The following is a 138972-nucleotide window of genomic DNA, read 5'->3' as shown; positions in this document are numbered from 1 at the left end:
CTCCCTCGCTGTGTGTGAATGTGTCCCTCCCACTCTGTGTGTCTGACTCCCTCCCTCGCTGTGTGTGTGTGTGTCCCTCGCTCGCTGTGTTTGCGCATGTCCCTCCCTCGCTCTGTGTGTGTGCCTCCCTCCCTCGCTGTGTCTGAATGTGTCCCTCCCTCGCTGTGTGTGTGTGCCTCCCTCCCTCGCTGTGTCTGAATGTGTCCCTCCCTCGCTCTGTGTGTGTGCCTCCCTCCCTCCCTCGCTGTGTGTGAATGTGTCCCTCCCTCGCTCTATTTGTGTGCCTCCCTCCCTCTCTCGCTGTGTGTGAATGTGTCCCTCCCTCGCTGTGTGTGTGTGTGTGTGTGTGTGTCCCTCCTTCGCTCTGTGTGTGTGTCCCTCCCTCGCTCTGTGTGTGTGTCCCTCCCTCGCTGTGTGTGTCCCTCCCTCGCTGTGTGTGTGCTTGTCCCTCCCTCGCTGTGTGTGTCCCTCCCGCGCTGTGTGTGTGCGTGTCCCTCCCTCGCAGTCTGTGTGTGTGTGTGTCCATCCCTCGCTGTGTGCGTGTGTTTCCCTCCCTCGCTCTGTGTGTGTATCCCTCCCTCGCTGTGCGTGTCCCTCCCTCGCGGTGTGTGCGTGTCCCTCCCTCGCTGTGTGTGCTTGTCCCTCCCTCGCTGTGTGTGCGTGTCCCTCCCTCGCTGTGTGTGAATGTGTCCCTCCCTCGCTGTGTGTGTGTGTGTGTCCCTCCCTCGCTGTGTGTGCGTGTCCCTCCCTCGCTGTGTGTGCGTGTCCCTCCCTCGCTGTGTGTGCGTGTCTCTCCCTCGTTGTGTGTGCGTGTCCCTCCCTCGCTGTGTGTGAATGTGTCCCTCCCTCGCTGTGTGTGTGTGACCCTCCCTCGCTGTGTGTGCGTGTCCCTCCCTCGCTGTGTGTGCGTGTCCCTCCCTCGCTGTGTGTACGCATGTCCCTCCGTCGCTGTGTGTGCGCGTGTCCCTCCCTCGCTGAGTGCGCGCGTGTCCCTCCCTCGCTGTGTGTACACGTGTCTCTCCTTTGCTGTGTGTGCGCGTGTCCATCCCTCGCTGTGTGTGCGCGTGTCTCTCCCTCGCTGTGTGTGCGTGTGTCCCTCCCTCGCTGTGTGTGTGCGTGTCCCTCCCTCACTGTGTGTGCGCGTGTCCCTCCGTCGCTGTGTGTGCGCGTGTCCCTCCCTCGCTTTGTGTGCGCGTGTCCCTCCGTCGCTGTGTGTGTGCGTGTCCCTCCCTCGCTGTGTGCGCGCGTGTCCCTCCCTCGCTGTGTGTGCGCGAGTCTCTCCCTCGCTGTGTGTGCGCGTGTCCCTCCCTCGCTGTGTGTGCGCGTGTCCCTCCCTCGCTGTGTGTGCGCGTGTCTCTCCCTCGCTGTGTGTGTGCGTGTCCCTCCCTCGATGTGTGTGAGCGCGTCCCTCCCTCATTGTGTGTGTGTGTGTCCCTCCCTCGCTGTGTGCGCATGTCCCTCCCTCGCTGTGTGTATGTGTGTCCCTCCCTCGGTGTGTGTGCGCGTGTGCCTCCGTTGCTGTGTGTGCGGGTGTCCCTCCCTCGCTGTGTGTGCGCGTGTCCCTCCCTCGCTGTGTGTGCGCATGTCCCTCCCTCGCTAAGTGTGTGCATGTCCCTCCCTCGCTGTGTGTGTGCTTGTCCCTCCCTCGCTGTGTGTGTCCCACCCGCGCTCTGTATGTGTGTGTCCCTCCCTCGCTGTACGTGTCCCTCCCTCGCTGTGTGTGTGCTTGTCCCTCCCTCACTGTGTGTGTGCGCCTCCCTCCCTCCCTCGCTGTGTGTGTGCGTTTCCCTCCCTCGCAGTGTGTGTGTGTGTGTGTGTGTGTGTGTGTCCCTCCCTCGCTCTGTGTGTGTGTCCCTCCCTCGCTGTGCGTGTCCCTCCCTCGCGGTGTGTGCGTGTACCTCCCTCGTTGTGTGTGCATGTCCATTCCTCGCTGTGTGCGCGTGTCCCTGCTTCGCTGTGTATGCACATGTCCCTCCCTCGCTGTGTGTGCGCGTGTCCCTCCCTCGCTGTGTGTGCGCATGTCCCTCCCTCGCTAAGTGTGTGCATGTCCCTCCCTCGCTGTGTGTGCGCGTGTCCCTCCCTCGCTGTGTGTGTGTGTGTGTTCCTCCCTCGTTGTGTGTGTGTGTGTTCCTCCCTCGCTGTGTGTGCGCGTGTCCCTCCCTCGCTGTGTGTGTGTGTGTGTTCCTCCCTCGTTGTGTGTGTGTGTGTTCCTCCCTCCGTATGTGTGCGCGTGTCCCTCCCTCGCTGAGTGCGCGTGTGTCCCTCCCTCGCTGTGTGTGCACGTGTCTCTCCTTCGCTGTGTGTGCGCATGTCCATCCCTCGCTGTGTGTGCGCGTGTCTCTCCCTCGCTGTGTGTGCGTGTGTCCCTCCCTCGCTGTGTGTGTGCGTGTCCCTCCCTCACTGTGTGTGCGCGTGTCCCTCCGTCGCTGTGTGTGCGCGTGTCCCTCCCTCGCTGTGTGTGCGCATGTCCCTCCGTCGCTGTGTGTGTGCGTGTCCCTCCCTCGCTGTGTGCGCGCGTGTCCCTCCCTCGCTGTGTGTGCGCGAGTCTCTCCCTCGCTGTGTGTGCGCGTGTCCCTCCCTCGCTGTGTGTGCGCGTGTCCCTCCCTCGCTGTGTGTGCGCGTGTCTCTCCCTCGCTGTGTGTGTGCGTGTCCCTCCCTCGATGTGTGTGAGCGCGTCCCTCCCTCATTGTGTGTGTGTGTGTCCCTCCCTCACTGTGTGCGCGCGTGTCCCTCCCTCGCTGTGTGCGCATGTCCCTCCCTCGCTGTGTGTATGCGTGTCCCTCCCTCGCTGTGTGTGCTTGTCCCTCCCTCGCTGTGTGTGCGCGTGTCCCTCCCTCGCTGTGTGTGTGTGCCTCCCTCCCTCGCTGTGTGTGAATGTGCCCCATCCTCGCTGTGTGTGAATATGTCCCTCCCTCGCTGTGTGTGAATATGTCCCTCCGTCGCTGTGTGTGAATATGTCCCTCCCTCGCTCTGTGTGTCTGACTCCCTCCCTCGCTGTGTGTGTGTGTGTCCCTCGCTCGCTGTGTTTGCGCATGTCCCTCCCTCGCTCTGTGTGTGTGCCTCCCTCCCTCGCTGTGTCTGAATGTGTCCCTCCCTCGCTGTGTGTGTGTGCCTCCCTCCCTCGCTGTGTCTGAATGTGTCCCTCCCTCGCTCTGTGTGTGTGCCTCCCTCCCTCCCTCGCTGTGTGTGAATGTGTCCCTCCCTCGCTCTGTTTGTGTGCCTCCCTCCCTCTCTCGCTGTGTGTGAATGTGTCCCTCCCTCGCTGTGTGTGTGTGTGTGTGTGTGTGTCCCTCCTTCGCTCTGTGTGTGTGTCCCTCCCTCGCTCTGTGTGTGTGTCCCTCCCTCGCTGTGTGTGTCCCTCCCTCGCTGTGTGTGTGCTTGTCCCTCCCTCGCTGTGTGTGTCCCTCCCGCGCTGTGTGTGTGCGTGTCCCTCCCTCGCAGTCTGTGTGTGTGTGTGTCCATCCCTCGCTGTGTGCGTGTGTTTCCCTCCCTCGCTCTGTGTGTGTGTCCCTCCCTCGCTGTGCGTGTCCCTCCCTCGCGGTGTGTGCGTGTCCCTCCCTCGCTGTGTGTGCTTGTCCCTCCCTCGCTGTGTGTGCGTGTCCCTCCCTCGCTGTGTGTGAATGTGTCCCTCCCTCGCTGTGTGTGTGTGTGTGTCCCTCCCTCGCTGTGTGCGCATGTCCCTCCCTCGCTGTGTGTATGCGTGTCCCTCCCTCGGTGTGTGTTCTTGTCCCTTCCTCGCTGTGTGTGCGCATGTCCCTGCCTCGCTCTGTGTGTGTGTCTCCCTCCCTCGCTGTGTGTGAATGTGCCCCTCCCTCGCTGTGTATGAATATGTCCCTCCCTCGCTGTGTGTGAATATGTCCCTCCATCGCTGTGTGTAAATGTGTCCCTCCCTCGCTCTGTGTGTCTGACTCCCTCCCTCGCTGTGTGTGTGTGTGTCCCTCCCTCGCTGTGTTTGCGCATGTCCCTCCCTCGCTCTGTGTGTGTGCCTCCCTCCCTCGCTGTTTCTGAATGTGTCCCTCCCTCGCTCTGTGTGTGTGCCTCCCTCCCTCCCTCGCTGTGTGTGAATGTGTCCCTCCCTCGCTCTGTTTGTGTGCCTCCCTCCCTCTCTCGCTGTGTGTGAATGTGTCCCTCCCTCGCTGTGTGTGTGTGTGTGTGTGTGTGTGTGTGTCCCTCCTTCGCTCTGTGTGTGTGTCCCTCCCTCGCTCTGTGTGTGTGTCCCTCCCTCGCTGTGTGTGTCCCTCCCTCGCTGTGTGTGTGCTTGTCCCTCCCTCGCTGTGTGTGTCCCTCCCGCGCTCTGTGTGTGTGCGTGTCCCTCCCTCGCAGTCTGTGTGTGTGTGTGTCCATCCCTCGCTGTGTGCGTGTGTTTCCCTCCCTCGCTCTGTGTGTGTGTCCCTCCCTCGCTGTGCGTGTCCCTCCCTCGCGGTGTGTGCGTGTCCCTCCCTCGCTGTGTGTGCTTGTCCCTCCCTCGCTGTGTGTGCGTGTCCCTCCCTCGCTGTGTGTGAATGTGTCCCTCCCTCGCTGTGTGTGTGTGTGTGTCCCTCCCTCGCTGTGTGTGCGTGTCCCTCCCTCGCTGTGTGTGCGTGTCCCTCCCTCGCTGTGTGTGTGTGTATCTCCCTCGTTGTGTGTGCGTGTCCCTCCCTCGCTGTGTGTGAATGTGTCCCTCCCTCGCTGTGTGTGTGTGACCCTCCCTCGCTGTGTGTGCGTGTGTCCCTCCCTCGCTGTGTGTGCGCGTGTCCCTCCCTCGCTGTGTGTGCGTGTCCCTCCCTCGCTGTGTGTGCGTGTCCCTCCCTCGCTGTGTGTGCGCATGTCCCTCCCTCGCTCTGTGTGTGTGCCTCCCTCCCTCGCTGTGTGTGATTGTGTCCCTCCCTCGCTCTGTGTGTGTGCCTCCCTCCCTCGCAGTGTGTGATTGTGTCCCGCCCTCGCTCTGTGTGTGTGTCCCTCCCTCGCTGTGTGTGTGTGTGTCCCTCCCTCGCTGTGTGTGTGTGTGCGTGTCCCTCCCTCGCTATGTGTGTGTGTGTGTCCCTCCCTCGCTGTGTGTGCGCGTGTCCCTCCCTCGCTGGGTTTGCGCGTGTCCCTCCCTCGCTGTGTGTGCGCGTGTCCCTCCCTCGCTGTGTGTGTGTGTGTGTGCGTGTCCCTCCCTCGCTGTGTGTGTGCGTGTCCCTCCCTCGCTGTGTGTGCGCGTGTCCCTCCCTCGCTGTGTGTGCGCGTGTCCCTCCATCGCTGTGTGTGCGCATGTCCCTCCCTCGCTAAGTATGTGCATGTCCCTCCCTCGTTGTGTGTGTGTGTCCCTCCCTCGCTGTGTGTGCGCGTGTCCCTCCCTCGCTATGTGTGCGCGTGTCCCTCCCTCACTGTGTGTGCGCGTGTCCCTCCCTCGCTTTATGTAGGCGAGTCCCTCCCTCGTTGTGCGTGCGCGTGTCCCTCCCTCGCTGTGTGTGCGCGTGTCCCTCCCTCGCTGTGTGTGCTCGTGTCCATCCCTCGCTGTGTGTGTGTTTGTGTGCATGTCCCTCCCTCGCTGTATGTGTGTGTGTCCCTCCCTCGCTGTGTGGGCGCGCGTCCCTCCCTTGCTGTGTGTGCGCGTGTCCCTCCCTCGCTGTGGGCGCATGTCCCTCCCTCGCTGTGTGTATGCGTGTCCCTCCCTCGCTGTGTGTGCATGTCCCTCCCTCGCTGTGTGTGCGCGTGCCCCTCCCTCGCTGTGTGTGTATGTGTGTCCCTCCCTCGCTCTGTGTGTGTGTGTCCCTCCCTCGCTCTGTGTGTGTGTGCGTCCCTCCCTCGCACTGCGTGTGTGTGTGTGTCCCTCCCTCGCTGTGTGTGTGTGTGTGTGTGTCCCTCCCTCGCTGTGTGTGTGTGTCCCTCCCTCGCTGTGTGTGTGTGTGTGTCCCTCCCTTGCTGTGTGTGTGTATGCCCCTCCCTCGCTGTGTGTGTGTGTGTGTGTCCCTCCCGCGCTGTGTGTGTCCCTCCCTCGCTGTGTGTGTGTGTGTGCGTGTCTCTCCCTCGCTGTGTGTGTGTGCGTGTCCCTCCCTCGCTCTGTGTGTGTGTGTGTGCGTGTCCCTCCCTCGCTGTGTGTGTGTGTGTGTCCCTCCCTCGCTCTGTGTGTGTGTGTGCGTGTCCCTCCCTCGCTGTGTGTGTGTGTGTCCCTCCCTCGCTGTGTGCGTGTCCTTCCCTCGTTGTGTGTGCGTGTCCCTCCATGGTTGTGGCTGTGTGTGTCCCTCCCTCGTTGTGTGAGAGCATGTCTCTCACTCTTGCAATGTGTGCGTGTCCCCCTCACTGTGTGTGAGCGTGTCCCTCCCTCGCTGTGTGAGCATGTTCAGCCCTTGCTGTGTGCGTGCGTGACCCTTCCTTGCTGTGTGTGTGTGTGTCCCTCCCTCGCTGTGAGTGTGTGTTCCTCCCTCGCTGTGTGTGTGTGTGCGTGTGTCCCTCCCTCGCTCTGTGTGTGTGTGTGTGTCCCTCCCTCGCTCTGTGTGTGTGTGTCCCTCCCTCGCTCTGTGTGTGTGTGTGTCCCTCCCTCGCTCTGTGTGTGTGTGTGTGTGTCCCTCCCTCGCTGTATGTGTGTGTTCCTCCCTCGCTGTGTGTGTGAGTGTCCCTCCCTCGCTCTGTGTGTGTGTGTGTCCCTCCCTCGCTCTGTGTGTGTGTGTCCCTCCCTCGCTGTGTTTGTGTGTCCCTCCCTCGCAATGTGTGTGCGTGTCCCTCCCTCGCTGTGTGCGTGTCCCTCCCTCGCTGTGTGTGTGTGTTCCTCCCTTGCTGTGTGTGTGTGCCTCCCTCCCTCGCTGTGTGTGATTGTGTCCCTCCCTCGCTCTGTGTGTGTGCCTCCCTCCCTCGCTGTGTGTGAATGTGTCCCGCCCTCGCTGTGCGTGTCCCTCCCTCGCGGTGTGTGCGTGTACCTCCCTCGCTGTGTGTGCATGTCCATCCCTCGCTGTGTGCGCGTGTCCCTGCTTCGCTATGTGTGCGCGTGTGCCTCCGTCGCTGTGTGTGCGCATGTCCCTCCCTCGCTGTGTGTGCGCGTGTCCCTCCCTCGCTGTGTGTGCGCATGTCCCTCCCTCGCTAAGTGTGTGCATGTCCCTCCCTCGCTGTGTGTGCGCGTGTCCCTCCCTCGCTGTGTGTGTGCGTGTGTTCCTCCCTCGTTGTGTGTGTGTGTGTTCCTCCCTCGCTGTGTGTTTGCGTGTCCTTCCCTCGCTGTGTGTGTGTGTGTTCCTCCCTCGTTGTGTGTGTGTGTGTGTTCCTCCCTCGCTATGTGTGTGCGTGTCTCTCCCTCGCTGTGTGTGCGCGTGTCCCTCCCTCGCTGTGTGTGTGCGTGTCCATCCCTCGCTGTGTGTGCGCGTGTCCCTCCGTCGCTGTGTTTGCGCGTGTCTCTCCCTCGCTGTGTGTGCGCGTGTCCCTCCGTCGCTGTGTGTGCGCGTGTCCCTCCCTCGCTGAGTGCGCGCGTGTCCCTCCCTCGCTGTGTGTGCACGTGTCTCTCCTTCGCTGTGTGTGCGCGTGTCCCTCCCTCGCTGTGTGTGCGCGTGTCTCTCCCTCGCTGTGTGTGCGTGTGTCCCTCCCTCGCTGTGTGTGTGCGTGTCCCTCCCTCACTGTGTGTGCGCGTGTCCCTCCGTCGCTGTGTGTGCGCGTGTCCCTCCCTCGCTGTGTGTGCGCGTGTCCCTCCGTCGCTGTGTGTGCGCGTGTCCCTCCCTCGCTGTGTGCGCGCGTGTCCCTCCCTCGCTGTGTGTGCGCGAGTCTCTCCCTCGCTGTGTGTGCACGTGTCCCTCCCTCGCTGTGTGTGCGCGTGTCCCTCCCTCGCTGTGTGTGCGCGTGTCTCTCCCTCGCTGTGTGTGTGCGTGTCCCTCCCTCGATGTGTGTGCGCGCGTCCCTCCCTCATTGTGTGTGTGTGTGTCCCTCCCTCACGGTGCGCGCGCGTATCCCTCCCTCGCTGTGTGCGCATGTCCCTCCCTCGCTGTGTGTATGCGTGTCCCTCCCTCGCTGTGTGTGCTTGTCCCTCCCTCGCTGTGTGTGCGCGTGTCCCTGCCTCGCTCTGTGTGTGTGCCTCCCTCCCTCGCTGTGTGTGAATATGTCCCTCCCTCGCTGTGTGTGAATATGTCCCTCCCTCGCTGTGTGTGCGCATGTTCCTCTCTCGCTCTGTGTGTGTGCCTCCCTCCCTCCCTCGCTGTGTGTGAATGTGTCCCTCCCTCGCTCTGTGTGTCTGACTCCCTCCCTCGCTGTGTGTGTGTGTGTCCCTCCATCGCTGTGTTTGCGCATGTCCCTCCCTCGCTGTGTGTGTGTGCCTCCCTCCCTCGCTGTGTCTGAATGTGTCCCTCCCTCGCTCTGTGTGTGTGCCTCCCTCCCTCCCTCGCTGTGTGTGAATGTGTCCCTCCCTCGCTCTGTTTGTGTGCCTCCCTCCCTCTCTCGCTGTGTGTGAATGTGTCCCTCCCTCGCTGTGTGTGTGTGTGTGTCCCTCCTTCGCTCTGTGTGTGTGTCCCTCCCTCGCTCTGTGTGTGTGTCCCTCCCTCGCTGTGTGTGTCCCTCCCTCGCTGTGTGTGTGCTTGTCCCTCCCTCGCTGTGCGTGTCCCTCCCTCGCTGTGTGTGTGCTTGTCCCTCCCTCGCTGTGTGTGTGCGCCTCCCTCCCTCCCTCGCTGTGTGTGTGCGTGTCCCTCCCTCGCAGTCTGTGTGTGTGTGTCCCTCCCTCGCTGTGTTTGCGCATGTCCCTCCCTCGCTCTGTGTGTGTGCCTCCCTCCCTCGCTGTGTCTGAATGTGTCCCTCCCTCGCTGTGTGTGTGTGCCTCCCTCCCTCGCTGTGTCTGAATGTGTCCCTCCCTCGCTCTGTGTGTGTGCCTCCCTCCCTCGCTGTGTGTGAATGTGTCCCTCCCTCGCTCTGTTTGTGTGCCTCCCTCCCTCTCTCGCTGTGTGTGAATGTGTCCCTCCCTCGCTGTGTGTGTGTGTGTGTGTGTGTGTGTGTGTGTGTGTCCCTCCCTCGCTCTGTGTGTGTGTCCCTCCCTCGCTGTGTGTGTCCCTCCCTCGCTGTGTGTGTGCTTGTCCCTCCCTCGCTGTGTGTGTCCCTCCCGCGCTCTGTGTGTGTGTGTCCCTCCCTCGCTGTGCGTGTCCCTCCCTCGCTGTGTGTGTGCTTGTCCCTCCCTCGCTGTGTGTGTGCGCCTCCCTCCCTCCCTCGCTGTGTGTGTGCGTGTCCCTCCCTCGCAGTCTGCGTGTGTGTGTGTCCATCCCTCGCTGTGTGCGTGTGTTTCCCTCCCTCGCTCTGTGTGTGTGTCCCTCCCTCGCTGTGCGTGTCCCTCCCTCGCGGTGTGTGCGTGTCCCTCCCTCGCTGTGTGTGCTTGTCCCTCCCTCGCGGTGTGTGTGTGTGTCCTTCCCTCGCTGTGTGTGAATGTGTCCCTCCCTCGCTGTGTCTGTGTGTGTCCCTCCCTCGCTGTGTGTGCGTGTCCCTCCCTCGCTGTGTGTGCGTGTCCCTCCCTCGCTGTGTGTGCGTGTCTCTCCCTCGTTGTGTGTGCGTGTCCCTCCCTCGCTGTGTGTGAATGTGTCCCTCCCTCGCTGTGTGTGTGTGACCCTCCCTCGCTGTGTGTGCGTGTGTCCCTCCCTCGCTGTGTGTGCGCGTGTCCCTCCCTCGCTGTGTGTGCGTGTCCCTCCCTCGCTGTGTGTGCGTGTCCCTCCCTCGCTGTGTGTGCGCATGTCCCTCCCTCGCTCTGTGTGTGTGCATCCCTCCCTCGCTGTGTGTGATTGAGTCCCTCCCTCGCTCTGTGTGTGTGCCTCCCTCCCTCGCTGTGTGTGAATGTGTCCCGCCCTCGCTCTGTGTGTGTGTCACTCCCTCGCTGTGTGTGTGTGTGTCCCTCCCTCGCTGTGTGTGCGCGTGTCCCTCCCTCGCTGGGTTTGCGCGTGTCCCTCCCTCGCTGTGTGAGCGCGAGTCCCTCCCTCGCTGTGTGTGTGTGTGTGTGCGTGTCCCTCCCTCGCTGTGTGTGTGCGTGTCCCTCCCTCGCTGTGTGTGCGCGTGTCCCTTCGTCGCTGTGTGTGAGCGTGTCCCTCCCTCGCTGTGTGTGCGCGTGTCCCTCCCTCGCTGTGTGTGCGCGTGTCCCTCCATCGCTGTGTGTGCGCATGTCCCTCCCTCGCTAAGTGTGTGCATGTCCCTCCCTCGTTGTGTGTGTGTGTCCCTCCCTCGCTGTGTGTGCGCGTGTCCCTCCCTCGCTATGCGTGCGCGTGTCCCTCCCTCACTGTGTGTGCGCGTGTCCCTCCCTCGCTTTATGTGCGCGAGTCCCTCCCTCGTTGTGTGTGCGCGTGTCCCTCCCTCGCTGTGTGTGCGCGTGTCCCTCCCTCGCTGTGTGTGTTCGTGTCCATCCCTCGCTGTGTGTGTGTTTGTGTGCATGTCCCTCCCTCGCTGTATGTGTGTGTGTCCCTCCCTCGCTGTGTGGGCGCGCGTCCCTCCCTTGCTGTGTGTGCGCGTGTCCCTCCCTCGCTGTGGGCGCATGTCCCTCCCTCGCTGTGTGTATGCGTGTCCCTCCATCGCTGTGTGTGCATGTCCCTCCCTCGCTGTGTGTGCGCGTGTCCCTCCCTCGCTGTGTGTGTATGTGTGTCCCTCCCTCGCTCTGTGTGTGTGTGTGTCCCTCCCTCGCCATGTGTGTGTGTGCGTCCCTCCCTCGCACTGCGTGTGTGTGTGTGTCCCTCCCTCGCTGTGTGTGTGTGTGTGTGTGTCCCTCCCTCGCTGTGTGTGCCTCCCTCCCTCGCTGTGTCTGAATGTGTCCCTCCCTCGCTCTGTGTGTGTGCCTCCCTCCCTCGCTGTGTGTGAATGTGTCCCTCCCTCGCTCTGTTTGTGTGCCTCCCTCCCTCTCTCGCTGTGTGTGAATGTGTCCCTCCCTCGCTGTGTGTGTGTGTGTGTGTGTGTGTGTGTCCCTCCTTCGCTCTGTGTGTGTGTCCCTCCCTCGCTCTGTGTGTGTGTCCCTCCCTCGCTGTGTGTGTCCCTCCCTCGCTGTGTGTGTGCTTGTCCCTCCCTCGCTGTGTGTGTCCCTCCCGCGCTCTGTGTGTGTGTGTGTCCCTCCCTCGCTGTGCGTGTCCCTCCCTCGCTGTGTGTGTGCTCGTCCCTCCCTCGCTGTGTGTGTGCGCCTCCCTCCCTCCCTCGCTGTGTGTGTGCGTGTCCCTCCCTCGCAGTCTGCGTGTGTGTGTGTCCATCCCTCGCTGTGTGTGCGTGTGTTTCCCTCCCTCGCTCTGTGTGTGTGTCCCTCCCTCGCTGTGCGTGTCCCTCCCTCGCGGTGTGTGCGTGTCCCTCCCTCGCTGTGTGTGCTTGTCCCTCCCTCGCGGTGTGTGTGTGTGTCCCTCCCTCGCTGTGTGTGAATGTGTCCCTCCCTCGCTGTGTCTGTGTGTGTCCCTCCCTCGCTGTGTGTGCGTGTCCCTCCCTCGCTGTGTGTGCGTGTCCCTCCCTCGCTGTGTGTGCGTGTCTCTCCCTCGTTGTGTGTGCGTGTCCCTCCCTCGCTGTGTGTGAATGTGTCCCTCCCTCGCTGTGTGTGTGTGACCCTCCCTCGCTGTGTGTGCGTGTGTCCCTCCCTCGCTGTGTGTGCGCGTGTCCCTCCCTCGCTGTGTGTGCGTGTCCCTCCCTCGCTGTGTGTGCGTGTCCCTCCCTCGCTGTGTGTGCGCATGTCCCTCCCTCGCTCTGTGTGTGTGCATCCCTCCCTCGCTGTGTGTGATTGAGTCCCTCCCTCGCTCTGTGTGTGTGCCTCCCTCCCTCGCTGTGTGTGAATGTGTCCCGCCCTCGCTCTGTGTGTGTGTCCCTCCCTCGCTGTGTGTGTGTGTGTCCCTCCCTCGCTGTGTGTGTGTGTGTGCGTGTCCCTCCCTCGCTATGTGCGTGTGTGTGTCCCTCCCTCGCTGTGTGTGCGCGTGTCCCTCCCCCGCTGGGTTTGCGCGTGTCCCTCCCTCGCTGTGTGTGCGCATGTCCCTCCCTCGCTCTGTGTGTGTGCATCCCTCCCTCGCTGTGTGTGATTGAGTCCCTCCCTCGCTCTGTGTGTGTGCCTCCCTCCCTCGCTGTGTGTGAATGTGTCCCGCCCTCGCTCTGTGTGTGTGTCCCTCCCTCGCTGTGTGTGTGTGTGTCCCTCCCTCGCTGTGTGTGTGTGTGTGCGTGTCCCTCCCTCGCTATGTGCGTGTGTGTGTCCCTCCCTCGCTGTGTGTGCGCGTGTCCCTCCCCCGCTGGGTTTGCGCGTGTCCCTCCCTCGCTGTGTGAGCGAGAGTCCCTCCCTCGCTGTGTGTGTGCGTGTCCCTCCCTCGCTGTGTGAGCGCGTGTCCCTTCGTCGCTGTGTGTGGGCGTGTCCCTCCCTCGCTGTGTGTGCGCGTGTCCCTCCCTCGCTGTGTGTGCGCGTGTCCCTCCATCGCTGTGTGTGCGCATGTCCCTCCCTCGCTAAGTGTGTGCATGTCCCTCCCTCGTTGTGTGTGTGTGTTCCTCCCTCGCTGTGTGTGCGCGTGTCCCTCCCTCGCTATGCGTGCGCGTGTCCCTCCCTCACTGTGTGTGCGCGTGTCCCTCCCTCGCTTTATGTGCACGAGTCCCTCCCTCGTTGTGTGTGCGCGTGTCCCTCCCTCTCTGTGTGTGCGCGTGTCCCTCCCTCGCTGTGTGTGTTCGTGTCCATCCCTCGCTGTGTGTGTGTTTGTGTGCATGTCCCTCCCTCGCTGTATGTGTGTGTGTCCCTCCCTCGCTCTGTGTGTGTGTGTGTCCCTCCCTCGCCATGTGTGTGTGTGCGTCCCTCCCTCGCACTGCGTGTGTATGTGTGTCCCTCCCTCGCTGTGTGTATGCGTGTCCCTCCCTCGCTGTGTGTGCATGTCCCTCCCTCGCTGTGTGTGCGCGTGTCCCTCCCTCGCTGTGTGTGTATGTGTGTCCCTCCCTCGCTCTGTGTGTGTGTGTGTCCCTCCCTCGCCATGTGTGTGTGTGCGTCCCTCCCTCGCACTGCGTGTGTGTGTGTGTCCCTCCCTCGCTGTGTGTGTGTGTGTGTGTGTCCCTCCCTCGCTGTGTGTGTGTCCCACCCTCGCTGTGTGTGTGTGTGTCCCTCCCTTGCTGTGTGTGTGTATGCCCCTCCCTCGCTGTGTGTGTGTGTGTGTGTCCCTCCCGCGCTGTGTGTGTGTCCCTCCCTCGCTCTGTGTGTGTGTGTGCGTGTCCCTCCCTCGCTGTGTGTGTGTGCGTGTCTCTCCCTCGCTGTGTGTGTGTGTGTCCCTCCCTCGCTCTGTGTGTGTGTGTGCGTGTCCCTCCCTCGCTGTGTGTGTGTGTGTGTCCCTCCCTCGCTCTGTGTGTGTGTGTGCGTGTCCCTCCCTCGCTGTGTGTGTGTGTGTGTGTCCCTCCCTCGCTGTGTGCGTGTCCTTCCCTCGTTGTGTGTGCGTGTCCCTCCATCGTTGTGGCTGTGTGTGTCCCTCCCTCGTTGTGTGAGAGCATGTCTCTCACTCTTGCAATGTGTGCGTGTCCCCCTCACTGTGTGTGAGCGTGTCCCTCTCTCGCTGTGTGGGCATGTTCAGCCCTTGCTGTGTGCGTGCGTGACCCTTCCTTGCTGTGTGTGTGTGTGTCCCTCCCTCGCTGTGAGTGTGTGTTCCTCCCTCGCTGTGTGTGTGTGTGCGTGTGTCCCTCCCTCGCTCTGTGTGTGTGTGTGTGTCCCTCCCTCGCTCTGTGTGTGTGTGTCCCTCCCTCGCTCTGTGTGTGTGTGTGTCCCTCCCTCGCTCTGTGTGTGTGTGTGTCCCTCTCTCGCTGTGTGTGTGTGTGTCCCTCCCTCGCTGTGTGTGTGTGTGTGTGCGTGTCCCTCCCTCGCTGTGTGTGCGTGTGTCCCTCCCTCGCTGTGTGTGCGCGTGTCCCTCCCTCGCTGTGTGTGCGCGTGTCCCTCCCTTGCTGTGTGTGCGCGTGTCCCTCCCTCGCTGTGTGCGCGCGTGTCCCTCCCTCGCTGTGTGTGCGCGTATGCCTCCGTCGCTGTGTGTGCGCGTGTCCCTCCCTCGCTGTGTGTGCGCGTGTCCCTCCCTCGCTGTGTGTGCGCATGTCCCTCCCTCGCTAAGTGTGTGCATGTCCCTCCCTCGCTGTGTGTGTGCTTGTCCCTCCCTCGCTGTGTGTGTCCCTCCCGCGCTCTGTATGTGTGTGTCCCTCCCTCGCTGTGCGTGTCCCTCCCTCGCTGTGTGTGTGCTTGTCCCTCTCTCACTGTGTGTGTGCGCCTCCCTCCCTCGCTGTGTGTGTGCGTGTCCCTCCCTCGCAGTGTGTGTGTGTGTGTGTGTGTGTGTGTGTGTGTGTGTCCCTCCCTCGCTCTGTGTGTGTGTCCCTCCCTCGCTGTGCGTGTCCCTCCCTCGCGGTGTGTGCGTGTCCCTCCCTCGCTGTGTGTGCATGTCCATCCCTCGCTGTGTGCGCGTGTCCCTCCTTCGCTGTGTGTGCACGTGTGCCTCCGTCGCTGTGTGTGCGCATGTCCCTCCCTCGCTGTGTGTGCACGTGTCCCTCCGTCGCTGTGTGTGCGCATGTCCCTCCCTCGCTAAGTGTGTGCATGTCCCTCCCTCGCTGTGTGTGCGCGTGTCCCTCCCTCGCTGTGTGTGTGTGTGCGTTCCTCCCTCGTTGTGTGTGTGTATGTCCCACCCTCGCTGTGTGTGCGCGTATCCCTCCCTCGCTATGTGTGCGCGTGTTCCTCCCTCGCTGTGTGTGCGCGTGTTCCTCCCTCGCTGTGTGTGTGCGTGTCTCTCCCTCGCTGTGTGTGCGCGTGTCCCTCCCTCGCTGTGTGTGTGCGTGTCCCTCCCTCGCTGTGTGTGCGCGTGTCCCTCCGTCGCTGTGTTTGCGCGTGTCCCTCCCTCGCTGTGTGTGCGTGTGTCCCTCCGTCGCTGTGTGTGCACGTGTCCCTCCCTCGCTGAGTGCGCGCGTGTCCCTCCCTCGCTGTGTGTGCACGTGTCTCTCCCTCACTGTGTGTGCGCGTGTCCCTCCCTCGCTGTGTGTGCGCGTGTCCCTCCCTCGCTGTGTGTGCGCGTGTCTCTAAGCTCGCTGTGTGTGCGCGTGTCCCTCCCTCGCTGTGTGTGTGCGTGTCCCTCCCTCGCTGTGTCTGAATGTGTCCCTCCCTCGCTCTGTGTGTCTGCCTCCCTCCCTCGCTGTGTGTGTGTGTGTCCCTCCCTCGCTGTGTTTGCGCATGTCCCTCCCTCGCTCTGCGTGTGTGCCTCCCTCCCTCTCTGTGTCTGAATGTGTCCCTCCCTCGCTGTGTGTGTGTGCCTCCCTCCCTTGCTGTGTGTGTGTGTCCATCCCTCGCTCTGTGTGTGTGCCTCCCTCCCTCGCTGTGTGTGAATGTGTTCCTCCCTCGCTCTGTTTGTGTGCCTCCCTCCCTCTCTCGCTGTGTGTGAATGTGTCCCTCCCTCGCTGTGTGTGTGTGTGTGTGTGTGTGTGTGTGTGTGTCCCTCCTTCGCTCTGTGTGTGTGTCCCTCCCTCGCTCTGTGTGTGTGTCCCTCCCTCGCTGTGTGTGTCCCTCCCTCGCTGTGTGTGTGTGTTTCCCTCCCTCGCTCTGTGTGTGTGTCCCTCCCTCGCTGTATGTGCTTGTCCCTCCCTCGCTGTGTGTGCGTATCCCTCCCTCGCTGTGTGTGAATGTGTCCCTCCCTCGCTGTGTGTGTGTGTGTGTGTCCCTCCCTCGCTGTGTGTGCGTGTCCCTCCCTCGCTGTGTGTGCGTGTCTCGCCCTCGTTGTGTGTGCGTGTCCCTCCCTCGCTGTGTGTGAATGTGTCCCTCCCTCGCTGTGTGTGTGTGTCCCTCCCTCGCTGTGTGTGTGTGTGTCCCTCCCTCGCTGTGTGTGTGTGTGTGCGTGTCCCTCCCTCGCTATGTGTGTGTGTGTGTCCCTCCCTCGCTGTGTGTGCGCGTGTCCCTCCCTCGCTGTGTGTGCGCGTGTACCTCCCTCGCTGTGTGTGCGCGTGTCCCTCCCTCGCTGTGTGTGTGTGTGTGTGCGTGTCCCTCCCTCGCTGTGTGTGTGCGTGTCCCTCCCTCGCTGTGTGTGCGCGTGTCCCTTCGTCGCTGTGTGTGAGCGTGTCCCTCCCTCGCTGTGTGTGCGCGTGTCCCTCCCTCGCTGTGTGTGCGCGTGTCCCTCCATCGCTGTGTGTGCGCATGTCCCTCCCTCGCTAAGTGTGTGCATGTCCCTCCCTCGTTGTGTGTGTGTGTCCCTCCCTCGCTGTGTGTGCGCGTGTCCCTCCCTCGCTATGCGTGCGCGTGTCCCTCCCTCACTGTGTGTGCGCGTGTCCCTCCCTCGCTTTATGTGCGCGAGTCCCTCCCTCGTTGTGTGTGCGCGTGTCCCTCCCTCGCTGTGTGTGCGCGTGTCCCTCCCTCGCTGTGTGTGCTCGTGTCCATCCCTCGCTGTGTGTGTGTTTGTGTGCATGTCCCTCCCTCGCTGTATGTGTGTGTGTCCCTCCCTCGCTGTGTGGGCGCGCGTCCCTACCTTGCTGTGTGTGCGCGTGTCCCTCCCTCGCTGTGGGCGCATGTCCCTCCCTCGCTGTGTTTATGCGTGTCCCTCCCTCGCTGTGTGTGCATATCCCTCCCTCGCTGTGTGGGCGCGCGTCCCTCCCTTGCTGTGTGTGCGCGTGTCCCTCCCTCGCTGTGGGCGCATGTCCCTCCCTCGCTGTGTTTATGCGTGTCCCTCCCTCGCTGTGTGTGTGTGTCCCTCCTTCGCTGTGTGTGTGTGTCCCTACCTCGCTGTGTGTATGCGTGTCCCTCCCTCGCTGTGTGTGTGTGTCCCTCCCTCGCTGTGTGTGAGTGTCCCTCCCTCGCTGTGTGTGTGTGTGTGTGTCCCTCCCTCGCTGTGTGTGCGTGTCCCTCCCTCGCTGTGTGTGCGTGTCTCGCCCTCGTTGTGTGTGCGTGTCCCTCCCTCGCTGTGTGTGAATGTGTCCCTCCCTCGCTGTGTGTGTGTGTCCCTCCCTCGCTGTGTGTGTGTGTGTCCCTCCCTCGCTGTGTGTGTGTGTGTGCGTGTCCCTCCCTCGCTATGTGTGTGTGTGTGTCCCTCCCTCGCTGTGTGTGCGCGTGTCCCTCCCTCGCTGTGTGTGCGCGTGTACCTCCCTCGCTGTGTGTGCGCGTGTCCCTCCCTCGCTGTGTGTGTGTGTGTGTGTGCGTGTCCCTCCCTCGCTGTGTGTGTGCGTGTCCCTCCCTCGCTGTGTGTGCGCGTGTCCCTTCGTTGCTGTGTGTGCGCGTGTCCCTCCCTCGCTGTGTGTGCGCGTGTCCCTCCCTCGCTGTGTGTGCGCGTGTCCCTCCATCGCTGTGTGTGCGCATGTCCCTCCCTCGCTAAGTGTGTGCATGTCCCTCCCTCGTTGTGTGTGTGTCCCTCCCTCGCTGTGTGTGCGCGTGTCCCTCCCTCGCTATGTGTGCGCGTGTCCCTCCCTCACTGTGTGTGCGCGTGTCCCTCACTCGCTTTATGTGCGCGTGTCCCTCCCTCGTTGTGTGTGCGCGTGTCCCTCCCTCGCTGTGTGTGCGCGTGTCCCTCCCTCGCTGTGTGTGCTCGTGTCCATCCCTCGCTGTGTGTGTGTTTGTGTGCATGTCCCTCCCTCGCTGTATGTGTGTGTGTCCCTCCCTCGCTGTGTGGGCGCGCGTCCCTCCCTTGCTGTGTGTGCGCGTGTCCCTCCCTCGCTGTGGGCGCATGTCCCTCCCTCGCTGTGTTTATGCGTGTCCCTCCCTCGCTGTGTGTGCATATCCCTCCCTCGCTGTGTGGGCGCGCGTCCCTCCCTTGCTGTGTGTGCGCGTGTCCCTCCCTCGCTGTGGGCGCATGTCCCTCCCTCGCTGTGTTTATGCGTGTCCCTCCCTCGCTGTGTGTGTGTGTCCCTCCTTCGCTGTGTGTGTGTGTCCCTACCTCGCTGTGTGTATGCGTGTCCCTCCCTCGCTGTGTGTGTGTGTCCCTCCCTCGCTGTGTGTGAGTGTCCCTCCCTCGCTGTGTGTATGTGTCCCTCCCTCGCTGTGTGTGCGTGTCACTCCCTCGCTGTGTGTGTGTGTCCCTCCCTCGCTGTGTGTATGCGTGTCCCTCCCTCGCTGTGTGTGCTTGTCCCTCCCTCGCTGTGTGTGTGCCTGTCCCTCCCTCGCTCTGTGTGTGTGCCTCACTCCCTCGCTGTGTCTGAATGAGTCCCTCCCTCGCTGTGTCTGAATGTGTCCCTCCCTCGCTGTGTGTGCGCATGTCCCTCCCTCGCTCTGTGTGTGTGCCTCCCTCCCTCCCTCGCCGTGTGTGAATGTGTCCCTCCCTCGCTCTGTGTGTGTGCCTCCCTCCCTCTCTCGCTGTGTGTGAATGTGTCCCTCCCTCGCTGTGTGTGTGTGCCTCCCTCCCTCCCTCGCTCTGTGTGTGTGTCCCTCCCTCGCTCTGTGTGTGTGTCCCTCCCTCGCTGTGTGTGTCCCTCCCTCGCTGTGTGTGTCCCTCCCTCGCTCTGTGTGTGTGTCCCTCCCTCGCTGTGTGTGTCCCTCCCTCGCGGTGTGTGCGTGTTCCTCCCTCGCTGTGTGTGCTTGTCCCTCCCTCGCTGTGTGTGCGTGTCCCTCCCTCGCTGTGTGTGAATGTGTCCCTCCCTCGCTGTGTGTGTGTGTGTCCCTCCCTCGCTGTGTGTGCGTGTCCCTCCCTCTCTGTGTGTGCGTGTCCCTCCCTCGTTGTGTATGCGTGTCCCTCCCTCGCTGTGTGTGAATGTGTCCCTCCCTCGCTGTGTGTGTGCGTACCTCCCTCGCTGTGTGTGTGTGTCCCTCCCTCGCTTTGTGTGTCCCTCACTAGCTGTGTGTGTGCGTGTCCCTCCCTCGCTGCGTGTGAATGTGTCCCTCCCTCGCTGTGTGTGTGTCCCTCCCTCGCTGTGTGTGCGTGTGTCCCTCCCTCGCTGTGTGTGCGCGTGTCCCTCCCTCGCTGTGTGTGCGTGTCTCTCCCTCGCTGAGTGTGCGTGTCCTCCCTCGCTGTGTGTGCGCATGTCCCTCCCTCGCTCTGTGTGTGTGCCTCCCTCCCTCCCTCGCTGTGTGTGATTGTGTCCCTCTCTCGCTCTGTGTGTGTGCCTCCCTCCCTCGCTGTGTGTGAATGTGTCCCGCCCTCGCTGTGTGTGCGTGTCCCTGCCTCGCTGTGTTTGTGTGTGTCCCTCACTCGCTGTGTGTGCGCGTGTCCCTCCCTCGCTGTGTGTGCGCGTGTCCCTCCCTCGCTGTGTGTGCGCGTGTCCCTACCTCGCTGTGTCTGCGCGTGTCCCTCCGCCGCTGTGTGTGCGCGTGTCCCTCCCTCGCTGTGTGTGCGCATGTCCCTCCCTCGCTAAGTGTGTGCATGTCCCTCCCTCGCTGTGTGTGCGCATGTCCCTCCCTCGCTGTGTGTGTGTGTTCCTCCCTCGTTGTATGTGTGTGTGTCCCTCCCTCGCTGTGTGTGCGCGTGTCCCTCCCTCGCTATGTGTGCGCTTGTCCCTCCCACGCTGTGTGTGCGCGTGTCCCTCCCTCGCTGTGTATGCGCGTGTCCCACCCTCGCTGTGTGTGCGCGTGTTCTCCCTCGCTGTGTGTGCGCGTGTCCCTCCCTCGCTGTGTGTGCACGTGTCCCTCCCTCGCTGTGTGTGTGTGTGTGCGCGCGTGTCCCTCCCTCGCTGGGTGTGTGTGTGTCCCTCCCTCGTTGTGTGTGCGCGTGTCCCTCCCTCGCTGTGTGTGCGCGTGTCCCTCCCTCGCTGTGTGCGCATGTCCCTCCCTCGCTGTGTGTATGCGTGTCCCTCCCTCGCTGTCTGTGCTTGTCCCTCCCTCGCTGTGTGTGCGCGTGGCCCTCCCTCGCTCTGTGTGTGCATGTCCCTTCCTCGCTGTGTGTGCGCGTGTCCCTCCCTCGCTGTGTGTGTGCGTGTCCCTCCCTCGCTGTGTGAGTGTGTCCCTCCCTCGCTGTGTGTGTGTGTCCCTCCCTCGCTGTGTGTGCGTGTCCCTCCCTCGCTGTGTGTGCGTGTCCCTCCCTCGCTGTGTGTGAATGTGTCCCTCCCTCGCTGTGTGTGTGCGTGTCCCTCCCTCGCTATGTGTGTGTGTGTGTGTGTCCCTCCCTCGCTCTGTGTGTGTGTCCCTCCCTCGCTGTGCGTGTCCCTCCCTCGCTGTGTGTGCGTGTCCCTCCCTCGCTGTGTGTGCGTGTCCCTCCCTCGCTGTGGGTGCTTGTCCCTCCCTCGCTGTGTGTGCGTGTCCCTCCCTCGCTGTGTGTGCGTGTCCCTCCCTCGCTCTGTGTGCGTGTCCCTCCCTCGCTGTGTGTGAATGTGTCCCTCCCTCCCTGTGTGTGCGTGTGTCCCTCCCTCGCTGTGTGTGCGTGTGTCCCTCCCTCGCTGTGTGTTCGTGTGTCCCTCCCTCGCTGTGTGTGCGTGTGTCCCTCCCTCGCTGTGTGTGAATGTGTCCTCCCTCGCTCTGTGTGTGCTTCCCTCCCTCGCTGTGTGTGAATGTGCCCCTCCCTCGCTGTGTGTGAATGTGTCCCTAAACTAGCTGTGTATGCGCATGTCCCTCCCTCGCTCTGCGTGTGTGCCTCCCTCCCTCCCTCGCTGTGTGTGAATGTGTCCCTCCCTCGCTCTGTGTGTGTGCTCCCTCCCTCGCTGTGTGTGTGTGTGTCCCTCCCTCGCAATGTTGCGCATGTCCGTCCCTTGCTGTGTGTGTGTGTGCCTCCCTCCCTCGCTGTGTGTGAATGTGTCCCTCCCTCGCTGTGTGTGTGTGCCTCCCTCCCTCGCTGTGTGTGTGTGTGTCCCATCAGGCTCTGTGTGTGTGCCTCCCTCCCTCCCTCGCTGTGTGTGAATGTGTCCCTCCCTCTGTGTGTGTGTGTGTGTGTCCCTCCATCGCTGTGTGTGCGTGTCCCTCCCTCGCTGTGTGTGCGTGTCCCTCCCTCGCTGTGTGTGAATGTGTCCCTCCCTCGCTGTGTGTGTGCCTCCCTCGCTGTGTGTGTGTGTGTCCCTCCCTCGCTGTGTGTGTGTGTGTCCCTCCCTCGCTGTGTGTGTGTGTGTGTCCCTCCCGCGCTGTGTGTGTGTCCCTCCCTCGCTCTGTGTGTGTGTGTGTGTGTACCTCCCTCACTGTGTGAGTGTGTGTGTCCCTCCCTCGCTCTGTGTGTGTGTGTGTGTGTGTCCCTCCCTCGCTGTGTGTGTGTGTGTGTGTCCCTCCCTCGCTCTGTGTGTGTGTGTGTGTGTGCGTGCGTGTCCCTCCCTCGCTGTGTGCGTGTCCCTCCCTCGTTGTGTGTGCGTGTCCCTCCATCGTTGTGGCTGTGTGTGTCCCTCCCTCGTTGTGTGAGTGCATGTCTCTCACTCTTGCAATGTGTGCGTGCCCCCCTCGCAGTGTGTGTGTGTGTGTCCCTCCCTCGCTGTGTGTGTGTATTCCTCCCTCGCTGTGTGTGTGTGTCCCTCCCTCGCTCTGTGTGTGTGTGTGTCCCTCCCTCGCTCTGTGTGTGTGTGTGTCCCTCCCTCGCTCTGTGTGTGTGTGTATCCCCCTCCCTCGCTGTGTGTGTGTGTTCCTCCCTCGCTCTGTGTGTGTGTGTGTCTCCCTCGCTCTGTGTGTCCCTCCCTCGCTCTGTGTGTGTGTCCCTCCCTCGCTCTGTGTGTGAGTGTGTCCCTCCCTCGCTGTGTGTGTGTGTGTGTCCCTCCCGCGCTGTGTGTGTGTCCCTCCCTCGCTCTGTGTGTGTGTGTGTGTGTCCCTCCGTCGCTGTGTGTGTGTGTGTGTGTCCCTCCCTCGCTCTGTGTGTGTGTGTGTCCCTCCCTTCCTCTGTGTGTGTGTGTGTGTCCCTCCCTCGCTGTGTGTGTTTGTGTGTGTGTGTGTGTGTGTCTCCCTCCCTCGCTGAGTATGTGTGTGTCTGTCTCTCGCTGTGAGTGTCTGTGTCTTTCCCTCGCTGTGAGTGTGTGTCCCTCCCTCGCTGTGTGTGCGTGTCCCTCCCTCGCTGTGTGTGTGCGTGTCCCTCCCTCGCTGTGTGCGTGTCCCTCACTCGCTGTGTGTGTGCGTGTCCCTCCATCGTTGTGGCTGTGTGTGTCCCTCCCTCGTTGTGTGAGTGCATGTCTCTCACTCTTGCAATGTGTGCGTGTCCCCCTCACTGTGTGTGTGTGGCCCTCCCTCGCTGTGTGTGTGTGTGTGCCTCCCTCGCTGTGTGTGTGTGTGTCCCTCCCTCGCTGTGTGTGTGTGTGTCCCTCCCTCGCTGTGTGTGTGTGTTCCTCCCTCGCTGTGTGTGTGTGTGTTCCTCCCTCGCTGTGTGTGTGTGTTCCTCCCTTGCGATGTGTGTGTGTTCCTCCCTCGCTGTGTTTGCGCATGTCCGTCCCTCGCTGTGTGTGTGTGCCTCCCTCCCTCGCTGTGTGTGAATGTGTCCCTCCCTCGCTGTGTGTGTGTTCCTCCCTCCCTCGCTGTGTGTGTGTGTCCCTCCCTCGCTCTGTGTGTGTGCCTCCCTCCCTCCCTCGCTGTGTGTGAATGTGTCCCTAAACTCGCTGTGTGTGCGCATGTCCCTCCCTCGCTCTGCGTGTGTGCCTCCCTCCCTCCCTCGCTGTGTGTGAATGTGTCCCTCCCTCGCTCTGTGTGTGTGCCTCCCTCCCTCGCTGTGTGTGTGTGTGTCCCTCCCTCTCTATGTTTGCGCATGTCCGTCCCTCGCTGTGTGTGTGTGCCTCCCTCCCTCGCTGTGTGTGAATGTGTCCCTCCCTCGCTCTGTGTGTGTGCCTCCCTCCCTCGCTGTGTGTGTGTCCCTCCCTCGCTCTGTGTGTGTGCCTCCCTCCCTCCCTCGCTGTGTGTGAATGTGTCCCTCCCTCTGTGTGTGTGTGTGTGTCCCTCCATCGCTGTGTGTGCGTGTCCCTCCCTCGCTGTGTGTGCGTGTACCTCCCTCGCTGTGTGTGAATGTATCCCTCCCTCGCTGTGTGTGTGCCTCCCTCGCTGTGTGTGTGTGTGTCCCTCCCTCGCTGTGTGTGTGTGTGTCCCTCCCTCGCTGTGTGTGTGTGTGTGTCCCTCCCGCGCTGTGTGTGTGTCCCTCCCTCGCTCTGTGTGTGTGTGTGTGCGTGTCCCTCCCTCACTGTGTGTGTGTGTGTGTCCCTCCCTCGCTCTGTGTGTGATTTTGTGTGTGTCCCTCCCTCGCTCTGTGTGTGTGTGTGTGTCTGTCCCTCCCTCGCTCTGTGTGTGTGTGTGTGTGCGTGCCCCTCCCTCGCTGTGTGCGTGTCCCTCCCTCGTTGTGTGTGCGTGTCCCTCCATTGTTGTGGCTGTGTGTGTCCCTCCCTCGTTGTGTGAGTGCATGTCTCTCACTCTTGCAATGTGTGCGTGTCCCCCTCGCAGTGTGTGTGTGTGTCCCTCCCTCGCTGTGTGTGTGTAATCCTCCCTCGCTGTGTGTGTGTGTCCCTCCCTCGCTCTGTGTGTGTGTGTGTGTGTGTCCCTCCCTCGCTCTGTGTGTGTGTGTCCCTCCCTCGCTCTGTGTGTGTGTGTGTGTGTCCCTCCCTCGCTGTGTGTGTGTGTTCCTCCCTCGCTCTGTGTGTGTGTGTGTGTCTCCCTCGCTCTGTGTGTCCCTCCCTCACTCTGTGTGTGTGTGTGTGTGTCCCTCCCTCGCACTGTGTGTGTGTGTGTTCCTCCCTCGCTGTGTGTGTGTGTGTCCCTCCCTCGCTCTGTGTGTGTGTGCCTCCCTCCCTCCCTCGCTGTGTGTGATTGTGTCCCTCTCTCGCTCTGTGTGTGTGCCTCCCTCCCTCGCTGTGTGTGAATGTGTCCCGCCCTCGCTGTGTGTGTGTGTCCCTCCCTCGCTGTGCGTTTGTGTGTCCCTCCCTCGCTGTGTGTGTGTGTGTGCGTGTCCCTCCCTCGCTGTGTGTGTGTCCCTCCCTCCCTCGCTGTGTGTGAATGTGTCCCGCCCTCGCTGTGTGTGTGTGTCCCTCCCTCGCTGTGCGTGTGTGTGTCCCTCCCTCGCTGTGTGTGTGTGTGTGCGTGTCCCTCCCTCGCTGTGTGTGTGTGTGTCCCTCCCTCGCTGTGTGTGCGCGTGTCCCTCCCTCGCTGTGTGTGCGCGTGTCCCTCCCTCGCTGTGTGTGCGCGTGTCCCTCCCTCGCTGTGTGTGCGCGTGTCCCTCCGTCGCTGTGTGTGCGCGTGTCCCTCCCTCATTGTGTGTGCGCGTGTCGCTCCCTCGCTGTGTGTGCGTGTCCCTCCCTCGCTGTGTGTGAATGTGTCCCTCCCTCGCTGTGTGTGTGCCTCCCTCGCTGTGTGTGTGTGTGTCCCTCCCTCGCTGTGTGTGTGTGTGTCCCTCCCTCGCTGTGTGTGTGTGTGTGTCCCTCCCGCGCTGTGTGTGTGTCCCTCCCTCGCTCTGTGTGTGTGTGTGCGTGTCCCTCCCTCACTGTGTGTGTGTGTGTGTCCCTCCCTCGCTCTGTGTGTGATTGTGTGTGTGTCCCTCCCTCGCTCTGTGTGTGTGTGTGTATGTGTCCCTCCCTCGCTCTGTGTGTGTGTGTGTGTGCGTGTCCCTCCCTCGCTGTGTGCGTGTCCCTCCCTCGTTGTGTGTGCGTGTCCCTCCATCGTTGTGGCTGTGTGTGTCCCTCCCTCGTTGTGTGAGTGCATGTCTCTCACTCTTGCAATGTGTGCGTGTCCCCCTCGCAGTGTGTGTGTGTGTCACTCCCTCGCTGTGTGTGTGTATTCCTCCCTCGCTGTGTGTGTGTGTCCCTCCCTCGCTCTGTGTGTATGTGTGTCCCTCCCTCGCTCTGTGTGTGTGTGTCCCTCCCTCGCTCTGTGTGTGTGTGTGTGTCCCCCTCCCTCGCTGTGTGTGTGTGTTCCTCCCTCGCTCTGTGTGTGTGTGTGTGTGTCTCCCTCGCTCTGTGTGTCCCTCCCTCACTCTGTGTGTGTGTGCGTGTCCCTCCCTCGCACTGTGTGTGTGTGTGTTCCTCCCTCGCTGTGTGTGTGTGTGTCCCTCCCTCGCTCTGTGTGTGTGCCTCCCTCCCTCCCTCGCTGTGTGTGATTGTGTCCCTCTCTCGCTCTGTGTGTGTGCCTCCCTCCCTCGCTGTGTGTGAATGTGTCCCGCCCTCGCTGTGTGTGTGTGTCCCTCCCTCGCTGTGCGTGTGTGTGTCCCTCCCTCGCTGTGTGTGTGTGTGTGCGTGTCCCTCCCTCGCTGTGTGTGTGTGTGTCCCTCCCTCGCTGTGTGTGCGCGTGTCCCTCCCTCGCTGTGTGTGCGCGTGTCTCTCCCTCGCTGTGTGTGCGCGTGTCCCTCCCTCGCTGTGTGTGCGCGTGTCCCTCCATCGCTGTGTGTGTGTGTGTCCCTCCCTCGCTGTGTGTGCGCGTGTCCCTCCCTCGCTGTGTGTGCGCGTGTCCCTCCCTCGCTGTGTGTGCGCGTGTCCCTCCCTCGCTGTGTGTGCGCGTGTCCCTCCGTCGCTGTGTGTGCGCGTGTCCCTCCCTCATTGTGTGTGCGCGTGTCGCTCCCTCGCTGTGTGTGCGTGTCCCTCCCTCGCTGTGTGTGAATGTGTCCCTCCCTCGCTGTGTGTGTGCCTCCCTCGCTGTGTGTGTGTGTGTCCCTCCCTCGCTGTGTGTGTGTGTGTCCCTCCCTCGCTGTGTGTGTGTGTGTGTCCCTCCCGCGCTGTGTGTGTGTCCCTCCCTCGCTCTGTGTGTGTGTGTGCGTGTCCCTCCCTCACTGTGTGTGTGTGTGTGTCCCTCCCTCGCTCTGTGTGTGATTGTGTGTGTGTCCCTCCCTCGCTCTGTGTGTGTGTGTGTATGTGTCCCTCCCTCGCTCTGTGTGTGTGTGTGTGTGCGTGTCCCTCCCTCGCTGTGTGCGTGTCCCTCCCTCGTTGTGTGTGCGTGTCCCTCCATCGTTGTGGCTGTGTGTGTCCCTCCCTCGTTGTGTGAGTGCATGTCTCTCACTCTTGCAATGTGTGCGTGTCCCCCTCGCAGTGTGTGTGTGTGTCACTCCCTCGCTGTGTGTGTGTATTCCTCCCTCGCTGTGTGTGTGTGTCCCTCCCTCGCTCTGTGTGTATGTGTGTCCCTCCCACGCTCTGTGTGTGTGTGTCCCTCCCTCGCTCTGTGTGTGTGTGTGTGTCCCCCTCCCTCGCTGTGTGTGTGTGTTCCTCCCTCGCTCTGTGTGTGTGTGTGTGTGTCTCCCTCGCTCTGTGTGTCCCTCCCTCACTCTGTGTGTGTGTGCGTGTCCCTCCCTCGCACTGTGTGTGTGTGTGTTCCTCCCTCGCTGTGTGTGTGTGTGTCCCTCCCTCGCTCTGTGTGTGTGCCTCCCTCCCTCCCTCGCTGTGTGTGATTGTGTCCCTCTCTCGCTCTGTGTGTGTGCCTCCCTCCCTCGCTGTGTGTGAATGTGTCCCGCCCTCGCTGTGTGTGTGTGTCCCTCCCTCGCTGTGCGTGTGTGTGTCCCTCCCTCGCTGTGTGTGTGTGTGTGTGCGTGTCCCTCCCTCGCTGTGTGTGTGTGTGTCCCTCCCTCGCTGTGTGTGCGCGTGTCCCTCCCTCGCTGTGTGTGCGCGTGTCTCTCCCTCGCTGTGTGTGCGCGTGTCCCTCCCTCGCTGTGTGTGCGCGTGTCCCTCCGTCGCTGTGTGTGCGCGTGTCCCTCCCTCGCTGTGTGTGCGCGTGTCGCTCCCTCGCTGTGTGTGCGCATGTCCCTCCCTCGCAAAGTGTGTGCATGTCCCTCCCTCGCTGTGTGTGCGCGTGTCCCTCCCTCGCTATGTGTGCGCTTGTCCCTCCCTCGCTGTGTGTGCGCGTGTCCCTCCCTCGCTGTGTGTGCATGTTCCTCCCTCGTTGTGTGTGTGTGTGGCCCTCCCTCGCTGTGTGTGTGTCCCTCCCTCGCTCTGTGTGTGTGTGTGTGTCTGTCCCTCCCTCGCTCTGTGTGTGTGTGTGTGTGCGTGCCCCTCCCTCGCTGTGTGCGTGTCCCTCCCTCGTTGTGTGTGCGTGTCCCTCCATTGTTGTGGCTGTGTGTGTCCCTCCCTCGTTGTGTGAGTGCATGTCTCTCACTCTTGCAATGTGTGCGTGTCCCCCTCGCAGTGTGTGTGTGTGTCCCTCCCTCGCTGTGTGTGTGTAATCCTCCCTCGCTGTGTGTGTGTGTCCCTCCCTCGCTCTGTGTGTGTGTGTGTGTGTGTCCCTCCCTCGCTCTGTGTGTGTGTGTCCCTCCCTCGCTCTGTGTGTGTGTGTGTGTGTCCCTCCCTCGCTGTGTGTGTGTGTTCCTCCCTCGCTCTGTGTGTGTGTGTGTGTCTCCCTCGCTCTGTGTGTCCCTCCCTCACTCTGTGTGTGTGTGTGTGTGTCCCTCCCTCGCACTGTGTGTGTGTGTGTTCCTCCCTCGCTGTGTGTGTGTGTGTCCCTCCCTCGCTCTGTGTGTGTGTGCCTCCCTCCCTCCCTCGCTGTGTGTGATTGTGTCCCTCTCTCGCTCTGTGTGTGTGCCTCCCTCCCTCGCTGTGTGTGAATGTGTCCCGCCCTCGCTGTGTGTGTGTGTCCCTCCCTCGCTGTGCGTTTGTGTGTCCCTCCCTCGCTGTGTGTGTGTGTGTGCGTGTCCCTCCCTCGCTGTGTGTGTGTCCCTCCCTCCCTCGCTGTGTGTGAATGTGTCCCGCCCTCGCTGTGTGTGTGTGTCCCTCCCTCGCTGTGCGTGTGTGTGTCCCTCCCTCGCTGTGTGTGTGTGTGTGCGTGTCCCTCCCTCGCTGTGTGTGTGTGTGTCCCTCCCTCGCTGTGTGTGCGCGTGTCCCTCCCTCGCTGTGTGTGCGCGTGTCCCTCCCTCGCTGTGTGTGCGCGTGTCCCTCCCTCGCTGTGTGTGCGCGTGTCCCTCCGTCGCTGTGTGTGCGCGTGTCCCTCCCTCATTGTGTGTGCGCGTGTCGCTCCCTCGCTGTGTGTGCGTGTCCCTCCCTCGCTGTGTGTGAATGTGTCCCTCCCTCGCTGTGTGTGTGCCTCCCTCGCTGTGTGTGTGTGTGTCCCTCCCTCGCTGTGTGTGTGTGTGTCCCTCCCTCGCTGTGTGTGTGTGTGTGTCCCTCCCGCGCTGTGTGTGTGTCCCTCCCTCGCTCTGTGTGTGTGTGTGCGTGTCCCTCCCTCACTGTGTGTGTGTGTGTGTCCCTCCCTCGCTCTGTGTGTGATTGTGTGTGTGTCCCTCCCTCGCTCTGTGTGTGTGTGTGTATGTGTCCCTCCCTCGCTCTGTGTGTGTGTGTGTGTGCGTGTCCCTCCCTCGCTGTGTGCGTGTCCCTCCCTCGTTGTGTGTGCGTGTCCCTCCATCGTTGTGGCTGTGTGTGTCCCTCCCTCGTTGTGTGAGTGCATGTCTCTCACTCTTGCAATGTGTGCGTGTCCCCCTCGCAGTGTGTGTGTGTGTCACTCCCTCGCTGTGTGTGTGTATTCCTCCCTCGCTGTGTGTGTGTGTCCCTCCCTCGCTCTGTGTGTATGTGTGTCCCTCCCTCGCTCTGTGTGTGTGTGTCCCTCCCTCGCTCTGTGTGTGTGTGTGTGTCCCCCTCCCTCGCTGTGTGTGTGTGTTCCTCCCTCGCTCTGTGTGTGTGTGTGTGTGTCTCCCTCGCTCTGTGTGTCCCTCCCTCACTCTGTGTGTGTGTGCGTGTCCCTCCCTCGCACTGTGTGTGTGTGTGTTCCTCCCTCGCTGTGTGTGTGTGTGTCCCTCCCTCGCTCTGTGTGTGTGCCTCCCTCCCTCCCTCGCTGTGTGTGATTGTGTCCCTCTCTCGCTCTGTGTGTGTGCCTCCCTCCCTCGCTGTGTGTGAATGTGTCCCGCCCTCGCTGTGTGTGTGTGTCCCTCCCTCGCTGTGCGTGTGTGTGTCCCTCCCTCGCTGTGTGTGTGTGTGTGCGTGTCCCTCCCTCGCTGTGTGTGTGTGTGTCCCTCCCTCGCTGTGTGTGCGCGTGTCCCTCCCTCGCTGTGTGTGCGCGTGTCTCTCCCTCGCTGTGTGTGCGCGTGTCCCTCCCTCGCTGTGTGTGCGCGTGTCCCTCCATCGCTGTGTGTGTGTGTGTCCCTCCCTCGCTGTGTGTGCGCGTGTCCCTCCCTCGCTGTGTGTGCGCGTGTCCCTCCCTCGCTGTGTGTGCGCGTGTCCCTCCCTCGCTGTGTGTGCGCGTGTCCCTCCGTCGCTGTGTGTGCGCGTGTCCCTCCCTCATTGTGTGTGCGCGTGTCGCTCCCTCGCTGTGTGTGCGTGTCCCTCCCTCGCTGTGTGTGAATGTGTCCCTCCCTCGCTGTGTGTGTGCCTCCCTCGCTGTGTGTGTGTGTGTCCCTCCCTCGCTGTGTGTGTGTGTGTCCCTCCCTCGCTGTGTGTGTGTGTGTGTCCCTCCCGCGCTGTGTGTGTGTCCCTCCCTCGCTCTGTGTGTGTGTGTGCGTGTCCCTCCCTCACTGTGTGTGTGTGTGTGTCCCTCCCTCGCTCTGTGTGTGATTGTGTGTGTGTCCCTCCCTCGCTCTGTGTGTGTGTGTGTATGTGTCCCTCCCTCGCTCTGTGTGTGTGTGTGTGTGCGTGTCCCTCCCTCGCTGTGTGCGTGTCCCTCCCTCGTTGTGTGTGCGTGTCCCTCCATCGTTGTGGCTGTGTGTGTCCCTCCCTCGTTGTGTGAGTGCATGTCTCTCACTCTTGCAATGTGTGCGTGTCCCCCTCGCAGTGTGTGTGTGTGTCACTCCCTCGCTGTGTGTGTGTATTCCTCCCTCGCTGTGTGTGTGTGTCCCTCCCTCGCTCTGTGTGTATGTGTGTCCCTCCCACGCTCTGTGTGTGTGTGTCCCTCCCTCGCTCTGTGTGTGTGTGTGTGTCCCCCTCCCTCGCTGTGTGTGTGTGTTCCTCCCTCGCTCTGTGTGTGTGTGTGTGTGTCTCCCTCGCTCTGTGTGTCCCTCCCTCACTCTGTGTGTGTGTGCGTGTCCCTCCCTCGCACTGTGTGTGTGTGTGTTCCTCCCTCGCTGTGTGTGTGTGTGTCCCTCCCTCGCTCTGTGTGTGTGCCTCCCTCCCTCCCTCGCTGTGTGTGATTGTGTCCCTCTCTCGCTCTGTGTGTGTGCCTCCCTCCCTCGCTGTGTGTGAATGTGTCCCGCCCTCGCTGTGTGTGTGTGTCCCTCCCTCGCTGTGCGTGTGTGTGTCCCTCCCTCGCTGTGTGTGTGTGTGTGTGCGTGTCCCTCCCTCGCTGTGTGTGTGTGTGTCCCTCCCTCGCTGTGTGTGCGCGTGTCCCTCCCTCGCTGTGTGTGCGCGTGTCTCTCCCTCGCTGTGTGTGCGCGTGTCCCTCCCTCGCTGTGTGTGCGCGTGTCCCTCCGTCGCTGTGTGTGCGCGTGTCCCTCCCTCGCTGTGTGTGCGCGTGTCGCTCCCTCGCTGTGTGTGCGCATGTCCCTCCCTCGCAAAGTGTGTGCATGTCCCTCCCTCGCTGTGTGTGCGCGTGTCCCTCCCTCGCTATGTGTGCGCTTGTCCCTCCCTCGCTGTGTGTGCGCGTGTCCCTCCCTCGCTGTGTGTGCATGTTCCTCCCTCGTTGTGTGTGTGTGTGGCCCTCCCTCGCTGTGTGTGTGTCCCTCCCTCGCTCTGTGTGTGTGTGTGTCCCTCCCTTGCTCTGTGTGTGTGTGTGTGTCCCTCCCTCGCTGTGTGTGTGTGTGTGTGTGTGTGTCTCCCTCCCTCGCTGAGTCTGTGTGTGTCTGTCTCTCGCTGTGAGTGTCTGTGTCTTTCCCTCGCTGTGAATGTGTGTGTCCCTCCCTCGCTGTGTGTGCGTGTCCCTCCCTCGCTGTGTGCGTGTCCCTCACTCGCTGTGTGTGTGCGTGTCCCTCCATCGTTGTGGCTGTGTGTGTCCCCCCCTCGTTGTGTGAGTGCATGTCTCTCACTCTTGCAATGTGTGCGTGTCCCCCTCAGTGTGTGTGTGTGTCCCTCCCTCGCTGTGTGTGTGTGTGTGCCTCCCTCGCTGTGTGTGTGTGTGTCCCTCCCTCGCTGTGTGTGTGCGTGTCCCTCCCTCACTGTGTGTGTGTGTGTGTCCCTCCCTCGCTCTGTGTGTGCGCGTGTCCCTCCGTCGCTGTGTGTGCGCGTGTCCCTCCCTCGCTGTGTGTGCGCGTGTCGCTCCCTCGCTGTGTGTGCGCATGTCCCTCCCTCGCAAAGTGTGTGCATGTCCCTCCCTCGCTGTGTGTGCGCGTGTCCCTCCCTCGCTATGTGTGCGCTTGTCCCTCCCTCGCTGTGTGTGCGCGTGTCCCTCCCTCGCTGTGTGTGCATGTTCCTCCCTCGTTGTGTGTGTGTGTGTCCCTCCCTCGCTGTGCGTGTGTGTGTGTCCCTCCCGCGCTGTGTGTGTGTCCCTCCCTCGCTCTGTGTGTGTGTGTGTCTCTCCGTCGCTGTGTGTGTGTGTGTGTGTCCCTCCCTCGCTCTGTGTGTGTGTGTGTCCCTCCCTTGCTCTGTGTGTGTGTGTGTGTCCCTCCCTCGCTGTGTGTGTGTGTGTGTGTGTGTCTCCCTCCCTCGCTGAGTCTGTCTGTGTCTGTCTCTCGCTGTGAGTGTCTGTGTCTTTCCCTCGCTGTGAGTGTGTGTGTCCCTCCCTCGCTGTGTGTGTGCGTGTCCCTCCCTCGCTGTGTGCGTGTCCCTCACTCGCTGTGTGTGTGCGTGTCCCTCCATCGTTGTAGCTGTGTGTGTCCCCCCCTCGTTGTGTGAGTGCATGTCTCTCACTCTTGCAATGTGTGCGTGTCCCCCTCAGTGTGTGTGTGTGTCCCTCCCTCGCTGTGTGTGTGTGTGTGCCTCCCTCGCTGTGTGTGTGTGTGTCCCTCCCTCGCTGTGTGTGTGTGTGTGTCCCTCCCGCGCTGTGTGTGTGTCCCTCCCTCGCTCTGTGTGTGTGTGTGCGTGTCCCTCCCTCACTGTGTGTGTGTGTGTGTCCCTCCCTCGCTCTGTGTGTGATTGTGTGTGTGTCCCTCCCTCGCTCTGTGTGTGTGTGTGTATGTGTCCCTCCCTCGCTCTGTGTGTGTGTGTGTGTGTGTGCGTGTCCCTCCCTCGCTGTGTGCGTGTCCCTCCCTCGTTGTGTGTGCGTGTCCCTCCATCGTTGTGGCTGTGTGTGTCCCTCCCTCGTTGTGTGAGTGCATGTCTCTCACTCTTGCAATGTGTGCGTGTCCCCCTCGCAGTGTGTGTGTGTGTCCCTCCCTCGCTGTGTGTGTGTATTCCTCCCTCGCTGTGTGTGTGTGTCCCTCCCTCGCTCTGTGTGTATGTGTGTCCCTCCCTCGCTCTGTGTGTGTGTGTCCCTCCCTCGCTCTGTGTGTGTGTGTGTGTCCCCCTCCCTCGCTGTGTGTGTGTGTTCCTCCCTCGCTCTGTGTGTGTGTGTGTGTCTCCCTCGCTCTGTGTGTCCCTCCCTCACTCTGTGTGTGTGTGCGTGTCCCTCCCTCGCACTGTGTGTGTGTGTGTTCCTCCCTCGCTGTGTGTGTGTGTGTCCCTCCCTCGTTCTGTGTGTGTGCCTCCCTCCCTCCCTCGCTGTGTGTGATTGTGTCCCTCTCTCGCTCTGTGTGTGTGCCTCCCTCCCTCGCTGTGTGTGAATGTGTCCCGCCCTCGCTGTGTGTGTGTGTCCCTCCCTCGCTGTGCGTGTGTGTGTCCCTCCCTCGCTGTGTGTGTGTGTGTGCGTGTCCCTCCCTCGCTGTGTGTGTGTGTGTCCCTCCCTCGCTGTGTGTGCGCGTGTCCCTCCCTCGCTGTGTGTGCGCGTGTCCCTCCCTCGCTGTGTGTGCGCGTGTCCCTCCCTCGCTGTGTGTGCGCGTGTCCCTCCGTCGCTGTGTGTGCGCGTGTCCCTCCCTCGCTGTGTGTGCGCATGTCGCTCCCTCGCTGTGTGTGCGCATGTCCGTCCCTCGCAAAGTGTGTGCATGTCCCTCCCTCGCTGTGTGTGCGCGTGTCCCTCCCTCGCTATGTGTGCGCTTGTCCCTCCCTCGCTGTGTGTGCGCGTGTCCCTCCCTCGCTGTGTGTGCATGTTCCTCCCTCGTTGTGTGTGTGTGTGTCCCTCCCTCGCTGTGTGTGTGTGTGTGTCCCTCCCGCGCTGTGTGTGTGTCCCTCCCTCGCTCTGTGTGTGTGTGTGTCTCTCCGTCGCTGTGTGTGTGTGTGTGTGTCCCTCCCTCGCTCTGTGTGTGTGTGTGTCCCTCCCTTGCTCTGTGTGTGTGTGTGTGTGTCCCTCCCTCGCTGTGTGTGTATGTGTGTGTGTGTCTCCCTCCCTCGCTGAGTCTGTGTGTGTCTGTCTCTCGCTGTGAGTGTCTGTGTCTTTCCCTCGCTGTGAGTGTGTGTGTCCCTCCCTCGCTGTGTGTGCGTGTCCCTCCCTCGCTGTGTGCGTGTCCCTCACTCGCTGTGAGTGTGCGTGTCCCTCCATCGTTGTGGCTGTGTGTGTCCCCCCCTCGTTGTGTGAGTGCATGTCTCTCACTCTTGCAATGTGTGCGTGTCCCCCTCAGTGTGTGTGTGTGTCCCTCCCTCGCTGTGTGTGTGTGTGTGCCTCCCTCGCTGTGTGTGTGTGTCCCTCCCTCGCTGTGTGTGTGTGTGTCCCTCCCTCGCTGTGTGTGTGTGTTCCTCCCTCGCTGTGTGTGTGTGTGTTCCTCCCTCGCTGTGTGTGTGTGTTCCTCCCTCGCTGTGTGTGTGTGTTCCTCCCTCGGTGTGTGTGTTTGTGTGTGTGTGTGTGTGTGTGTGTGTGTCTCCCTCCCTCGCTGAGTATGTGTGTGTCTGTCTCTCGCTGTGAGTGTCTGTGTATTTCCCTCGCTGTGAGTGTGTGTGTCCCTCCCTCGCTGTGTGTGCGTGTCCCTCCCTCGCTGTGTGTGTGCGTGTCCCTCCCTCGCTGTGTGCGTGTCCCTCACTCGCTGTGTGTGTGCGTGTCCCTCACTCGCTGTGTGTGTGCGTGTCCCTCCATCGTTGTGGCTGTGTGTGTCCCTCCCTCGTTGTGTGAGTGCATGTCTCTCACTCTTGCAATGTGTGCGTGTCCCCCTCACTGTGTGTGTGTGGCCCTCCCTCGCTGTGTGTGTGTGTGTGCCTCCCTCGCTGTGTGTGTGTGTGTCCCTCCCTCGCTGTGTGTGTGTGTGTCCCTCCCTCGCTGTGTTTGTCTGTTCCTCCCTCGCTGTGTGTGTGTGTTCCTCCCTCGCTGTGTTTGCGCATGTCCGTCCCTCGCTGTGTGTGTGTGTGTGCCTCCCTCCCTCGCTGTGTGTGAATGTGTCCCACCCTCGCTGTGTGTGTGTGCCTCCTTCCCTCGCTGTGTGTGTGTGTCCCTCCCTCGCTCTGTGTGTGAGCCTCCCTCCCTCGCTGTGTGTGAATGTGTCCCTAACCTCGCTATGTGTGCGCGTGTCCCTCCCTCGCTGTGTGTGTGCGTGTCCCTCCCTCGCTGTGTGAGTGTGTCCCTCCCTCGCTGTGTGTTTGTGTCCCTCCCTCGCTGTGTGTGCGTGTCCCTCCCTCGCTGTGTGTGCGTGTCCCTCCCTCGCTGTGTGTGAATGTGTCCCTCCCTCGCTGTGTGTGTGCGTGTCCCTCCCTCGCTATGTGTGTGTGTGTATGTGTGTCCCTCCCTCGCTCTGTGTGTGTGTCCCACCCTCGCTGTGCGTGTCCCTCCCTCGCTGTGTGTGCGTGTCCCTCCCTCGCTGTGTGTGCGTGTCCCTCCCTCGCTGTGTGTGCGTGTCCCTCCCTCGCTCTGTGTGCGTGTCCCTCCCTCGCTGTGTGTGAATGTGTCCCTCCCTCCCTGTGTGTGCGTGTGTCCCTCCCTCGCTGTGTGTGCGTGTGTCCCTCCCTCGCTGTGTGTTCGTGTGTCCCTCCCTCGCTGTGTGTGCGTGTGTCCCTCCCTCGCTGTGTGTGAATGTGTCCTCCCTCGCTCTGTGTGTGCGTGTCCCTCCCCCGCTGTGTGTGAATGTGCCCCTCCCTCGCTGTGTGTGAATGTGTCCCTAAACTCGCTGTGTGTGCGCATGTCCCTCCCTCGCTCTGCGTGTGTGCCTGCCTCCCTCCCTCGCTGTGTGTGAATGTGTCCCTCCCTCGCTCTGTGTGTGTGCCTCCCTCCCTCGCTGTGTGTGTCCCTCCCTCGCTGTGTTTGCGCATGTCCGTCCCTCGCTGTGTGTGTGTGTGCCTCCCTCCCTCGCTGTGTGTGAATGTGTCCCTCCCTCGCTGTGTGTGTGTGCCTCCCTCCCTCGCTGTGTGTATCCCTCCCTCGCTCTGTGTGTGTGCCTCCGTCCCTCCCTCACTGTGTGTGAATGTGTCCCGCCCTCTCTGTGTGTGTGTGTGTCCCTCCATCGCTGTGTGTGCGTGTCCCTCCCTCGCTGTGTGTGCGTGTCCCTCCCTCGCTGTGTGTGAATGTGTCCCTCCCTCGCTGTGTGTGCCTCCCTCGCTGTGTGTGTGTGTGTCCCTCCCTCGCTGTGTGCGTGTCCCTCCCTCGCTGTGTGCGTGTCCCTCTCTCGTTGTGTGTGCGTGTCCCTCCATCGTTGTGTGAGTGCATGTCTCTCACTCTTGCAATGTGTGCGTGTCCCCCTCGCAGTGTGTGTGTGTGTCCCTCCCTCGCTGTGTGTGTGTATTCCTCCCTCGCTGTGTATGTCCCTCCCTCGCTCTGTGTGTGTGTGTTTCCCTCCCTCCCTCGCTGTGTGTGTGTGTTTCTCCCTCGCTCTGTGTGTGTGTGTGTGTGTCTCCCTCGCTCTGTGTGTGTGTGTGTGTCCCTCCCTCGCTGTGTGTGTGTGTTTCTCCCTCGCTCTGTGTGTGTGTGTGTTTCTCCCTCGCTCTGTGTGTGTGTGTGTGTCCCTCCCTCGCACTGTGTGTGTGTGTGTTCCTCCCTCGCTGTGTGTGTGTGTGTGTGTGTCCCTCCCTCGCTCTGTGTGTGTGTGTGTCCCTCCCTCGCTGTGTGTGTGTGTGTGTCCCTCCCGCGCTGAGTGTGTGTCCCTCCCTCGCTCTGTGTGTGTGTGTGTGTCCCTCCGTCGCTGTGTGTGTGTGTGTGTGTCCCTCCCTCGCTCTGTGTGTGTGTGTGTCCCTCCCTTGCTCTGTGTGTGTGTGTGTGTGTGTCCCTCCCTCGCTGTGTGTGTGTGTGTGTGTGTGTGTGTGTGTGTGTCTCCCTCCCTCGCTGAGTCTGTGTGTGTCTGTCTCTCGCTGTGAGTCTCTGTGTCTTTCCCTCGCTGTGAGTGTGTGTGTCCCTCCCTTGCTGTGTGTGCGTGTCCCTCCCTCGCTATGTGTGTGCGTGTCCCTCCCTCGCTGTGTGCGTGTCCCTCACTCGCTGTGTGTGTGCGTGTCCCTCCATCGTTGTGGCTGTGTGTGTCCGTCCCTCGTTGTGTGAGTGCATGTCTCTCACTCTTGCAATGTGTGCGTGTCCCCCTCACTGTGTGTGTGTGGCCCTCCCTCGCTGTGTGTGTGTGTGTGCCTCCCTCGCTGTGTGTGTGTGTGTGTCCCTCCCTCGCTGTGTGTGTGTGTTCCTGTTTCCTCCCTCGCTGTGTGTGTGTGTCCCTCGCTCGCTGTGTGTGTGTGTCCCTCCATCGCTGTGTGTGTGTGTGTGTGTGTGTGTGTGTGTGTGTGTCCCTCCCTCGCTGTGTGTGTGTGTGTGTGTGCCCCTCCCTCGCTGTGTGTGTGTCCCTCCCTCGCTGTGTGTGCGCGTGTCCCTCCCTCGCTGTGTGTGCGCGTGTCCCTCCCTCGCTGTGTGTGCTCCTGTCCCTCCCTCGCTGTGTGTGCGCGTGTCCCTCCCTCGCTGTGTGTGTGTGTCCCTCCCTCGCTGTGTGTGTGTGTGTGTGTGTGTTCCTCCCTCGCTGTGTGTGTGTGTTCCTCCCTCGCTGTGTGTGTGTGTGTGTGTGTGTGTGTTCCTCCCTCGTTGTGTGTGTGTGTGTTCCTCCCTCGCTGTGTGTGCGCGTGTCCCTCCCTCACTATGTGTGCGCGTGTCCCTCCCTCGCTGTGTGTGCGCGTGTCCCTCCCTCGCTGTGTGTGCGCGTGTCCCTCCCTCGCTGTGTGTGCGCATGTCCCTCGCTCGCTGTGTGTGCGCGTGACCCTCCCTCGCTGTGTGTGTGTGTGTGTCCCTCCCTCCGGTGTGTGTGTGTGTCCCTCCCTCGCTGTGTGTGTGTGTCCCTTCCTCGCTGTGTGTGTGTGCGTGTGTGTGTGTGTCCCTCCCTCGCTGTGTGTGTGTCCCTCCCGCGCTGTGTGTGTGTGTGTCCCTCCCTCGCTGTGTGTGCGTGTCCCTCCCTCGCTGTGTATGCGTGCGCCCCTCGCTGTGTGTGTGCGTGTCCCTCCCTCGCTGTGTGTGTCTCTCCCTCGCTGTGTGTGTGTGTGTCCCTCCCTCGCTGTGTGTGCGTGTCCCTCCCTCGCTGTGTGTGCGTGTCCCCCTCGCTGTATGTGCGTGTCCCTCCCTCGCTGTGTGTGCGTGTCCCTCTCTCGCTGTGTGTGTGTGTGTGTCCCTTCCACGCTGTGTGTGTGTGTGTGTCCCTCCCTCGGTGTGTGTGCGTGCCCCTCCTTCGCTGTGTGTGCGTGTCCCTCGCTCGCTGTGTGTGCGTGTCCCTCCCTCGCTGTGTGTGTGTGTGTGTGTCCCTCCCTCGCTGTGTGTGTGTGTGTGTTCCTCCCTCGCTGTTTGTGTGTGTTCCTCCCTCGCTGTGTGTGTGTGTCCCTCCATTGCTGTGTGTGTGTGTTCCTCCCTCGCTGTGTGTGTGTGTGTCCCTCCCTCGCTGTGTGTGCGCGTGTCCCTCCCTCGCTGTGTGTGCGCGTGTCCCTCCCTCGCTGTGTGTGTGTCCCTCCCTCGCTGTGTGTGCGCGTGTCCCTCCCTCGCTGTGTGTGCGCGTGTCCCTCCCTCGCTGTGTGTGCTCCTGTCCCTCACTCGCTGTGTGTGCGCGTGTCCCTCCCTCGCTGTGTGTGTGTGTGTCCCTCCCTCGCTGTGTGTGTGTGTGTGTGTGTTCCTCCCTCGCTGTGTGTGTGTGCGTGTTCCTCCCTCGCTGTGTGTGTGTGTGTGTGTGTGTGTTCCTCCCTCGTTTTGTGTGTGTGTGTTCCTCCCTCGCTGTGTGTGCGCGTGTCCCTCCCTCACTATGTGTGCGCGTGTCCCTCCCTCGCTGTGTGTGCGCGTGTCCCTCTCTCGCTGTGTGTGCGCGTGTCCCTCCCTCGCTGTGTGTGCGCATGTCCCTCGCTCGCTGTGTGTGCGCGTGACCCTCCCTCGCTGTGTGTGTGTGTGTGTGTCCCTCCCTCCGGTGTGTGTGTGTGTCCCTCCCTCGCTGTGTGTGTGTGTCCCTTCCTCGCTGTGTGGGTGTGTGTGTGTGTGTGTGTCCCTCCCTCGCTGTGTGTGTGTCCCTCCCGCGCTGTGTGTGTGTGTGTCCCTCCCTCGCTGTGTGTGCGTGTCCCTCCCTCGCTGTGTATGCGTGCCCCCCTCGCTGTGTGTGTGCGTGTCCCTCCCACGCTGTGTGTGTCTCTCCCTCGCTGTGTGTGTGTGTGTCCCTCCCTCGCTGTGTGTGCGTGTCCCTCCCTCGCTGTGTGTGCGTGTCCCCCTCGCTGTGTGTGCGTGTCCCTCCCTCGCTGTGTGTGCGTGTCCCTCTCTCGCTGTGTGTGTGTGTGTGTGTGTCCCTTCCACGCTGTGTGTGTGTGTGTGTGTCCCTCCCTCGGTGTGTGTGCGTGTCCCTCCTTCCTTGTGTGTGCGTGTCCCTAGCTCGCTGTGTGTGCGTGTCCCTCCCTCGCTGTGTGTGTGTGTGTTTGTCCCTCCCTCGCTGTGTGTGTGTGTGTGTTCCTCCCTCGCTGTGTGTGTGTGTTCCTCCCTCGCTGTTTGTGTGTGTTCCTCCCTCGCTGTGTGTGTGTGTCCCTCCATTGCTGTGTGTGTGTGTTCCTCCCTCGCTGTGTGTGTGTGTGTCCCTCCCTCGCTGTGTGTGTGTGTGTCCCTCCCTCGCTGTGTGTGTGTGTTCCTGTGTTCCTCCCTCGCTGTGTGTGTGTGTCCCTCCCTCGCTGTGTGTGCGTGTCCCTCCCTCGCTGTGTGTGCGTGTCCCTCCCTCGCTGTGTGTGTGTGTGTGTCCCTCCCTCGCTCTGTGTGTGTGTGTGTGTCCCTCCCCCGCCCTGTGTGTGTGTGTGTCCCTCCCTCGCTGTGTGTGTGTGTGTCCCTCCCTCGCTCTGTGTGTGTGTGTGTCCCTCCCTCTGTGTGTGTGTGTGTCCCTCCCTCGCTGTGTGTGTGTGTGTCCCTCCCGCGCTGTGTGTGTGTCCCTCCCGCGCTGTGTGTGTGTCGCTCCCTCGCTCTGTGTGTGTGTGTGAGTGTCCCTCCGTCGCTGTGTGTGTGTGTGTGTGTGTGTGTGTGTGTCCCTCCCTCGCTCTGTGTGTGTGTGTGACCCTCCCTCGGTCTGTGTGTGTGTGTGAGTCTCCCTCCCTCGCTGAGTCTGTGTGTGTCTGTCCCTCGCTGTGAGTGTCTGTGTCCCTCCTTCGCTGTGAGTGTGTGTGTCCCTCCCTCGCTGTGTGTGCGTGTCCCTCCCTCGCTGTGTGTGTGCGTGTCCCTTCCTCACTGTGTGCGTGTCCCTCCCTCGTTGTGTGTGCGTGTCCCTCCATCGTTGTGGCTGTGTGTGTCCCTCCCTCGTTGTGTGAGTGCATGTCTCTCACTCTTGCAATGTGTGCGTGTCCCCCTCACTGTGTGTGAGCGTGTCCCTCCCACGCTGTGTCCGTGCGTGACCCTCCCTCGCTGCGTGTGTGTGTCCCTCCCTCGCTGTGTGTGTGTGTCCCTCCTTCGCTGTGTGTGTGTGTGTCCCTCCCTCGCTGTGTGTGTGTGTCCCTCCCTTGCTGTGTGTGTGTGTTCCTCCCTCGCTGTGTGTGTGTGTGTCCCTCCCTCGCTGTGTGTGTGTGTGTCCCTCCCTCGCTGTGTGTGTGTGTTCCTGTTTTCCTCCCTCGCTGTGTGTATGTGTCCCTCCCTCGCTGTGTGTGTGTGTGTCCCTCCCTCGCTGTGTGTGTATGTGTGTGTGTGTGTGTGTCCCTCCCTCGCTGTGTGTGTGTGTGTCCCTGCTCGCTGTGTGTGTGTGTCCCTCCCTCGCAGTGTGTGCGCGTGTCCCACCCTCGCTGTGTGTGCTCCTGTCCCTCCCTCGCTGTGTGTGCGCGTGTCCCTCCCTCGCTGTGTGTGTGTGTGTCCCTCCCTCGCTGTGTGTGTGTGTGTGTGTATGTTTCTCCCTCGCTGTATGTGTGTGTGTGTGTTCCTCCCTCGCTGTGTGTGTGTGTGTGTGTTCCTCCCTCGTTGTGTGTGCGCGTGTCCCTCCCTCGCTGTGTGTGCGCGTGTCCCGCCCACGCTGTGTGTGCGCGTGTCCCTCCCCCGCTGTGTGTGCGCGTGTCCCTCCCTCGCTGTGTGTGTGTTTGTGTGTGTTCCTCCCTCGCTGTGTGTGTGTGTGTCCCTCCCTCTGTGTGTGTGCGCGTGTCCCTCCCTCGCTGTGTGTGCGCGTGTCCCTCCCTCGCTGTGTGTGTACATGTCCCTCCCTCGCTGTGTGTGCGCTTGTCCCTCCCTCGCTGTGTGTGTGTGTGTGTGTGTCCCTCCCTCCGGTGTGTGTGTGTGTCCCTCCCTCGCTGTGTGTGTGTGTCCCTCCCTCGCTGTGTGTGTGTGTGTGTGTGTGTCCCTCCCTCGCTGTGTGTGTGTTCCTCCCGCGCTGTGTGTGTGTGTGTCCCTCCCTCGCTGTGTGTGTGTGTGTGTGTGTGTGTGTGTGTGTCCCTCCCTCGCTGTGTGTGTGTCCCTCCCGCGCTGTGTGTGTGTGTGTCCCTCCCTCGCTGTGTGTGTGTGTGTTCCTCCCTCGCTTTGTGTGTGTGTTCCTCCCTCGCTGTGTGTGTGTGTGTCCCTCCCTCGCTGTGTGTGTGTGTTCCTCCCTCGCTGTGTGTGTGTGTTCCTCCCTCGCTGTGTGTGTGTGTTCCTCCCTCGCTGTGTGTGTGTGTTCATCCCTCGCTGTGTGTATGTGTTCCTCCCTCGCTGTGTGTGTGTGTTCCTCCCTCGCTGTTTGTGTGTGTTCCTCCCTCGCTGTGTGTGTGTGTCCCTCCCTTGCTGTGTGTGTGTGTTCCTCCCTCGCTGTGTGTGTGTGTGTCCCTCCCTCGCTGTGTGTGTGTGTGTCCCTCCCTCGCTGTGTGTGTGTGTTCCTGTTTTCCTCCCTCGCTGTGTGTATGTGTCCCTCCCTCGCTGTGTGTGTGTCCCTCCCACGCTGTGTGTGTGTGTGTGTGTGTGTGTGTGTCCCTCACTCGCTGTGTGTGTGTGTGTGTCCCTCCCTCGCTGTGTGTGTGTGTCCCTCCCTCACTGTGTGTGCGCGTGTCCCTCCCTCGCTGTGTGTGCGCGTGTCCCTCCCTCGCTGTGTGTGTGTGTCCCTCCCTCGCTGTGTGTGTGTGTGTGTGTGTTCCTCCCTCGCTGTGTGTTTATGTGCGTTCCTCCCTCGCTGTGTGTGTGTGTGTGTGTGTGTGTTCCTCCTTCGTTGTGTGTGTGTGTGTTCCTCCCTCGCTGTGTGTGCGCGTGTCCCTCCCTCACGATGTGTGCGCGTGTCCCTCCCTCGCTGTGTGTGCGCGTGTCCCTCCCTCGCTGTGTGTGCGCGTGTCCCTCCCTCGCTGTGTGTGCGCGTGTCCCTCCCTCGCTGTGTGTGTGTTTGTGTGTGTTCCTCCCTCGCTGTGTGTGTGTGTGTCCCTCCCTCTGTGTGTGTGCGCGTGTCCCTCCCTCGCTGTGTGTGCTCGTGTCCCTCCCTCGCTGTGTGTGTACATGTCCCTCCCTCGCTGTGTGTGCGCGTGTCCCTCCCTCGCTGTGTGTGTGTGTGTGTGTGTGTCCCTCCCTCCGGTGTGTGTGTGTGTCCCTCCCTCGCTGTGTGTGTGTGTCCCTCCCTCGCTGTGTGTGTGTGTGTGTGTGTGTGTGTGTCCCTCCCTCGCTGTGTGTGTGTCTCTCCCGCGCTGTGTGTGTGTGTGTCCCTCCCTCGCTGTGTGTGTGTGTGTTCCTCCCTCGCTGTGTGTGTGTGTTCCTCCCACGCTGTGTGTGTGTGTGTCCCTCCCTCGATGTGTGTGTGTGTTCCTCCCTCGCTGTGTGTGTGTGTTCCTCCCTCGCTGTGTGTGTGTGTTCCTCCCTCGCTGTGTGTATGTGTACCTCCCTCGCTGTGTGTGTGTGTTCCTCCCTCGCTGTGTGTGTGTGTTCCTCCCTCGCTGTTTGTGTGTGTTCCTCCCTCGCTGTGTGTGTGTGTCCCTACCTTGCTGTGTGTGTGTGTTCCTCCGTTGCTGTGTGTGTGTGTGTCCCTCCCTCGCTGTGTGTGTGTGTGTCCCTCCCTCGCTGTGTGTGTGTGTTGCTGTGTTCCTCCCTCGCTGTGTGTGTGTGTCCCTCCCTCGCTGTGTGTGTGTGTCCCTCCCTCGCTGTGTGTGTGTGTGTGTGTGTGTGTGTGTGTCCCTCCCTCGCTGTGTGTGTGTGTGTCCCTCCCTCGCTGTGTGTGTGTGTCCCTCCCTCGCTGTGTGTGTGCGTGTGCCTCCCTCGCTGTGTGTGCGCGTGTCCCTCCCTCGCTGTGTGTGTGTGTGTGTCTCCCTCGCTGTGTGTGTGTGTGTGTGTGTGTCCCTCCCTCGCTGTGTGTGCGCGTGTCCCTCCCTCGCTGTGTGTGCGCGTGTCCCTCCCTCGCTGTGTGTGTGTGTGTGCGTGTCCCTCCCTCGCTGTGTGTGCGCGTATCCCTCCCTCGCTGTGTGTGTGTGTGTCCCTCCCTCGCTGTGTGTGCGCGTGTCCCTCCCTCGCTGTGTGTGCGCGTGTCCCTCCCTCGCTGTGTGTGCGCGTGTCCCTCCCTCGCTGTGTGTGTGTGGTTCTCCCTCGTTGTGTGTGTGTGTGTGTCCCTCCCTCGTTGTGTGTGTGTGTCCCTCCCTCGATGTGTGTGCGCGTGTCCCTCCCTCGCTAAGTGTGCGCGTGTCCCTCCCTCGCTGTGTGTGCGCGTGTCCCTCCCTCGCTGTGTGTGCGCGTGTCCCTCCCTCGCTGCGTATGCGCGTGTCCCTCCTTCGCTGTGTGTGCCCGTGTCCCTCTCTCGCTGTGTGTGTGTGTGTGTGTGTATGTTCCTCCCTCGCTGTGTGTGTGTGTCCCTCCCTCGCTGTGTGTGCGCGTGTCCCTCCCTCGCTGTGTGTGCGCGTGTCCCTCCCTCGCTGTGTGTGTGCATGTCCCTCCCTCGCTGTGTGTGCGCATGTCCCTACCTCGCTGTGTGTGTGCGTGTCCCTCCCTCGCTGTGTGTGTGCGTGTCCCTCCCTCGCTGTGTGTGTATGTACTTCTCTCGCTGTGTGTGCGCATTTCCCTCCCTCGCTGTGTGTGTGTGTGTGTGTCCCTCCCTCGCTGTGTGTGTGTGTCCCTCACTCGCTGTGTGTGTGTGTGTCCCTCCCTCGCTGTGTGTGTCCCCCTCCCGCGCTGTGTGTGTGCCCCTCCCGCGCTGTGTGTGTGTCCCTCCCTCGCTGATTGTGTGTGTGTCCCTCCCTCGCTGTGTGTGCATGTCCCTCCCTCGCTATGTGTGCGTGTCCCCCTCGCTGTGTGTGTGCTTGTCCCTCCCTCGCTGTGTGTGTGCGTGTCCCTCTCTCGCTGTGTGTGCGCATGTCCCTCCCTCCCTGTGTGTGTGTGTGTGTCCCTCCCTCGCTGTGTATGCGTGCCCCTCCCTCGCTGTGTGTGTGTGTGTCCCTCCCTCGCTGTGTGTGCGTGTCCCTCCCTCTCTTTGTGTGTGTGTGTCCCTCCCTCGCTGTGTGTGTGTGTGTCCCTCCCTCGCTGTGTGTGCGTGTCCCTCCCTCGCTGTGTGTGCGTGTCCCCCTCGCTGTGTGTGTGCATGTCCCTCCCTCGCTGTGTGTGTGCGTGTCCTTCCCTCACTGTGTGTGTGTGTGTCCCTCCCTCGCTGTGTGTGCGCGTGTCCCTCCCTCGCTGTGTGTGCGCGTGTCCCTCCCTCGCTAGGTGTGTGTGCGTCCCTCCCTCGCTGTGTGTGTGTGTGCGTGTCCCTCCCTCGCTGTGTGTGTGTGTCCCTCCTTCGCTGTGTGTGTGTGTGTGTGTATGTTCCTCCCTCGCTGTGTGTGTGTCCCTCCCGCGCTGTGTGTGTGTGTGTCCCTCCCTCGCTGTGTGTGTGTGTGTTCCTCCCTCGCTTTGTGTGTGTGTTCCTCCCTCGCTGTGTGTGTGTGTGTCCCTCCCTCGCTGTGTGTGTGTGTTCCTCCCTCGCTGTGTGTGTGTGTTCCTCCCTCGCTGTGTGTCTGTGTTCCTCCCTCGCTGTGTGTGTGTGTTCCTCCCTCGCTGTGTGTATGTGTTCCTCCCTCGCTGTGTGTGTGTGTTCCTCCCTCGCTGTTTGTGTGTGTTCCTCCCTCGCTGTGTGTGTGTGTCCCTCCCTTGCTGTGTGTGTGTGTTCCTCCCTCGCTGTGTGTGTGTGTGTCCCTCCCTCGCTGTGTGTGTGTGTGTCCCTCCCTCGCTGTGTGTGTGTGTTCCTGTTTTCCTCCCTCGCTGTGTGTATGTGTCCCTCCCTCGCTGTGTGTGTGTCCCTCCCTCGCTGTGTGTGTGTGTGTGTGTCCCTCACTCGCTGTGTGTGTGTGTGTGTCCCTCCCTCGCTGTGTGTGTGTGTCCATCCCTCACTGTGTGTGCGCGTGTCCCTCCCTCGCTGTGTGTGCGCGTGACCCTCCCTCGCTGTGTGTGTGTGTCCCTCCCTCGCTGTGTGTGTGTGTGTGTGTGTTCCTCCCTCGCTGTGTGTTTATGTGCGTTCCTCCCTCGCTGTGTGTGTGTGTGTGTGTGTTCCTCCCTCGTTGTGTGTGTGTGTGTTCCTCCCTCGCTGTGTGTGCGCGTGTCCCTCCCTCACGATGTGTGCGCGTGTCCCTCCCTCGCTGTGTGTGCGCGTGTCCCTCCCTCGCTGTGTGTGCGCGTGTCCCTCCCTCGCTGTGTGTGCGCGTGTCCCTCCCTCGCTGTGTGTGTGTTTGTGTGTGTTCCTCCCTCGCTGTGTGTGTGTGTGTCCCTCCCTCTGTGTGTGTGCGCGTGTCCCTCCCTCGCTGTGTGTGCTCGTGTCCCTCCCTCGCTGTGTGTGTACATGTCCATCCCTCGCTGTGTGTGCGCGTGTCCCTCCCTCGCTGTGTGTGTGTGTGTGTGTGTCCCTCCCTCCGGTGTGTGTGTGTGTCCCTCCCTCGCTGTGTGTGTGTGTCCCTCCCTCGCTGTGTGTGTGTGTGTGTGTGTGTGTGTGTCCCTCCCTCGCTGTGTGTGTGTCTCTCCCGCGCTGTGTGTGTGTGTGTCCCTCCCTCGCTGTGTGTGTGTGTGTTCCTCCCTCGCTGTGTGTGTGTGTTCCTCCCACGCTGTGTGTGTGTGTGTCCCTCCCTCGATGTGTGTGTGTGTTCCTCCCTCGCTGTGTGTGTGTGTTCCTCCCTCGCTGTGTGTGTGTGTTCCTCCCTCGCTGTGTGTATGTGTACCTCCCTCGCTGTGTGTGTGTGTTCCTCCCTCGCTGTGTGTGTGTGTTCCTCCCTCGCTGTTTGTGTGTGTTCCTCCCTCGCTGTGTGTGTGTGTCCCTACCTTGCTGTGTGTGTGTGTTCCTCCCTTGCTGTGTGTGTGTGTGTGTCCCTCCCTCGCTGTGTGTGTGTGTGTCCCTCCCTCGCTGTGTGTGTGTGTTGCTGTGTTCCTCCCTCGCTGTGTGTGTGTGTCCCTCCCTCGCTGTGTGTGTGTGTCCCTCCCTCGCTGTGTGTGTGTGTGTGTGTGTGTGTGTGTGTCCCTCCCTCGCTGTGTGTGTGTGTGTGTGTGCCCCTCCCTCGCTGTGTGTGTGTCCCTCCCTCGCTGTGTGTGCGCGTGTCCCTCCCTCGCTGTGTGTGCGCGTGTCCCTCCCTCGCTGTGTGTGCTCCTGTCCCTCCCTCGCTGTGTGTGCGCGTGTCCCTCCCTCGCTGTGTGTGTGTGTCCCTCCCTCGCTGTGTGTGTGTGTGTGTGTGTGTTCCTCCCTCGCTGTGTGTGTGTGTTCCTCCCTCGCTGTGTGTGTGTGTGTGTGTGTGTGTGTTCCTCCCTCGTTGTGTGTGTGTGTGTTCCTCCCTCGCTGTGTGTGCGCGTGTCCCTCCCTCACTATGTGTGCGCGTGTCCCTCCCTCGCTGTGTGTGCGCGTGTCCCTCCCTCGCTGTGTGTGCGCGTGTCCCTCCCTCGCTGTGTGTGCGCATGTCCCTCGCTCGCTGTGTGTGCGCGTGACCCTCCCTCGCTGTGTGTGTGTGTGTGTCCCTCCCTCCGGTGTGTGTGTGTGTCCCTCCCTCGCTGTGTGTGTGTGTCCCTTCCTCGCTGTGTGTGTGTGCGTGTGTGTGTGTGTCCCTCCCTCGCTGTGTGTGTGTCCCTCCCGCGCTGTGTGTGTGTGTGTCCCTCCCTCGCTGTGTGTGCGTGTCCCTCCCTCGCTGTGTATGCGTGCGCCCCTCGCTGTGTGTGTGCGTGTCCCTCCCTCGCTGTGTGTGTCTCTCCCTCGCTGTGTGTGTGTGTGTCCCTCCCTCGCTGTGTGTGCGTGTCCCTCCCTCGCTGTGTGTGCGTGTCCCCCTCGCTGTATGTGCGTGTCCCTCCCTCGCTGTGTGTGCGTGTCCCTCTCTCGCTGTGTGTGTGTGTGTGTCCCTTCCACGCTGTGTGTGTGTGTGTGTCCCTCCCTCGGTGTGTGTGCGTGCCCCTCCTTCGCTGTGTGTGCGTGTCCCTCGCTCGCTGTGTGTGCGTGTCCCTCCCTCGCTGTGTGTGTGTGTGTGTGTCCCTCCCTCGCTGTGTGTGTGTGTGTGTTCCTCCGTCGCTGTTTGTGTGTGTTCCTCCCTCGCTGTGTGTGTGTGTCCCTCCATTGCTGTGTGTGTGTGTTCCTCCCTCGCTGTGTGTGTGTGTGTCCCTCCCTCGCTGTGTGTGCGCGTGTCCCTCCCTCGCTGTGTGTGCGCGTGTCCCTCCCTCGCTGTGTGTGTGTCCCTCCCTCGCTGTGTGTGCGCGTGTCCCTCCCTCGCTGTGTGTGCGCGTGTCCCTCCCTCGCTGTGTGTGCTCCTGTCCCTCACTCGCTGTGTGTGCGCGTGTCCCTCCCTCGCTGTGTGTGTGTGTGTCCCTCCCTCGCTGTGTGTGTGTGTGTGTGTGTTCCTCCCTCGCTGTGTGTGTGTGCGTGTTCCTCCCTCGCTGTGTGTCTGTGTGTGTGTGTGTGTTCCTCCCTCGTTTTGTGTGTGTGTGTTCCTCCCTCGCTGTGTGTGCGCGTGTCCCTCCCTCACTATGTGTGCGCGTGTCCCTCCCTCGCTGTGTGTGCGCGTGTCCCTCTCTCGCTGTGTGTGCGCGTGTCCCTCCCTCGCTGTGTGTGCGCATGTCCCTCGCTCGCTGTGTGTGCGCGTGACCCTCCCTCGCTGTGTGTGTGTGTGTGTGTCCCTCCCTCCGGTGTGTGTGTGTGTCCCTCCCTCGCTGTGTGTGTGTGTCCCTTCCTCGCTGTGTGGGTGTGTGTGTGTGTGTGTGTCCCTCCCTCGCTGTGTGTGTGTCCCTCCCGCGCTGTGTGTGTGTGTGTCCCTCCCTCGCTGTGTGTGCGTGTCCCTCCCTCGCTGTGTATGCGTGCCCCCCTCGCTGTGTGTGTGCGTGTCCCTCCCACGCTGTGTGTGTCTCTCCCTCGCTGTGTGTGTGTGTGTCCCTCCCTCGCTGTGTGTGCGTGTCCCTCCCTCGCTGTGTGTGCGTGTCCCCCTCGCTGTGTGTGCGTGTCCCTCCCTCGCTGTGTGTGCGTGTCCCTCTCTCGCTGTGTGTGTGTGTGTGTGTGTCCCTTCCACGCTGTGTGTGTGTGTGTGTGTCCCTCCCTCGGTGTGTGTGCGTGTCCCTCCTTCCTTGTGTGTGCGTGTCCCTCGCTCGCTGTGTGTGCGTGTCCCTCCCTCGCTGTGTGTGTGTGTGTTTGTCCCTCCCTCGCTGTGTGTGTGTGTGTGTTCCTCCCTCGCTGTGTGTGTGTGTTCCTCCCTCGCTGTTTGTGTGTGTTCCTCCCTCGCTGTGTGTGTGTGTCCCTCCATTGCTGTGTGTGTGTGTTCCTCCCTCGCTGTGTGTGTGTGTGTCCCTCCCTCGCTGTGTGTGTGTGTGTCCCTCCCTCGCTGTGTGTGTGTGTTCCTGTGTTCCTCCCTCGCTGTGTGTGTGTGTCCCTCCCTCGCTGTGTGTGCGTGTCCCTCCCTCGCTGTGTGTGCGTGTCCCTCCCTCGCTGTGTGTGTGTGTGTGTCCCTCCCTCGCTCTGTGTGTGTGTGTGTGTCCCTCCCCCGCCCTGTGTGTGTGTGTGTCCCTCCCTCGCTGTGTGTGTGTGTGTCCCTCCCTCGCTCTGTGTGTGTGTGTGTCCCTCCCTCTGTGTGTGTGTGTGTCCCTCCCTCGCTGTGTGTGTGTGTGTCCCTCCCGCGCTGTGTGTGTGTCCCTCCCGCGCTGTGTGTGTGTCGCTCCCTCGCTCTGTGTGTGTGTGTGAGTGTCCCTCCGTCGCTGTGTGTGTGTGTGTGTGTGTGTGTGTGTGTCCCTCCCTCGCTCTGTGTGTGTGTGTGACCCTCCCTCGGTCTGTGTGTGTGTGTGAGTCTCCCTCCCTCGCTGAGTCTGTGTGTGTCTGTCCCTCGCTGTGAGTGTCTGTGTCCCTCCTTCGCTGTGAGTGTGTGTGTCCCTCCCTCGCTGTGTGTGCGTGTCCCTCCCTCGCTGTGTGTGTGCGTGTCCCTTCCTCACTGTGTGCGTGTCCCTCCCTCGTTGTGTGTGCGTGTCCCTCCATCGTTGTGGCTGTGTGTGTCCCTCCCTCGTTGTGTGAGTGCATGTCTCTCACTCTTGCAATGTGTGCGTGTCCCCCTCACTGTGTGTGAGCGTGTCCCTCCCACGCTGTGTCCGTGCGTGACCCTCCCTCGCTGCGTGTGTGTGTCCCTCCCTCGCTGTGTGTGTGTGTCCCTCCTTCGCTGTGTGTGTGTGTGTCCCTCCCTCGCTGTGTGTGTGTGTCCCTCCCTTGCTGTGTGTGTGTGTTCCTCCCTCGCTGTGTGTGTGTGTGTCCCTCCCTCGCTGTGTGTGTGTGTGTCCCTCCCTCGCTGTGTGTGTGTGTTCCTGTTTTCCTCCCTCGCTGTGTGTATGTGTCCCTCCCTCGCTGTGTGTGTGTGTGTCCCTCCCTCGCTGTGTGTGTATGTGTGTGTGTGTGTGTGTCCCTCCCTCGCTGTGTGTGTGTGTGTCCCTGCTCGCTGTGTGTGTGTGTCCCTCCCTCGCAGTGTGTGCGCGTGTCCCACCCTCGCTGTGTGTGCTCCTGTCCCTCCCTCGCTGTGTGTGCGCGTGTCCCTCCCTCGCTGTGTGTGTGTGTGTCCCTCCCTCGCTGTGTGTGTGTGTGTGTGTATGTTTCTCCCTCGCTGTATGTGTGTGTGTGTGTTCCTCCCTCGCTGTGTGTGTGTGTGTGTGTTCCTCCCTCGTTGTGTGTGCGCGTGTCCCTCCCTCGCTGTGTGTGCGCGTGTCCCGCCCACGCTGTGTGTGCGCGTGTCCCTCCCCCGCTGTGTGTGCGCGTGTCCCTCCCTCGCTGTGTGTGTGTTTGTGTGTGTTCCTCCCTCGCTGTGTGTGTGTGTGTCCCTCCCTCTGTGTGTGTGCGCGTGTCCCTCCCTCGCTGTGTGTGCGCGTGTCCCTCCCTCGCTGTGTGTGTACATGTCCCTCCCTCGCTGTGTGTGCGCTTGTCCCTCCCTCGCTGTGTGTGTGTGTGTGTGTGTCCCTCCCTCCGGTGTGTGTGTGTGTCCCTCCCTCGCTGTGTGTGTGTGTCCCTCCCTCGCTGTGTGTGTGTGTGTGTGTGTGTCCCTCCCTCGCTGTGTGTGTGTTCCTCCCGCGCTGTGTGTGTGTGTGTCCCTCCCTCGCTGTGTGTGTGTGTGTGTGTGTGTGTGTGTGTGTCCCTCCCTCGCTGTGTGTGTGTCCCTCCCGCGCTGTGTGTGTGTGTGTCCCTCCCTCGCTGTGTGTGTGTGTGTTCCTCCCTCGCTTTGTGTGTGTGTTCCTCCCTCGCTGTGTGTGTGTGTGTCCCTCCCTCGCTGTGTGTGTGTGTTCCTCCCTCGCTGTGTGTGTGTGTTCCTCCCTCGCTGTGTGTGTGTGTTCCTCCCTCGCTGTGTGTGTGTGTTCATCCCTCGCTGTGTGTATGTGTTCCTCCCTCGCTGTGTGTGTGTGTTCCTCCCTCGCTGTTTGTGTGTGTTCCTCCCTCGCTGTGTGTGTGTGTCCCTCCCTTGCTGTGTGTGTGTGTTCCTCCCTCGCTGTGTGTGTGTGTGTCCCTCCCTCGCTGTGTGTGTGTGTGTCCCTCCCTCGCTGTGTGTGTGTGTTCCTGTTTTCCTCCCTCGCTGTGTGTATGTGTCCCTCCCTCGCTGTGTGTGTGTCCCTCCCACGCTGTGTGTGTGTGTGTGTGTGTGTGTGTGTCCCTCACTCGCTGTGTGTGTGTGTGTGTCCCTCCCTCGCTGTGTGTGTGTGTCCCTCCCTCACTGTGTGTGCGCGTGTCCCTCCCTCGCTGTGTGTGCGCGTGTCCCTCCCTCGCTGTGTGTGTGTGTCCCTCCCTCGCTGTGTGTGTGTGTGTGTGTGTTCCTCCCTCGCTGTGTGTTTATGTGCGTTCCTCCCTCGCTGTGTGTGTGTGTGTGTGTGTGTGTTCCTCCTTCGTTGTGTGTGTGTGTGTTCCTCCCTCGCTGTGTGTGCGCGTGTCCCTCCCTCACGATGTGTGCGCGTGTCCCTCCCTCGCTGTGTGTGCGCGTGTCCCTCCCTCGCTGTGTGTGCGCGTGTCCCTCCCTCGCTGTGTGTGCGCGTGTCCCTCCCTCGCTGTGTGTGTGTTTGTGTGTGTTCCTCCCTCGCTGTGTGTGTGTGTGTCCCTCCCTCTGTGTGTGTGCGCGTGTCCCTCCCTCGCTGTGTGTGCTCGTGTCCCTCCCTCGCTGTGTGTGTACATGTCCCTCCCTCGCTGTGTGTGCGCGTGTCCCTCCCTCGCTGTGTGTGTGTGTGTGTGTGTGTCCCTCCCTCCGGTGTGTGTGTGTGTCCCTCCCTCGCTGTGTGTGTGTGTCCCTCCCTCGCTGTGTGTGTGTGTGTGTGTGTGTGTGTGTCCCTCCCTCGCTGTGTGTGTGTCTCTCCCGCGCTGTGTGTGTGTGTGTCCCTCCCTCGCTGTGTGTGTGTGTGTTCCTCCCTCGCTGTGTGTGTGTGTTCCTCCCACGCTGTGTGTGTGTGTGTCCCTCCCTCGATGTGTGTGTGTGTTCCTCCCTCGCTGTGTGTGTGTGTTCCTCCCTCGCTGTGTGTGTGTGTTCCTCCCTCGCTGTGTGTATGTGTACCTCCCTCGCTGTGTGTGTGTGTTCCTCCCTCGCTGTGTGTGTGTGTTCCTCCCTCGCTGTTTGTGTGTGTTCCTCCCTCGCTGTGTGTGTGTGTCCCTACCTTGCTGTGTGTGTGTGTTCCTCCGTTGCTGTGTGTGTGTGTGTCCCTCCCTCGCTGTGTGTGTGTGTGTCCCTCCCTCGCTGTGTGTGTGTGTTGCTGTGTTCCTCCCTCGCTGTGTGTGTGTGTCCCTCCCTCGCTGTGTGTGTGTGTCCCTCCCTCGCTGTGTGTGTGTGTGTGTGTGTGTGTGTGTGTCCCTCCCTCGCTGTGTGTGTGTGTGTCCCTCCCTCGCTGTGTGTGTGTGTCCCTCCCTCGCTGTGTGTGTGCGTGTGCCTCCCTCGCTGTGTGTGCGCGTGTCCCTCCCTCGCTGTGTGTGTGTGTGTGTCTCCCTCGCTGTGTGTGTGTGTGTGTGTGTGTCCCTCCCTCGCTGTGTGTGCGCGTGTCCCTCCCTCGCTGTGTGTGCGCGTGTCCCTCCCTCGCTGTGTGTGTGTGTGTGCGTGTCCCTCCCTCGCTGTGTGTGCGCGTATCCCTCCCTCGCTGTGTGTGTGTGTGTCCCTCCCTCGCTGTGTGTGCGCGTGTCCCTCCCTCGCTGTGTGTGCGCGTGTCCCTCCCTCGCTGTGTGTGCGCGTGTCCCTCCCTCGCTGTGTGTGTGTGGTTCTCCCTCGTTGTGTGTGTGTGTGTGTCCCTCCCTCGTTGTGTGTGTGTGTCCCTCCCTCGATGTGTGTGCGCGTGTCCCTCCCTCGCTAAGTGTGCGCGTGTCCCTCCCTCGCTGTGTGTGCGCGTGTCCCTCCCTCGCTGTGTGTGCGCGTGTCCCTCCCTCGCTGCGTATGCGCGTGTCCCTCCTTCGCTGTGTGTGCCCGTGTCCCTCTCTCGCTGTGTGTGTGTGTGTGTGTGTATGTTCCTCCCTCGCTGTGTGTGTGTGTCCCTCCCTCGCTGTGTGTGCGCGTGTCCCTCCCTCGCTGTGTGTGCGCGTGTCCCTCCCTCGCTGTGTGTGTGCATGTCCCTCCCTCGCTGTGTGTGCGCATGTCCCTACCTCGCTGTGTGTGTGCGTGTCCCTCCCTCGCTGTGTGTGTGCGTGTCCCTCCCTCGCTGTGTGTGTATGTACTTCTCTCGCTGTGTGTGCGCATTTCCCTCCCTCGCTGTGTGTGTGTGTGTGTGTCCCTCCCTCGCTGTGTGTGTGTGTCCCTCACTCGCTGTGTGTGTGTGTGTCCCTCCCTCGCTGTGTGTGTCCCCCTCCCGCGCTGTGTGTGTGCCCCTCCCGCGCTGTGTGTGTGTCCCTCCCTCGCTGATTGTGTGTGTGTCCCTCCCTCGCTGTGTGTGCATGTCCCTCCCTCGCTATGTGTGCGTGTCCCCCTCGCTGTGTGTGTGCTTGTCCCTCCCTCGCTGTGTGTGTGCGTGTCCCTCTCTCGCTGTGTGTGCGCATGTCCCTCCCTCCCTGTGTGTGTGTGTGTGTCCCTCCCTCGCTGTGTATGCGTGCCCCTCCCTCGCTGTGTGTGTGTGTGTCCCTCCCTCGCTGTGTGTGCGTGTCCCTCCCTCTCTTTGTGTGTGTGTGTCCCTCCCTCGCTGTGTGTGTGTGTGTCCCTCCCTCGCTGTGTGTGCGTGTCCCTCCCTCGCTGTGTGTGCGTGTCCCCCTCGCTGTGTGTGTGCATGTCCCTCCCTCGCTGTGTGTGTGCGTGTCCTTCCCTCACTGTGTGTGTGTGTGTCCCTCCCTCGCTGTGTGTGCGCGTGTCCCTCCCTCGCTGTGTGTGCGCGTGTCCCTCCCTCGCTAGGTGTGTGTGCGTCCCTCCCTCGCTGTGTGTGTGTGTGCGTGTCCCTCCCTCGCTGTGTGTGTGTGTCCCTCCTTCGCTGTGTGTGTGTGTGTGTGTATGTTCCTCCCTCGCTGTGTGTGTGTCCCTCCCGCGCTGTGTGTGTGTGTGTCCCTCCCTCGCTGTGTGTGTGTGTGTTCCTCCCTCGCTTTGTGTGTGTGTTCCTCCCTCGCTGTGTGTGTGTGTGTCCCTCCCTCGCTGTGTGTGTGTGTTCCTCCCTCGCTGTGTGTGTGTGTTCCTCCCTCGCTGTGTGTCTGTGTTCCTCCCTCGCTGTGTGTGTGTGTTCCTCCCTCGCTGTGTGTATGTGTTCCTCCCTCGCTGTGTGTGTGTGTTCCTCCCTCGCTGTTTGTGTGTGTTCCTCCCTCGCTGTGTGTGTGTGTCCCTCCCTTGCTGTGTGTGTGTGTTCCTCCCTCGCTGTGTGTGTGTGTGTCCCTCCCTCGCTGTGTGTGTGTGTGTCCCTCCCTCGCTGTGTGTGTGTGTTCCTGTTTTCCTCCCTCGCTGTGTGTATGTGTCCCTCCCTCGCTGTGTGTGTGTCCCTCCCTCGCTGTGTGTGTGTGTGTGTGTCCCTCACTCGCTGTGTGTGTGTGTGTGTCCCTCCCTCGCTGTGTGTGTGTGTCCATCCCTCACTGTGTGTGCGCGTGTCCCTCCCTCGCTGTGTGTGCGCGTGACCCTCCCTCGCTGTGTGTGTGTGTCCCTCCCTCGCTGTGTGTGTGTGTGTGTGTGTTCCTCCCTCGCTGTGTGTTTATGTGCGTTCCTCCCTCGCTGTGTGTGTGTGTGTGTGTGTTCCTCCCTCGTTGTGTGTGTGTGTGTTCCTCCCTCGCTGTGTGTGCGCGTGTCCCTCCCTCACGATGTGTGCGCGTGTCCCTCCCTCGCTGTGTGTGCGCGTGTCCCTCCCTCGCTGTGTGTGCGCGTGTCCCTCCCTCGCTGTGTGTGCGCGTGTCCCTCCCTCGCTGTGTGTGTGTTTGTGTGTGTTCCTCCCTCGCTGTGTGTGTGTGTGTCCCTCCCTCTGTGTGTGTGCGCGTGTCCCTCCCTCGCTGTGTGTGCTCGTGTCCCTCCCTCGCTGTGTGTGTACATGTCCATCCCTCGCTGTGTGTGCGCGTGTCCCTCCCTCGCTGTGTGTGTGTGTGTGTGTGTCCCTCCCTCCGGTGTGTGTGTGTGTCCCTCCCTCGCTGTGTGTGTGTGTCCCTCCCTCGCTGTGTGTGTGTGTGTGTGTGTGTGTGTGTCCCTCCCTCGCTGTGTGTGTGTCTCTCCCGCGCTGTGTGTGTGTGTGTCCCTCCCTCGCTGTGTGTGTGTGTGTTCCTCCCTCGCTGTGTGTGTGTGTTCCTCCCACGCTGTGTGTGTGTGTGTCCCTCCCTCGATGTGTGTGTGTGTTCCTCCCTCGCTGTGTGTGTGTGTTCCTCCCTCGCTGTGTGTGTGTGTTCCTCCCTCGCTGTGTGTATGTGTACCTCCCTCGCTGTGTGTGTGTGTTCCTCCCTCGCTGTGTGTGTGTGTTCCTCCCTCGCTGTTTGTGTGTGTTCCTCCCTCGCTGTGTGTGTGTGTCCCTACCTTGCTGTGTGTGTGTGTTCCTCCCTTGCTGTGTGTGTGTGTGTGTCCCTCCCTCGCTGTGTGTGTGTGTGTCCCTCCCTCGCTGTGTGTGTGTGTTGCTGTGTTCCTCCCTCGCTGTGTGTGTGTGTCCCTCCCTCGCTGTGTGTGTGTGTCCCTCCCTCGCTGTGTGTGTGTGTGTGTGTGTGTGTGTGTGTCCCTCCCTCGCTGTGTGTGTGTGTGTCCCTCCCTCGCTGTGTGTGTGTGTCCCTCCCTCGCTGTGTGTGTGCGTGTGCCTCCCTCGCTGTGTGTGCGCGTGTCCCTCCCTCGCTGTGTGTGCTCCTGTCCCTCCCTCGCTGTGTGTGCGCGTGTCCCTCCCTCGCTGTGTGTGTGTGTGTCCCTCCCTCGCTGTGTGTGTGTGTGTGTGTGTGTCCCTCCCTCGCTGTGTGTGCGCGTGTCCCTCCCTCGCTGTGTGTGCGCGTGTCCCTCCCTCGCTGTGTGTGTGTGTGTGCGTGTCCCTCACTCGCTGTGTGTGCGCGTATCCCTCCCTCGCTGTGTGTGTGTGTGTCCCTCCCTCGCTGTGTGTGCGCGTGTCCCTCCCTCGCTGTGTGTGCGCGTGTCCCTCCCTCGCTGTGTGTGCGCGTGTCCCTCCCTCGCTGTGTGTGTGTGTGGTTCTCCCTCGTTGTGTGTGTGTGTGTCCCTCCCTCGTTGTGTGTGTGTGTCCCTCCCTCGATGTGTGTGCGCGTGTCCCTCCCTCGCTAAGTGTGCGCGTGTCCCTCCCTCGCTGTGTGTGCGCGTGTCCCTCCCTCGCTGTGTGTGCGCGTGTCCCTCCCTCGCTGCGTATGCGCGTGTCCCTCCTTCGCTGTGTGTGCCCGTGTCCCTCTCTCGCTGTGTGTGTGTGTGTGTATGTTCCTCCCTCGCTGTGTGTGTGTGTCCCTCTCTCGCTGTGTGTGCGCGTGTCCCTCCCTCGCTGTGTGTGCGCGTGTCCCTCCCTCGCTGTGTGTGTGCATGTCCCTCCCTCGCTGTGTGTGCGCATGTCCCTACCTCGCTGTGTGTGTGCGTGTCCCTCCCTCGCTGTGTGTGTGCGTGTCCCTCCCTCGCTGTGTGTGTATGTACTTCTCTCGCTGTGTGTGCGCATTTCCCTCCCTCGCTGTGTGTGTGTGTGTGTGTCCCTCCCTCGCTGTGTGTGTGTGTGTGTGTCCCTCCCTCGCTGTGTGTGTCCCCCTCCCGCGCTGTGTGTGTGCCCCTCCCGCGCTGTGTGTGTGTCCCTCCCTCGCTGATTGTGTGTGTGTCCCTCCCTCGCTGTGTGTGCGTGTCCCTCCCTCGCTATGTGTGCGTGTCCCCCTCGCTGTGTGTGTGCTTGTCCCTCCCTCGCTGTGTGTGTGCGTGTCCCTCTCTCGCTGTGTGTGCGCATGTCCCTCCCTCCCTGTGTGTGTGTGTGTGTCCCTCCCTCGCTGTGTATGCGTGCCCCTCCCTCGCTGTGTGTGTGCGTGTCCCTCTCTCTCTTTGTGTGTGTGTGTCCCTCCCTCGCTGTGTGTGTGTGTGTCCCTCCCTCGCTGTGTGTGCGTGTCCCTCCCTCGCTGTGTGTGCGTGTCCCCCTCGCTGTGTGTGTGCATGTCCCTCCCTCGCTGTGTGTGTGCGTGTCCTTCCCTCACTGTGTGTGTGTGTGTCCCTCCCTCGCTGTGTGTGCGCGTGTCCCTCCCTCGCTGTGTGTGCGCGTGTCCCTCCCTCGCTAGGTGTGTGTGCGTCCCTCCCTCGCTGTGTGTGTGTGTGCGTGTCCCTCCCTCGCTGTGTGTGTGTGTCCCTCCTTCGCTGTGTGTGTGTGTGTGTGTATGTTCCTCCCTCGCTGTGTGTGTGTCCCTCCCGCGCTGTGTGTGTCTGTGTCCCTCTCTCGGTGTGTGTGCGCATGTCCCTCGCTCGCTGTGTGTGTGTGTGTGTCCCTCCCTCGCTGTGTGTGCGTGCCCCTCCCTCGCTGTGTGTGTGTGTGTCCCTCCCTCGCTGTGTGTGCGTGTCCCTCCCTCTCTTTGTGTGTGTGTGTGTGTCCCTCCCTCGCTGTGTGTGTGTGTGTCCCTCCCTCGCTGTGTGTGCGTGTCCCTCCCTCGCTGTGTGTGCGTGTCCCCCTCGCTGTGTGTGTGCATGTCCCTCCCTCGCTGTGTGTGTGCGTGTCCTTCCCTCACTGTGTGTGTGTGTGTCCCTCCCTCGCTAGGTGTGTGTGCGTCCCTCCCTCGCTGTGTGTGTGTGTGCGTGTCCCTCCCTCGCTGTGTGTGTGTGTCCCTCCTTCGCTGTGTGTGTGTGTGTGTGTGTATGTTCCTCCCTCGCTGTGTGTGTGTGTGTCCCTCCCTCGCTGTGTGTGCGTGTGTCCCTCCCTCGCTGTGTGTGTGCATGTCCCTCCCTCGCTGTGTGTGTGTGTGTGTGTGTGTGTGTTCCTCCCTCGCTGTGTGTGTGTGTGTCCCTCCCTCGGTGTGTGTGCGCGTGTCCCTCCCTCGCTGTGTGTGTGCATGTCCCTCCCTCGCTGTGTGTGCGCATGTCCCTCCCTCGCTGTGTGTGCGCGTGTCCCTCCCTCGCTGTGTGTGCGCGTGTCCCTCCCTCGCTGTGTGTGTGTGTGTGTGCGTGTCCCTCCCTCGCTGTGTGTGTGTGTGTGTGTCCCACCCTAGCTGTGTGTGCGCGTGTCCCTCCCTCGCTGTGTGTGCGCGTGTCCCTCCCTCGCTGTGTGTGTGTGTGTCCCTCCCTCGCTGTGTGTGCGCGTGTCCCTCCCTCGCTGTGTGTGCTCGTGTCCCTCCCTCGCTGTGTGTGCGCGTGTCCCTCCCTCGCTGTGTGTGCGCGTGACCCTCCCTCGCTGTGTGTGCGCGTGTCCCTCCCTCGCTGTGTGTGTGTGTGGTTCTCCCTCGTTGTGTGTGTGTGTGTCCCTCCCTCGTTGTGTGTGTGTGTGTCCCTCCCTCGATGTGTGTGCGAGTGTCCCTCCCTCGCTAAGTGTGCGCGTGTCCCTCCCTCGCTGTGTGTGCGCGTGTGTATGTTCCTCCCTCGCTGTGTGTGTGTGTGTCCCTCCCTCGCTGTGTGTGCGCGTGTCCCTCCCTCGCTGTGTGTGCGCGTGTCCCTCCCTCGCTGTGTGTGTGCGTGTCCCTCCCTCGCTGTGTGTGCGCATGTCCCTCCCTCGCTGTGTGTGTGCGTGTCCCTCCCTCGCTGTGTGTGTGTGTGTGTGTGTGTTCCTCCCTCGCTGTGTGTGTGTGTGTATCCCTCCCTCGCTGTGTGTGTGTGTCCCTCCCTCGCTGTGTGTGTGTGTGTGTGTGTCCCTCCCTCGCTGTGTGTGTGTCCCTACCGCGCTGTGTGTGTGTCCCTCCCGCGCTGTGTGTGTGTCCCTCGCTCGCTGATTGTGTGTGTGTCCCTCCCTCGCTGTGTGTGTGTGTCCCTCCCTCGCTGTGTGTGTGTGTGTGTGTCCCTTCCTCGCTGTGTGTGTGTCCCTACCGCTCTGTGTGTGTGTCCCTCCCGCGCTGTGTGTGTGTCCCTCGCTCGCTGATTGTGTGTGTGTCCCTCCCTCGCTGTGTGTGCGTGTCCCCCTCGCTGTGTGTGTGCTTGTCCCTCCCTCGCTGTGTGTGTGCGTGTCCCTCTCTCGCTGTGTGTGCGCATGTCCCTCCCTCGCTGTGTGTGTGTGTGTGGGTCCCTCCCTCGCTGTGTGTGCGTGTCCCTCCCTCGCGGTGTGTGTGTCCTTCCCTCGCTGTGTGTGCGTGTCCCTCCCTCGCTTTGTGTGTGTGTGTGTCCCTCCCTCGCTGTGAGTGTGTGTGTGTCCCTCCCTCGCTGTGTGTGTGTGTGTGTCCCTCCCTCGCTTTTGTGTGTGTCCCCCCCTCCCAACGCTGTGTGTGTGTGTGTGTTCCTCCCTCGCTGTGTGTGTGTGTCCCTCCCTCGCTGTGTGTGCATGTCCCCCTTTCAGGGTGTGCATGCGTGTCCCTCCCTCGCTGTGTGTGTGTCCCTCCCTCACTGTGTGTGTGTGTCCCTGCCTCGCTGTGTGTGCGTGTCCCTCCCTCGATGTGTGTGCGTGTCCCTCCCTCGCTGTGTGTGCGCGTGTCCCTCCCTCGCTGTGTGTGCGCGTGTCCCTCCCTCGCTGTGTGTGCGCGTGTCCCTCCATCGCTGTGTGTGTGTGTGCGTGTCCCTCCATTTCTGTCTGTGCGTGTTCCCCCTTCTGGGTGGGCGTGCGTGTCCCTTCCGCGCTGTGTGTGTGTGTCCCTCCCTCGCAGTGTGTGAGCGTGTCCCTCCCTCGCTGTGTGTGTGCATGTCCCTCCCTCGCTGTGTGTGCGCATGTCCCTCCCTCGCTGTGTGTGTGCGTGTCCCTCCCTCGCTGTGTGTGTGTGTGTGTGTGTGTTCCTCCCTCGCTGTGTGTGTGTGTGTATCCCTCCCTCGCTGTGTGTGTGTGTCCCTCCCTCGCTGTGTGTGTGTGTGTGTGTGTCCCTCCCTCGCTGTGTGTGTGTCCCTACCGCGCTGTGTGTGTGTCCCTCCCGCGCTGTGTGTGTGTCCCTCGCTCGCTGATTGTGTGTGTGTCCCTCCCTCGCTGTGTGTGTGTGTCCCTCCCTCGCTGTGTGTGTGTGTGTGTGTCCCTCCCTCGCTGTGTGTGTGTCCCTACCGCTCTGTGTGTGTGTCCCTCCCGCGCTGTGTGTGTGTCCCTCGCTCGCTGATTGTGTGTGTGTCCCTCCCTCGCTGTGTGTGCGTGTCCCCCTCGCTGTGTGTGTGCTTGTCCCTCCCTCGCTGTGTGTGTGCGTGTCCCTCTCTCGCTGTGTGTGCGCATGTCCCTCCCTCGCTGTGTGTGTGTGTGTGGGTCCCTCCCTCGCTGTGTGTGCGTGTCCCTCCCTCGCGGTGTGTGTGTCCTTCCCTCGCTGTGTGTGCGTGTCCCTCCCTCGCTTTGTGTGTGTGTGTGTCCCTCCCTCGCTGTGAGTGTGTGTGTGTCCCTCCCTCGCTGTGTGTGTGTGTGTGTCCCTCCCTCGCTTTTGTGTGTGTCCCCCCCTCCCAACGCTGTGTGTGTGTGTGTGTTCCTCCCTCGCTGTGTGTGTGTGTCCCTCCCTCGCTGTGTGTGCATGTCCCCCTTTCAGGGTGTGCATGCGTGTCCCTCCCTCGCTGTGTGTGTGTGTCCCTCCCTCACTGTGTGTGTGTGTCCCTGCCTCGCTGTGTGTGCGTGTCCCTCCCTCGATGTGTGTGCGTGTCCCTCCCTCGCTGTGTGTGCGCGTGTCCCTCCCTCGCTGTGTGTGCGCGTGTCCCTCCCTCGCTGTGTGTGCGCGTGTCCCTCCATCGCTGTGTGTGTGTGTGCGTGTCCCTCCATTTCTGTCTGTGCGTGTTCCCCCTTCTGGGTGGGCGTGCGTGTCCCTTCCGCGCTGTGTGTGTGTGTCCCTCCCTCGCAGTGTGTGAGCGTGTCCCTCCCTCGCTGTGTGTGTGCGTGTCCCTCCCTCCCTGTGTGTGCGTGTGTCCCTCCCTCGCTGTGTGTGCGCGTGTCCCTCCCTCGCTGTGTGTGCGCGTGTCCCTCCCTCGCTGTGTGTGTGTGTGTGTGTTGTCCCCCTCTCGCTGTGTGTGTGTGTGTGTCCCTCCCTCGCTGTGTGTGTGTGTGTCCCTCAATCGCTGTGTGCGTGTGTTCCTCCCTCGCTGTGTGTGCGCGTGTCCCTCCCTCGCTGTGTGTGTGTGTGTGCGTGTCCCTCCCTTGCTGTGTGTGCGTGTCCCTCCCTGGCTGTGTGTGCATGTCCCCCCTTCTGGGTGTGTGCGTGTCCCTCCCTCGCTCTGTGTGTGTGTGTCCCTCCCTCGCTGTGTGTGCGTGTCCCTCCCTCGCTGTGTGTGTGTGTCCCTCCCTCGCTGTGTGTGCGCGTGGCCCTCCCTCACTGTGTGTGTGCATGTTCCTCTCTTGCTCCGTATGTGTGTTTGTGTTTGTTTGTGTCCCTCCCTCGCTGTGTGTGCATGTCCCTTCCTGGCTGTGTGTTCGTGTCCCTCTCTTGCTGTGTGTCTATAATTTTGTGCTTGCGCGTGTCCCTCCCTCGCTGTGTGTGCGTGTCTGCCTCTTGCTGTGAGTATGTGTGCCCCTGTTGTCGTGTATGCGAGTGTCCTTCCCTCGCTCTCTGTGTGTGTGTGTGTGTATGTGTGTCCCTCCCTCGCTGTGTGTCTGCGTGTATCCCCTTAACTGTGTTTAAGTGTCTGTGTCCCTCCCTCGCTCTGTGTGTGTGTGTCCCTCCCTCGCTGTGTGTGTGTGTGTCTGTGCGTATGCCTGCGTGTCTCCCTCCCTCACTGTGTGTGTGTGTCCCCTCGCTTTGTGTGTGTGTGTCCCCTCTCGCTTTCTGAGCACTTGTCCCACCCTCGCTGTGTCTGCGTGTTTCAACCTCGCTGTGTGTGTGTGTGTGTGCCCCTCTTGCAGTGTATGAGGGCATCCTCCCCTCGCTCTGTATGTGTGTGTATGCGTATCACTCACTCACTGTGTGTCTGTGTGTCCCTCCCTCGCTGTGTGAGTATGTGTGTGTGCTTGTCCCTCTCTCACTGTGTGTGTGCGTGTCCCATCCTCGCTGTGTGTGTGTGTGTGTGCCCCTCTTGCAGTGTGTGAGGGTATCCTCCCCTCGCTATGTATGTGTGTGTGTGCGTATCACTCACTGTGTGTCTGTGTGTCCCTCCCTCGCTGTGTGAGTATGTGTGTGTGCATGTCCCTCTCTCACTGTGTGCGCGTCGCTCTTGCTGTGTGTGTCCCTTATGCTGTGTGTGTGCATGTCCCTCCCTCACTATGTGTGCGAGTCCGTCCCTCGTGTTTGTATGTGTCGCTCCCTTGCTGTGTGTGTGTGCGGGTCCCTCCCTCGCTGTGAGTGTGCGTGTCCCTCCCTCGCTGTGAGTGTGCGTGTCCCTCCCTCGCTGTGAGTGTGTGTGTGTCCCTCCGTCGCTGTGAGTGTGAGTGTGAGTGTGTGTGTGGCTGTGTGTGCGTGTCCCTCCCTCGCTGAGTGTGCGTGTCCCTCCCTCGCTGAGTGTGCGTGTCTCTCCCTCGCTGTGTGTGCGTGTGCGTGTCCCTCTCTCGCTGTGTGTGTGTGTCCCTCTCTCGCTGTGTGTGCATGTGTCCCCCCTCATTGGGTGTGCGCATGTCCCTCTCTTGCTCTGTAAGTGTGTTTGTGTTTGTGTTTGTCCCTCCCTCACTGTGTGTGCATGTCCCTTCCTGGCTGTGGGTTCGTGTCCCTCTCTCGCTGTGTGTGTCTGTAATTTTGTGCTTGCGCGTGTCCCTCCCTCGCTGTGTGTGTGTGTGTGTGTGTGTGTGTGTCCCTCCCTCGCTGTGTGTGTGTATGTGTGTGTCCTCCCTGGCTGTGTGTGTGTGTGTCCCTCCCTCGCTGTGTGTGTGTCCCTCCCTCGTTGTGTGTATGTCCCTCACTCGCTGTGTGTGTGTGTATGTCCCTCCCTCACTGTGTGTGTGTCCCTCCCTCGCTGTGCGTGTGTGCATGTCCCTCTCTCACTGTGTGAGCATGTTCCTCCCTCGCTGTGTGTGTGCATGTCCCTCACTCGCTGTGTGTGCGTGTCTCTCCCTTGCTGTGTGTGCGTGTCCCTCCCTCGCTGTGTGTGTGTCCCTCCCTCGTTGTGCGTGTGTACCTCCCTCGCTGTGTGTGTGTGCGTGTCCCTCCCTCACTGTGTGTGTGTCCCTCCCTCGCTGTGTGTGTGTGCATGTCCCTCTCTCACTGTGTGAGCATGTTCCTCCCTCGCTGTGTGTGTGCGTGTCCCTCACTCGCTGTGTGTGCGTGTCTCTCCCTTGCCGTGTGTGCGTGTCCCTCCCTCGCTTTGTGTGTGTGTCCCTCCCTCACTGTGTGTGTGTGCGTGTCCCTCCCTAGCTGTGTGTGTGTGCGTGTCCCTTTCTCACTGTGTGAGCATGTCCCTCCCTCGCTGTGTGTGTGCGTGTCCCTCCCTCGCTGTGTGTGTGCGTGTCCCTCCCTTGCTGTGTGTGCGTGTCTCTCCCTTGCTGTGTGTGCGTGTCCCTCCCTCGCTGTGTGTATGCGTGTCCCTCCGTCGCTCTTGTGTGAGCATGTCCCTCCCTCGCTGTGTGTGAGCATGTCCCTCCCTCGCTGTGTGTGTGCATGGCCCCACTCGCTGTGTGTGCATGTGTCCCCCCTCATTGGGTGTGCGCATGTCCCTCTCTTGCTCTGTATGTGTGTTTGTGTTTGTGTGTGTCCCTCCTTCACTGTGTGTGCATGTCCCTTCCTGGCTGTGGGTTCGTGTCCCTCTCTCGCTGTGTGTGTCTGTAATTTTGTGCTTGCGCGTGTCCCTCCCTCGCTGTGTGTGTGTGTGTGTGTGTGTCCTTCCCTTGCTGTGTGTGTGTGTGCATGTGTGTGTCTCCCTTGCTCTTTGTGTATATCCCCCTCACTGTGTGTGTTCATCTCCCCTTGCTATGTGAGTACTTGACCCCCTTGCTGTGTGAGCGTGTCCATCCCTTGCTGTGTGTGAGCGTGTCCTTCCCTCGCTGTGTGTGTGAATGTGTCCTTCCCTCGCTGTATGTGTGTGTGTGTGTGTGTGTGTGTCCCTCCCTCCCTGTGTGTGTGTGTCCCTCCTTCACTTTGTGTGTGTGTGTGGTCCGACCCTCGCTGTCTGTATGTGTGCGTGTCCCTCCCTCACTGTGTATGTGTGAGTTTCCCCCCTTGCTCTGTGTGTGCATGTCCCTGCCTCACTCTGTATGTGTGCGTGTCCCTCCCTCGCTGTGTGTGCGCGTGGCCCTCCCTCACTGTGTGTGTGCATGTCCCTCTCTTGCTCCGTATGTGTGTTTGTGTTTGTTTGTGTCCCTCCCTCGCTGTGTGTGCATGTCCCTTCCTGGCTATGTGTTCGTGTCCCTCTCTTGCTGTGTGTCTATAATTTTGTGTTTGCACGTGTCCCTCCCTCGCTTTGTGTGCGTGTCTGCCTCTTGCTGTGAGTATGTGTGTCCCTGTTGTAGTGTATGTGAGTGTCCTTCCCTCGCTCTGTGTGTGTGTGTGTGTGTGAGTATGTGTGTCCCTCCCTCGCTGTGTGTCTGCGTGTATCCCCTTAACTGTGTTTATGTGTCTGTGTTCCTCCCTCGCTTTGTGTGTGTGTGTCCCTCCCTCGCTGTGTGTGTGTCCCTCCCTCGCTGTGTGTGTGTGTGTGTGTCCTTCCCTTGCTGTGTGTGTGTGTGCATGTGTGTGTCTCCCTTGCTCTTTGGGTATATCCCCCTCACTGTGTGTGTTCATCTCCCCTTGCTATGTGAGTACTTGACCCCCTTGCTGTGTGAGCGTGTCCATCCCTTGCTGTGTGTGAGCGTGTCCTTCCCTCGCTGTGTGTGTGAATGTGTCCTTCCCTCGCTGTATGTGTGTGTGTGTGTGTGTGTGTCCCTCCCTCCCTGTGTGTGTGTGTCCCTCCTTCACTTTATGTGCATGTGTGTGTGTGTGTGTGGTCCGACCCTCGCTGTCTGTATGTGTGCGTGTCCCTCCCTCACTGTGTATGTGTGAGTTTCCCCCCTTGCTCTGTGTGTGCATGTCCCTGCCTCACTCTGTATGTGTGCGTGTCCCTCCCTCGCTGTGTGTGCGCGTGGCCCTCCCTCACTGTGTGTGTGCATGTACCTCTCTTGCTCCGTATGTGTGTTTGTGTTTGTTTGTGTCCCTCCCTCGCTGTGTGTGCATGTCCCTTCCTGGCTATGTGTTCGTGTCCCTCTCTTGCTGTGTGTCTATAATTTTGTGTTTGCACGTGACCCTCCCTCGCTTTGTGTGCGTGTCTGCCTCTTGCTGTGAGTATGTGTGTCCCTGTTGTAGTGTATGTGAGTGTCCTTCCCTCGCTCTGTGTGTGTGTGTGTGAGTATGTGTGTCCCTCCCTCGCTGTGTGTCTGCGTGTATCCCCTTAACTGTGTTTATGTGTCTGTGTTCCTCCCTCGCTTTGTGTGTGTGTGTCCCTCCCTCGCTGTGTGTGTGTCCCTCCCTCGCTGTGTGTGTGTGCGTGTCCCTCCCTCGCTGTGTGTGTGTGCGTGTCCCTCCCTCACTGTGTGTGTGTCCCTCCCTCGCTGTGTGTGTGTGTGTCCCTCCCTCGCTGTGTGTGTGCGTGTCCCTCCCTCGCTGTGTGTGCGTGTCCCTCCCTCACTGTGTGTGTGTCCCTCCCTCGCTGTGTGTGTGTGTGTCCCTCTCTCACTGTGTGAGCATGTTCCTCCCTCGCTGTGTGTGTGCATGTCCCTCTCTCACTGTGTGAGCGTGTCCCTCCCTCGCTGTGTGTGCGTGTCTCTCCCTTGCTGTGTGCGCGTGTCCCTCCCTCGCTGTGTGTGTGTCCCTCCCTCGCTGTGTGTGTGTGCGTGTCCCTCCCTCGCTGTGTGTGTGTGCGTGTCCCTCCCTTGCTGTGTGTGTGTGCGTGTCCCTCCCTCACTGTGTGTGTGCATGTCCAACTCTCACTGTGTGAGCATGTCCCTCCCTCGCTGTGTGTGTGCGTGTCCCTCCCTCGCTGTGTGTGTGCGTGTCCCTCCCTCGCTGTGTGTGTGCGTGTCCCTCCCTTGCTGTGTGTGCGTGTCTCTCCCTTGCTGTGTGTGCGTGTCCCTCCCTCGCTGTGTGTATGCGTGTCCCTCCGTCGCTGTGTGTGAGCATGTCCCTCCCTCGCTGTGTGTGAGCATGTCCCTCCCTCGCTGTGTGTGTGCATGGCCCCACTCGCTGTGTGTGCATGTGCCCCCCCCTCATTGGGTGTGCGCATGTCGCTCTCTTTCTCTGTATGTGTGTTTGTGTTTGTGTGTGTCCCTCCTTCACTGTGTGTGCATGTCCCTTCCTGGCTGTGTATTCGTGTCCCTCTCTCGCTCTGTGTGTCTGTAATTTTGTGCTTGCGCGTGTCCCTCCCTCGCTGTGTGTGTGTGTGTGTGTGTGTTTGTGTGTGTGTGTGTGTGTGTGTGTGTGTGTGTGTGTCCGTCCCTTGCTGTGTGTGTGTGTGTCTCCCTTGCTCTTTGTGTATATCCCCCTCACTGTGTGTGTTCATCTCCCCTTGCTATGTGAGTGCATGCCCCCTTTCTGTGTGAGCGTGTCCTTCCCTCGCTGTATGTGTGTGTGTGTGTGTCCCTCCCTCCCTGTGTGTGTGTGTCTTTCCTTCACTTTATGTGTATGTGTGTGTGTGTGTGTGTGTGTGTGTGGTCCCACCCTCGCTGTCTGTGTGTGTGCGTGTCCCTCCCTCACTGTATATGTGTGTGTTTCCCCCCTTGCTCTGTGTGTGCATGTCCCTGCCTTACTGTGTGTGTGTGTGCGTGTCCCTCCCTCACTGTGTGTGTGTTTGTGTGTGCGTATGTCTGTTTGTCTCCCTCCCACACTGTGTGTGTGTGTCCCCTCGCTGTGTGTGTGTGTGTGTGTGCGCCCCTCTTGCTGTGAGTGTGTGTGCCCCCCTTGCAGTGTGTGAGGGCATTCTCCCCTCGCTCTGTATGTGTGTGTATGCGTATCACTCACTCACTGTGTGTCTGTGAGTCCCTCCCTCGCTGTCTGAGTATGTGTGTGCATGTCCCTCTCTCACTGTGTGCGCGTCGCTCTTGCTGTGTGTGTCCCTCATGCTGTGTGTGTGTATGCGTGTGTGTGTGTCCCTCCCTATGTGTGCGAGTTCCTTGCTGTGTGTGTGTGTCCGTCCCTCGCTGTGTGTGTGTGTCCCTCCCTCGCTGTGTGTGTGTGTGTCCCTCCCTCGCTGTGTGTGTGCGTGTCCATCCCTCGCTGTGTGTGTGCGTGTCCCTCCCTTGCTGTGTGTGTGTGTGTCCCTCCCTCGCTGTGTGTGTGCGTGTCCCTCCCTTGCTGTGTGTGTGTTTCCCTCCCTTGCTGTGTGTGTGTGTCCCTCCCTCGCTGTGTGTGCGTGTCCCTCCCTCGCTGTGTGTGCATGTGTCCCTCCCTCGCTGTGTGTGTGTGTCCCTCCCTTGTTGTGTGTGTGTGTTTGTGTGTGTGTGTGTGTGTCCCTCCCTCGCTGTGTGTGTGTGTCCCTCCCTTGCTGTGTGTCCCTCCCTCGCTGTGTGTGTGTGTGTCCCTCCCTCGTTGTGTTTGTGTGTCCCTCCCTTGCTGTGTGAGTGCATGTCTCTCACTCTTGCAGTGTGTTCATGTCCCCCTCACTGTGCGTGTCCCTCCCTCGCTGTGTGTGAACGTGTCCTTCCCTCGCTGTGTGTGTCACTCCCTCGCTGTGTGTTAATGTGTCCTTCCCTCGCTGTGTGTGTCCTTCCCTCGCTGTGTGTGTCCCTCCCTCACTGTGTGTGAATCTGTCCCTCCCTCGCTGTGTTTTACGTGCCCTTCCCTCGTTGTGCTTGTGTGTGTCCCTCCCTCACTGTGTGTGTGTCCCTCCCTCGCTGTGTTGAGCATGTCCCTCCCTCGCTGTGTGTGCACGTGGCCCTCCCTCGCTGAGTGTGCATGTGTCCCCCCCCCCCCCCCCTCATTGGGTGTGCGCATGTCGCTCTCTTGCTCTGTATGTGTGTTTGTGTTTGTGTTTGTGTGTGTCCCTCCCTCACTGTGTGTGCATGTCCCTTACTGGCTGTGTGTTCGTGTCGCTCTCTCGCTGTGTGTCTATAATTTTGTGCTTGCGCGTGTCCCTTCCTCGTTGTGTGTGCGTGTCTCCCTCTTGCTGTGAGTATATGTGTCCCTCTTGCAGTGTATGTGAGTGTCCTTCCCTCGCTGTGTGTGTGTGTGAGAGAGAGTGTATGTGTGTCCCTGCCTTGCCGTGTGTCTGCGTGTATCCCCTTAACTGTGTGTATGTGTGTGTGTTCCTCCCTCGCTCTGTTGTGTGTGTGTGCCTCCCCCTCGCTGTGTGCGCGTGCGCGGTCCCATCCTCTCTGTCTTGTATGTGCGTGTGCCTCCCTTGCTGTGTATGTGTGTGTCCCTCCCTCGCTGTGTGTGTGTGCGTGTCCCTCACTGTGTCTGTGTGTGTCCCTCCCTCGCTCTATATGTGTATGTGTGTGTCTCTCCCTCGCTGTGTGCGGTCCCACCCTCGCTGTCTGTGTGTGTGTGTGTCCCTCCCTCGCTGTGTGTGTGTGCGTGTCCCTCGCTGTGTATGTGTCAGTTCCCCCCCCGTGTGTGTGTGTGTGTGTGTGTGTGTGTGTACCCGTCCCTCTTGCTGTGCGTGTGTGAGTGCATTTCCCCCCTTGCTGTGTGCGCGTACCCTCCCATGCTGTGTGCATGTCCTTCTCTCCCTTGCTCTGTGTGTGTGCGTGTGCATGTCCCTCCCTCGCTGTGTGCGCGAGTTCCCCTCTTGCTCTGAGTATGTGTCCCTTTTGATGTGTATGTGAGTGTCCCTCCCTCGCTGTGTGTGCATGTGTCACCCCCTCGCTATGTGTATGTGTGTGTGTCTCTCCCTCGCTCTCTCTGCGTGTGTGTGGTCCCACCCTCGCTGTCTGTGTGGGTGCATGTCCCTCACTTGCCGTGTATTTGTGTGTCCCTCTCTCGCTGTGTGCCTGTGTTTGTGTGCTTGCGCATGTGCGTGTCCCTCCCTCGCTGTGTGTGCGTGTCCCCTCTTGCTCTGAGTATGTGTGTCCGTTTTACAGTGTATGTGAGTGTCCTTCCCTCGCTGTGTGTGTGTGTGTATGCGTGTCACTCCCACACTGTGTTTGTGTGTCCCTCCCTTGCTGTGTGTAGTGTCTATGTGTGCGTGTTCCTCCTTTGCTTTGTGCGTGTGTGTGTGTGCCTCTTGCTGTGTGTGCGCGTATCACTCCCTCGCCATGTCTGTGCGTGCACCCTCTCACTTTCTGTGCACATGCCCTCCCACTCGCCGTGTGTCTGCTTGTCCATCCTTCCCTGTGTGTGTGTCGCTCCCTTGCTGTTTATAAGCATGTCCCTCTCTCGCTCTGTGTGTTTGTGTATATCCCTCCCTCGCTGTGTGTGCGCATGTCCTTCCCTCCCTGGTTGTGCGTGCCCTCCATCGCTGTGTGTTTGCATGTCCTTCCCTCCCTCTGTGTGTGTGTGTGTGTGTGTGTCTCCCTTGCTGTGTGTGCATGTCCCTCCCTGGCTGTGTGTGTGCGTGTCCCACTCTCACTGTGTGTGTCTGTGCCTGTGTGCTTGCGCATGCGCGTGTCCCTCCCTCGCTGTGTGTGTGTGTGTGTGTGTGTGTGTATGCGTGTCACTTCCTCACTGTGCCTGTGTGTCCCTCCCACGCTGTGTGAGTGTGTGTGTCCCTCCCTCGCTGTGTGTCTGGGTGTATCCCCCTCACTGTGTGTGTGTGTGTGTGTGTGTGTGTGTGTCTCCCTTGCTGTGTGTGCATGTCCCTCCCTGGCTGTGTGTGTGCGTGTCCCACTCTCACTGTGTGTGTCTGTGCCTGTGTGCTTGCGCATGCGCGTGTCCCTCCCTCGCTGTGTGTGTGTGTGTGTGTGTGTGTGTGTATGCGTGTCACTTCCTCACTGTGCCTGTGTGTCCCTCCCACGCTGTGTGAGTGTGTGTGTCCCTCCCTCGCTGTGTGTCTGGGTGTATCCCCCTCACTGTGTGTGTGTGTGTGCATGGTTTAATGTACAGGTAGAGGAGTGGGTCTGAGTCAGATGCTCTTCAGAGGAATGCACTGGTTGGGCCGAATGGCCTGGTTACACACGATGGCGATTCTATTCAGGTTATTGTCCAGCCCTGTCAACCATCCCCGTCTCCTACACCTGGCCTGATCCCCAATATTCTCCTTAACACTGTAATCTCCTCCAGACTTTAAAACACTCCTTGGCGATGTAAGCTTCTCCAGTCCCTACAAAGATCGATATGTCTGTCACTTCGTCTTGCTTTTAGAACCCTCCCTATAACTATTACCATTTGGTACAGCACTCCCAATCATTGTTCCCTCTTGAAACTCCCATAAACATTTGTATCTCTGAAAACTCATCTGGACCGACTCAACTTCCCTTTGACAGTTACATGCTGAGACCTGCTCTATATCAGTGAAGTAATTAAGTCTTGGCAACACTCACTGTTATAATCTCCCTCCAGCCTTACGGCACTGAGGATCTGTAGAAGCTCTTCTCAACCTGACAGCCATCTCTGTGTCTGTAATCTCCTCCACTCCCCATAATACATTCTCTCTGAGCTCCTCTGTAGTACACTAAACACTCCCTAACACTGTCTGTATCAGTGTAACCTTCACCAAAAACACAACCTTCCCTATCTGTGTAAATCCCTACACCGGTCCCTATCCCTTTCAGCTCCGTCTAACAATACAACCCTCCATGTCTGTGTATTCACCTTCAGTCCCTACTCACCTCCCTCTCTGTGTAACCTTCTCCATGCATTTTTGCTTCAGTCTTTTCAACTGTCCCTGTCAGAGTAACCTCTTCCAGACGCGAAAGCTCTCCTCTTTTTGACTTACTCAGACCACACAACCCTCACTCTCTATAACCTACTCCTGTCTGAGAAACCTACCTCTGCAAATTGCTCCAATTCTTCAACTCTCCATAAGCTCCTGCAGCTCTTACATCCCTCCCTATCTACAAAACCTCTTCTCGTCCCTAAACACCAACAGTCTGTGGAGACCCGACCACCATCCCTATCAGTGTAATCCTCTCAGGTCTCTGCAGTATTCCTGATCTGTCGAACTCACTCCATGCCTGTGCCGCTCCCAATCCAGTCCCTACAAAACCCACTATCTATTTAACACCCTCCTGTCACTATCACCCCCATGTCAATGTAAGCTCCTCCTGTGTCTCCACCATCTACCCATCTCCATAACCTTGTCCAGCTCTTACACCACTATCTGTTTAAACGTCACCTTCCTCTACAACTTCCTCCTGTTTGTGCTATGCTCCCTTATCTGTGAAACTGTCTCTGACCAAAATTGTTATCCCAGTCTCTGAAAGGAAATCCAGATTCCACAGCCTCCATAATCCCCAGAACAGCCTTCCTATGTCTATAAACATCTTCAGTTACGATTACCCTGCATATCTCTGTTTGTTCTTCCAGTCAATACAAACATCTTTATCTCTGTAATCTGCTCAGCTCCCTGAAACAGTCCCTGTCTGTGATCCAGCCCTGGCCTACAAACATCCTTATCCCTGTAAACTTCTCTATCCCTCCCAACATTCCCAACTCCATGAAGCCTTCAGCCCTACAGCTCTCCACATTTCCGTAACCTCCTGTGGGTCTATGGTCCTCCCTCCCTGTGAAAGCACCTCCAGTCCCCACATCCCTCCCAATCTGGGTCCAGATCAGACCATTACTGTCTCTGTAAACACCTCCACTCCTGACAACTCTACCCATTTGTATAACCTCATTCAGACCCTATACTCTCCAGCTTCCTGAATCCTCTTCCTGCATTGCAACTAAAACCACATGTTTCTGTAATATCCACCAGTGCTTACACCCTTCCCAACACAGTAACCACTTGCAGCCCTAACAAAACACCTAAACTGTGAAACCTCTCATTTCCAAAGAATCCTCCATCCCTCTCTCCCTCCTCAAATGCCTTCATCACCATGAAACCTCACTGAAGCCTCCTTTTGGCACTGCAACCCTCCTAATGTCTGCAGAATCCTCCTGTCCTGATAGCCCTCCCTATCTCTGTAATCCCCACCACCCTCCAGTGCCTTTCTGGGGAACATGGCAGAGGAGAGAAGATTTGTAGAGTCCGGGCCATATTACGAAGGTAGAATTCTGGGAATTACAGATTTGGTCGAATGTCTGTGGTGTACAGATTATTGGCGAGGACCCTAAAGACAGGATTTATGACTACTTGGAAAACCATAGTTACATTAGTGACAGTCAATATGGGTTTGTGAGGGGTCAGGTCATGCCTATCAAACGTTCTTGAATTCTTTGAAGCTATGGCAGAATATGTTGATGGCTCATTCAGAAAAGAAGGATGATTGGGATACAGGGAAATCTGTCTGTCTGGATACAGGATCAGATGGCCCAGAGAAGACAGAGGGTGGCAGCAGATGGACAGTATTGAGCCTGGAGCACAGTGACCAGTGGTGTTCTGTAACAATCGGCTCTGGGACTCTGCTCTTTGTGATTTTTATAAATGACTTGGATGTGGATGTTGGAGAGTGGGTTAGTAAGTTTGCCATTAACATGAAGGTTGGTGGAGTGGTGGATAATGTGGAGGGCTGTTGTAGGTTGCAATGGGACATTTACAGGACGCAGAGCTGGGCTGGAAGTGGCAGATGGAGTCCAATCTGGAAAAGTGTGAAGTGATTCATTCTGGAAGGTCGAATTTGTATACAGAATACAGGGTGAAAGGCAGAATACTTGGTAGTGTGGAAGAACAGAGAGATCATGGGGTCCGTGTCCATAGATCCCTCAAAATCACCACACACGTTGGTAGGGTTGTTAAAAAGGCACATGTTGTGTTGGCTTTCATTAGCAAGGGGATTGACTGTAAGAGCTGTGAGGTTTCACTGCATCTTTATAGCGTCCTGGTGAGACCACACTTGGAATATTGTGTTCAGTTCTGGTCCCCTGTTTACAGGAAGGATGTGCAAGTTTTAGACAGTGTACACAGGAGATTTAACAAGATGCTGCCTGGAATGGAGGGCAGTTCTTACAAAGAAAGGTTGAGGGAGCTAAGGCGGGGCGACTTTGTGGAGGTGAACAAGATGATGAGAGGCACAGAGTGAGTGAATAGTCAGAGACTTTTCCTCTTTTCGCATAAATGGCTATTACAAGGCGGCATAATTTTAAGGTGATTTGAGGATGGATAAGAGGATAGTAGGTGGTTGGATGGACTGCCAATGGTGGTAGTAAAATTAGATACATCTGGGATATTTAATAGACTCTTGGATAGACACATGAATAGTAGTAAAATGAAGGGTATGTAGTATACTTTGATCTTACAGTTGGATAAAAGGTTGGCATGAAATAATGGCCGAAGGGACTTGGGCTGTACTGTTGTGCCTTCTGTGTTCTGTCTGATAAACTGGGTAATAAGCTCAGATCAGTGTAAATGGATATGGCATTCAGGAGGAGCGAGTGAACGGGATACAAAATTGGCCTGATGGAAGGAGACAGAGGGTGATGGGAGACATGTTGTCTTTCTGACTGGAGGCATGTGACCAGCGGTGTAGTGGGTCCCCTGTTGTTTGTCATTTGGATAAATGGTTTGGATGGGAATATTGGTTTCCTGGTAAGTAATTGTTTTGGGTGACACTGAAATTGGTGGTGAAGTGGACAGTGAAGAAGGTTATCTGTGATACAACAGGATGAACAGTCCTGCTGGGATAGTGGTCTGAAGAATAGCAGATGGAGTTTAATTAGATGAATGTGAAGTGTTCCATTTTGGTGAAACAAACCAGGGTGGGACCTGTACAGTTAATGTTCGGGCCCTGGGTAGTGTTGTCAGTCAGAGACCCAGGGATGCAGGTACACAGTTCTTTGAAAGTGGTGTCACAGGTAGACAGGCTGGTGAAGTAGGCGTTTGCGATGGTTACCTTCATTGGGGAGAGCATTGAGAGTAAGAGTTGGGATGTCATGTTGTGGCTGTAAAAGACATTGGTGGGGCCACCATAAAAACACTGTTGATCAGTGGGAAGAACACATCTAGTTCACTAACTTCCTTTAGGGAAGGACATCAAATATTCTAACCTGGTCTGGCCGACATGTGACTCCAGCCCCATAGCAATATGGCTGACTCTGAGCTGCCCTCTAGGTAATTAACAGTGGGGTCAAAGAACGTTGTTCCAGGCAGTGACACCCACATCCCATGAATGAATATATAAAAATACCTATGTCCCTCCCTACCTCTGCAAACCCCTCCAGCTGCAGCAATCCGTCCTGGCTTTGTAACACCACTCTCTATAACACTCTCACCACCTCCAGCACCTTCACATCTCCCTGTTCCTATCGTGTCAATGAACCCTGACCGTGGCTCCCCTTCCCACAGCCCTCCTCCTGCGAGCAGACCCATTGCAATGCATTAACATTTACTCCTAAAACACACTCTCACTTCAGGATTTTAAATATTCTTTGGTGATCTTCTCAGCCTCATGAGCTTGTATGATCCCTTTTGTCCTGAATAAGGGATCAGTGGGAATTTCTTGCTGAGGTTTTTACTGTTCCAATTGAATGTCCTTTTGTTGAGTATTTTGCATTGTCCCTTCAAATGTTTTCCACTGTTCATTTACAGGCACATATTTCAGTCTGTTTCGCCTGTTTACCTTGGTCAGTTCTCTCAAACTCATGTAATTGGCTATTTTTGTTTCTAGTTGTAGTTTGTCCTTTCTGTGATTCACTTTAAAACTTTATATTTCTTTAAACTGCACTTTATCACAATTTCCCGAAGGATCTCTGCAGGTGACATTACTCATTCACTACGTTTCATTACACGGTCGCTCTGCAATAGTTATGTCCCTTAACAGTTGCACAATGTGTTTTTCAAAGAAACACTGAAAAAAAATTAATCAAACTCCTCTTCCAATATCAATGTTGCCCGTGTGATTGTCCCAGATTATACAAATATTGAAGTTTTCCAAAATTATCACAATGCCTTTGTTAAAAAAGTCCAATGAGCTCCTGTGTAATGCAGTGATGAGCAATGGTATGCTGTTCGGTGGCTAAAACTGTTCTGCTGCTTGTGTCCTTGGCAAGTAGTCACCAGAATTTACATTCGGACTGACTCTACTTCATGATCTAAGACCAAATGCTTTCTCTGTGATGCCTTTCTTAGTGTTACCCATTTTGCCTGAGTTTCCGCAAGGTTGCGATCCATTGAATATTTATGTCCACCTTTTGTTCATCCTGTAACCACATCTCTCTGGTGTCTAAACCTCTTTTATCTCAGTGTCACAAATCCATCTGCCTTATTGATAAGACTTCGTCCATTCAAAATAAAACATAATTTACACTTTCCCACAATTTCCTGTCACAAACCTATTCACTGATGTACAGTTTTAGTTAAACTCTGTCCCATCCTGTTCCTTTCTGATTGCCTTCAGCCACATCCCCATACTGTTCCGATGCTTCACCTTTTCTCTTTGGATTTGGAAAGCTCCTTTCACCTGGACCCTGTCCCTGCATCCTCTCTGTCAGTTTAAAGCCCTGTCCTTAAACCTACTGACATGATTGGCCAGGACACTGGTCCCAGCACGGTTCCAGTTGGACCATCCTATTGGATTTTTTTATAAATCAGGTAGGGGATGTGGGTGTCTCTGGCTGACCAGCCTTTCTTGCCCATCCTTAGCTGAGTAGCTTGCTTGGCCATTTCAGAGGGCAATTGAGAGGCAAACACTTTGCTGTGGGTATGTCGTGCAGACCACGTGGTGATCAGATCTCGTTGTTGAAAGGACAAGTGGGCACCACGGTGACTCAGTGATTAGCCTTCCTGCCTCACAGCACCAGCGTCCCAGGTTCGATTCCAGCCGCGGGCGACTGTGTGAAGATTGCACATTCTCCCCGTGTCTGCGTGAATTGCCTCTGGATGTTCCGGTTTCCTCCCACAGTCCAAAGACGTGCAGGTCAGGCGAATTGGCTATGCTAAATTGCCCAAAATGTTAGGTGTATTAGGTCGAGGGAGATGGGTCTGAGTGGGTTACTCTTTGGAGGGATGGCGTGGACTGGTTGGGTCGAAAGGCCTGTTTCCACACTGTATGGAATCTAATCTAAGGGATTGTGATTTTTGTAATCAGCAATGGTTTCATATTTGTTTATGGATTGTTAATTGCTATTTTTAAAATTATTGATTTTAAATTACACCATATCTTATGATGGAAATCAAACCTGCCTCCCTGAACATTAGCTGAGGTTTTGGACAAATGCCCTAACAATAATGTTACTAGGCCATCACTTCACCTGCTCACTGGTTGCTTATCCCTGAGCACTGATACATGAAGCTAAACCCATTCTTCCAACATGACTGTGTGATCCTGAAGTCTTCCAGCACTCTGGTGATATCACTCAGTCGCTCTCCATGTGGTATCCCTCACTGTGTGGGTCTAATTGCTGCTTCTGTCAGCGTCTCTCACTCTTGCAGCTACTCCAGATCCTGAGCTAACAGAACTCTCCACTCCAGAGAGACGCAACAGCACAGGCCAGGGATGGAGTTTGGGATTTTCCAGATCTCTGTGGGGCTCATTTCCATTCTCCTTGTGTAACCCTCACTGCATCAGTCTAATTTCCCATTCTGTCTATCTCTCTGTCTCCTGTAGATACTCAGATTCAATAGACTTCCCAACTGCTGTGTGTCTCATCCATCACCTAATTGAAGATGGTTGGTCAGCCAGAGAGACAAAGGGAAGGGAGATCTGGAGCCTTCAATATGTCCTGCAGTGAGGTAAGATCACTCACAGTGCACAGAGCAGGGAGCAATGAGAGGGCTCCAAACATTGGCCATCAAGACATGACATAGATACAGTACTGGATGGGGAGCACGGTATAGACATACCCCATGCTCAATCAACACGTCTACTTTAACTTATGTTGCACTGAGACAGCATCGGGAGATCATAGTTATCAATCCAGTCCTGTGCTGTCTTAGTGAGCATCAGTACAACAGAGGGGAGAGTAGGCCTCTGACGAGAGGTTGGGAATGCTGCCTGGGATCTTTCTGTTCTGTGTTCTCCCTCCAACACTGTACTAAGACTCACTACTCTGCAACACTGTATCTTTGGCATGGCTTGTGCACCAGTGTCTTCAGTCATTTTTAACTCCTATAACAGTAGTTGTCCCTGTAACCTGCTCCATTCTCGATAGTCCCTCCACATATTTGGAATGTACTGCATTCCAGACTACCATCCCTATTGCTGTAACTTGCTTCAGTGTCTACAACATGCCTTATTTCGGTACTGTAATCCTCTTTAACTGGATACAGAGTGATACAGAATGGAAACAGAACTTGCCCATGTGACTTAAACTGAATGAGTCTCATTTGCCTGCGTTTGGCCCTTATCTCTTCAAAACTTCTCCTCTCAATATACCTCCCCAAATGTCTTTTCCATGCTGTAATTGTTCCTGTTTCTCCCATGTGCCTGAGGCAGTCTTTTCCGTCTATGCACCATCCTCTGTGGATAATGTTCCCCCTCAGCTCCCTCTTTAAATCCTTGCTCTCTCACCTCCTGTTGATACCCTCTAGTTTTGGACTCACCTACCCTTGGTTATTCATCATTCTTAGCGTCACCCCGTGGCCTCCTCTGCCCAAGGGAAATATTTAGGACAATGTTACAAATATCTCCAACGTATGTAACAAAGTGCTGGCCAATGTCGGCAAATGTGCCAAATGTCGCTTTCCCCGCCCTGTCCACCTGGTATGCCACTTCCGAGGAACAATATAACTTGCACCCCCTGGTCAAAACCCTTCAATTTATTTCTCAGTCATTTTTTTTGTTTCAAACTGTTAATTGCTTTCATTGGAATTGCTTCTCCACATCATATGACTACTGGAAAAGTAGAATTTTTTTGATCTTAAATTTTACTCAAGATTTGTTAGAACATATATATGTATGCTGTCTAGATCTCTGATTCTCCTATTGCAAACTTATTAGAAACCAGTAATTTTTTTGTTTTAAAGTAAAAAAAATTGGTAATCCCAGTTATTTGCTGAAATAAAAAGCCACAAGCTTTCACAGTTTAGAACGTAAGAGTCAACCAGGCAAAGTCAAAATAGTATCAGTCCTAAACTCCAGTTACGTATCGGAGTTAGGATGTTACGTGGAGGTTGTACAGGACATTGCTGAGGCTTTTCCTGGAAAACTGTATTCTGTTCTGATCGCCCATTTATAGGAAGGGTTATTGAGCTGGAGAGGGTTCAGAAGTTATTTATCAGGAAGATGTGAATTATAAAGAAAAGTTGGATAGGCTGGGACTTATTTCGCTGGAGCAGAGGAGGTTGAGAAGTGACCTGATGGAAGTTTGTAAAATAATGAGAGGTATAGATAGAGTTGATGGTGGTTGTCTTTCCATAAAATGGGGAATTTTAAGACACAGGGGCATATTTTTAAGGTGAGAAGAGGGAAAGTTTGAAAAGACATGAACCAATGTTCACTTGTGGAATGAACTTCCTGAGAAAGTTGTGGATGAGGGCATAACTATGACGTGAAAAGACATTTGGATAAATACATGAATAGGACATATTTAGAGGGACTTAGACCAGGATCAGGCAGTGGGACTAGTTTAGTTCAGGATTCTGTTCGGCATCGACTGGTTGGACCGAAGGGTTTGTTTCCGTGCTGTATGACTCTATGACTCTATTTAGGATTACCTTGAGTTAAACAGGAAGTAACAAGCAAATTATGGATGAATACGATTTTAAAAAAAGCTTTGCAACTTGGCTGTTTATTACAGTGTGCCACACATCTTTCAACTGTCTTTCCCACAAGGAATTTGAACTCATCTCTTTCATGGGAGGTAGTCTAATCCACAGTCAACTGCAACTTTACTCCATATAGCATGGTCTTCATCCAGCAAATGACAGATGTCTTTAGAACCTGCTCAACTTGATTTGCATGGTGGAGATCCATCACTGTTATCTTTAAGAATGAGAGGCAGCTGTGATTACTTATTATTATTGCTTATAGTCAATTTCTGGATTTCTCTCTCTCTCTCTCTCTGTTCGACAACCCTGCCCAGAGCCCTTCCATGGTTTGTCTTAACAAAATCCAACACCTGAATTAAACTCCATCTTTCATTCCTTGGCCCACTGGCCCAGTTGGTCACGATCCCCTTTGATAACTGTATTTACTGCCCACGACACCATTAATTTGATCATCAACAAACTTTCGCACAATCACTCCTATATTTTCAACCAAATTATTTATGTAGATGATGCACATCAGTGGGCCCAGCCCTGATCCTTTCTTCAATAATGGAATAAAACCATATTCTTGTCATAGAGCCATACAGCATGGAAACTGACCCTTCAGTTGATACCCACCATAATCTAAAACTAAACTCTTCCCAGCTGTCTGTTGCTGGCCCATATCACTCCAACCCTTCCCTCTTCACCTGTTTATCCAAATATCTTTTAAATGTTGTAATTGTACCCACATCAACCCCTTTCTCAGGAAGTACATTCCACACTCAAACTACCCTCCGTGTAGCAAATTGCCCCGTATCTTTTTTTTGAACATCTCTCTCCTCTCACCTTAAAAATGTGGCCCCTCCTCTTGAGACTCCCCAGTCCTGAGGAAAAGGCAACTACCATTAAATCGATCTATATACCTTATTTTTTCCCATAAACCTTTATAGCATCATGTCTCAACCTCTAGGCTCCAGTGAAAAAAAGACTCAGCCTATCCAGCCAGTTTTCAGAACTCAAGCCTTCCATACCCAGCAACATCCTGGTAAATCTCTTCTGAACCCCCTGCAGCTTAATAATATCTTCCCTATAACTGGGCGACCAGAACTGGACAGAGTATTGCAGAACAGGCCTCACAATTGTCTGTGCAACCTCAACATGACGTCCCAAAACCTCCACTCAATGGACTGAGCAATAGTCAGGCATGCAAAGCACTGTCTTATCCATCCTGTGATGCAAGCTTCAAGAATTATGTACCTGAAACCGGAGGTCCCTCTGCTCTAAAACACTAACCGAATCCTTAACATTAATTGTATAAGCTCTACCCTTGTTTGTTTTACCAAGTGCATTACCTCCTATTTACTCCGATTGAATTCCATCTCTAGTTTTTCACTCCCTTCATCAAGATCCCTTTGTAATCTCAGAAAACATCCTTCACTGTCCATGATGCCACCCTCCAGCCTGCCAGCCCATCACACATGGCTGTCAGTAGTACACATACCTTTGCTAGGGGCTCCACAATTTCTTCCCGAGCATCCCACAATGTCCTGTGATACACTTAATCAGGTTCTGGGACTTGCCATAGCTTTGTGTTTTAAAACCTCCAGCACTACCTCTTTTATAACATGCGCTGTTTTCAAGTCATAGAGATATACAACATAGAAACAGACCCTTCGGTCCCAACTCGTCCAGGCTCACCAGAAGATCTAATTAAATCCATTCCCTTTTCCAGCATTTGGCCCATACACATCTACACCCTTTTAGATTAGATTACTTACAGATTAGATTAGATTACATACAGTGTGGAAACAGGCCCTTCGGCCCAGCAAGTCCACACCGACCCGCCGAAGCGTAACCCACCCATTCCCGTACATTTACCCCTTTACCAAACACTACGGGCAATTTAGCATGGCCAATTCACCTGACGTGCACATCTTTGGACTGTGGGAGGAAACCGGAGCACCCGGAGGAAACCCACGCAGACACTGGGAGAACGTGCAAACTCCACACAGTCAGTCGCCTGAGGTGGGAATTGAACCCGGATTTCTGGCGCTGCGGCAGCAGTGCTAACCACTGTGCCACCGTGCCGCCCACCCTTACTATTCAGATGCCCATCCAGATACCTTTTAAATGTTATAATTGTATCAGTCTCCATTACTTTCTCTCTCAGCTCATTTTATACACACACCACCATGTGTGTGAAGAAGCTGTCCCTTCAGACCGTCTGTAAACCATTCACCTCTAACCTTAAACCTATGCCCTCTAGTTTTGGACTCCCCATCTTCTGGGAAAAGGCCTTGAATGCTTATCCTATCCATGTCCCTCATGTTTATATAAACCTCTGTCAGGTCACCCCTCAGTCTCCGATTCTCCAGTGATAGTAACCCCAGCTTATTCAGCAACAACCCGGGCAATATCTTGTTCATCTTTTCTGAGCCCTTTCAAGTTTCACAACATTCTTCCTGTGGCAGAGAGACTGGAATTGCAGAGAACTCCAATTGTGGTCTAATGTATTACTCTTGTTCCCTGAGTTCCCCAGTCTTTCTCCACAGTAAGTTCTGGAGTGAAAAAATTGTTTAGGATCTTAGCAAATATCCTGCAGTTCCACACATCGATGGCCTCATTGATCTTTAATGGACACTATTTTGTCCTGAGTTACTTATGCTTTTATGCCGATACAATCACTTTTGGATTCCCCTTTCCTTCTCCTTTCCTGTTTTCTACTCAAAGTGTATTCCTACAGCCCCTGTATATCCTCAGGGATTCCCTTGATCCAGCTGGCTATACCTGACATGTGCCCCCTTTTCCTTGACCTCAATAGACAGCCAGTGTTTCTGAATGCTGTCAGCATTGAGCTGCACACAAACAGGAAAATTGCTGGCGCTGATCGATCAGTTTATCTCACGTTAAAAATATTCTCACTTGCCAATCTTCCCTTTCCCTGTAAATAATTCCCTTCCCCAATCCCATTTTGAAAGTTCCTGGCTAATACGATCAAGATTGGTCAGGCCCCATTTTATAACTTGCACTTGTGGACCAGGCCTGTCCTTTTAGAAAGCTGGTTTCAAACTACTAGAACTGTGGTCACTTTGGCAAAACGCTTTCCCACTCACATCTCAGTCCCTTTCCCTACCTTGTTTCCCAAGGGGAGGTCAGGTTTTGCCCCTTTCTCTTTTCAGGCCATTTACATATTGATTGGGAGTTTCCTGGAACACAATTACCAAATTCATCCCTTGCAAACACTGAACACTGGCACTCCCAGTATAGGTTTGGAAAGTTCACAAACCCTACCATAACAGCCTTATTATTATGATTGATATTTAAGATGTCCCGACATATTTGTTCCTCAGTCTGTCACAGATTATTCGGGGTCAGCAGTCCGATCTTATCAAAGTGATGACCCATTCTTATTTCTGAGTTCCACTAACATAGCTTCAGTGGGCGATCCCACAGGAATATCCTCTCTAAGTACTGCTGGGATGATTCATGCAATCAAAACCCACCACCACACGTCCTCTCTTGCCTCCCCTCCCTGCAGCATCTCTACCTTGAAACAATGAGCTGCCAGTCCTGCCCCTCCATCAGCTGTGTTTCTGTAATAACTATAACATCCCAGTCCCATGTTCCAATCCATGCCTTGAGTTCATCTTCCTTAGCTGTCAGGCCCCTTGCAATGAAATAAATGTAGTTTAATAATCAGTTTTCCCCCATTCCCTGCTATGTTCTTGCCTGCCTTGTCTGCTGAAATTGCTGTCTTTAACTTGTGTACAAGCCTACGTTTATTTAAGGTCCAACACCCTGCCAGACTAGGTTATATCCTCTCAAGCAGCTCCAGCAATTCACCCCACCAGGATATGGGTCCCTCTCCCGCTCCCAGTTGAAGTGCCTTTCCGATCCTGTCTCCCTGTGCTGACACCTTCAGGGATCTATGGACTTGTCCATCAAGGTCCCTGTATTCCTCAGTACTCCGCAAGGTCCTACCATTCATTATGTCTGTCTTTCGTTTATTGTACCTCCCCCAGAGTATTACCTCACTTCGATCAGAACTAAACTCTGCTTAGATTATCATCCGATCGACATCGGGCTGCAGACGGAGACCATCCTCCTCACTGTGGACAAAACCCTCACCTTTCATGTCATCTGCAAACCAACTAATGATACCTTCTGCTTTCCCATCCGAGTTATTCATGTTTAATGGTTCCTGCACAGATCCCTGTGGTACACACACTGGTGAAAGTATTCTATCCACCAATTTTGCATCCAATTTGCCAACTTGCCTTTGAACCCAGTCCTTTGGACCAGCCTTCCATGTTGGATCTTGTTTAAGGACTTAGTCAAGTCCATGTAAACCACATCATCTGCACAGCCTTCATCAATATACTTAAGCACCATTTCAAAAAAAAACTGAACTGAATTCCTCAGACAGTATCTTCCTCTGCCAAATCCGTGATAAACTAAGTTGATCCTTACCTTTGCAAGTGTTGATTCATCCTCACAATTGTTTCCAATAATTTCCCTCCCCCTGCTCTCAGACTATCTGCTCTGTAATTACCTGTGGGCGGCACGGTGGCACAGTGGTTAGCACTGCTGCCTCACAGCGCCAGAGACCCGGGTTCAATTCCCGCCTCAGGCGACTGACTGTGTGGAGTTTGCATGTTCTCCCCGTGTCTGCTTGGGTTTCCTCTGGGTGCTCCGGTTTCCTCCCACAATCCAAAAGATGTGCAGGTCAGGTGAATTGGCCATGCTAAATTGCCCGTAGTGTTAGGTAAGGGGTAAATGTAGGAGTATGGGTGGGTTGCGCTTCTGCGGGGCGGTGTGGACTTGTTGGGCCAAAGGGCCTGTTTCCACACTGTAAGTAATCTAATCTAATCTAATCTAATCTACCTGGCCTATCCCTGCTGTCCTTCTTGAACAAAGGAACCACATTAGCGATCCTCCAGTCATTCAGCACTTCACCTGTGTCCAGCAAAGTATTAAATATATCCACCAGGGCCCCAGCAATCTCTGGGTAATTAGCATGGGGTGAAAGAACGCTGGTTCAGGCAGTGACACCCACATCCCATGAATGAATATATAAAAATACATATGTCCCTCCCTACCTCTGTAAACCCCTCCAGCTGCAGCAATCCGGACAGGCTTTGTAACACCGTTCAGGCCCTGACCACTGTCTGTAACACTCTCACCACCTCCAGCACCTTCACCTCTCCAGGTTCGTATCGTGTCAATAAACTTTGACAATGATTCCCATTCCCATTGCCCTCCTCCTGCAAGCAGACCCATTGCAATCCCTTTAAAACTTACTCTAAAACTCTCTCTCACTTCAGGATTTTAAGTACTTTGTGGTGATCTTCTCAGCCTCATAATCTAATATGATCCAATTTGTCCTGAGTGAGGGACCGGTGGGGATTTCTTGCTGAGGTTTTGTCTGTTTCAGTGGAATGTCCTTTTGTTGAGTGTTTTACACTGTTCCTTCAAATGTTTTCCACTGTTCATTTACAGGCACATATTTCAGTCTGTTTCGCCTCTTTACTTTGGTCACTTCTCCTCTCCAACTCATGTAATTGGCTATTTTTGTTTCGAGTTGTAGCTTGTCCTTTCTGTGTTTCACTTTAAAACTTTATATTTCTTTAAACTGCACTTTATCACAATTTCCCAGAGGATCTCTCCAGGTGACATTACTCATTCACTAAGTTTTATCACACAACAGTCGCTCAGAGACAGTTACGTCCCTAGCCAGTTGCACAATTTGTTATTCTAAGAAACACTGAAAACTAGTTCTCTGAACTTCTCTTCCAATATCACTGTTGTCAGTGTGATTGTCCCAGACTTTGTGAATATTGACGTTTCACTAAATGTTCACAGTGCCTGTATTAAAAAATTCCAAAGAATTCTTATTTATTGCAGTGACGAGCCATGAAATGCTGTTCGGTGGTCTAAAACTGTTCTGTTGCTTGTGTCCTTGGCAAGTAGTCGCCAGAAATTTACATTCAGACTGGCTCTACTTCATGATCTGATGCCAAATGCTTTCTCTGTAATGCCTTTCTTACCCATTATTGTTAGCGTTGCCCATTTTGCCTGAGTTTGCACAAGGTTGTGAACCATTGAATATTTATGTCCCACGTTTTGTTCGCCCTGTAACCACGTCTCTCTGGTGTCTAAATCCATTTTATCTCTGTGTCACAAATCCATCTACCTTGTTGCAGAGACTTTGTCCATTAATAAAAAAAACATAATTTACTCGTTCCCACAATTTCCTGTCACAAATGGATTTGCTGATCTACAGTTTTAGTTAAACTTTGTCCCATCCTGTTCCTTTCTGTTGTCTTCGGTCACATTCCCACGCTGCTCTGATGCTTCACGTTTTCTCTTTGGATTTGGAAAGCTCCTTTCACCTGAAGCCCGTCCCTGCATCCTCTCTGTCAGTATAAAGCCCTGTCCATAAATCTACCAATGTGATTGGCCAGGACATTGTTCCACTGTAACTGTGCTGGGACCAATCTGAATGGATTTTTAAAAAATCAGGTATGGGATGTGGGTGTCTCTGACTGACCAGCCTTTATTGCCCATCCCTTGCTGCCTTGAGCTGAGCAGCTGGCTCGCCCATTTAACAGGGTAAGTGAGAGGCAAACACTTTGCTGTGGGGATGTCTTGCAGACCACATGAGAGTGAACTGTTGTCCTTCTCTGAAGGTCAAGTGTTTGGATTTTTATCAATACTTATTTATGGATTGTTAATTCCAATTTTTAAAACATGCATTCATTTAAAATTCCACATGGTTAGAAGTTAGAAAGAAGAAGTGGGGTGGTCACTTTGTTGGGACTGTATTGTAGACTGTTGTAGACCCAACAGATACCAGAGGAGCAGCTGTGTAGAGAGATTGCAGATAACTATAGGAATAATAGAGGAGTGCAGGCTGGAGATTTTAATATTCCCCGTACTGACTGGGCCACCTGGAATATAAGAAGACCTGGACGGAGGGCAATTTTTCAAATGTGTCCAAGGAAGGTTCCTAAATCAATATGCCCTACTCTCCTCAGGCAGGTGCAACACTGGACCTCCTCTCAGAAATCGAGGTCAGGCAAGTGACTGAAGTGTCATTCAGAGAGCACTTTGGGTCCAGTGCCCACAACTGTCTTCGTTTTAACATAGTTATGGAAAAAGATCAGCAGGTCCACAGATTGAAGAGGAAAACTGGAACAGGGCCAGGTTTGGGGCCATTCTGCAGGATCTGGCCAGCGTCAATGCCGTGAATTTAAAATTGCACAACACCCAGCTATAATCCAACTCGCTTTGGAAGCGCTGGTGATCACTGTAACAGATGAAAGGCTTAAACTAACTTTGTTTGATATTATATTCCATGACACTGCCATCCTGTTGCTATCAATTCTGTACCTTAGGATTGTGCTCCACAACCACCTGATGAAGAAGCAGGGCTCTGAAAGCTAGTGCTTTCAAATAAACCGGTTGGATTGGAATCGAGTGTTGGGTGATTTTTAACTTTGTACACCCCCAGTCCGACACCGGCACCTCCACATTATGATTCTAATCGATCGGGTGGGTCTGTTTGAAGGAAAAGGAACAACTGGCAAATGGGAGGCTTTTCAAAGTGTGATCTCAAGAATCCAGGACCAGTGTGCTCCGTTGGGATAAAGGGAAGAGCTGGCAGGTTGAGGGATCGTTGGCTGATGTGCGATAATAAGGCTCTGGTCTTGAAATGAAGACTGCATGCATTGGGTTTAAGATTTCCGTATCGACATAAACTCTTCTATTCTTAAAGACACGCTCAATCTGTGAAGACCCCACAATCCTCTCAGTCCCTGTAATACTCCCAATCTGCAGAAGTTATTCCAATGCCTGTGACTCTTCCAATCCAGTTCCTACAAGACCCTCTATCTATGTGATATCTTCCCATTGCCAGCACCCACCCTGTCAATGTAAGGTCCTCCAGTGTCTCCATCCATCTACTCATTTCCATAATATTCTCCAGCTCTTACATGTGTAATCATCACCCTCCCCTACAACCCTTCCCACTTTGACCAAACTGGAGGAGGTTACTAATGCTCCCTAATCTGTGAAACTGTCTCCAACCAAAATTGCTGTCTTTATCACTTGGAAAATCTGTATGAATCCACCCCCTCCATGTCTAAATAACCTGCAGAACCTAAGCCTTCCTGTATCTATAAACATCTTCAGTCACGACTACCCTCCATATGTCTGTTTGTTTTTCCAATCAGTACAACCCACTTTATCTCTGTACTCAGCTCCATTCACCTGAAACATTCCTGTCTGTGTAAAACACCCCATCCTACCAACATCCTTACCAAACTGATCCATCCCTCCCAACCTCCCTAACTCCATGAAACCCCTGTAGGCCCTACAGCTTTCCACATTTCTGTAACCTCTTGTGACTCGATGCTCCTCCCTCCCTGTGAAACCACCACCAGTCCCCACAACCCTCTGTCACTGTTACCTCTTACAAACTTAGCAACGCCTCCTCTTTGTGTCTCTTCATTCAGACCCCATCCTCTTCAGCTTTCCGAAACCTCTTCCTGCCTTCATAACCCTCGCTATTTAGAACATAGAATAGGACAGCCCAGTACAAGCCCTTCAGCCCTCGATATTGTGCTGACCTTTTATCCTACTCTTAAGACTAAACTAACCTACATACCCTATATTTTGCTATAATCGCTGTGCCTATGGAAGAGTTGCTTAGATGTCCATAATGTGTCTGAATCTACTACCACGGCTGGCAGTCCATTCCACGCACCCACCACACTCTGTGTAAATAACGTACCTCTGATATCTAAGCTAAATCTTCCGCCAATTACCTTAAAAATAATCCCCTTGTGCTAGCCATTTTGCCATGGGAAGTTGTCTCTGGTTATCCACGCGATCGATGCCTCTCATTGCCTTGTACACCTCTATCATGTCACCATTCTTCCTTCTTCACTCCGATCAGAAAAGCCCTAGCTTCCACAACCTAACTTCAATAGGCATGCCCTCCAGTGCAGACAGCATCTTGCTAAGTATCCTCTGCACTGTCTTTAAAGCTTCTACATCCTTCCTATAATGAGGTGAACAGAACTGTTCACAGTATTCCAAGTGTGGTGTAACTGGGGCTCTATAGATCTGCAGCAAAATCCTGGATCTCTTAAACTCAATCCCCCGCTAATGAAAGTCAATGCACCATATGCCTTCTTAATACCCTCTCAACTTGGGTGGTAACTTCAGGGACACAAGAACCCTCTGTTCGTGCACACTGCTAAGTATCCTGCCTTTAACCATGTAAACTTTTTTTTCCTTCAGAATCCTCCAATGTGAAACCATCCCTATCATTGGACCATTCAGCCCCTCTTCGAGTCATAGAGATGTACAGCATGGAAACAGACCCTTTGGTCCAACCCGTCCATGCCGACCAGATATTCCAACCCAATCTAGTCCCACCAACAGCACCTGGCCCATATTCTTGCAAACCCTTCCTATTCATATACCCATCAGATGCCTTTGTTTCAGCCTCCACCACTTCCTCTGACAGCTCATTCCATACACGTAGCACCCTCTGCGAGGGAAAAATGTTCCTTAAGTCTTTTTTATATCTTTCCCCTCTCAACATAAACCTATGCCCTCCAGTTCTGGACTACCACACCAAAGGATAAAGACTTTGTCTCTTTACCCTCTCCATGCCCCTCATGATTTTATAAACCACAATAAGGTCACCCCTCAGCCTCTGACACTCCAGGGAAAAACAGCCCCAGCGTATTCAGCCTCTCCCTCTAGCTCAACCCCTCCAATCCTGGCAACATTCTTGTAAATATATTCTGAACCCTTTCAAGTTTCACAACATCCTTCCGATAGGAAGGTCACCAAAATTGCACACAATATTTCAAAAGTGACCTCACCAATGTCCTGTACAGCCACAACATGACCTCCCAACTCCTGTACTCAATACTCTGACCGATAAAAGAAAGCATACCAAATGCATTCTTCACTATCCTACCTACCTGTGACTCTGCTTTCAAGGAGCTATGAATCTGCACTCCAATTTTTACTATATTCAGCAACATTTTGTCAGACCTTACCATTAAGTGTATAAGTCCAGCAAAGATTTGCTTTTGCAAAATACAGCACCTCGCATTTATCTGAATTAATCTCCATCTGCTACTTCTCAGGCCATTGGCTCATCTGGTCCAGATCCTGTTGTAATCGGAAGTAACCTCTTTCGCTGATGACTACACCTCCAAATTTGTTGCCAACTGGACACTTACAAACTATACCTCTCATGCTCACATTCAAATCATTTATGTAAACAATACAAAGTATTGAACCCAACACCGATCCTTGTGGCATCCACTGTTTTAAGGCCTCCAGTTTGAAAACCAACCCTCCACCACCACCCCCTGTCTTCTACCTTTGAGCCACTTTTGTACTAATTGGCTAGTTCTCCCTATATTCCATGAGATCTAACCTTGCTAACCATTCTCATATGGGGAACCTTGTTGAACGCCTGACTGAAGTCCATATAGATCACATCCACCGCTCTGCCCTCATCAATCCTCTATGTTACTTCTTCAAAAATCTCAATCAAGTTTGTGAGACATGATTTCCCTCTCACAAAGCAATGTTGACTGTCCCTAATCAGTCCTTGCCTTTCCAAATACATGTACATCCTGTCCCTTACGATTCCCTCCAGCAACTTGCCCACTGATGTCAGGCTCAACAGCCGATAGTTTCCCGGCTTTTCTTTACTGCCTTCCTAAAATAGTAGCAACACGATAGCCAACCTCCAGTCTTCTGGCTCTGATGTCCTGTTTCTAGAGATCTTTACCGGAATGGGTGAGCACAGCTTCAGATTGCCAGGATGGGAGATGTGAAATCAGATGTGAATCTATTTGCTCATTCTGTCTGTGTGCCTGACATTGACCTGATAGCAAGCACTGTCTGTACATTGTGGTAACCTCCATATCTACATGACTGACCACAGCTCACTTAATCAAAGCCTTCATTTAGAATGTTCTTTATTTTAATATTTTTAAATGGCAGTTATGTGAAATGCAGGAATTGAGGAGTTGTGATTTTTAAAAGAATGAAACTTTTGTCATTGACCCTGACCCATGCAATGGGGATTTGTGGATTCTGTAGTTCTCTGCAGACAATCACTCAGAGGGTTGTATCACCAGGGAATCTGAGTGCAGATAATCTTTGCTTGGTTGAGTGTCAATTTACCATTTATGTCGGCTAGGACACAGTGTTTCTGGAGAATGTATAACTGTGTAAATACCTCACTGACAGGTTCAGAGGTGAGTGCACTGGGCCCTGAGCACCAGCAGCTGGGAAACCTCATGCTGTTTGTATGTTGCAAAAGTGAGAATTGCAGATGCTGGAGATCATAGTCTCGATTAAGTGGTGCTGGAAAAGCACAGCAGGTCAGGCAGCATCTGAGGAGCGGGAAAATCGACATTTTGTCCAATGTCAATTTTCCCGCTCCTCAGATGCTGCCTGACCTGCTGTGCTTTTCCAGCACCACTCTAATCTTGACTCTGTTTGTGGGGCTTGGCACAGACTGGGTGAGAGCAACTCCATAAATAAATGACAGGTATGGAGCTTGGGATCCTCCTGCTGTGTTTGACCTTGTGCCATTTTGTCATCTCCCTCTCATGAGTGAGCGTTTCATGTTTCCCAGTCCTGACAGTGTCCACTCCCTGGAAACCCTTCCAGCTGTTGAACATCTCCCTTCTGTCTCACTGCCTCCAGTCCCTCCAAGCTGGCCTTGGTCTCGTATCTCCTGCAGTCCCAAATGACCTTGCTCTTTGTTATCGCATTGCATTCCTTTGAGCTGTGTGGGAACAAACCTGAAGGAGGTTGGGCCATTGGAAGAAAAAGACAACTCCCCCTTCTCTACCTTTGTCAAACAGTGTCTGCTTGTTTGTCTCTCTCCCATAAGGGGAAGTGGGCAGCATCCACCCTGTCCATTCCCCTGAGGATCTGTACATTTTAATGAGGACAACTGTCCTCCTGATGACCCGCAGTGGCGCAAAACCGTGGTGACAGGTATATGTTCCTATAATGTTTACGACCACTTGCTTTTGCTCGACCCCTTCATCATTCTGAAACCTCCCCCAGTCTGGACAGTGCTCCAAACCAATCATTACTGAGAATGCTCCACCCTCCCTACCTCTTTAAACCCCTCACTCTGCTACAATCCTCCTTGTCTGCGTGAACCCCTCCAAGTTTCGACAGCCCATCCAACTTATTCCATCTCCTACAGCCCTCACCATCTCCGTATGCGCCAGTCACTACATTTCTCCATGCCTCTGTAAACCCCTCCAGCCCCTCCAAATCTACCTATCTCTTCAAGGTCCAACAGTTCCAAAAAGCATCCCTCCACCTGGAACTTCCACCAGAGACCACTAGCCTCCATATCTCTCTAATCCCCTGCACTTCTCTCTATCTCTGTTCCCAGCTTCAGTCCTAACAACCCTACTTCCATGTACAACATCATCAAGTCCATGCAATCCTCCCGAACTATGGGACCTCCAAAAGACCTTACAATTCTATCTCGGTGTCTGACTGCCTGCAGTGATTTGAAACTTCGGCAATTAGCGTCAGAGAATCATAGAGGTGTACAGCATGGAAACAAACCCTTCGGTTCAACACGTCCATGCCAGTCCAGTCGCATCAACCAGCACCCGACCCATATCCCTCCAAACACTTCCTATTCATGTACCCTTCCAGATGCCTTTTAAATGTTGAATTGTGCTAGTCTCCACCACTTCCTCTGGCAGCTCATTCCAAACATGTACCACCCTCTGTGTGAAAACGTTGCCCCTTAGGTCTCTTTTATATCTTTCCCCTCTCTCCCTAAACCTATGCCTTCTAGTTCTGGACTCCCCAAATTCAGTGAAATGACTTTGCTTATTTATCCTATCCATGCCCCTCATAATTTTGTAAACCTCTATAAGGTCACCCCTCAGCCTCTGAAAATCCAGGGAAAACAGCCCCAGCCTGTTCAGCCTCTCCCTATAGCTCAAATCCTCCAACCCTGGCAACATCCTTGTAAATCTTTTCTGAACCCTTTCAAGTTTCATAACATCCTTCCGATAGGAAGGAGACCAGAATTACACACGGTATTCCAAAGTTGGCCTAACCAATGTCCTGTACAGCCGCAACATGACCTCCCAACTTCTGTGCTCAATACTCTGAATAATAAAGGAATGCATACCAAGTGCCGCCTTTGCTATCCTATCTACCTGTGACTCTACTTTCAAGGAGCTCGGTACTTCATTTGAACAATTGGAGAGACAGATGGAGTGGCCTGAGGTCTTGTGGATAAAGCTAGTTCAGTCTAAATTGTTAGGCAGAGCCAGTGAGGTATTTGCAGTGCTGTTTCATGAGTGGTCAGTAGATTATGCGCATGTCAAACAGGCTATTTTAAGTGCTTGTGGATTAGTACCAGAAGTACTATTAGTGCCATTACAAAAGAGAAAGTGCTAGAAAAGCTAAAATGTCTTAAAATTGATAAATCTCCTGGCCCCGATGGGCTACATCCTAGAGTTCTGAGGGAAGTGGCTGAGGAAATAGCGGAGGCGTTGGTTGAGATCTTTCAAAAGTCACTGGAGTCAGGGAAAGTCCCAGGTGATTGGCAGATCGCTGTTGTAACCATCTTGTTCAAGAAAGGATCAAGACAAAAGATGGAAAATGATAGGACAATTAGTCTAACCTCGGTTGTTGGTAAAATTCTAGAATCCATCATTAAGATTGAGGTTTTTAAATTCTTGGAAGAGCAAGGTCTGATTATAACAAGTCAATATGGATTTAGTAAGGGGAGGTCGTGTCTGACAAACCTGTTGGAGTTCTTTGAAGAGGTGACAAGTAGGTTAGACCAGGGAAACCCAGTGGATGTGGTCTATCTAGACTTCCAAAAGGCTTTTGATAAGGTGCCACACGGGAGGCTGCTGAGTAAGGTGAGGGCCTATGGTGTTCGAGGTGAGCTACTGGTGTGGATTGAGGATTGGCTGTCTGACAGAAGGCAGAGAGTTGGGATAAAAAGTTCATTTTTTGGAATGGCAGCCGGTGTTGGGGCCACAGCTGTTCACATTATATATTAATGATCTGGATGAAGAGACTATGGACATTCTAGCAAAATTTGCCGATGATACAAAGTTAGGTGGACAGGCAGGTAGTACTGAGGAAGTGGGGAGGCTGCAGAAGGATTTAGACGGCTTGGAAGAGTGGTCCAGGAAATGGCTGATGGAATTCAATGTGAGCAAATACGAGGTCTTGCACTTTGGAAAAAAGAATACAAGCATGGACTACTTTCTAAACGGTGAGAAAATTCATAAAGCCAAAGTAAAAAGGGATCTGGGAGTGCTAGTCAAGGATTCTCTAAAGGTAAACATGTAGGTTGAGTCCGTGATTAAGAAAGCGAATGCAATGTTGGCATTTATCTCAAGAGGATTGGAATATAAAAGCACCGATGTGCTACTTTATAAAGCTCTGGTTAGGCCCCATTTGGAGTACTGTGTCCATTTTTGGTCCCCACACCTCAGGAAGGACATACTGGCACTGGAGCGTGTCCAGAGGAGATTCACACGGATGATCCCTGGAATGGTAGGTCTAACGTATGAGGAACGGCTGAGGATCCTGGGATTGTATTCATTGGAGTTTAGATGATTAAGGGGAGATCTAATAGAAACTTACAAGATAATACATGGCTTGGAGAGGATGGACGCTGGGAAATTGTTTCCATTAGTCGAGGAGACTAGGACCCGTGGACACAGCCTTAGAATTAGAGGGGGTAAATTCAGAACAGAAACACGGAGATATTTCTTCAGCCAGAGCGTGGTGGGCCTGTGGAATTCATTGCCGCAGAGTGCAGTGGAGGCCGGGACGCTAAATGTCTTCAAGGCAGAGATTGATAAATTCTTGATGTCACAAGGAATTAAGGGCCACGGGGAGAATGCGGGCAAGTGGAGTTGAAATGCCCATCAGCCATGATTGAACAAAGAACATAGAAGAATACAGCGCAGTAAATGCCCTTCGGCCCTCGATGTTGCGCCGATCCAAGCCCACCTAACCTACACTAGCCCACTATCCACCATATGTCTATCCAATGCCCGCTTAAATGCCCATAATGAGGAAGAGTCCACCACTGCTACTGGCAGGGCATTCCATGAACTCACGACTCGCTGAGTAAAGAACCTACCCCTAACATCTGTCCTATACCTACCCCCCCCCCTTAATTTAAAGCTATGCCCCCTTGTAATAGCTGACTCCATACGTGGAAAAAGATTCTCACTGTCGACCTTATCTAAACCCCTAATCATCTTGTACACCTCTATCAAGTCACCCCAAACCTTCTTTTCTCCAATGAAAACAACCCCAAGTGTCTCAGCCTTTCCTCATACGATCTTTCTACCATACCAGGCAACATCCTGGTAAACCTCCTCTGCACCCGTTCCAGTGCCTCCACATCATTCCTATAGTATGGCGACCAAAACTGCACACAATACTCCAGATGCGGCCGCACCAGAGTCTTATACAACTGCAACATGACCTCAGGACTCCGGAACTCAATTCCTCTACCAATAAAAGCCAGTACGCCATATGCCTTCTTCACCGCACTGTTTACCTGGGTGGCAACTTTCAAAGATCTGTGTACATGGACACCAAGATCCCTCTGCTCATCCACACTACCAAGTATCCGACCATTAGCCCAGTACCCCATCTTTTTGTTACTCTTACCAAAGTGAATCACCTCACACTTAGCTACATTGAACTCCATTTGCCACCTTTCTGCCCAGTTCTGCAGCTTATCTATATCCCGCTGTAACCTGCCATATCCTTCCTCACTGTCTATAACTCCTCTGACTTTCGTATCATCCGCAAACTTGCTCACCCAACCTTCTAACCCCTCCTCCAGGTCATTTATAAAAATGACAAACAGCAATGGTCCCAAAACAGATCCTTGCGGAACACCGCTAGTGACGGCACTCCAAGTTGAACCTTTTCCATCAACTACTACCCTCTGTCTTCTTCCAGCCAGCCAACTCCTAATCCAAACCTCCAACTCACACTCAATGCCATGCCTCCGTATTTTTGCAGTAGTCTACCATGGGGAACCTTATCAAACGCCTTACTAAAATCTATATACACCACATCTACCGCTTTCCCCCGTTCACCTCCTTAGTCACCTTCTCAAAGAATTCAATAATGTTTGTGAGGCACGACCTGCCCTTCACAAAACCATGCTGACTATCCTTGATCACATTATTCCTATCCAGATGTTTATAAATCCTATCCCTTAAATTCTCTCTAAGATTTTGCCCACAACAGAAGTGAGACTCACCGGCCTATAGTTACTAGGGTTATCCCTACTCCCCTTCTTGAACATTTGCTATCCTCCAATCTTCTGTCACTACTCCTGTAGACAACGAGGACATAAAAATCAAGGCCAATGGCTCTGCAATCTCCTCCCTTGCTTCCCAGAGAATCCTACGATAAATGCCATCAGGCCCAGGGGACTTATCTATTTTCACTCTTTCCAGAATTTCCAACACCTCTTCTCTACATACCTCAAAGCCATCCATTCTACTTAATTGTGACTCAGTACTCACATTGACAACAATGTCCTGTTCCTGATTGAATACTGATGAAAAGTATTCATTCAGTGTCTCCCCAATCTCTTCAGCCTCCACACGCAACTTCCCACTACTATCCTTGACTGGACCTATTCCTACCCTAGTCATCTTTTATTCCTGATATACCTATAAAAAGCCTTAGGGTTTTCCCTAATCCTACCAACTAATGACCTTTCATGTCCCCTCCTTGCTGCTCTTAGCTCTTAATTGAATTCGGAGTGGACTCGATGGGCCGAATGGCCTTACTTCCACTCTTGGGTCTTATGGTCTAAGCGTATCGACAGCGGTTCAAAAAAATAAAGAAGGAACCAGGACAGACTTATGTAGCGTTCTAAAGCATTAAACATAGTAATCTTTCTGCTACATCTCCAGTCTCCATGCCCCTCTCTATCATGTTGAGCTGCTCCAACCCCCACAAGCTTTCCTGCCTGTGAACACGATCAAGTTGATACAACTCTTCAGATTTCTGTCGTGTCCTGCAGACCCGTATTTTTGTGAATTCTGCCGATCACTAATACTCTCCCCATCTGTGTAAATGTTTCCAGCCATTACAATTCACCTTACTGTGCAGCCCCCACCAGACCTGACAACCATCACTATCTGTCAAAGCTACTTCTGGTCTATATCATCTGAATTGTTGAAACCTGCTCTCACCATTGCACCCCCCATTATTTCCTAACGTTGTTGTCTCTAAAGCCATCCCTATCAGTTTAATCTCCTCCACTGCATACAACACTCCCAGTCTGTGTAATCTCTTCAATTCCTTCAGTTCATATATACCTATGTATAGGTGTGACTGCTTTGTGGTCATTGTATCCTTGTTTATATTTGCAAAAGGCTCTGCTCACTGTAACACATCCTATGTTCATAAGTGAACCTGGTCTCTCACAAGCCTCTCCATGACTCTCTCCTCCAGTCTCTACAAGCTTCCCTCTCCCTGTCATATCTTGCAGCATGCACACCAAGCACTCTCTCTGACTCCTTCCAGAACATAAAATCATCTCTCCTTCTACCTTTATCTATTCTACAACTTCCTCACTCTCCCTGCAACATTCCTCAGTGTATATCATCGTCCACGTGGTTGCAACATTCTCCAGTCCATACCAGCCTCCCTTTCCCTGTAATATTCTCCAGCCCATACCATCCTCCCTATCGCTGTGATATTCTCCAGATCCCACAACTGTTGTTAAATGTACGACGTTCTGGAATCATGCGAATGTTTCTCCACCCTGATCAACATAGTCAATGTAACGATCCACAACCCTACACACGTCCCTCTCTCTGAAGTCTAATCAAAGACGCTTTATCTCTCTAAAGGTTTTCTCCTGTGAACATTCTGTAGCAACTGTAACTATGTTTAACCCTGCAACATTGTCGCGTCCCCAAACATCTGTCCCACTCTGTGACCTCTAACCATCCCTCCAAGGCCCTCTCTTGGTGACACGCGCCATGCATTTGCAACAAGGCAGATGGAATGACAGCATTAACTGAAGGGAACAGATATGATCGAACTGTTATTGTGGAGAGGTGGCTGCAGAATGATCACTACAGCAATGTGATTATTGAGGGGTTGTAGGGATTTAGGCAGGATCACCAAAAAAACCAATCAATGTCCCGTTTTGTTGTGTAGAAAGGACGCAGTCAGTGCGTTAGTGAGACAGCCAATTTAATCTGGGAATCAAAATATAGAGTCATTTTGTATGGACAGCTTCCAAATAGCAAGGGGGATCCGAACGATCAAATCACAATCCATGCTCGTTGATAAGTTGGATACAATATTTTCTTGGTGATAGTAGACAGAGGCATGTGGAGTGGTGAATTCTGATTGGACGTCTGTGGCCAATGATGTTTCACAAGGATCAGTGGTGCGATGTCTGTGTGTAGTTTATATCTGTGATTCAGATGAAAAGGTCAGCAGTTTGAGTGGTAATTTTGCAGACGACATTTGGAAAGGCATGTAATGATTAGGGATAGTTCGGAGAATTGTGGACAGCGAGGAAGAGCGTTCAAGGTTGCAGCAGTGTGTCGATCAGCTGGAACGTTGTGCAGCGATGTGGCAAATTGAATTTCATCGGGACAGGTATGAAGTGATACATTTATGAAGTCAAATGGAAGAGAGAAGTACACTAATTGACTAGTTGGAAACATTGATAAACAGAGAGACATTGGAAGCAAATCCATAGCACCCTAAAAATAACAACACAACAGGATGTGGTGGGAGAGGGGGAGTATGGTATGCTTACCTTTATTGGGCACAGTATTGAGTACAGACGTTTGCATGTCATGTTGTGACTGAATGAGACTTCATTCGGCCATGTTTGGAAGGTTGTGTGTCGTTCTCATCCACACACCACAGGAAAGATGTGGAGGTTTTGGGGAGGTTACAACAGAGGGTTGGCAGAATATGGCCTGGATGTGATTGTGTTTACTGTAAGGAGGTTGGATGCAGTCGGATTGTTTTGCGTGAGTGTCGGAGACTGAGGGGAGACCAGATACTGGTATACAGCATTAGGAGAGGCGTGAATAGTGTGGATAGTTGGAATCCTCCTTCCAATGTAGAAATGTCAAATACTAGGGCGCATCTGTTTAAGGTGAGAGTGAGAAGTTTTAAATGAAATGAATGAGGCCAGTTGTCTTTACTGAGAGATAAGAAGCTGCTTAGGCGGTGGGAGAGGTAGCAACGAGAGCAAACATTTGAAGGGCATTTAGACAGAAACATCAACAGGCAGAGAATAGAGTGATATCACCCACGTGCAGGCAGATGGGATAAGTTTAGAATTGCATCATGGTCAACACAGCCATGGTGGGCCGAAGGGCCTATTACTCTGCTGTACTGTTCGATTTTCTAACTTAACGACATCTAACCTGTCAAAGACCCTCCGAATCCTGGATGTTTCATTCAATTTCTCTCCCATTCTTCAAAACCCAATAGGTTCAATGGCAATCTACTCCACCTCTTCTCATTGGAATATCCTGCCATCTCCAGGATCAGCCGAGTGAACCTTCCCTGGCCTGCCTCCAATACAAGAATGTCTTTCCTTAGGGCACGCATACTGTTCATTATCATCTAAGTGTGGTCTGACTTGTACCTTGCATCGTTTAAGCAAGACCTCCCCATCACTTCGTTTTGCTCACTGGTTGCTCATCCCTGAGTACTGATACCAGAGCAATATGAGGCTAAACCCATTCTTCCAACATGACTGTGTGATCCTGAAGTCTTGCAGCACTCTGGTGATATCACTCAGTCTCTCTCCATGTGGTATCCCTCACTGTGTGGGTCTAATTGCTGCCTCTGTCAGCGCCTCCCGCTCTTCAAGTTACTCCAGATCCTGAGCTTACAGAATTCTCCACTCCAGAGAGACGCAACAGCACAGGCCAGGGATGGAGTTTGGGATTTTCCAGATCTCTGTGGGGCTCATTTCCATTCTCCATGTGTAACCCTCACTGCATCAGTCTAATTTTCTATTCTGTCTATTTCTCTGTCTCCTGTAGGTATTTAGAAAGTTCCTGACTCAATAGACCTCCCAATTTCTGGGGGTCTCGTCCAACACCTCATTGAAGATGGTTGGTCAGTCAGAGAGACAAAGGGCAGGGAGATGTGGAGTCTTCAATAAATCCTGCAGTGAGGTAAGATCACTCAGAGTGCACAGAGCAGAGAGCAATGAGAGGGCTCCAAACATCGCTAACAGGACATGACATAGATACAGCGCTGGAGGGGGAAGCACAGTACAATGCAGACACACCCCAGACTCAATCACCACCTCGACTTTAATTTATGTTGCACTGAAACAGCATGGGGAGTTCATAATTATCAATCCACGCCTGTGCTGTCTTAGTGAGCATCAGGACAACAGAGGGGCAAGCAGGCCTCCAACGAGAGTTTGGCAATGCTGCCTGGGATCTTTCTGTTCTGTGTTCTCCCTCCATCACTGTGCTAAGACTCACTACTCTGCATCTCTGTGCCTATGGCATGGCTTGTGCACCAGCGTCTTCAGTAATTTTAACTCCTATAATAGTTCCTGTCCCTGTAACTACTTCCCTTCCCGACTGTCCTCCACATATTTGAAATGTACTGCATTCCAGACTACCATCCCTATCGCTGTAACTTGCTTCAGTGTCTACAACATGCTTTATTTCGGTCCTCTTTAACTGGATACAGAGTGATACAGCACGGAAACAGAACCTGTGCTACAACTCCTCAATGCTCTCCATGTTTCCTATAATGAATGAATCTCATTTGCCTGCGTTCGGCCCTTAGCTCTTCAAACCTTCTCCTCTCCATGTACCTGCCCAAATGTCTTTTCCATGTTGTCATTGTTCTTGTTTCTCCCATGTGCCCCTGGCAGTCTGTTCTGTCTGTGCGCCATCCTCTGTGGATAATGTTGCCCTTCAGCTCCCTCTTTAAATCTTTGCTCTCTCACGTCCCGTTTGTACTCTCGAGTTTTGGACTCCCTTACCCTTGGCTATTCACCATTCTTAGGCCCAATCCTTGTGGCACTCCACTGGTCACAGACCTCCAGTCTGATAAGCAAACCTCCACCACCACCCTCTGTCTTCTACCTTTGAGCCACTTCTGTATCCAAATAGCTAGTTCTCCCTGTATTCCATGAGATAGAATCTTGCTAATCAGTCTCCCATGGGGAACCTTGTCGAATGCCTTACTGAAGTCCATATAGATCACATCTACCGCTCAGCCCTCTTCAATCCTCTTTGATACTTCTTCAAAAAACTCAATCAAGTTTGTGAGACATGATTTACCACACACAAATCTCTATCTCTAATTAGTTCTTGTTTTTCCAAATACATGTACATCCTGTCCCTCAGGATTCCCTTCAATAACTTGCCCACCACCGACGTCAGACTCACTGCTCTATAATTCCCTGGCTTGTCCTTACCACTCTTCTTAAACAGTGGCACCACGTTAGCTGACCTCCAGTCTTCTGGCACCTCACCTGTGACTATCGACGATACACATATCTCAACAAAAGGCCCAGTAATCACTTCTCTAGCTTCCCACAGAGTTCGAGGGTACACCTGATCAGGTCCTGGGAATTTATCCACCTTTATGCATTTCAAGACATCCAGCACTTGCTCCTCTGTAATATGGACATTTTGCAAGGTTTCACCTTCTATTTCCCTACATTCTATATCTTCCATATCATTTTCCCCAGCAAAAACTGATGCAAAATATTCATTTACTATCTCTGTCTTTTAAATGTTGTAATTGTAACCACGTCCACCCTTCCTCAGGAAGATCATTCCACAATCAAAACACCCTCTCTGTAACAATTTGCCCCCATGTCTTTTTTTTTGAACGTCTCTCTCTTCTAACCTTAAAAATGTGGCCCCTTCTCTTGAGACTCCCCCATCCTACGGAAAAGGCAACTACCATTCAATCGATCTATATCTCATTTTTAAAAATAAACTCTTATAACATCACATCTCAAACTCCAGGCTACAGTGAAAAACGACTCAGCCTATCCAGCCATTTTTCAGAACTCAAGCATTCCATATCCAACAATATCCTGGTAAATCTCTGCTGAACACCCTGCAGCTTAATAACATCCTCCCTATAACTGGGCGACCAGAACTCGACAGAGTATTGCAGAACAGGCCTCAAAAATGTCTGCACAATCTCAACATGACGTCCCAAAACCTCCACTCAATGGACTGAGCAATAGTCAGGCATGCCAAGCAGTGTCTTATCCATCCTGTGATGCAACCTTCAAGATTTATGTACCTGAACACGGAGGTCCCTCTGCTCTAAAACACTAACCGAGGCCCGAACATTAATTGTATAAGCTCGACCCTTGTTTGTTTTACCAAGTGCACTGCCTCGCATTTATTCAGATTGAATACCATCTACAGTTTTTCAGCCCATTCACCCATTTCATCAAGATCGCTTTGTAATCTCAAAAACCCTCCTTCACTGCCCACTATGCCACCCTCCAGTCTGTGCAGCCCATCACACATGGCTGTCAATGGTACAAATATCTTTGCTCGCGACTCCACAATTTCTTCCCTCGCGTCGCACAATGTGCTGTGATACACTTAATCAGGTCCTGGGTCTTTCCATTCCTTTATGTTGTAAAATCTCCAGCACCACCTCTTCTATAGCATGCTTTTTAGAGATGGGCAGCATGGAAACAGACCCTTTGGTCCAACACATCTATGCTGACCAGAAGATCTAAATAAATCCATCCCATTTACCAGCATTTGGCCCATGTACCTCTAAACCCTTATTATTCATATACCCATCCAGATACCTTTTGAATGTTGTCATAGTATCAGTATCTGCTACTTTCTCTCTCAGCTCATTCCATACACACATCACCGTGTGCATAAAAAAGCTGTCCCTTCAGTGCCGTTTAAACCTTTCCCCTTCAACCTTAAACCTATGCCCCCTAGATTTAGACTCTCCCACTCTTGGGAAAAGACCTTGACTGTTTACCCAATCCATACCCCGCATGTTTATATAAACCTCTGTCAGATCACCACTCAGTCTCCGATGCTCCAGGGAAAATAACCCCAGCTTATTCAGCAACAATCCTGGCAACATCTTGTTAATCTTTTCTGAACATTTTCAACTTTCACAACATCCTTCCTATAGCGGGGATACTGGAATTGCAGAGAACTCCAAATGTGGTCTAACGTATTGAGTTCCCTGAGTTCCCCAATCTTTGTCCACAATAAGTTCTGGAGTAAAAAATGTGTTTAAGGTCTTAGCCATATCCTGCGGTTCCACACACCAATGGTCTCATTGATCTTTAAGGGACACTATTTTGTCTCGAGTTACTCTTTTACTCTTAATATATTTATACAATCACTTTTGGATTCTCCTTAGCATTCTCTGCTGAGGCTATTTCATGTACCCTTTCTGCATTCCTGATTTCTACCCAAAGTGTATTCCTGAAGTCCCTGTGATCCTCAGGGATTCCCTTGATCCAGCTGGCTATACCTGACATGTGCCCCCTTTTCCTTGACCAGACCTTCAATAGACAGGCAATGTTTTCTAATGCTGTCAGCATTGGCCTGCACACAAACAGGAACATGCTGGTGGTGATCGCTCAATTTATCTCACTTTTATAATATTCTCACTTGCCAGACTTCCCTTTCCCTGCAAATAGACTCCCCAATCACCTTTTGAGAGTTCCTGGCTAATATTATCAAGATTAGTCTGGCCCCATTTTATAACTTGAACCTGTGGACCCGCCCTGTCCTTTTCCATCGCTATTTTCAAACTAATAAACTTGAGTCACTTTGGCAAAACACTTTCCCCACTCACACCTAAGTCCCTTTTCCTATCTTGTTTCCCAAGGGGAGGTCAGGTTTTGCCCCTTTCTCTTTTCAGGCCATTTACATATTGATTGGGAGTTTTCTGGAACACAATTACCAAATTCCTCCTTTGCAAACATTGAACACTGGGACTCCCAGTCTAGGTTTGGAAAGTTTAAAAACCCCAACCATAACAGGCCTATTATTATGATTGATATTTGAGATCTCCTGATATGTTTATTCCTCTCTCTGCCACGGATTATTCGGGGTCAGTAGGACAATCGTGTCAGAGTGATGACCCATTCTTATTTCTCAGTTCCACTAACATAGCGTCACTGGGTAATCCTACAGGAATATCCTCTCTAGGTACTGATGTAATGATTCATGCAATGAAAACCCACCACCACGCATCCTCTCTTGCCTCCCCTTCGATCCTTCCTGTAGCATCTCCACCTTGAAACACTATCACCCACCATGTCAATGTAAGCTCCTCCTGTATCTCCATCCATTTACCCATCTCCATAACCTTCTCCAGCTCTTACCCCTATCTGTTTAAACATCACTCTCCACTCGAACCCTCCCTACCGCAGGAACTTCCTCCTGTTTGTGCAATGCTCTGTTATCTGTGAAACTGTCTCCAACCAAACTTGCTACCCCAATCTCTCAAAAACCAATCCAGACTCCACAGCCTCCATGTCTAAATAACCTCCAGAACCTAAGCCTTCCTATATCTATAAACATCTTCAGTCACGATGACCCTCCATATCTCTGTTTGTTCCGCCAGATGATACAAACCTCTTTATCTCTGTAATCTGGTCAGTTCCCTAAAACAGTCACTGTCTGTGTAATCCAGCCCTGTCCTACAAACATCCTTATCCCTGTAAACTTCTCTATCCCTCCCAACATTCCCAACTCCATGAACCCTTCAGCCCTACAGCTCTCCACATTCCTGTAACCTCCTGTGGGTCTATGGTCCTCCCTCCCTGTGAAAGCACCTCCAGTCCCCACATCCCTCCCAATCTGGGTCCAGATCAGACCATTGCTGTCTCTGTAAACACCTCCACTCCTGACAACTCTTCCCATTTGTGTAACCTCGTTCAGACCCCATACTCTCCAGCTTCCTGCATCCTCTTCATGCATTGCAACTAAAACCACATGTTTATGTAATATCCACCAGTGCTTACACCCTCCCCAACTCAGGAACCTCTTACAGTCCTAACAAAGCACCTAAACTGTGAAACCTCTCATTTCCCTACAATTCTCCCTCCCTCCCTCCTCAAATGCCTTCATCACCATGAAACCTCACAACTACTGAAGCTTCCTTTTGGTACTGCAACCCTCCTAATGTCTGCAAAATCCTCCTGTCCTGATAGCCCTCCCTATCTCTGTAATCCCCACCACCCTCCAGTGCCTTTCTGGGGAACATGGCAGAAGAGAGAAAATTTGTAGAGTCCGGGCCATATTACGAAGGTAGAATTCTGGGAATTACAGATTTGGTCTAATGTCTGTGGTATGCAGATTATTGGCGAGGACCCTAAAGACAGGATTTATGACTACTTGGAAAACCATAGTTACATTAGCGACAGTCAGCATGGGTTTGTGAGGGGTCAGGTCATGCCTCAGAAATCTTATTGAATTCTTTGAGGATATGACAGAATACGTTGATGGATCATTCAGAAAAGAAGAATGATTGGGATACAGGGAAATCTGTCTATCTGGATACAGGATCGGATGGCCCAGAGAAGACAGAGGGTGGCAGCAGATGGAGAGTATTGAGCCTGGAGCTCAGGGACCAGTGGTGTTCTGTAACAATCGGCTCTGGGACTCTGCTCTTTGTGATTTTTATAAGTGACTTGGATGTGGATGTTGGAGAGTGGGTTAGTAAGTTTGCCAATCACATGAAGGTTGGTGGAGTGGTGGATAATGTGGAGGACTGCTGGAGGTTGCAATGGGACATTGACAGGACGCAGAGCTGGGCTGGAAGTGGCAGATGGAGTCCAATCTGGAAAAGTGTGAAGTGATTCATTCTGGAAGGTCGAATTTGAATACAGAATACAGGGTGAAAGGCAGAATACTTGGTAGTGTGGAAGAACAGAGAGACCATGCGGTCCTTGTCCATAGATCCCTCAAAATCGCCACACACGTTGGTAGGGTTGTTAAAAAGGCACATGTTGTGTTGGCTTTGCTTAGAAGGGGGATTGATTTTAAGAGCTGTAAGGTTTTACTGCATCTTTATAGCGTCCTGGTGAGACCACACTTGGAATATTGTGTTCAGTTCTGGTCCCCTGTTTACAGGAAGGATGTGCAAGTTTTAGAGAGCGTACACAGGAGATTTACCAGGATGCTGCCTGGAATGGAGGGCAGTTCTTACTAAGAAAGTTTGAGGGAGCTCAGGCTTTTCTCATGGGAGTGAAGAAGGGGGTAAGGTGAACTGGTAGAGGTGAACAAGGTGATGGAGAAAGTGAGGTCTGCAGATGCTGGAGATCAGAGCTGAAAATGTGTTGCTGGAAAAGTGCAGCAGGTCAGGCAGCATCCAGGGAACAGGAGAATCGACGTTTCGGGCATAAGCCCTTCTTCAGGAATCCTGAAGAAGGGCTTATGCCCGAAACGCCGATTCTCCTGTTTCGTGAACAAGGTGATGCGAGGCACAGAGTGAGTGAATAGTCAGAGACGTTTCCTCCTATGGAATAAATGGCTATTACAAGGCGGCATAATTTTAAGGTGAATGGAGGATGGATAAGAGGATAGAGAATAGTAGGTGGTTGGAATGCACTGCCAATGGTAGTAAAATTAGATACTTTCGGAACATTTAATAGACTCTTGGATAGACACATGGATAATAGTAAAATGAGGGTATGTCGTTTAGTTTGATCTTACGGTTGGATAAAAGGTTGGCATGAAATCATGGCTGAAGGGTCTTGGGCTGAACTGTTCTGTGTTCTATGTTCTGTCTGATAAACTGGGTAATAAGCTCAGATCATTGCAAAAAGGATAAGGCATTCAGGATGAACGAGAGAACTGGATACAAAATTGGCCTGATGGAAGGAGACCGAGGGTGATGGGATACATGTTGTTTTTCTGACTGGAGGCATGTGACCAGCGGTGTAGTGGGTCCCCTGTTGTTTGTCATTTGGATAAATGGTTTGGATGGGAATATTGGTTTCCTGGTAAGTAATTGTTTTGGATGACACTGAAATTGGTGGTGAAGTGGACAGTGAAGAAGGTTATCTGTGATACAACAGGATGAACAGTACTGCTGGGATCGTGGGCTGAAGAATAGCAGATGGAGTTTAATTAGATGAATGTGAAGTGTTCCATTTTGGTGAAACAAACCAGGGTGGGACTTGTACAGTTAATGTTCGGGCCATGGGTAGTGTTGTCAGTCAGAGACCCAAGGATGCAGGTACACAGTTCTTTGAAAGTGGTGTCACAGGTAGACAGGCTGGTGAAGCAGGCGTTTGGGGTGGTTACCTTCATTGGGGAGAGCACTGAGACTAAGAGTTGGGATGTCATGTTGTGGCTGTAAAAGACATTGGTGGGGCCACCATAAAAACATTGTTGATCAGTCGGAAGAACTCATCTAGTTCACTCACCACCTTTAGGGAAGCACATCAAATATTCTAACCTGGTCTGGCTGACATGTGACTCCAGCCCCACAGCAATATGGCTGACTCTGAGCTGCCCTCTAGGTAATTAACAGTGGGGTTAAAGAACGTTGTTCCAGGCAGTGACACCCACATCCCATGAATGAATAAATAAAAATACCTATGTCCCTCCCTACCTCTGCAAACCCCTACAGCGGCAGCAATCCGTCCTGGCTTTGTAACACCCTGACCACTCTCTATAACACTCTCACCACCTCCAGCACCTTCACATCTCCCTGTTCCTCTCGTGTCAATGAACCGTGACCGTGGCTCCCCTTCCCACAGCCCTCCTCCTGGAAGCAGACCCATTGCAATGCATTAACATTTACTCCTAAAACACACTCTCACTTCAGGATTTTAAGTACTTTTTGGTGATCTTCTCAGCCTCATGACCTAGTATGATCCCTTTTGTCCTGAGTAAGGGATCAGTGGGAATTTCTTGCTGAGGTTTTTACTGTTTCAATTGAATGTCCTTTTGTTGAGTGTTTTACACTGTCCCTTCAAATGTTTTCCACTGTTCATTTCAAGCCACATATTTCAGTCTGTTTCGCCTGTTTACCTTGGTCAGTTCTCCTCTCAAACTCATGTAATTGGCTATTATTTGTTTCTAGTTGTAGCTTGTCATTTCTGTGATTCACTTTAAAACTTTATATTTCATTAAACTGCACTTTATCACAATTTCCCGAAGGATCTCTGCAGGTGACATTACTCATTCACTAAGTTTCATTACACGGCTGCTCTGCGATAGTTATGTCCCTTAACAGTTGCACAATGTGTTTTTCAAAGAAACACTGAAAAAAAAATTATCCGAAATCCTCTTCCAATATCAATGTTGTCCGTGTGATTGTCCCAGATTATAAAAGTATTGAAGTTTTGCAAAATTATCACAATGCCCTTGTTAAAAAATGTCAATGAGTTCCTGTGTAATGCAGTGATGAGCAATGGAATGCTGTTCGGTTGTTAAAACTGTTCTGCTGCTTGTGTCCTTGGCAAGTAGTAGCCAGAATTTACATTCAGACTGAATCTACTTCATGATCTGAGGCCAAATGCTTTCTCTGTGATGCCTTTGTTATCCATTATTGTTTGCGTTGTCCGTTTTGCCTGAGTTTGCACAAGATTGTGAATCACTGAGTATTTTTATTCATCCTGTATTCATGTCTCCCAGCTGTCTAAATCTCTTTTATCTCTGTGTCTCAAATCCATCTTCCTTATTACAGCGACTTTGTCCATTCAAAATAAAACACAACTTACTCTTTCCCACAATTTTCTGTCACAAATCTATTCGCTGATGTACAATTTTAGTTAAACTCTGTCCTATCCTGTTCCGTTCTGTTTGACTTCAGCCACATTCCCATACTGTTCCGCTGCTCCACGTTTTCTCTCTGGATTTGGAAAGCTCCTTTCACCTGAAGCCTGTCCCTGCATCCTCTCTGTCAGTTGAAAGCCCTGTCCATAAGGAGAAAGGGAGGTCTGCAGATGCTGGAGATCAGAGCTGAAAATGTGTTGCTGGAGAAGCGCAGCAGGTCAGGCAGCATCCAGGGAACAGGAGAATCGACGTTTCGGGCATAAGATTCATGAAGAAGGGCTTATGCCTGAAACGTCGATTCTCCTGTTCCCTGGATGCTGCTGACCTGCTGCGCTTCTCCAGCAGCACATTTTCAGCCCTGTCCATAAACCTACCGACATGATCGGCCAAGACACTGATCCCAGCACATTTCCAGTAGGACCATCCTAATGGATTATTTATTAAATCAGGTATGGGATGTGGGTGTCTCTGGCTGACCAGCCTTTCTTGCCCAGCCCTAGCTGCCCTTGATCTGAGTTGCTTGCTCGGCCATTTCAGAGGGTCTTTGAGAGGCACACACTTTGCTGTGGGGATGTCGTGCAGACCACGTCAGGATGGGCAGATGTCTTTCTCGAAAGGACAAGTGTTTGGGTTTTTTGTACATCAGCAATGGTCTCATACTTATTTGTGGTTTGTTAATTATTATTTTTTAAATTATTGATTTCAAATTCCACAATTTCAGATGGTGGGATTCCAACCTGCCTCCTTGAACATTAGCTGAGGTTTGGGATACATGCTCTAGCAATAATACCACTCGGCCATCATTTCGCCTGCTCACAGGTTGCTCATTCCTGACCGGTTATACCAGTGCATGATGAAGCGAAACCTGTTCTTCCAACACAATTATGTGATCCTGATATCTTCCAGTACTCTGGTGATATCACTTAGTATCTCGCTCTTTCTCTTTCTCTCTCTCTCTCTCTCTCTCTTTCTCTTTCTCTCTCTCTCACCTTCTCTCTCTTTCTCTTTCTCTCTCACTTTCTCTCTCTCTCTCACTTTCTCTCTCTCACTCACTTTCTCTCTTTCTCTCTTTCTCTCTTTCTCTCTCTCTCTCTATTGAAGCTACACCAGACCCTGAGCCAACAGAATTCTCCACTCCAGAGCCAGGCCAGGGATGGAGACTGGGATTCTCCAGGTCTCTGTGGTGGTACACAGTGCCATTTTTAATCGTCAATGTATCACTGTAATGTCCCATTCTGTCTATTTCTCTGTCTCCTGTTGGTACTCAGGAAGGTCCTGACTCAGTAGACTTCCCAACTGCTAGGTGTCTCGTCCATCACCACATTGAAGATGGTTGGTCGGCCAGAGAGACAAAGGGAAGGGAGATCTGGAACCTTCAATAAGTCCTGCAGTGAGGTAATATCACTCACAGTGCACAGAGCAGAGAGCAATGAGAGCGCTCCAAATATCGGCTCACAGGACATGACACAGATACAGTGCTGGATGGGGAGCACAGTTCACACATACCACACGCTCAATCACCACTCCTGCTGTAAGTTCTGTTGTACTGAGACTCACTACTCTGTAAAACTGTATCTATGGCATGGCTTATGCACCAGTGTCTTGAATAATTTGTAACTCCTATAACAGTTCCTATCTCTGTAACCTCCTCCTAGCCCGATTGTCCCTCCACATATTTGAAATGTCCTGAATTCCAGACTACCATCACTATCACTGTAAATTGCTTCAGTGTCCACAACATTCCTTATCTCGGTAGTCTCCTCCTCCAATAACTGGAGACCGAGCCATGCAGCACGGAAACTTTTCCTTCAACCAAACTAGTCCATGCTGACCAGAGTCCATGAACGAGTCGCATTTCCCTGCATTTGACCCGTATCCCTTCAAACTTCTCCTCCCCCCAAATTGAACATTTCTCTACCACTTCCCCTGAACATTTATTCCATAACTGCACCATCCTCTGTGTGGAAACTTTTCTCCTAAAATCGCTTTTATGTCTTTCGTCTCCCATCTCATATTTTTGCCCACTGGAACACAGAACATGACAGCGCAATACAGGCCCTTCGGCCTTCGATTTTGCACCAACGTGTGGAACCAATCTGAAGCCCAAGTAACCATCACTATTCCAACTCTTGTCCATATGTCTATCCAATGACTGTTTAAATGGCCTTAAAGTTGGCGAGTCTACCACTGTTGCAGGCAATGCATTCCATGCCCCGACTAATCTGAATAAAACACCTACCTCTGGCATCTGTCCCATATCTATTTATTCATGTTAATATCTACCTCAATGTAAAGCTATCTCCTCTTGTGGTAGGCATCGCCATCCAAGAGAAAAGGCTCTCACTGTCCAACCCATCTCACCTGCTGATTATCTTATATGTCTCCATTATTTGACCTCAAACACATTCTTTTGAACAAAAACAGCTTAAAGTCCCTCAGCCTTTCCTCATAAGACCTTCCCTCCATACCGGGTAACTTCCTAGTAACTCTCCTCTGAATCATTTCTAAAGCTTACACATCCATCCGGTAATGCAGTGACCTGAACAAATGTGGCCACACTCAGAAGTTTGTATAGCTGCAGCATGATCTAATGGTTCAGAAACTCAATCCCTCTACCAAGAGAAGCTCACACACTGAATACCTTCTTAAAAAACCCATAAACCTAGGTGGAAACTTTTAATGATCTCTGTACATGGACATAGAGATCTCTCTGTTCATCTACACTACCAACAATCTTACCATTATCCCAGTACCCTTTTTTCCTGTTACTCCCTCCAGAGTGAATCGCCTCACACCTTTCCACATTAAACTCCATTTGCGAACTTTCAGTCCAGCTGTGCAGCATATCTAAACCTTTCTGTAACCTACAACACCCTTCGTCACTATCCACAACTCTACCGACCTTAGTGTCTTCTGCAAATTTACTAACCCATCCTTCAATGCCCTCATTCAGGCCATTTATATAATTGACAGCGATAGTGAATCCAAAACACATCCTGGAAGTACCCACCAGTAACAGAACTCCAGGATCGATATTTTCCATCAACCACTACCCTCTGCCTTCTTTCAGTGCGCCAATTTCTGATCCAAACTGCTAAATCACCCACAGTCCCATGCCTCCGTATTATCGGCAATCGCCTACCATGGGGTACCTTAACAAAAGCCTTACTGAAATACATATATACCACATCAACTGCTTTATTCTCATCTATCTCTTTGTTCACCTTCTTAAATAACTCAATAAGGTTTGTGAGGGCACGACCTGCCCCTCACAAAACCGTTTTGACTATCCCTAATCAACTTACTCATCTCCAGATGATTATAAATCCTATCCCCTACAAGCCTTTCCAACACTTTACCCAGAATCAAAGTAATAAGGCTCACGGGTCTATAACTACCAGGATTTCTCCACTCCCCTGCTTGGGGTGGCACGATGGCACAGTGGTTAGCACTGCTGCCTCAGAGTACCAGTAGACCTGGCTTCAATTCTTGCCTCAGCCAGCTGTCTGTGTGGAGTTTGCACATTCTCTCTGTGTCTGTGTGGGTTTCCTCCGGGTGTTCCAGTTTCCTACCACAGTCCAAAATGTACAGGTTAGGTGAATTGGCCATGCTAAATTGCCCATAGTGTTAGGTGAAGGGGTAAATGTATATAAACATGTTTATATAAATGTCTGTAAGTTCACCCCTCAGTCTCCGATGCTCCAGGGAAAATAGCCCCAACCTATTCAGCAACAATCCTGGAGATATCTTATTAATCTTTTCTAAACCCTTTCAAGTTCACAACATCCTTCTGACAGCAGGGAGACTTGAATTGCACAGAGTACTCCAATTGTGTTGTAACGTAGTAATCTGAGTTGCCCAGTCTTGGTACACAGTAAGTCCTGGAATGAACAAATTGTTTAGGATCTTAGTCATATCCAGAAGTCATGCACATCGACGGCTTCATTGATCTTTAAGGGTCCCTACTTTGTCCCGAGTTAATCGTTTACTCTTATTGTATCTATATTATCTAAAATCAGTTTTGGATTTTACTCATCCTTCTTGGCTGAGGCGATTTCATGTCCTCTTTTTGCATTCCTGATTTCCATCCTACAGTCCCTGTGATCCTCAGGGATTCCCTTGATCCAGCTGGCTATACCTGACATGTGCCCCCTTTTCCTTGACCAGACCCTCAATAGACAGCCACTGTTTACAAATGCTGTCAGCATTGAGCTGCACACAAACAGGAACATGCTGGCGCTGATCGCTCAATTTAACTTACTTTTAAAATATTCTCACTTGCCAGACTTCTCTTTCCCTGTAAATAGACTCTGCAATCACATTTTGAAAGGTCCTGGTTAATACGATCAAGATTGGGCTAGCCCCATTTTATAACTTGAACTTGTAGACCAGGCCTGTACTTTTTCCATAGCTGCTTCCAAACTGTGGTCACTTTGGCAAAATGCTTTCCCACTAACACCTCAGTCCCTTTCACGACCTTGTTTCCCAATGGGAGGTCAGACTTTGCCCAATTCTGTTTTCAGGCCATTTATATATTGATTGCAAGTTTACTGGAAATCAATTACCAAATTCCTCCCTTGCAAACGCTGAACACTGGCAGTCCTGGTCTAAGGTGGAAAGTTAAAAAAACCCCTACCATAACAGCCCTATTATTATGATTGACATTTGAGATCTCCCGACATATTTGTTCTTCAGTCTGTCACTTGTAATTAGGGATTAGTAGGACAATCAAATCGAAGTGATGTGCCATTCTTATTTCTCAGTTCCACTAACATAGCTTCACTGGGTGATCCCACAGGAATATCCTTTCTAAGTACTGCTGGGATGAGTCATGCAATCAAAACCCACCACCACACGTCCTCTCTCGCCTCCCCTTCGATGCTTCCTGCCGTCCCTCTACCTTGAAACAATGAGCTGCCAGTCCTGCCCCTCCCTCAGCTGTGTTTCTGTAATAACTATCATCTCCCAGTCCCATGTTCCAATCCATGTCCTGAGTTCATCTTCCTTAGCTGTCAGGCCCCTTGCATTGAAATAAATGCAGTTAAATCATCAGTTTTCCCCCATTTCCTGCTATGTTCTTGCCTGCCTTATCACTTGAAATGGCTCTCTTTAACTTGTGTACCAGCCTCAATCTTCTTTCTGGCTTTACGACTGTTTAAGATACAACACCCTGCCAGATTAGATTATATCCTCTCAAGCAGCTCCAGCAATTCACCCCACCAGGATATGGGTCCCCCTCCCGCTCCTAATTCAGGTGCCTTCCCCACCCGGTCCACCTGTGCTGACACCTTCATGGATCTTTGCGTTGTCCACTCAGGTCCCTGTGTTCCTCACCACTCCACAAGTACCAACCATTCATTATGTTTGTCCTTCGCTTTTCGTACCTCCCACAGGTTATGACCTCACATTGATCAGAACTAAACTCTGCTCAGATTATCATCTGATCGTCATCAGACTGTAGCCTGAGACCATCCCCTCACTGTGAACAACACCCTCACCTTTCATGTCATCTGCAAACCGACTAGTGATACCTTCTGCTTTCACATCGAAGTTATTATTCGACAGAATAACCAGCGATCGTTCCTGCACAGAACCCTGTGGTACTCCCGTTGGTGAAACAATTTCAAACACGAAAAAGATTATCCATCAATTTTGTATCCAAATTACCAACTTGTCTTGGATCCCATGGGCTCTTTCCTTTTGGACCAGCCTTCCATTTGGGAACTTGTCAAATGCCCATGTAACCCACATCATTTGCACTGCCCCCGTCTGGATTTTTAGACACCATTTCAAAAAACTAAACTGAATTCCTCCTCCAGTATCTTACTCTACCAAATCCGTGATGACTAATCAGAGTTGATCCTTACATTTGCAAGTGTTGATTCATCCTCAGGGTGGTTTCCAATAATTTCCCTCCCTCCTGCTGTCAGACTATCTGCTCTGTAATTACCTGGCCTATCCCTGCTGCCCTTCCTGAACAAATGAACCACATTACCGATCCTCCAACTTCACCTGTAGCCAGCAAAGCATTAAAGATATCCACCAGGGCCCAGCAATCTCATCTCTTACCTCCCATAGCAGCCTGGATACATTTCATTGGGAACTGGGGATTTCTCCACCTTTTTATGCCTGTGAAAATATTTAGTACCTCCTCCTTATTGATCTTAACATGTTATAGAACCTCACCATCCCATCTGAAATTCCTGGCTACAATGTCTTTCTCCTGCATGAATACAGATGGGAAGTATTCATTGAAGACCTCACCCACTTCCTCTGGCTCCATGCACAGATTGTTTCTTTGGTTTCTAATAGGCCTCACCCTTTCCTCAGTTACCCTTTTATTCTAACTATACTGACAAAGTACCTTGTGGCTTTTCCTTCATAGTATCTGACAAGATTATTTCACAGCCATTTCTCAGGACCCCGTTGTACACCCTGTACTTGTGAATGGCTTCACCTGGTTTTATTGCACTGTGTTCTCTTCATCAAACTCACAATATCGCCTGATCTGTATTCGCTGGACTTGCTGCCTTCACTACTCCCTCTTCATGAACACAATGGGATGGGGTCCTGTGAAATGAGTATCAGGCCTTAGGTAAGAAGTTAAAAAGCAGCACCTCAAGGTCAGTGATCTCTAGATTACTCCTAGTGCCACATGCCCCAGTGAGGATAGACATAGAAAGATAGGCCAGGAAGTGGATGTATGCCTGAGGAGCTGTTGGAGGGACAGGGTTTTCAGTTCTTGGATCATTGGGATTTCTTCTGGGGTAGAGGTGACCTGTACGGGGTGGGGGGGGGGGGGGGGGGGGGGCGGGGGGGAGTTGGGGTGGATGGGTTAGACTTGAGCCAGAAGGGCACCAGTATCACTGTGGGGGGATTTGCTCGTGTTACCCTGGAAAGTTTAAAGTAGTTTAGCAGGAGGTTGGGACTCTGACTAAGAGAGGGAACATCAAAAAGTCAGGGGAAAATACATTAGCCATCGAGAGCAAGTTTTCTATTCAGGATGTCCAGAGGCACAGACGAGGGAGGGAAAAGACTTCAGGTTTAAAGTTCATTTAGTTCAATAAATAGTGGTGTTCACATTGGATAACAGGATGGTTTAAAATGAAAAAAGGTTGATAAAACCTTGGGTCATGATCAGATGTATCCCAGCGCTCCGTGAGAAGCTCGGGAGGAATTTACAGGGCACCTCACAGAAATATTTGTATCATCAACAGCCACGACAGACCAGTGAGACTGATGGAAGAGGGGGGTAAGTTGTTGGAGGAGATTCTGAGAGAAAGGATCATCATGCATTTGGAAAGGCAAGGCTGGATCAGCGATGGTCAGCATGACCTTGTGCACGGGAAACCATGTCTGACAAACTAGATTGAGTGCTTGTGGAGGTAGAAAAGTGATAGAGCAAGGCAGAGCAGTGGACGATGTCCACATTAACCTTAACAAGGCCTTTGACAAGGTTCTGCATGGCAGACTGGTTAATAAGTTTAGATCACACATAACCAGGGATCACTCACCAACTGGAAACAAAATTGGATTGATGGTAAGAGACAGAGCATGCTCATAGAGAGTTGCTGCTCAAACTGAAGGCCTGTGACCAACAGTGTGTCATGGGGCTCGGTGCTGGGTCACTGTTGTGCATCTTTTATATGAACGGTTTGGATGATAATACAGGAGTCATGGTTAGCAAGTTTGGGAGTGAGACTGGAAGTGGTGGTAAAGTGAACAGTGAAGAGGATTATCTGAGAGTGGGCCAGTGAGTTTAGGAATAGCAAGTGGAGAAATACACAGTGTTGCACCAGAGCTGGACTTGTACAGTTAGAAACCCAGGGCTGCAGGTGAAAGTGGTGTCACAGGTAGACAGGTTGGTGAAGCAGATGTTTGGGATGCTTACCTTCATTGGTCAGTGCATTGAGATTAGGAGTTGGGATACCCTGTCATATTATATCTGTACAGGACATTAGTAGGCCACCATAAAAATAATATTGATTACCTGAAAAAACTTAACTGGTTCACGTCTGTCCTTTAGGGAAGGACATCTGACATTGTTACCTGACATCCGACACCATGGCTCACGTGTGACTCAGACCCATAGCAATATGGCTGATTCTGAGCTGCCCGCTGGGAAATTAGCTGTGGGGCAAAGAATGCTGACTCAATCAGTGACATCCTTATCGAATGAATGAATACATAAAAAAAAAGTGTCCCTCCCTACCACTGTAATCCCCTCCAGCGCAGCAATCCGTACTGGCTTTGTAACACCGTTCAGGCCCTTGCCCCTCTCTGTAACACTCTCACCACCTCCATCACCTCCACCTCTCCCTCTTCCTATCATCTGATTCCCCTTCCGACTGCCCGCCTCCTGCTAGTAGACCCATAGCGATCCCTTTAACACATACTTCCATATTTCTAAAGCATTGGCTTCTTCAGAATTGTTAAGTTTTTTTATCTTCTGCGCATCGCTTAATGAAGTCTGGTAAATCCTGGGAATGACTGAACCAAGACCGTCCAAAATGGGGGAGGAGCATTGGGACTGCATCGAGCAGCTGGACACTTGATGTGGGGAAAAAGGGGAATCCAGGAGAAAACAGCACAAGGAGCGCGCTGTCACACCAACGTCCCACCCATCCCCATCCCACGGCCACCTTCTGCCCAAAGTGTGGAAGGCCACATCGGTCTGTACAGCCAACCACAGACTCCCTGAGAGTGGGAGAGAGTCAGCCTGGTTTGTGACCCACCGCCAATGAGATGGTGAGCTAGGGAAGTTGAATCCCCTTTCAGTTGTCCTACTGTCTTTGTTACAAATTCCAATAATTCCCTGTCCAATGCCATGCCTCACAATGTAATGCTGTAAAGGGGCCTTAACACTGCCCTTCACCTTCTGTGTTCTGACTCTTATTACCCAGAATTTGGTTTCCTAATGTTTGATATTGTGAGGCCACATATAATCCCATTGTTATCCCTAACGATGAGAGATCCCCATTCTCCTTCCCACTCTGCCTGACTTTCCACAATGTTGTGTAGCCGTGAATATTAATGCCCCACCTTTTGTTCACCCCTGTGACCACGTCTCCCTGATGGTGATTAGATAGAAATCACAGTCACACGAGCATATCCCTTATTACAAATGCTTCGTGCATTCAAATTACGAAATAGTAATTTACTTTTGAAATCACAAATTCCTGTCACAAACCTATCTGCTGATGTATAGTTTTAGTTAAACTTAGTCTCTTCCTGTTTCTTTCTGTTTTTCCTCAGCCTCAGCCCCATGTTTCAATATTTGAACATTTCTCTATGGAATTGGGAATTTCTTTTCAGCTGAGCCCTGTCCCTCCGTGTCTGTGTCAGTTTAAAGCAGTCTACATTGTCCTGGTCATATGATTGCCCAGGACACACATTGGTCCCAGCACTGAACCATCTCAATAAAATAGCTGACTCCTCCCTGAGTACTGGTAGCAGTGCCCACTGCATCAGACCCACTTCTTCTGACACTATGGTTTGATCCTGAAATCTCTGGTGATATCACTCAGTCTCTCAACATTTGGTACCCCTCACTGTGTGGGTCTAATTGCTGCTCCTGTCAGCGTCTCTCACTCTTACAGCTACTCCGTATCCGGAGCCAAAAGAATCCTCCAATCCGCAACAGTAGGGACCAGGGATGGAGACTGGGATTTTTGTGATCTCTGCTGGACTTAGTGCTACTCGACATGAGTTATCCTCACTGCATCAGTCTAATTTCCCATTCTGTCTATTTCTCTCTCATGCAGGTAATCAGGATGTTTCTAACTCCTGTCTCATCCATCATCACATTGAAGATGCTTGGTCAGCCAGAGAGAGATGGAGAGGGAGATCTGTAGCCTTCAGTAAATCCTGCAGCCGGTAAGATCAATCATAGTAAACAGCACAGGGTGGAGTTAGTGGCCTTCTTTATTCAGACCTGGAACACAGGACATAGTTATAATGCTGGGCAAGGAAAAGCAACATTCTAGGCTTCATTCCCACCATCTTGTGACGGCCCTGCTGTCACCTCTGCTGTACTGGAACTCCCTGAGACTGCACAGGAGGTCCCAGGCATCACTCTTGGCACATACTGTATTAGTGGTCTCTGTAATATACTACAGCCCCGATAATCCTTCCTCTATTTGGAATCTCCTCTCGTACACACAATGCTGTCTGTCTCTGTCAGGTTCTCCAATCCCTGACACCCTAATCCCTAAACATCTCCAGTAGATTCTAAATTCCTTAATCCCTGTAATTGCCGATCCCTGTCTATCCCTGTAAGCTCCTCCTACCAATGCCACCCTCCATGTAAATGTGTTTTGTCTCTAACCTCTCCATCCATCCCTATCTGGGTAAACTTCTCCAGCTCTTCCAACCCTTCCTTACCTGTGAAAAAAACGTAACCTCCTTATTGTTCTACTAATCTTCGATCTTAATCTATTTAAACTTCACCCTCTCCCCACCAACCCTCCCGACCACAGGAACCTCTTTAATTTTGTGCAACCCTCCCCATTTGTGTAACTGTCTCCAACCCAGTAACCTGGCATTCTCCATTGCCTTCCTATCTATGCAGCCTCCAGAACCTAGAAGCCTTCTTATATCTGTAAACATCTGCAGTCACTACAACCTTCCATATCTCTGTCAATATACACAATAATCTCCTACTGAAACACTCCCTGTCTGTGCCTCTCAGTCTGCCTGCCTCTCTCTATATCCATCCCTATCCCTATCTCCAGAATCTAATCCAGCTCCTTCTCCCTCTGTAAATTCCTCCAATCCACAAACCCCTTTATCCCATGAACATTATTGCCCAGATTTAGCTCGAAAATCCTCGAGTCCCTGTAAGCCTCCCTATCTCTGTTACCTCTATCCATCTGTTCAACCCCCCACTACTGAGGAATGACACCCTGCATTCGCCATAAGGCAGATGGAATGACAGTGAACAGATATGCTGGAATCGTCATTCTGGAGATGGAGCTGCAGAATGACCATCGCTGGGAAAGGAATATTGAAGGGTTGTTGGGATCTATGCAGGACAGGCAAAAATCCACCAAATTGTGAAGAAAGGATGAGGTTAATGCATTAATGAGATAGCCACGTGGAACTGAAGATCAAAATTTGGAGTCTATTTGGATGGAGCTGGGAATGAACAAGCAGCTGCAGCAATCATTGGCTGGAATTCTTTTAAAGGAATCAACCAGTGATGGGAATGTCAATATGGTTACAGTCAGGACACTGAATGTACTTGTAGCAAGGGCAGTACAGTAACTGTGTGTGACAGTGGTCTCCATCCCGACTGGATAACTAATGAGTATCAGGGCTGTAATGGATGGAATCCAGGATTGTATACGAGATGGTTTTCTATAACATCATATCAAGGAGCCAGCAACAAAATTGTCCATTGGACTTCAAATGCTGTGTCATCATAAATATCCAATCGTCCCATTTCAGAGGAGTTTTGTGAGGAAAGACCCATAGTGGTATAATGCAGATATTGAGTTCGAGTTAAGACCATAAGATGTCGGAGCAGAATGAGGCCATTTGGCCCCTTGAGGATGCTCTGCCCTTCAATCAGATCATGACTGATCTGATACTCTCCAACTCTACATTCCTGCCTTTTCCACAAAACCCTTGTTTCCCTGATCCATTAACATCTGACTATCTCTGCTGTCAATATTCTTAATGACCCAGCCTCGACAGCCCCCTGCATTCAGGAATTCCCACAGATTCCCTACCCTCTGAGTGAAGACATTCCTCCTCATCTCCATCTTAATTGGGTGAGCTCTTGTTGGGATTTTCTGGTTACACATTCTCACACAATTGAAACGAAAGGAAGTCAGAAAGATAATTATTGCAGATGATATGAAAATTGGTGGAGTTGGGGTGAATGAGCAAGGAGATCCAAGGTTGCAGGAGGTTACTGATCAGTTGGAAAGATGTGCAAAGAAATGGCAAATTAAGTTTAATCTGTACAAGTGTGAGGTCATGTCAAATTCAGGAAGAAAGTTAGGATACTGAGAGACATTGATATACAGAAGGATCTTGGTGCACTGAGTGGTAAGGTCCTAGGGACTGTTACTGAACAAAGAGACCTTGGAGTCCAGGTTCATAGTTCCTTGAAAGTATAATCCCAGGTAAATAGGATAGTGAAGAAGGTGTTTATTCTGCTTGCGTTTACTGATCAGAGCACTGAGCAGAGGAGTTAGGAGGTCATGTTGTGGCTGTACAGGACATTGGATAAGCCACTTTTGGAATATTGCATGCAGTTCTTGTCTCCTCCCTATCGGAACGATGTTGTATAAATTGCAAGGTTTCAGAAAAGATTTACAAGGATGTTGCCAGGATTGCAAGATTTGAGCTAAAGGGAGAGGTTGAATGGGCTGGGGCTACTTGAGGCTGAGGGGTGACCATCTCGAGATTTATACAATCATGAGAGGCATGGATAGGTTTAACAGACAAGGTCTTTTCCCTGAGGTAGTGGAGTCCAGAACCGGACGGCCTAGGGTCAGGGTGAGAAGGGAAATATATGAAAGGAATCTAAGGGGCAACTTTTTCAGGCAGAGGGTGATGCGTGAATGCAATGAACTGCTAGAGGAAGTGGTGGAGACTGGTACAATTACTGCATCTAAAAGGCATCTGGATGGGTATACGAACAGGAAGGGTTAAGAGGGATTTGGGCCAAGTGCTGGCAAATGAGACAAAATTATGTTCGTGTATGTGGGCAGCGTGAACGAGATGGACTGAAGAGTCTGTTTCTGTGCTGTACATCTCTATGACAAAATGTTTTGCACTGTCCTTTTCCAGCCACACACTTCACTGTTTCCCCTGTTTACCTTGGTCAATTCTCCTCTCAAACACATGTAAATTGTGTTGTAAATTTGGTTGTGATTGTAGGGTGTGCTTTATGGTCACTTTAAAAATCCATCATCTCACAGAATTCCACTACACTATAATTTCCCAGAGGATATCTCAGTGTGACATTACTCCTTCACTCAGCTTCTTCACCCAACGGTCGATCTGAGACAGTCACGTCCCTGGCCATTTACACAATGTGTTATTCAAAGAAACACTGGCACAAACATTTGAAGAGGAGTTCAGAGAATATCATTTTTGACAAAGATTGAAGTCTCCCAAAATGATCACATTGCCTTTGCATTACACAGGAATTCATTGGAAAGTGTAACAGTGTTGAGCAATGAAATGCTGTCAGGTAGCCTAAAAACTGTTCTCCTGCTTGTGTTTTTGACACGTATCACCCAGAATCTGCATTCAGGCTGATTCAGCTGCATAATCAGATGCCAAATGCTTTCTCTGTAATGCCTTTGTTACCCATTACTGTCAGGGTTACCCATCCTGCACTCCCTGAGACCCCTCAAGGATGGGTACAATTGAATATTTATGTTCTGCCTTTTGTTTCTCCCCTAACCACATCTTCCTGGTGACTAAATCTTATTTATCTCTGTGCCACAAGTCTATTACCTTATTGCAGATACTTTGTCCATTCCAAAGAAAGAACATTGTAATTGACTTTTCCCCAGAATTTCCTGTCACAGCCTAATTCCCTGATGTACAATTTTAATTAAACTCTGTCCCTTCCAGTTCCCTCCTGCTTGTCTTCAGCCACATTCCCGTGCTGTTCCAATGTGTCCCCTTTTCTCTTTGGATTTGGAAAGCTCCTTTCACCTGAACCCTGTCCCTGCATCTTTTCTGTCAATTAAAGCACTGTCCATAAACCCACCGACATAATTTGCAAGGACACTGGTCCCAACGATGTTGTTTTTAATTCACTCCATGGGATGTTGCTGTTTCAGGCTGGCCAACATTTCATGCCCACCCTCGAGCTGCCATTGAGCCGAGTGCCTTGTGAGACTATTAGAGAAGGCAGTTTAGAGTCAACCCCATTGCTCTGGGTCTGGAGTCATATGTAGGTCAGACCAGCTGCCTATCGCAGATTTCGTTCCTGAAAGGATATTGAGCATTCAGATGGGTATCCCTGCCACTGGCATTATATTCTGGATGAACAGTCTAGTGAGAGTAACACTCTCTCTCTCGGTCTCTCTCCATGTGGTATCTGTCAGTGTGAGAGTCTAATTGCTGCCAGTGACTGCAGCTTTTGTAGTTACTACAGATCCTGAGCCAACAGAGCTCTCCACTCCAGAGAGACGCAGCAGCACAGGCCAGGGATGGAGACTGGGATATTCCAGATCTCTGTGGTACTCAGCGCCATTCTCCCTGTGCGACTCTCACTGTATCAGTCTAATTTCCCATTCTGTCTATTTCTCTGTCTCCTGCAGGTACTCAGGATGTTCCTGACTCAATAAACCTCCCAATTGCTGGGTGTTTCATTCATCATCTCATTGAACGCAATTGGTCAGCCAGAGGGCAGGGAGATCTGGTTTCTTCAATAAATCCTGCAGTGAGGTAAGATCACTCACAGTGAACAGAACAGAGCGAATTTAAGGGGTCGAAGTTTAGTCCGGAACACATGACACAGATATAGTGTTGAAGGGTGAATACAGAGCATGATGGGCCCAGACTCAATCCACACTCTCTTGTTCACTTTCATCACTGCTGTACTGAGCCTTCCTATATCAATATAGGAAGTTGACAATTATCAATCCAGGCCTGTGCTGTCTTAGTGAGGATCAGGACAACAGTGGGGAAAGCAGGCCTCCCTTAAGAAGGTGGTATTGAAACCTGGGGTCTTTCTGTTCTATATTTCCCCTGTCACACTGTCTCTTGTCGTGTGATAGAGTCATACGGCAAGGAGACATACCTTTTGGGCCAACGCATCTGTGCTAGTGTCTTGAATGCTTGTAATTCCCAGAAAAGTTCCAATGTCTGTAACCTCCATCCCTCCCATAATTTATTTGAAACCTACTCCAATGCTGACGACGCTCCCTATGTGTAATTTGCTCCAAACTCAGTAACATGCCCAATGTCAGTAACCTCATCCTGCTCTTAATACAATAATCTCTATTTCTGTAGTTTTCCGCAATAACGACAGTCCACCCTGTCTCTTTAAATCCTCCAGCCTGGACCACAATACCCACCTGTGTACTTTTCCCCAAGCCCCAAGAGAACATGATCTCACTGTAACCTTCTGCAGGCCAGATCACATTCCTGCCTCCTGACCTATAGCACCACATGAACTCTGTAACCATCTCCCATCCTGACCGGACTCCTTATCTGTGTAAACACCTCCAGACCCTTTTCCAGCTGCAACAACACTTCCCATCTCTGTGTGCTCCTCCCTGCCCCTCAAATACTCTCTCTTTGTGTAGCTCTGCAGTTTCGCGTGGTTCAGTGGTGAGCACTGCTGCCTCATAGCACCAGAGACGTATGTTCAATTCCAGCCTCGCGTGACTGTCTGTATGGAGTTGGCACATTGTCTCTGTGTCTTCATGGGTTTCCTCCCACAGTCCAAAGATGTGCAGGTCAGATAAATTGGCCATTCTAAACTGACCGAGCGTTAGGTGCATCATTCAGAGGGAAGTGTGTCTGGGTGGATTATTCTTTGGAGAATTGGTGTGGACGTGTTGGGCCGAAGTGCCATTTCCATATTGTAGGGAATCTAATAAAATCTAAACTCCCCCTCTGCATTCCATATTAATGACCCTAAAAATATCCCTCTAACAATAAAACAGCTCCAAACATCCCAAACACTGTAAATTACGACAGCTCCAACATCCCTCCTTATCAGTGTAACCTCTTCCTGAAAACCTCTCAACATGTGGAGACCCCACAATCCACCCTATCTGTGTAATCCAACAGGTTACTTCCGACCTGTACTCTCTCAATCCAAATCCAGTTCCTGCAAGACTCACTATCTGTGTAACATTCTCCCGTCACTATCACCCACCCTGTCAATGGAAGCTCCTCTAATATCTCTATCCATCTAATCATCTCCATAACCTTCTCCAGCTCTTGTACCCTATCCAGTAAATGTCACCCTCATCTATAACCCTCCCTACGGTAGGAACCGTTCCATAGATTCATCACCCTCTGGCTGAATAAATTCCCCCAGATCTCCATTCTAAAGGGTTGTTCCTTCACTCTGAAGTCGTGCTCTTGAGCCCTGGTCTCTCCAGCAGTGAAAACATCTCCCCACCCCCGTCCACTCCATCTTGGCCCCTCAGTATTCTGTAAGTTTGAATGAGATCCTGCCACCGCCACCTCTAAAAATTCATCAAGTCCAGACTCAGAGACTTCACCAGCTTCTCATATGACAACCATTTCATCGTGGGCTCTTTCGTGTAAAACTAGTTCTTGTACCCACTCACATCCTTTGTCCAGACTGTTAATGTATAACATGTACAGTGTGGTCCCAACACTGACCCCTGCGGAGTTCCCCTCGTCACCAGTATCCATCGTGAAAACGACCCGTTTATACCTACTCTGTCTTCTGCTAATCAGCCAATCCTCTACCCATGCCAAGCATGTTGTTCTGAAACTGAAATTTCATTTCACAAACCCTGCTGGATTTGTTTTCCTGTCTGGCTGTGAACAAGCAGAGTAGATAAAAGGAAGGAATGGTTTGTCGGGGTTTTCAGAAACCTTTCAACAAGGTCCCACTGAAGATGTGGATAAGCAATATTGGCAAATGTGGGATTGAAGGGATTGGCATGCTGGCATACTGGCATGGATTGGGAATTCTTTAACAGAAAACTAAGTGGGAATAAATGGATTATTCACAAAGGGATTTGATGCATTTGATGAATGGACAAAATCTATTGCTTCCATGTTTGTTGCTGACACAGAACGAGATGGGAATGTGGGTTGTGTGGAGAAAGCAAAGGTGACATGAACAGTCCATGACTTTCCCTTGTACAAATACATTGATGTGATGTGGCCATCACTTGCTCGGCCATCATTACCTTCCCATTTGTAATTCCCTGGAGAAGGTGGTGGGGAGCTGCCTTCCTCACCCACTGCAATCTTTTAGGTGAAGGGACAGACACAGTGCTAGGAGGATGGAGCGTGGTTTGTAGGGCACCTTGGAAATGCTGGTGTTGTCGTGCACCTGGAGCTCCTGTTCTTCCAGGGAATAGTGGTTCCGGGTTTGTGAAGTGCTGCTGAAAGGGCCTGCCTGAGTGACCTCAGTGCTGCTTGTAGATACTTTATTTATTCACTCGTGGTTATAAACATTGCTGGATGTATTGTTGATTTGGAGTTGTCCCTGAGAAGGTGGTGGTGAGCTGCCTTCCTGAACCACTGCACCAGCTGTTGGAACTGTTGTTATCTGTGTCCCCTCCAGCAGGCGCTACAATACTCCTCACATCTGTAACTGCATACAGGCAATGCAGCTCTTCCTGTATATGTGACATCCTCCTGTGCCGACAACACTTATCATTCATCAGAATGTCTCACCACCTCCATTACCGTCTGTGCTAGTGATCTCTCAAGTTTTGTTATTTTGTTTATACTTCTGATCACCTATAACCTCTTCCTTTCTAAATTTGTAACTCCTCAGTATCTGTAACTCTCCATATAACTGTATTCAATGACAGCACAGGTTCCCTTCCTTAAATCTCTGTGAATTACAGCGGCTGGTTGTGCTGCATTGGTACTTTTCATCCTCCTCATCCATCCTAGCTCTTCCAGCCCCTGCAATCCCACTATTTAGAATGCTCCCATTCTCTGTACCTCCTTACGTCCTGAGGGTCTTTGAACACCATGAGTGCTTCAAACATCTGTAACTCCCCCAGTTACTGCGAGTCTTCTAACTCTGTAACATCCAACAATCTCCAATGCCACATAACACTCCCTGGCTGACAATTTGAATTTGTTGAAGTCTTCACATCTCAGTAAGCAGCTCACAAAAATCCCTTTAGACTCTACAAGGCTCCATCACCAACAAGCCGCTATCTCTCTATTTCTTTTGCTTCCCTCAGTGCCTACAACCCTCCCTGTATCTTCCAGTAACCTGCGTTAGACACTGCAGGTCTGCCTGGAAGATAACCTGTTCCATTCCCAACAGCTCCCTCAATCACTGTAACACCCTCTGCTCTGTCTAATGCTTCTCTTTTCCACTATCTTCCACACACAGTGGTGATCCTGTGAGGGACTAGTGTGCAATGGGATGTTAAACATCTCAGCTGAGGCTTGAGGCCTACCATTACCTGGAAGTCACAAAGAGAGAGAACCTGAGAGAGAGCACCACGGAGCGGGCGAATATTAATCAGCAGCGAGGATCGAGGCCGACTAGGACTTGGAGTTGGAGAAACAGCAGAGCAGGAGGCGCGAAATCAGCACCGAGTCACAGAGGAGTGACCATGAGAGGGAGAAACTTGAAGCAGGAACATGAGGTTCACTCACACCTGGGAGTTACAGAAGCACCAAAGTGAGAGGATATAAATCAGCACTGAGGATCAAGGCCTTATCGTGCCTGGGAGTCACAGAGACAGTGACCCTGTGAGGGAGCCGAGTGGAGTGGGAGCTGGAGGATTACATGTCCCTGGGATTCACAGAGACGGTGACCCTGTGAAGGAGCAGAGTGGAGTGGGAGCTGGAGGATTACATGTCCCTGGGAGTCACAGAGACGGTGACCCTGTGAGGGAGCAGAGTGGAGTGGCAGCTGGAGGATTACACGTCCCTGGGTGTCACAGAGATGGTGACCCTGTGAGGGAGCAGAGTGGAGTGGGAGCTGGAGGATTACATGTCCCTGGGAGTCACAGAGACGGTGACCCTGTGAGGGAGCAGAGTGGAGTGGCAGCTGGAGGATTACACGTCCCTGGGTGTCACAGAGATGGTGACCCTGTGAGGGAGCAGAGTGGAGTGGCAGCTGGAGGATTACACGTCCCTGGGTGTCACAGAGATGGTGACCCAGTGAGGGAGCAGAGTGGAGTGGGAGCTAGAGGATTACATGTCTCTGGGAGTCACAGAGACGGTGACCCTGTGAGGGAGCCGAGTGGAGTGGGAGCTGGAGGATTACATATCCCTGGGAGTCACAGAGACAGTGACCCTGTGAGGGAGCAGAATGGAGTGGGAGCTGGAGGATTACACGTACCCGGGAGTCACAGAGACGGTGACCCAGTGAGGGAGCAGAGTGGAGTGGGAGCTGGAGAATTACACGTCCCTGGGAGTCACAGAGATAACTTTCTGCTGCTGGGACGGGCCTGCACTGAGTTTGAAAGAAGTGCAAGAGCCATTACACAGAAAATACTGTAAGTTCATTGGCTGATAAATTCGCTGTTATTAGCGACTGTCAGTTAATTGCTATAAGTTAGCAAATTTTTTTCAACTTCTGAAATACGGGTTGAACACAGAAATAAGAGGGAGAAGTAAAATTGTGAGCCAATATAATAAATTACACTCAGTAAGCCACAGTTGAATAAGGGATTTAAGCATATTGTTATTTCCTGGATGTTAACTTCATTCTAAGTAATTAATTAAGTAACTCGAGATAAAATGCATTTTAGTACATGTTTGACAGATGGAAAATGTGTTCTGTTAATTGGGAAGTCATAGCACACTGGGTCATGGAGCTCAGACAGTGGCTAGAGACACTATGGTACATCTGTGACGCTGAGATTAAGTGGAAAGCACACACACACAGAGAAGATCACCCTGCAGACATGACGGCCTGGAAGCAGGAAGTGTCTGGGGTCTAGGCAATCGGAGAGAAACAGTCAGGGAATACATGCATATCCTGGTGTTGCCCTCCCAATTCGGTTTCCCAGTTTGGAAGCTGATGAAGGTGCTGGCTGCTCAATGGAGAGCAGTCAGAGCCATGTCTGTGGCCCCACAAGCAGCCTGACTGTACAGGAGGGGAGGGAGAAGGAAGGAGGGGCAATAGTCACAGGGGAGTCAGGGAAGTGAAGAAGGTGTCAGCGTGTCTGTAATTCCAGGATAGTGGGGTTAAGAATGTCACTGTGTCTGCAGGACATTCGTCTCGGGGACAGTGAGCAGTCAAAGATCATGCCCATGTTGGTAGGAATGACCTGGGTAGGAAGGGTGAAGTGGTCTGGGAATCAGAATTTAGGGAGCTAGGTTCATGGTTAGCAAGCCGGTCCACAAATGTAGTAATCCCTGGAATACTCACAGTGCCGTGTTCAAGTGAGAACAGGCCTCAGAGTTTTAGGTAGATGAGAGTGTGACGGGAACGATGGTGCAGCACGAAGGGCTTCAGATTCCTGGGACATTGGAACTGGTTCTGGGAAGACAGCAACTGTACAAGCCGGGTGGGCTAACGTGACAGAGCTGGGACTGAATTTCTTACGGGTTTTTTTTGGGAGGGATTGTAAATAAATTGGTGTGTGCTTAAGAACCAAAAGGAAATAGTAGAGGAGAGTACCAGGATTCTCAAAATAATGGGAGATACAGTTGGTACTAATTTACAACAACACGATTAACAGTGGAAGATGGAGTGAGAAGGAAAGCCTTAATCTGAGGTGCTCTGCATGGACCGGAATACTGGGAGTGTGCGGAGTTACAGACGCAGATTGGTGTGTGGTAATCTGATGTACTGATCACTGAGAGCTGGCTCATTAAATGGCAGGACGGGATGTTAAATATTGCTGGGTATAAAATATCCAAAATGATAGAAGGTAGAAGTATTGGTTGAGATTAGCATTAGTTAAGGAGTCCAAGAGAAAGAGGATCCGTCCAAGGACAGAATGAATTTGGCTGGAGCTACAGAACAAAAAGTGTACAATTAAACTGTGAGGTACAGTCTGTGAGCTAGCAACCAAAGAAACGATGGAGAGAATAAATATGCAGGGTCATTTGAGAGCGAAGACAGTATTACAGATTAGTTATAATGAGAAACTTAATTTATTCAGATATTAACTGTGTTACTGGTGGTGCAGCGTCCTGAGGGGCGAGTGTTCCTGGATTACATGGAGGAGAGATCACTGTAGGAATATGTGTCCAGCCCAAGAGAGCATGTACTGTTGGCCCTGGTCCTTGGAGAAGAGGTGGGGCAAGTGGATCCAGTGTCAGTAGGGGAACGTTTTGGGGGGCAGCGATCATTTTATTGTAACGTTCAGGATGATGATAGAGAATGCTATGCAATAATTGAGAGTGAGAAACATTAGTTGACTGAGAGCAGCCTTCAATGGGGCAAGAATGAAGCTGGGAACTTTTCAACGAGGCCAGTGAAATGTTAACTTTAAACAGGGTGAACCAGCTCAGATGTAGCTGGGATTATGGAGATGGGGCTGCAGTGTGACCATGACTGGGAACTGGATAATTAAAGGTTTTCCCCATTTCTGTAGGAAGGGTAAATAGGCAAACACAGTGAAGTAGCATTGTGTATAAAGGATGGGATCAGTATTATTGTGATGCTAATCAATTCACATACTGCTCCTCCTTGCCCTCACCCTCATCTCTGCGCATTGATTCTATCAGATATTGGTAACCTTTGATAACTTCAGAAAATAGCAGTTTCGACAAGATCAATCTGTCCACTGTCTGCATTGGACAAAAGGTAATGGTGTTTTTTAAAAGCCCTAGTTCTGTCTCCCCGGATACTGTCGGACTTCAGCTGCAGATCCCGGCACCTTTTAAAAATGGTTTGAGAGTTTCTGCCTCTACTTCACTTCCATGTGTTCCTCCCAGATCCCGACCATACTCTGGGTAAAATAACAACTTTCCTCACCACTTTTCTGATATTTCAGCCAATTACATTAAATATTCACCACTGGTAAAGCAGTTTACCAACAGGAACAAGATGTTATTTCCCTCTCTACCCAGGCCCCTGACAGCATGAGCACCCCAATCAAATCTCCTCTCAGCATCCTCCATTCCTATCTTTCCTCAGAAATTCACTTCCACTGTCACAGAGTAACGGATCTTTTATGTACCCTCTCCAGTCCAATTCAATCCTTCCATGTGATGGGGTGACCAGAACTGCACACCATCCCCAAGCTGTGTCTGAACTCATTATTTATGCAGTTCCAGCAGAGGTTTCCTGCTCTGAAATTCTGCATTTCGGCTGATAAAGGAAATTGTGCCATTTGCTACATTAATGAGATTATTGATGTTTCCAGCTACCTTCATTTATCTGCCCACACTGACCAGACTCTCATTTATTGTACATTCCTCTCTATTGCTGATGTCCCCAAATGCCTTGCCTTGCACTCCTCTGGGTTGTTTGCTCCATTTCCCTGGACCCCATAGTTTCTGTTTTTAAACAGTCTGCCATGGGATCTCTCGTCAAATCTAAAGAAGTCACATGCAGTTCCAAGTTACTGCCTCAGATCGATACAGTCAGATTAATTACACACGATCTTCCTTGCACAAATCCAGACCAACTGTCCAGGAGTCCCTGGGACTTCCTCAGTGATCGTTTATCCACTGTCTCAGAATTCCAGCCGCGACCTATTAAATCAGTCCCTTGCTCCACATTAAACAAAGCTGCGGTGTTAGCCGCTCTCCAGGCCTCCAGCACCATCCCTGCATCAAGGGAGGATTGGATAATGTAGGTAACTATAAGGCAGGGATTTTCCCCCTGCTCCTTTTAACAGTCTGGAACATTGTGTTACCCCTTTTTAAGGATTTGAATCTCCTTTGTAATTCTCCGCTCCAAGTTTGTTGCTCCCAATATTTCACACTGCATCCCAACTTTGATTCAGACAGACAGAGGCCTAACCCATCTTATGATTTGGTCAAGTCTCATTTTAGTCAGGATTTATGGAGGGTTTCTCTCCACAAGGTGAAGTGCATTTTCTCATGATACCATCCCCAATCTGCCTCATTAACTACACTCCCTGCACACGTGGTTATCTTCTCAAGTGAAACGAACACGATGATTTTCCCCTTCGTCATAACAACTGCCCACTGCCTGGATATCCCAGAATGCACCAGCCTCCCTGCTCCAGGGGCCATTAGTAAAAATCATTACACTCTTGGATTGTCAATCCGAAACTGCCCAAGACATGGCAGAGGGGGTAAAACTGGGGCTTCACTTTGAGACCAAGCCGCTGAGGTTCTGGTGGATGGCATGGTGCACGAGAGGGACATTATCTTCCTCCAGGACTGGCAGGGGAGTCCATGATACTATACCCTGCCAGCTTGATTGGTGGTTGACTCCTGTGTCAGTGAGGTGCCAGCCTGCTGGGTGAATGCCCAGCAGTGTTGGAAGGAGGTCAGTGACCTTCTCCACCCCACCATGGCAAGTACCACCATCTGCACTTTGTGAGCTCGCCCTCACTGTCTCTTTGTTACTGCACCCACCTCCCACAAAGGCTCATGTTATCCCACTCTCACTGAATGCAGCACCTTCTCTCGGTCTGTACCAGCTGTTACAAACAATTCCACACCCTACACGAGAGCAGAAAGAGCCAAGACGGATAGGGGGCTCCAAACATTCTGCTTCTCGCACCCTCATAGGGGACGGATCCTGACCCTAACAACCACAAGAGGCTGACTGATTGTGTCCAAACTCCCAGATGGGGATCTGAGACTCCCCCTGACTCACTGTGCTGGGCACCGTGACTGACTGTGGACAATGATATCAAGCTTCCTGGGTTTGTGTCTGTGCTAAACACCAAGACAATACAGCAGGCGGGTGAGCCTGGTAGCTCTGGCTGAGGGGAAACACTGCTGAGGGCAGGGTAAGGCATTCTGTGAGCATTCAAGTCAGCTCAAAGTGAGTGTGTATAAACATGGAGTGAGCAGCCCAGAGGGCCATGAGCTGGGTGGGTGTCCCTGAGCACAGTGTCCTTGTAGCAGCATTGCAATGAGAGTTGTCAGTGCACCCTGAGTTGCAGCATTGAAGTACAGAAGCGTATTGTTAGGGGGTCGGAGATGTGCTGGAAATGCACGGTGAAGCTGGCATGTGTCAGATGTCAGCATTGGTGGGTGTAGAGTACATGCAGCTTCTGTTCATGCATTTTCCCCCAAGACGTTGGTGTTCAGGATAGAAGTCTGCAGGAGCGAGCGGTGAGTTGGAGTCACCAGGTACCAGGTCTGACTTTCATGTCAAAATCTCTATATTGAGTTTCCCCACAGTGAGGGAGGAAATGAAGCTGCAAGTTGATGGTGGTTGGAGGGGGGGGGGGGGAGGGGAATCCACAATAATGTGGTTGTTGATCATCAGTAATCATTCAGTGCGCATCTCGCCACTCCCGCGCTCAAATCTTGTCTTAAAGAACAGTCCAGTACAGGAACAGGCCCTTCAGCCCAGCAAACCCGCACTGACACATGATGCCTTTCTAAAGTTAAAACAAAAGTTTTTGCTCCGACACCCTCTATGTCATTCTGTTCCCTCCTTGCTATCTTGGCTTCTTCCCCTCTATCAGTGCGTTTCAGGCACCTTCACATTCTGTCCAAAACCAAAAAAAAGCTTACCTAACACATCTCCTGAACTTGCTCTCTTTTACCTAAAACCTACGGTCCTGAGAAATTGATATTTCTACTCTGGGGGGGAAAAAGCCTCTAACTGTCCTTCTATCAATGCCTCTGATAATTTTGTAAATATCTGTCAGATAGCCCCATAGTCAAAGATGCCCAGGTGCATACAAACCATGTGTGTTCAATTTCTTCTTCTGGCTAATACCCTCCAAACCAGACAACATCCTTGGTAAAACTTTTTCATACCCTCTCCAACACTTCAACACCGTGTGGCAACCAGTACTGTACACAATATTCTAAATGTACCTCGAATTAAGTTTCTCTAAAGCTGCAATATGGCCTGCTAATTTTCATACTGCATGCTCCGATGCATGTCTGCAAGTTTGCCATCAGTCTTCTTGATCACCCTATCAACCTGTGGTGCCACTTTCAGGGAACTGCGTGGTGTACACCTTGATCCCTTCGGATGCTGATGCAATCAGTATTTTTCCATCCACTTTATACTTCTCTCCTGCCTTAGAGCTTGCAAAATGCACCACGTCACAATTGTCCATATAAAGTTACATTTGTGTTTTCTCTGTCCAAATCTGCAGCTGACCTATATCCTATTGTATTCTCTGGCAATCATCCTCACAATCTGCAACTCCGCCAATCAATTTACAGATCTCCAGTCACAAAAACACTGTTCCACCACTACTCTGTCTTCAGTGGCCAAGCAGTTCTCTATCCATCTTACCGCTGATCCCAATTCCTTTCACCTTCTGTATGAGCCTGCCATAAGAAACCATATCAAAAGCCTTACTAAGGTCCAAACGGCCAACATCCAGCCCCACGCTCTCATCAATCAATTTTGTCACTTCCTCAAAACATTCAATCAAGTTTGTGAGACATGATTTTCCCCATGCAACTGTGTTGCCTGTTGCTAATAAGTGCATACTAGAATACTGTTGGAGCTGCACTCATTCAGTCAAGTGATTATTCCATTATATTCCTGACTTGAACCTTGGAGAGTAGATTAGATTCCTTACAGTGCGGAAACAGGCCCTTCGGCCTAACCAGTCCACGTCAACACGCCGGAGAGTAACCCACCCACACCCATTTCCTTATGACTAAAACAATTCGCAATTTAATGTGGCCAATTCACCTGAACTGCACATCTTTGGACTGTCGTAGGATACCCATGTAGACACAGGGGGAATGTGCACACTCCACACAGTTAGGTACCCAAGGCCAGAATTGAACTGAGGACCTTGGCGCTGTGAGGGAGCAGTGCTAAACATTTGATGGCTCCCGTAGACTGTGAGGTATGTTGGGTCATGACGGTTACTGTACAGTGGGAGGTATGTCAGGCAGTGACGGTTACTGTACAGTGGGAGGTATGCCGGACCGTGATGGTTACTGTACCGTGGGAGGTATGACGGGCCGTGATGGTTACTGTACAGTGGGAGGTATGTCGGGCCGTGATGGTTACTGTACAGTGGGAGGTATGTCGGGCCGTGACGGTTACTGTACAGTGGGAGGTATGTCGGGCCGTGACGGTTACTGTATAGTGGGAGGTATGTCGGGCCATGATGGTTACAGTACAGTGGGAGGTATGTCGGGCCGTGATGGTTACTGTACAGTGGGAGGTATGTCGGGCTGTGACGGTTACTGTACAGTGGGAGGTATGTCGGGCCGTGCTGGTTATTGTACAGTGGGAGGTATATCGGGGTGTGATAGTTACTGTACAGTGGGAGGTATGTCGGGGTGTGACGGTTACTGTACAGTGGGAGGTATGTCGAGCCGTGATGGTTACAGTACAGTGGGAGGTATGTTGGGCCGTGACGGTTACAGTACAGTGGGAGGTATGTCGGGCCGTGATGGTTACTGTACAGTGGGAGGTATGTCGGGCCGTGATGGTTACTGTACAGTGGGAGGTATGTCGGGCCGTGATGGTTACAGTACAGTGGGAGGTATGTCGGGCCGTGATGGTTACAGTACAGTGGGAGGTATGTCGGGCCGTGCTGGTTATTGTACAGTGGGAGGCATGTCGGGGTGTGATGTTTACTGTACAGTGGGAGGTATGTCGGGGTGTGACGGTTACTGTACAGTGGGAGGTATGTCGGGGTGTGACGGTTACTGTACAGTGGGAGGTATGTCGGGGTGTGACGGTTACTGTACAGTGGGAGGTATGTCGAGCCGTGATGGTTACAGTACAGTGGGAGGTATGTCGGGCCGTGATGGTTACTGTACAGTGGGAGGTATGTCGGGCCGTGATGGTTACTGTACACTGGGAGGTATGTCGGGCCGTGACGGTTACAGTACAGTGGGAGGTATGTCGGGCCGTGACGGTTACTGTACAGTGGGAGGTATGTCGGGCCGTGATGGTTACTGTACAGTGGGAGGTATGTTGGGCCGTGACGGTTACTGTACAGTGGGAGGTATGTCGAGCCGTGATGGTTACAGTACAGTGGGAGGTATGTCGGGCCGTGATGGTTACTGTACAGTGGGAGGTATGTCTGGCCGTGATAGTTGCTGTACAGTGGGAGGTATGTCTGGCCGTGATAGTTGCTGTACAGTGGGAGGTATGTCGGTCCAGGAAGTTGCAGACTGTATGAGTTGTACAGAATACGATGCTGCTACCGCCGCCGATGGGCCATTGTACCTCATGGATGCCTCGTCATTAGTTGTTTAACCTTTTTAAAGTCTGTACCATTCAGTACATATCATTGTGTGGAGGGTCTGCAAAATGTGAAGATAACCCTTGCTCCCCATAAGGACTGTGTAGTGACCATCCTTACCGATATATGAAATGGAGGGGTGTGTCTGCAGCAGGCAGAAAGATTACAATTATAGGTTTCCCTTTTATTGGTTCCCGCAAAACCTGCTGCAGTGCAGTCTAGCAGCCACAGGATCCAGCATCGCATATGGATGTAAAATGGAGTAGTGTCGTTTAGATGGACTTCAGATTAGTTTCATAGGTTGGCGAAACATCGAGGGCTGAAGGGTCTGTACTGCAGGGGTACTTTTAATGTTCTATATGTGCACAACCCTGTCGAACTGCATATACAGTGATTAAAAAACCTATGTAGCATACTATTCTTTCCATTTTAAATTGCCCTGTTCGCATTCATCAAATGCATGTAATGTGGAAACAGCTCCTTGGAGGAGTAACTTGACCAGGCCCATTCTTCTATCCCCCGATATTGACCCCTCACTATTGTGCCTAACCTACACATCGGTGAACACAATGAGAAGATTAGCTTGGCTATTTCACCTATTCTGCATATCTTTGAACTGTGGGATGAAACAAATGCAGACGTGGCGACAATATGCAAACTCCACACAGAACTTTGCCTGAGGTTGGAATCGCCCTGTGAAAATGTAATGCTAATCCCTGACCCACAGAACCAGATCAGCAATCAGCATTCTCTTGCCCAAATGTAATAAGTTTTGTTGCTTTGCGTTGCATTTCATTCTGTCTGCCAGAAGGCGTGATGGTGACTATGGAAATATCGTTGTATTCCCCTCAAATCTCCACAACCACTGCTCCCATTCCTTTCTGTCTCCTGACTAATGTTATTTTCATTCTGTCCCTGGCTCATTGATCCAGGGGTTTTAATGAACAAGGTCTTTGTACATTCCATACTTTTTGTCCCTTCTGTTTCTCTTTCCTGAGTGTGGTCATCTTCTTCTTTAATTCATTAATGCGGCATGGGTGTAACTGGCTGGGCCAGTATATATTTGCCTTTCCGGATTGCCCATGAGAAGTTGTTGGTGAGCTGCCTTCTTGAACCATAGCAGTCCATATGTTGTAGTCTGCCAGTGTTTAGATCTGTCTAGTTTCATTTCTTTGAGACCTTGTCGTGATATAACTGAATGGATGGAATGGCCGTTTCAAAGGGCAGTTGAGAGTCAATCATATTGCTTTGGGTCTGGTGTCACATGTAGGCCTGACCACGTGAGGATAACAGATTTCCTTCCACGAAGGACACAAGTGGGCCAGGTGTTTGTTTTTATTTAACAATTGACAATCTTTCGTTAGATTGTTAACCCAAATTCTCCATTGAATTCAAATTCCATAATCTGATGAGGCGGGATTCAAGTCCAGGTTTGAGTCGTTAGCTGGGCCCCTGGGTTAATAGTCTGGAAATAATAGCCCTAGACCATCGCATTCCCAGAATCTACACTGGTAATGGTAGTGTTGCTGTTATTGTGACTGAGGTACAGAAAGTTTTTCAGTTACATTGTCAACTACTTCCATGGAGAACAGAACCAGTAGTATTTTAGCTCACGGGGACTGTGCAGAGCTGCAATGGTTTTTCAGCCAGCAATATAAACTGAGGAGAAAAAATCATTTCTTAACTCTGAGTGGGTGTGACGTGTATACAGAGATTTGACTTGTACCCGTCACTGGAAAGTGAGAGGAGGTTCTCTGGATTGTTTTCTTGGGTTTGTGTCATCAACTACTACAATGACTTAGGGAAATCTGAGGGCCTGGTGTCCCCACTCTGGACAAGGTTTTGGCACTGCAGTTTGGAGAGAGTCTGGGTCTACAGAGACTGCATAGGAAGGAGCAGGACACTATACTATCCTTTCTGAGATTTCCACAAATATTTCCCAATGTTGAATGGTTTCCATGTGCAAAGTGTGAATCCAGTTAATTTCAACAATGAGGAGGTCACAGAGCTGTGAAACCTCCTCCAGCATAACCTGTAGTCTTACACCAGGGAGAGGACTGTACTCCAAATGCCCATCAACTGTTTTGATTCTGAAACCTTCCATGCAGGAGTGGGTGAAGCATCCATTTGTCCAGAGTGCGATTCTCTCATGTACTCACAAGGTGACAGAGGCCATCTCCGTCCGGTGAGGTGAATATGTTGGTTCTGTCTCCACAGAGGAAGGAAGAGAAAATCTTCCCAAAATGCCTTATCCTTTCCAGTAAATGCACAAAGTTAGTCTTGTATAACTGAACAAATACTGGGGTAATAAAAATGCCTAAATATAAGAAACCCTCTAGGGACCACCGAAAGGGAAAATGGGATCCGTCCACTAAGTGGGGTATCATAGCAAAGCCACCCATTGGCATAGCCTCCGATTTTGAGAAATTAATTTTATAGCCTGAGAATGCATAAATGTATTAATAACTTGGGTTAGGCAAGGTACGGACATCAGAGGATGACTGAGGAACAGAAGAACATCATCTGCATAAAAGGTAACTTTATGTTTACCTGTACCAATCCTCGGGGCTGTTATATTAGGGTCAGCCAGTATAGCTTCTGCTAGTGGCTCAATTACTAGCGTAAATAACAATGGCGAGAGAGGACACCACTGACGGCATCCCCTACCCACACTGAAGCTATCCGAACCCAGTGCATTGGTAACCACAACTGGTTTGGGATCACTATATAATGTTGAGACCCACTTGGTTATCACCTTTTCAACGCCAAACCTCTCCAATGTGTAAAACAAATATGACCATTCAACCCTATTGAATGCCTTTTCCGCGTCTAATGCGACTACTACTCCTGGTATCTTTCCCTGATGGCAGGCTTGAATCATATTCAAAGCCCTTCTAATATTATTAGATGGTCTACAGCCCTTAATAAATCCCGTCTGATCCTCCTTTATGATATGTGGTAATACCCTTTCTAGCCTCAATGCTAACGTTTTAGAAAGGATTTCAAAATCTACATTTAGCAAGGATATTGGTCTGTATGACGCGCAATCTTCTGGGCCCTTTCCTTCTTTAAGGATAAGAGGGATATTTGCCTCTTTCAATGAAGGCGGGAGAAAGCCCTGACTGTATGCATAGTTATACATGTCCATAAGTGGACCAGCCAATATTCCTGTAAATTCTTTATAAAATTCAGCTTGAAAGCCATCTGGGCCAGGTGCCTTACCGCTCTGAAGTTGCCTGATTGCGTCAAGTATTTCTTGGATTGTTAGGGGAGCATTCAAGACCGATACCTGTTCCGGAGTTAGTTCCGGAGTTAGTTCCGGAATGGTCAAATTTAAAAAAAAATGATTGCATCCTCCTAGTCCTATCCTCACAATCCTGCGATTTATACAATTCAGAATAAAATTTTCTAAAGATTGCGTTCATCCTATTAGGATCATGAGTCAAATTACCCGTACTTTCCTTGATAGACATGATAGTTTGAGGGCCCTTCTTTTTCTTTGCAAGAAATGTTAAATATCTACCCGGTTTATCGCCAAATTCATATAACCTTTGTTTTGCAAATACTTTTTCCCTCTTAGCCGTTTGGATAAGCATGGTGTTTAGAGCTGTCCTAAGGGCCGTAATGCTTTGCAATTTGATAATAGATGGTTTATCAAGGTATGCTGTTTCAGCCACTTTTAAGCGAACTTCGAGCAGACGCTGTTGTTCTTTATTAATTTCTTCTGGGTCGATGAGTATGAGATGATCAAACCTCGCACGTAAGCTTTGATGGTCTCCCACATCATTGATGGGTTGCTAGCTGTACCTAAATTAATTTCTAAAAAAGTTTTAAATTCTTCAGAGAAGTACCTTACAAATTTACTATCTTTCATCCAGAAGTGGTCCAAGCGCCGATACGGAGGGAATGTCTCATTGTTCCTCGCCATCAAGAGCCATCAATTTTGAGAAGGCTTCCGTTATAAATTTAAAAGGATGTGCTGGGGGGCAATACAACTTTAAAATCCCATATTCCTCACCATTTATAAGGGCTTTAATCAGAATATATCGTCCAGATTCGTCTTTTGTCTGATTTAGGTGTTTGAAAGGGAAATTCTTCCGAATAACAATAACAACTCCCTTTTTTGAGTTAAAGAAGAAAAAAAGGCCTGATCAAATCCAAAACTGTTGTAATTTCAGGTGTTCTTTACCCAGTAAGTGTGTTCCTGTAGGAGAGCTATGTCAACCCTTTCTTCCTTGAGATTTGATAACATTTTCTTCCTTTTGACTGGCGAATTACACCCCTTGACATTCCAGGTGCACCACTTAACCGACTTCTCAACCATAATCGTTTGGGTAAATCTGAGACCCCTCGGGAGGGGAAACCCTTTCCAGAATATCCCATGCATAGAGCATATAAAATTCACACAATAAAGGTTCTTTAATACACTCACAACAGTATAATAAAAAACTATTTCGAGATAAAAAAATATAAAACGTATTTAAATAGAGATTCTCCTCCTTGTTCCCAGGGGGGTATTACTTCCTTTCCAAAAGTCCATCGTATCCTCTCCCAACCAGTGCCCCACCCTTGACCCAGGTGCTCCTCAATAGGATGAAGAAAAAATCAAATATACTACAAAGCTAGAGTTAACAGTGAGCACACTACCCCCATGCCCCCACCCACACCAACACCTGGATATATTTGGTAATGTTAATACCATATATAAACATATATAAATATAAAAGTGCTAACGCAACAAGTAATAATTAAATATAATAATTCAAAATAACAAGGGAAAACAACCCCTCTCCTCGAGACAGAGGTAAAATAGAATAAGGTAACCACCTCCCCCTACCAAAATTAACTAGACCGTCCGGCCTATATATATATATATATATATATATATATATAATTAAAAAAAAACAAGGGGGGGGGGGAATCGTTAAGTAGAGAACAAATAAATAAATCCCTCTCCCCACCCCCCAAGATAATATTAAACAGTAAGGTAAACAAGGGGTATGAATATATTTAAAAAGGGGGATATAAACCGGAATGCAGGGAAGGCAAATCAACATCAATTATCTCTTACAATTTATCTAAGAGAGTCCAAAAATTCCTTGGCCTTTTCCGGTGATCCGAAGTTATACACCGATCCTTCATGGTTAAAGCGTAGCGTCGCTGGGTAGTGTAAGGAGTACTGAATATTTAAGTCCCTTAAACACTTCTTCGCCTCATCGAATGCCTCCCTCTTTCGTACCAGAGCTAGAGAGAAGTCCTGGGATAACATGATCTTGGATCCTTTATGATCATGGTTTGGGGATATTTTCCATGATTTCTGGAGGCTTGTCGGAGTATCTGTCTCTCCTTCTCGCTCTGCAGCCGGAACAGGACCGGGCGGGGGCGCTGGTTCGAGCCAGGCCCGCGTATTGCGACCCGGTCGGCCCATTCTACCCTTATCCAGTGTCCAGATTTAAAAGCTGTGGCAGCCACTGTTCAAGAAACACTGTAGGCTGGCCTTTCTCTTCCCGTTCGGGAAGGCCCAGCAAACGAATATTTTTTCGACGACCTCCATTCCGGACCTGATCCACGGCCGATTGCGCTGTAGTTTCGGAGGTCGCAGCTGTAATGTCTGGGTCGTGCCTTTGCAGCGCGGCCGAGAGAGAGTCCCATCGACTTCGGGATTCTTCAATAAAAGCGTCGATCTTCGCATCCAGTTTGAAAATGATTTCCACAAGGCTCGCCACCGTAGGTAAATCCCCCGGGGCGGCTGCGGATGTCTCTGCTGCAGCTGGAGAGGGAGGGGGAGGGGGTCCTGCTTCATGAGAGCTGCGGGCTCCCTTCCATCTAGTTATTTTTACTGAAGATTAAATTGTTTAAATTCAATACTAAACAACAAAATACACTAAGTAAAAGCAATTTTGAATAAATTGGTGAGTGTGGTGGTGGGGGGGGGGGGGGGGGGGGTGACC

The sequence above is a fragment of the Chiloscyllium plagiosum genome, unplaced genomic scaffold (genome assembly GCF_037043375.1).
Source record: "Chiloscyllium plagiosum isolate Xiang-an unplaced genomic scaffold, Cpla_swu_hap1 HiC_scaffold_46, whole genome shotgun sequence".
In the NCBI taxonomy this organism is placed as follows: domain Eukaryota; kingdom Metazoa; phylum Chordata; class Chondrichthyes; order Orectolobiformes; family Hemiscylliidae; genus Chiloscyllium; species Chiloscyllium plagiosum.
The sequence above is the reverse complement of the archived record's forward strand: the minus strand, read 5'-3'. Positions refer to the sequence as shown.